Genomic DNA, 128,930 nt, shown 5'->3' on the forward strand with positions numbered 1-128,930 from the left:
GTTCTGCACAGTCAGGGTCTGGCTTTCACTGAGAAGTGTTCCATGTCAGAGTCCTAACAGAAAGGTCAGTGACAGATTAGGGGGCAAGAAGGGGAGGGAAGTGGGGTAACACCCTGTCAACTGAGGGATGTCTCAGTCCCCCTGGGGTTGACCCCAGAGCTGGGTCTATTGTTTATTTGAAACTGAAGTCTTATTTTTTCCCTGTCTCATTTAAAGATCGTAGCCTCATAGTAAAACAACAACAAAACCCACAGCAGTACAAAAGGAAATGTTACAAACTCTACACATTGTTTATATATTTTCCTCAAAATGTTCTCAGATTTTCAAAACAAAACAGCAAACAAACAAAAAAATAAAGATCATAGCCTGGTTCTTGGCCAACACAGAACCCCGGCTGTCCTGGACAAAGCTTCCAACCCAGCCTGCTACCGGCCTGTTCAGCAAGGGCTGTGGGGTGTGGCTTGAGGGACCCCATGGCCCATCGCCTGCAGCCAGGCCCCCAGCACTGCTGGGTGCTCAGGTCATGGGAAGTCTTAGTCTGAGTTCCCAAATGAGGCAAGGACTTGGGTGCAGGGAGCCTGGTGAGAAAGCATTTGGGGTGGGGTGGGACAATGAGGGAAACCCAGCAAAGCCGAGCCTCGGCCCAGGGGTGCGCCCCTGCTGGGGGCTCTGAGGAGCCTTGTAGGGTGCCTCCTGTCTTCCCACAGAAGACGGGAGCCAGGGAGAGTCCTAGACAGAGGGAGCAGCCGTCCTGAGTGCGGGAAGGTGGCTGGAACTTAAGCAGCTGCAAGTGAACTGGGTGGTGGGGGGTATGCAGCTCTGAGCTGGGCCCACAGAGTCTGCCCTGGGGGTGGGGGTATTGACAGGAGGAAGGGACAGCAGTCGGTGAAGGAGAGCAGGGACGTGAGGCCGAAGGCCAGTTGAGGGGTCTGCTCCGCCCACCCAGGCCTCTGTACCTCCCTGGCCTGGCCAGGCCACCCCTAACTTGGCATAAGTTTGGTTTCTGGAACTTGCACCCAAACTCTTCTTACTGAGGTAGAAATAACCGCACAAACCTCTGAGCCCTGGAGACAGAGCTGCATCTGCGTGCAGTTGCCCTAGAAGCAAGGCCGGCAGGGGTGGCGTGGGTGTTGAGCCCTAAAACCTCCACAGGGGGCTTTTGGTGCAATTGCTGTCGGGACCTGTGACCTGGTGACCAGTTCCAGCTGCCAACACCACGAGAGCGATCAACTCAAGGCTTTTTACTGTACAAAGGACTTTTATTTGGATGTGGCTACTCAAGTAAATATTAACAGTGACCATCCCAGCAGCTGCCAGGCAATAACGTGACAGATAAACAGTGGCTTTTCAAGCAATGGGGATAGGATTAGAAAGTGAGCTGTCAAAAGTGAAGCCAGAATTTTCTCTCCATGACTCCCCCTCCCCTGTATTTCCCCCCCACCACCACCCCGGAAGCAGAAAAGAGTTGATACAAAATTGTAAGCCCTGGAATCAGCTAAGACAAGTCACTTCTACTTAATAATTTCATTTTAAAATGGCAGCAGGCCCAGGCGTTACTGGGCTGAGTCCTCACTCAGGCCAGGAGACTGACCCTGACTCGTGTCAGAGACTGGGGACAGGCAGCTGGAACCCCAGCACAGGGCCAGAGAGCAGAGAGCACAGCCTTCTTTTGAAAAACATTTCCTTGGAGATCAAGCACCTGGATCTTACATTTCTGGCTGCCTTTGAAAATGGTCCTGAAGTACAAATGCCTTTGCACACCCAGGCCCCTGGGAGCCCTTCGCTGCAGGAGGTGGACTGGGTGGTCCCAGACCCCACCCAGCTGGACCACTGGGGGAGGCACGTGGAAAAGCAAGACCTGGGGGTGGGGCCTTTGTGGCTTCTTTGAGGAGAATCCTTGCAGGTAACATCTGGCTTCTTCCCCAATGTCGTTGCTGAGGGCCAGTCCTTAAGCGGCCGGATCTTGGAGGCCTAACTCAGGCGTTCAGCTGAGCAATCTGACTTAAGAAGCAGGTTAGGAGTTCCGTAGTGGCTCAGTGGTTAACGAACCGGACTAGTACCCATGAGGATGTGAGTTCGATCCCTGGCCTTGCTCAGTGGGTTAAGGACCTGGCATTGCCATGAGCTGTGGTGTAGGTTGCAGATGTGGCTTGGACCCAGTGTTGCCGTGGCTGTGGTGTTGGCCGGCAGCTGCAGCTCCCATTCAGTCCCTGGCCTGGGAATTTCCATATGCCGAGGGTCCGGCCCTAAATAGACACACAAAAAAACCCCCAACAAAAAACTTTTCCTTCCTGACCCCTTGTGGGCCGCCCCCCTCCCCCGCCCAGAGTCCTTACTGTATAACAATTTTGCAGTCATGCGTCTTTTTCCCCACAAATCTACCCTCAAAGCTGATTTTACACAGATTTACCTTGGGTCCCAAAGCTGGGGAGGGAAGGAGAGGGGACATGAATGGCGGTCAGGCAGGGTGGGAGGGGCAGGGGGTCTGGATCATGGCGGCCAAAAGAGGTGGGACCACTGGAACAAGGTCTGTGAGTCTTCAGATCTGAAAGCACTGACAGCACCATTTCCATTTTAAGGAAATTATGACGGTTCCCATAAACCTGCTGTGGGAATCCCCTGGCTGAGGTGTGACGTCACCAAACAGGTGTGATGATGGTTGAGCTGGAATTTTCTACGGCAAGAGCTTCAGATGTTAGCTTTCCAGAAGAGCGAGGTTCATTGTCAGATAATTCCAAGAGACAGTTACTTTCCCAGGCAAAACAAAACAAAACAAAACAACAAAGCCCCCCAGCCCCGGCTTTTTCATATTCATCACAATGAATTAAAATGTCCAAACAGATCTGCCTGAGTGGGATGTCATCACTCAGTCTGAAAAGATGGTCTGTTGATCCCCTATGTCATCGTTGAGCTTCTGTTTCGCATCCAGATGGCGAATGCCGGAAACTACTTCCAGGAGCCGATGCTCCAGGTTTTCCTAGAGCATCTTCCAGGTGGGCGAGGCCCCTGCCTCTTCAGTGGTAATAGATGCTGAAGGCATGGAGGATGTAGAGCAGGGCAGTGATGAAGGCAAAGAACTGGTGGGGGGGGCATGAGACTGCCTTAGAGATGCCGGACAGCCGCACCTCCCAAGGGCCCTCGGCCTGGGAGGCCGTGTTCTGATCCTGCTTCATCCACTGTCTACCCACAACCCGCCAGGCCTGAGGGCTGCAACCCCTGGCCAGTGCTCCATCCATCCTAGGTATTCTGAGGCCACACTCCCACTGTCCCACTGTGACTGTCTTGGTGTCCCTCTTTGCCTGTGCCCCTCCACCTGGCTGTAAAGTAGGTCGGTCTCCATCCTCACCTTGCCCCCCTCCCCCCACTGTCCTCTCATCCTGGGCTCTCTGTACAGTCCCCCTCCCCCCCCCCCACCTTCAGCCACTGTTTGTGCTCCAATGAGTTCTACCCACCAGCCTAGAGCCTGACTCTGCACCTCTGCCTCTGGGCTCCTCAGAGCCTTGGAAGCCTCACAAATTCTTTGTGGTCCAAACTGTAATTTTTTTTTTCTTTTTATGGCTACACCTGCAGCATATGGAAGTTCCCAGGCTAGGGCTCAAATCAGAGTTACAGCTGCCGGCCTACGCCACAGCCACAGCACCACCAGATCCGAGCCATGTCTTAACCTACACCACAGCTCAGCTCCTTAACCCACGAGTGAGGCCAGGGATCTCTTCATGGGTGATCTTCATGGGTTTGTTTCAGCTGAACCAAACGAGAACTCCTCTATGGTCCAAACTGAACTGAGATTTCCCGAGAAGCTCGTTGGGCCCAGGACCCCCACCTCACCCAGATTCCCAAGCCGGAAGCCTGTGATCCCTCAAGCTCCTCCTTTTCCATCATCCACCACGTCCGAGGCCACCCCCAAAGTCTCCTGACTGCACTGCCTGACAACCTCTTGGCCCAGACTGCAGCCTCACGTTGCCTCCCTATCTAATCACACTCTGTTTCATTCAATCATTCATTCATTCATTCAACAAGTATATTGTAAGATCTGGTTTACTTCAAGAACTATGGGTTTAATGGTGAACAAAAAGTCCAAAAATTCTTATCCTCAGGGAGTTTCCATTTTAGTTGCAGAAGCAGAACATAGGATAAACCGGGAGAAGAGTAGGTAAGATGGGGCTGAGTGCCCAGGAGAAAATAAAGTGGGAAAAGGTGGGGGAGGGGCATGGTCTCACGGGGAAGGTGACAAGTGAGAAAAAAAGGAGGCAAGGGAGCTGCTGAAATACTTGTGGCCACCCTAGCGGGGTCACCGCGCTTGCCCGACATCATTCTAACAATGGGGACAGCACCCCGTGCCGCATCCCTGCTGCGTGATCCCTACGAGGGCCTCCAACTGATACAGGACTTGATCTTTCTGGTCAGGGGTCGAAGGGGACCCGCCTGGGCTGAGAGTGCTTTTAAGGAAGGATTAGGGAAAGGTAGGCGGCTCCAGAGGAGGAATCTGTCATGTGAGCTATCGGCCACGCGAGGGCGCCATCCCACCGCGAGAGGCAGGAGGCTGCGGTGCAGAGACTGGAAAGGTAAGGCCCGGGCCGCTCTGCCTGGAGTCTCAGGTCCCAGCGGACCTAAGGTCTGCGGGGCGGGGTAACGGGAAGGGGTGCCCTGCTCATCCCACGACTCGCCCAGACACTCTGCCTCGGATGCCGAAAGCCAATATACTGTCACTGAAATAAAAGGACATGGGAATAGCTCAGAGGAATCCCACCTCTACTCCACCAGCAATGGGAGCCATCCAAAGATTTTCAATAAGAGATTTGAAAATTTGGAAAATTTTTGTTTTGGAAAATAAAGAAAGTTGTGTTTTCAGTTTGCATTTTGAAAAACAATTATTCTAAGGGCAGCATTGTAGGTGTAAGAAGGAGCATGAAAAACAGCAGGTGAGACACCTGAACTTGGACTTGGCATGATGTGAGCTTGGGCGCACACCTGATCACACACACACACACACACACACACCCTCTTCCGCCTGTCCATTCCACACCTGATGACACACACACACATACCCCCACGCCCTCCTCCGCCTGTCCATCCCGCAAAGCTCCTTCAGCCGAGAGCTGAGGGTCGCCTCCTCTGCACAAGACAGAATGAAGCCTCAGGCTTTTCCCTCCCCGGCGGCAGATGCTCTTGTCCAGCACTCACCGAGGCCGCGGTGTTTATGAAATAGTTTTTCAGGTCCTGGGTCTCAGACACAATCGTGGCATGCGCTTGTAAGACGGCGGCGCTCATGTACAGGATGCCGGTGGTGCCGTGGTACAGGCTGTCCTGGAAGGATGGAGCAGAGGCCACGCCCACCGTCACGCGGGCACATAGGCCAGCGGAACTTTTCTCTGTGACTATGTGGCTGGGAAGAGGGAGCAAAAGACCCTGCTCCCAAAACTCCTGCTTTTTCCTTTTGCAGTGTTTCTAGGGAAATGTCTAGGTCGTGAACAACAATGGATTAATAAATGGCAATAATAATACCAACACGGGCCAACAGTCACTGAGCCCTTTTCCTTGCCAAGCTCTAGGCTAAGACTTTCCCCCATTTATCTCATTTAACCTTGACAACTAGGAGGTAGGTACTATTGATCATTAGCGCCATTTTGAGGAAAAAGAAGTTCCAAAGTTAAGGTCAGTGATTAAACCTGAGCCAGAATTTGAATCCAAGTGACATTAATAACACCAAACCTGTGCTCTCAACCATTAGTGTTATGAAGCCCAGCTGTGTTCAGGGCACTGTCCTAACCATGTGCACATGTTGTGTCATTTTATTTTCGCAGCTAATTTCATATGGCTGCTACGACTGATAGCCCCAGTTTACAGACGAGGAAAGAGAGGATTAGCTGACAAGTGCTAGAGTAGGCTAATCCGACTCTAGACTTCAATTTTTGAACCTCTGTGCTAATATCTTCAATGCCACAAAAATGTCATACAATCAGTTCTGGAAGGAACATCATAATAGGCCAATCGGCATTTTGCAACCCCTGAAGACATATTCATTCACTTTCAGAAAGATCCTCAGTAGATGGAAGACAGCATTAAAGAAAAAATTGATGGGGTAGGGCTGTCACTGGAAGAGGGACCACAAGTCATGGTGTGTGATGTGACTTAAAGCCACTTACAAAACATTCTTGCCAGAAAAACTTAACCTATCTTCACTTTGGCCTTTAAGTGCTAACTTTCAGTTTACAGAAAACTCAGGCATGAGAGGAGCAAGTCAGATCCCACCAGGAAGAAGCAAACAGATAAACTCCCAAATGTAAGCCCCTCTACAAGACAGCTGACCACCCCATTTCTTCAGCAAGTAACTGGCAGGGAGAGCCATTCTAGATTAAAGTACCCAAGAACCATCACTACCAAGTGGAAGCGGGTCTCATGAGGACCTGAGGCCAAGTGCAGAAACAAGCCAAGTGCAAAAACATGTCTCAGTTAAAACAGAGGACCTTGAATGTGACCTTGGTCTTAGATGCTACTGGGGAATTAACTTTATGTAAGTGCAATAATGTAAGAAAGTTAATGTATTTTTTTGGAGGTATGCTGATGTGTGTAGAATGGAATGACGTGATGTTTGGGGGTTGCTTTAAAATTCTTCAGGGGAAGGGTTCCCATTGTGGCTCATTGATTAACGAACCCGACTAATATCCATGAAGACGTGGGTTTGATCCCTGGCCTCGCTCAGTGGGTTAAGATCTGGCATTGCCGTGAGCTGTGGTGTAGGTGACAGATGCAGCTTGGATCTGGCATTGCTGTGGCTGTGGCTGTGGCATAGGCCAGTGGCTACAGCTCTGATTCGACCCCTAGCCTAGGAATCTCCATATGCTGTGGGTGCGGGCTTAAAAAGACAAAAATAAATAAATAAATAAAATTCTTCAGGGGAAAAAAGGGCTGGGTGAAGCAAGTGTAATAAAACTTGAAAATACTGGAATCTGGTTTGTGATTATGAGGGGCCGTAATGTAATCCTCCCTCCATTTAGAGTTGTTCAATATAGAAAATTTTTCAGTGGGTATCAAGATGATGTGGTGACATGAAAAAACTTAATGACAATATAAAATCAAAGAATCTACATCCAAAATTATTGGTTCCCAATAAGAAAAAGAAACAGACTCATGGACAAGAACAGACTTGTGGTTGCCAAGAGGGAGAGGGATGGGGGAGGGAGGGCATGGAAGTTTGGGGTTAGTAGATGCAAATTATTACATATAGAAATGGTGTACAATAAGGTCCTACTGTTTAGCACAGGGAACTATTTTCAGTGTCATATGATAAACCATGTGGATGATAACATTAAAAAAGAATATTAAAAAAGAATTATTTTGTTGTTCAGTAGAAATTAACACAATTGTGGCTATGGTGTAGGCCAGCAGCTGTAACTCTGATTTGACCCCTAGCCTGGGAACCTCCATATGCCCTAAAAAGAAAAAAAAAGAAAGAAAGAAAAAAAAGAAAAAAAGAAACAAAATTATTGGTTCAGTGTGATTATATTTACATGTTGCAAAAAATGTGCCAGGAGTATGGAACCCAGCAATTGCGATAGGACCTTGAGACTGGGGTGATTCTTTTTCTACTAGCACTTCCTTCAATGCTGCTCCAGTGATTTTACCATAAACTAAATTTAGAGGGAAATGTTTCAGGATGTGTTTGATCCAGGAGTAGCCAGGATGCATATATCCCTCACAAGGAAGGCAGTGGGATGCCATAAAGGATGGATGCTGGCAGAGGAAGACTCTCCTTCTCATCTGGTAGTAAACGCATCCAAATAAAAGCCAGGGTAGAGAGGGTCCAGCCCAGGAAAGGTCCCAGCTTCCCCCTCCCCATCCAGGAGGCCCACTGTCCTCAGCACACCCAGGACTGGGGTTTGGGAGGCGCCCCAGGGCCTGGCTCACTCTCACTGGTTCTTACCAGGATTTTCCAGGACTCGTATCTTTTGTAAAATCCAAACACATAAGACAACAGGAACATCAGGGAGATGAGGAATGAGGTGAGCGAGACGTACATCACCCATCCTTGCAGCAGCGGATTTGCTACCTGGGTGGCAGCTACCAGGATCCAGACCCAGAACCCAAATACCTGTAAGAGAAAAGCACAGGCGAAGGGGCTTCATTGGCTGGTGTGGGGTATGTTTCCCTTTGCAGGTTGTCCTCTGGCCCTGATTAAATATTCTTCACACGGAGTTAGGTGGGAATCAAGAGGGAAATGGGGAAGGAAGGCTGGCCCTCAAGTCAGAGTAAATTTTGTTAGGAAATTCAAGTGGTCGACACAGAGGGTGCCAATGGAAGGGCTTGGCTAAATGTGGCCTGGGGATGTGTGTCTCCTTGGCCCAAGTAGCTTTGGCATATAATGTTTTAAAAACATTTCTCAATAAGTTTCCAACATTTGAAACAGGATATTTCATAGGAAAAATCCAGATTTCAGACATGTCTTGGGAACTTTATAATCCTGGCCACAGAGAACCCATTTCCAAGGCCAGAGTAGTCTGAAAGCAGTTGTGACTCTCTCTTTGAAGAGGACCTGGAGTTCTCAGTGGACCATATCCCCAACTTTCCCAATGCCAATGCCATTGCGTGGCCCATTCCCTGGTGCTCACTTTCACTGTGGCTCCTTCTGCCTCCCTTCACCCACAGACAGTGTCTGTCTGGCCCTGTGGACTTTTGGTTTGGAGCTTCCTGGTTATGGTATCTGATGCCCTGGAGTCAGTTACCAGCTGGGCAGTAGAGCTCCAGTTTCATCACTTCTCAACTCTGTGCAGCCATTTATTATTCCCTTGGTGGAGAAACCCAACCTTTTTCCTGTTGTCTCTGGGCTCTGCATTTGTTTGCTTTGGGGCTGGGCTTGTAGCCATGCTGGTGAGTCCAGAGGAGCAACTAAATGTCCACCAGAGAGCACCTCAGTTAGAGGCCTGGAGGGGAGGGTCACATGCCCGGGAGCACCAGGTGGTTTTTGTTTTTTTATTTTTTTGTTTTTTGTTTTTGCTATTTTAGGGCTGTTCCTGAGGCATATGGAAGTTCCCAAGCTAAGGGTCGAATAGGAGCTGTAGCTGCTGGCCTACACCCCAGCCATAGCAACTTGGGATCCGAGCCGCATCTGCGACCTACACCACAGCTCACAGCAACACCGGATCCTTAATCCACTGAGCAAGGCCAGGGATCAAACCCTCATCCTCATGGATCCTACTTGGGTTTGTTAACCGCTGAGCCAAGAAGGGAACTCCACCAGGTGGTTTTGTTCTTGGTTTGTCTCCTCTCCTCCCGGGCCTCCTTAGGATGTCCTCACGAGTCTCCTGCATGCCTCCTCTCCTCACTCCTGTTACACCTGTGCTTGGAATTTTCTGTGTCTCATTAGATTTCGATTTTTGTGATTACTAATGAGATTGAGCTTATTTTCCTATGTTTCATGTATTTCCTCTTCTGTGCAATTTTTTGTTTTTTATTGGTGACATATTTCTTACAGGCTTGTCTTTTTCTTATTGATTCATAGGAATTCTTTCTACAAATTTTATATGCCATGAACTGTTATAAATATTGAAGATATATCTGCCAGCGCATTGTCTCTCACATTTCTTTGTTTTGTTAGACTTATTCATTTATTTTTTTAGATTCCATATATAAGTGAAAACATAGAGTAGTTGTCTTTTTATGTCTGCCTTATTTCACTAAGCATAATACCCTCCAGGTCCATCATATTGTCATAAATGGCAAAATTTCATCCCCTTTTAGGGCCGAGTAATATTCCATTGTATACATGTACCACATCTTTATCCATTCATTTGTTGATGGACACTTAGGTTGCATCCATGTCTTGAATGTTACAAACAGTGTTGCTATTGGAAGTTCCTTTGTGGCACAGAGGGTTAAGGATACGGCATTGCATGTAGCATGGGTTTGATCCCTGGCCTGGAAGCTTCCATGTACAGCCAAAAAAAAAAAAAACTTTTATAAACACTGAGGTGTGTATATCTTTTTTTTTTGTCTTTTTTTTTTGTCTTTTCTAGGGCTGCTCCTGTGGCTTATGGAGGTTCCCAGGCTAGGGGTCTATTGGAGCTATAGCTGCCAGACTACACCAGAGCCACAGCAATGCAGGATCCGAGCCGCGTCTGCAACCTACACCACAGCTCACTGCAACGCCAGTCCTTAACCCACTGAGCAAGGCCAGGGATTGAATCCACAACCTCATGGTTCCTAGTCGGATTTGCCAACCACTGAGCCACGACGGGAACTCCAACAACCTTAACAATGTATATCTTTTTGAATTAGTGGTTTTTGCTTTCTTTGGATAAACATCCAGGAGTGAAATTGCTGGATCATATGGCATATAGTAGGTCTATTTTTAATTTAAAATTTTATATATATATTTTTAAGGCTGCATATTTGGCACAAGGAAGTTCCCAGGCTTGTGGTTGAATTGGAGCTGCAGTTACAGACCTACACCATGGCAACACTGGATCCAAGCCTCATCTGTGACCTATGCTGCAGCTTTGCAGCAACGCTGGATCCTTAATCCTCTGATTGAGGCCAGGGATCGAACCTGCATCCTCACAGAGCCAACATCAGGTCCTTAACCTGCTAAGCCACAATGGGAACTGCTATTTTTAATTTTTTTGAAGCTGTTTTCCATAGTGGCTGCACCAATTTATGTCTATCACATTTTATGATGTCTTTTGATGAACTTCTTAATTTTAATGTAATTGAGTATGTTAATCTTTTCCTTTATAGACTGTGTTTTTCTGGTCAAGTAGAAGAAATCCTTAAGAAATGAAGATATTCTTGCATCTCAGATATTTCTTCTGGAATCATTTTCTTTCTTCCTGCAGTACAACCGTTAGTGTTTTTTTTAGAAAAGGTCAGCTGGCAGTAGTCAGTTTGAGTTGTCCGCAAATGTCCTTATCTCCCCCTGACAATCATTTCCTTCTAAGGTATTTACCTCCCACGGTGTTCTCTGTTTTTCCATATTATTCTATTGTATTCTGGCTTCCAGTGCTGCTGCTGAGCGGCCAGCTGTCAGCTGAACTGCTGCTCCTTTGTCAGAATTCATCTCCGGTATTGGGCTGCTTTTAGAGTCTTCCCGCTGTGTTTGGTGCTCCGCAGGCTGTGCAGGAGTGGTGCAGTGTGTTGTGGCGTGGGTATCTTTTCATTCATTTTGCTTGGTATTCCATTTCTGGTCAGCATCTGACAACTGCATTGTCTGGGTCTTGGGGGCCTGATTCTGCCCTTTGTGGCTTCTGTTAACTTTCATTCCTGTTCACTTTTCCCCTCCTATGTTTACTGCAGTTTGATTGTGATCATGACCGTGGGGGTAGCTCAGTTCTGAATGATGCTCTTAGAGACTTTCTGGACTAAACAATTCCACTTCTGTCTAGCTTGGCTGGAAGATACACAACTTTCAGGTCCTGGTTTTCTGGGACTAGCAGTTTTCATGTTACAAATGAAAAAGCATAGCACAGGAGTTCCCATTGTAGCTCAGTGGTAATGAACCCGACTAGGATCCATGAGGATGTGGGTTCGATCCCTGGCCTCGTTCAGTGGGTTAAGGATCCGGCATTTCTGTGAGCTGTGGTGTAGCTTGCAGATGCAGCTCAGATCCTGGGTTGCTGTGGTTGTGGTGCAGGCTGGCAGCTGTGGCTCTGATTGGATCCCCAAGCCTGGGAACTTCCATATGTCATGGGGCTGCCCTAAAAAGACAAAAACAAACAAATAAACAAACAAGCAAACATAACAAAGATATGTCATGCTTATGAGGCTTCCACTGCTGTTGTCCTGGAGACGAAAAGCACTTTTGAATCTATGGAGAATCCCTAAACTCCTACGAAGAGGAAGGGAATAAGAGGAGAAGCCAGAACAGACCAGGGGGTTGACCACGAGGCAGAGCCTATGAGGATCTTGTAGGGCCGGCAACGCTTCCAGTCTGGCTGCTCCTTAAAGCTCCAGACCTCAACAAACAATCTCCGAGTGGATTTTTTTTTTTTTTTTTGCTTTTTAGGGCTGCACTCTTGGCATATGGAGGTTCCCAGGTTAGGGGTCGAATCAGAGCTATAGCTGCCAGCCTACACCACAGCCACAGCCACACCAGATCCAAGCCGCATCTGCGACCTATACCACAGCTCACAGCAATGCCGGATCCTTAACCCACTGAGAGAGGCCAGGGATTGAACCTGCCTCCTCATGGATACTAATCAGATTCGTTTCCACTGCGCCATGATGGGAACTCTTCCAAGTGGATTTTGGAAGTCCTAGGGTGAGTGAGTCGGGCTGGGCCGCCCTGAGGATGGGCTGCTGAGGGACGAGGGCCACCGTCCCTCTGAATGGGGCTCTTGCATGTGGATCCCAGAGACGGGGGCTGCTGATGTTGCATGGAGGTGCCGGGGTTGGGCTTGTGGGCACCTGCCAAGCATCTCTCCCGCCAAGCCAGGGGAAGGGCAGGAAGGAACACGCTGGCCCACTGCCAGTACCCGAACAATGCTGGTTACTAATGGGAATGGCATTCAGGACTTAGTGACTGCACCACAACTCGTAAAATTTTAGACTCACAGGAGACCTCTGAGAGCAGAGAATGGTCGGTGCCCTTCACTGCTGTATTCCTGGTGCCCAGCACAGGGCCTGGCATGAGGCAGGTGGGAAGGTGTCAAGGAACACCCTCTGAGTGACTCAAGGATAAGCCCCCCATCACCCCATCACCTTACATTCACTAGGTGCTTTAGAGTTTGTAAAAATACATTCACTTGGATGGCCTCATGTCATTTGTACAGCAGTGCTCATCCTCTTGGGCTTTCCCAGACCAGGAGCTGCCACTGGATACCTAACGCCACTTACTGCCAGCTCACCTGTGCCAGGCCTGGGGCAGCAAGTGTGCCACCGGGCCTGTCAGGGCTGGCCAAGGGGTCCCTGCCCTGCTCCAGCCATCAGAGGCCACCCTGGGCAGACACTGCCGCCTGCAAACCACCTGTGTGTCCGCACTTGGTTCTCACTTCGGACCACGAAGTGGTGCCATCCTGGAGGGGACCGAGGGTCTGAGGCTGCCCGGGATTCAGGGTAGGATACCTCCGGGTCTCTCCTCACAACCAGGTTTCACAGCCCGAGGGCAAGGCCTCCGAGTATTTGGGGATCTTCTCAGATTGCACGGGAACCTTCTGAAATGGTGTTAGGGTTGCATAACCAATGTTAGGCAGAGGAATGTTATTGACTTTTGATTCCCGCACCCTCTGCCTTCTGAGCAGTAGGAGGGACCAGGGCCCAAGACAAACTCCAGGTGAATTTAAACCCAGTGGAGTGTGTTGTCCTGTTTCTGCCTCAAGCAGCCTAGGCTGGATCCATCATAGGTAAGGCAACCTTAAATATTTGTCTTGCCTTTTTTTTTTTTTTTTAATAAAACATATTTACCTTTCCAAATTTTCTTGGCAGCCTAAACTATTCTCTCGTTTTAATCCTCATTTCGTATTTCTCAAGAGCAGGAGATATTTTTAGATGTTTGGGCCTGGCCCTCGATGTGGAAGAATCTTTTATTATAGGTGGACATTTTGAGCAAGTGTATTTCAAATACAATTTAGGCGGAGGCAAACACAAATTGCTCATCCTTGCCTATTCTGAAGGCTGAACCGAAACTTGAAAGGATCATTTGAAGGAGGCTAGAGTGTAACAGTAAGTTTATTTATTACTCATTCTCTAGAACACAGAGAAGAACTCTTTCACGTTTAGAGAGCTGGTTAAAAACTAGAGGATGCAGAGTTCCCGGGGTGGCTCAGCAGTGACGAACTCGACTAGTATCCATGAGGACGGAGGTTCTATCCCTGGCCCTACTCAGTGTGTTAAGGATCCAGCTGCAGCGTAGGCTGTAGATACGGCTCGGATCCCATGTTGCTGTGGCTGTGGCTGTGGCAGGGGCCAGGCTGCCACAGGGCAGTGAACTTCACACTCTGTAAGCTTCTGAAGCTAGAGCTACCCTCGTGGTGACCCCATGTGAGTAGGGAGGAGAAACTGTCAGCTCTGGGCCGGGCCGGAGGTGTGGTCGGGATGGGCCGGACCAGAAGCTGAGAACCAGGAGATGATACGGAGGCAGGTTCTTCTGTGAGGCTGGGCGGGACTTCGGCCCGGTGGATCCCCTCACCACCAACACTGAGCTCCTTCTCTGACCTCTCATCTTAATGTTCACGAGGTGTTCCCTGCCCCCCCTCCCTTCCCTGGTACTCGGGCCAGTGCAGGCTGTACTGCAAAGCCTCAGAAACTGCAGGCAGGGAGGAAGGGCCCGAATCAAGATGAGGCAGCCCACCCGCAACAGGGTCGGGGTGTCTTGGGAGCGCTGGGTTTCAGGTTCCATCCCCAGCCTAGCACAGTGGGTTAAGGCTGCGGCTTAGCTGGCAGTTGCAGCTCAGATCTGATCCCTAGCCCTGGAACTCCAAATGCCGCAGGGGTAGTGTTGCCAAGTGAACTGTGGCTCCTGGTACCTCTGAGGGTCCAGGAGCAACAAGCTCCTTGAAGACAAATTCTAGCTTTGCCCACAGTGGGGACCAGGAATGCCCCCCCCCCCGCCTCCCTCCCCGACCCCCAGGGCTCCCTCCAATGATGTAGTGTTTCCAGATGAAGAAAACTATAGTCCCTCACATCCAAGCTGTGCTAAGTCCAGGGTCCCTTGGCCCTTGTTTACCCCCTTCCCCTTTTCCCCCTTTAAAAAAATTGTGGTAAAATATACTGAACAAAATTTACCATTTTAACCTTTTTTTTTTTTTTTTTTTGTCTTTTTAGGGCCACACCTGTGGCATATGGCGGTTCTCAGGCTAGGAGTAGACTGTAGCTGCCCACCTACACCAAGGGCACAGGAATGCCAGATCTGAGCCAAATCGGTGACTTACAACACAGCTCACAGCAACACTGGATCCTTAGCCCACTGAAAGAGGCCAGGGATTGAACCTGTCCCCTGATGGATGCTAGTGATATTCATTTCTTCTGAGCCACGATGAGAACTCCCATTTTATCCATTTTGAAGGTAAAGTGGTATCAAGTGCATTCACATTGTTGTGTAACCATCACTGCCATCCATCCCATCTCTGCAATATATTTTATCTGGCAAAACTGAAACTCTGCACCTGTTCAACAACAACTCACCATCCCCCCTCCCCCAGCCCCTGGCAACCACCATTCCTTCGCCCCACAAACTGGACTACTCTAAGTACCTCGAATAAGTGGGATCATGAAGGCTTATTTCACACAGTGTCACACCCTCAAGGTTCATCCCTGTTGCAACATGTGTCAGAATTTCCTTCCTTTTTCTGGGCTGGATAGTATTCCACTATATGACTATATCACATAGATATCTTGTTTATCTGTTCATCCATTGATGGACACTTGGCTATTGCTGAGTAGGCCTGCTATGAATGTACAACTATCTGTTTGATGCGCATCCTTTTACAGAGAAAAATAAGAGTTCCCATTGTGATTCAGGGAGTTAAGAACCCAAGAGAGTGTCTGTGAGGATGCAGGTTCCACCCCTGGCCTTGCTCAGTGGGTTAAGGATCTGGCATTGCTGCAAGCTGAGGTGTAGTTGGCCGACTCCGCTTGAATCTGGTGTTGCTGTGGCTGTGGTGTAGGCCAGGGGCTGCAGCTCCAATTTGACCCCTAGCCTGGGAACTTCCATATGCTGTGGATGTGGCCATAAAAAATAATAATAAAAAGGGAAAAATAAGAGGAGGCCCATCCACTGGCTGTGCTTTGGACCCCATCAGGCAGTTCTGGTGCACAATGCCCTGAGAGTCATAGCTTGAAGGAAGCAGAGCTGCCCCCACCCTTCACGCCCTGTGGGTGCCCCTGTGGTCAAAGCAGGCGTTTCTCGGGAGTTTGGTACCGTCTGCTCAAAATACCTCGACTCCAGGGTGATTGCAACGGCTTAAACTGCATGGTAGGAATTCGACCTGTAATTGTTTTTCAACCTTAAGATTTTAAATTGATTGAAATAATGTTAACAGCAAAGGCATTTTTCACTATGTTGTGTTCCTTCCCAAGCCTAGTGAACATGTACACGTATACTTGATAAAGCTGCAAATCATGGTGAACATACATTTTCTACTCTTTTTATATTTTTCTATTTTGCTACGTGGCTTAATAACAGAATTGATTCTTGTTGCTCAAGGCAGTTCTATAAAGTTGTCCTGGATACTGGCAAATTTAGTTATGAATCCTGAACCACTGTTCTTGGGGAAATACAGAACTAAGTTCCTGCAAGCTTGTGGTCACAATATTTTCATCAACTGATAAACACATAACTTTGTTTTATGCGTGATTCTGTTTAAAGACACTTTGTTAATATATATTGCTGATCCATTAGCCTTGAGCTCTCAGCCAACAGCCCTAGAAGAATAAGCTTATCTAACACAAATTTCTCCGTAAAGCCAATTACAGCCTTCTCAAGCTTAGGAACACTAGACACTGCTTTAGCAGTGCACTTGGGACTATTTTAAACAGCAAAATCACCAACAAAAAGCACGAAGACACATGAGACGTAGCACTAAACAGACCTGGAAGAGGACTCTCATTTACAGTATGAGCTGAAACAAGAAGGCAAGTATTGACCTCAGGTTGAACGTGTGTGTCCCAAATTTGTGACTCAGATATTTCCCCAGCTGTGCACCCATCCTCGAATGACAGTGACAACATTGCAAGTATTGATTTGGGGGTTACAAATAAATGCTAGTGAATGTGCAAATGCAGCATCTGGGTAATGAGGCCTTTCAATGCCTCCATTATATTCCACTACGTTGATAAAACATCATTTACTCAGGCCCCAGCGCTAGGATGTTGGATGTCTCTAGCTTCTCCCTGTTGTTGATGATGCCACAGTAAATAATGTTGCAGAGACAGCTGTCTTCTTTTAAATTCTCCCTGTGGGGTAAATTGCCCAGCTGGGCATGCTGGTGGATGGTGTGGGCAAGGAGGGGATGTGGCGGGTGACTTCCCAACAGCCACTGGGCTCGTTGCATCTCTTGGCTGGGACACATACGTGACCACCCTGGCCAGCGAGATCCACACCTTCTGGGGACTCCTGGGAAGGGTTTCTTTCTGCCTCAGGGGACCAGGGTTGAGACAGTCCCTGCCCTTGCTCAGGCGGTGGCTGTATCTGGTATTAGACCTGGTGATACCATGTGGAATGTGGAAGAGGACAGAGAAGGAGAGAGCCTGGGCCAGACGACGCAAACGAACCAGCCCCAGCAGAGCCCGCCCGGCTCCGGGCTTCCGGGGACCTGAGATGGTTCAGCCAGCCTGAGCCAGCGACAGCCCTTGTCACAGCACTGCCAGGACCATTTGGGATGTGCGTCTGCTCACATCACCCACACCTTGAACCCTCCCCTCTTAAACCTCCCCACCGGCTCCCCGTGACGCCCAGGCCAAACTCAGCTACCGCCCTGCAGGCCCTGCCTGTGCCGGCCTCCCTGAGCCCCCTCGGAGCCCCTGCCCTGGGCCTTCCAAATGCGCTCAGAGATGGGCTGGTGGGCCTGAGATCTTCTAGTCACCACCAGCATTAAGAAGCTGAGCGGACTAGCCGCGGCAGCATAGACGGACCTAGAGAGGGTCATGCTAAGTGAAGTAAGTCAGACGGAGAAAGACAAATATCTTATGAGATTATTTATATGTGGGGTCTTTAAAAATGGTACAATGAACTTATTTACAAAATAGAAATAGACTCACAGGCATAGAAAACAAACTTATGGTTCCCACAGGGGAACAGGAGGGAGGGGGAGGGATAAACCAGGAGTCTGTGAGGAACAGATACACACTACTGTATGTAAAATGGATAAATAAGAACCTACTATAAAGCACAGAGAACCATATTCAATATCTTGCGATAATCTATAATGGAAAAGAATTTGAAAAATATATATATATTCAGATAAAAGAGTATATATATATCTATATCTCTCTGAATCATTTTGCTACATACCAGAAACTAATACAACATTGTAAATTAACTGTACATCAATAAAAAGTAGTTCGCTTTGAAAAAAAAAGTTTAGAAGAGAAAATACAGTGCATTGTCCATAGGAAAGGGAAGTGCTATTTCCTGAATCTTGGGTTCAGTCTCTCACACACACAAACACACACATACACACGCATGAAGTGGTGGTGCATCACAGGCAGCTGTGGAAACCCTGCTGCCGCCTGCCTCCCTTCCTCTGGCCCAGGGCCCTGCCCAGGCTGCTGTCCCCCTCCACACAGTCCCTGTTCACAGCACCATCCAGGCGGGCAGACACCCACCCCAGCATCAGCTCACAGCTGTGGGGGTTGCTGCCTCAGGAGCCCCTCCTGGGGCCTGGGGGTGGGGGCCACACTGAGGCCCGAGAGGGAAACATGAGCTGCTGACAGGAAGGGAGAGGAGACATGGGTTGTCCACCACTCTCTGCAGTGATGGGACTCAGGGTAAAAGAGCTGGGGCCTCCACAGCTGGAGGGTCACTCTGGGCTGCAGGCAGCACAGGGCCCCCAGTGCCCCCGTAGGTGCTACGGCTGGAGCCTGGCAGCCGGTGAGGCTCCCTGGGCTGGCAATGTCACCTCCACTGGCCAGGGGAAGAGATCAGTTCTGAGAGGCCAAGAGACTTCCCACAGTTACCTGTGGCGGGTGGCAGGCCTGGGTGGCCACCCAGGACCCGCAAGCAACCAGCTTATGGGGAAGGTCTACGCTCCATGATTCAACCCGGGACGTGTCCACCCAGAGTTACCATGTCCTGACTCCAGGAGCGAGAGCCTTCTCTCTGGGGCTTTAAGGTTAGCGGGAAGTTGGCTACCTGGTCCCCTTGGCCTCCTGTGAGGGCCTCTGTCTCATCTGGTCCCCTCCAGCAGCAATGGCACCGGACAGAGCTCCATCCACCACAGGTCCCCAGCAGAACAAGTCCCATAAGGAGCCCTTGGTCCCGATAAGTGCTCTCAGGGCTGGGCTGGCTGCGTGCCAGGGAAATCAGTGCCCGTTCTGGGGTGTGTGCCTGGGAGGGGCAGGATGCCAGGGAGGGGCTGGTGAGTCAGTGGCCAGGCCTCCTGGCCTTCCGCCCCTCCTGCCATTGGCTTCCTCCCCCAGGACCGCCCCCCGCCCGTTCAGACGCCACCCCCACTGACCCAGCTTCTCACTGACTCAACAGTCCAGACGTACAATGTCACATAAAATAGGATAATAAAAACATTCTTACTCCTCCAAAGTCTAAAGGGCTTTTCCTTCTTGTCTCTTAAAAAAACCAAAAAGCAAACAAAGAAAAAACCAAAAAAACACCACCAAGCATTTTGGAGGACAAATTATTTTTACCTTTAAAACAAAAAACAAAAAACATGTGTGCCTTAGAAAGGTTAGAAGGTACAGAACAGCTGCAAAGAAGCAGGATAAATGGTTCCTGCTCCCCAAAGCAGCCCCGCTCCCTGGTTTTCCCCTCTTGGGCTCCAACTATGTTTATTAACCTGTGTCCCCTGCCATGTGCCCAAGAAGTCCTCAGAGGAGCCCTGGAGTCGGCTCGGGAGGGCCCCACCTCCTCCTTCCCTCAGGAATAGCAGATGTTTTGTGACCAGTAGCCACCATCCCGCCCTTCATCAGGCACTGAGGACCCAAGGATGTCACCATTCACTCTGGTCTCAAATGACTCCTGCTCAGTTTGCCCCTACCCCAGTGTCTAAGCCCAGACATAGGAACATGAAGACCACAGGGCAGGGACCAGACCAATGTCACCTCCTCCAGGAAGCTGCTCCTGACTACTCCTCCCCGTCCCTGCGCTCCCAGATGCAGGCCCCTGCCCTGTGGTCTTCATGTTCCTATGTGTGGCACGGAGCCTGGCACAAGGCAGGTATGCAGCAGCACACGTTGTTCCAGGGGGAGGCAGGAGGCAGCGTGTTAGACTCTCCACTCGCTGGCTACTCCATCCCGTCTGCCTGGGCCTGATTCCTACACAGATGGCAGCACCTGGTGCCCTCTAGGCCTGCCACTGGCCCTGCCACGGACCGGCATTTCTGCCAGGAGCCGGGACCAAATGGGGACAAACACCCACTGTTTCATCTCCATCCATTTCCTCCTCCATCACCTTCCGGGCCCCAGAAACTCCCAGATGGGGAGCGTGTCCCCTGGGAGAGTAGCTGGGACTCCCTGTAAGCTTCCCCCATCGCCTGCCTCCTCCTCTGGCGCATGGGACGGACTAGGCGAGAATGTGCGTTCAGAGAGGAATGGTGTTCAAATAAACACACCACCCCTCCCACTCCCAGTGGCATCTCCTGGGAAGAGAGGGGCCCAGATGGGCCTGGGCAGGGGATGGGGGGCTGTGAGCTGTGCAGGAGCAGAAAAGCAGAGAATCCCCCCCAAAAGAAGGGACTGAGAGGGATTTATTTATTTATTTATTTTGCAGTAGGTCAGAGGAATCTGGAGCCCCAAATCTGTAATATCTGGCCCTGCTGCGGAGGCTCCCTGGAACCTTCTAGATCCAACCTGAGGCAGGAGGAGGGGAGCTATGCTTCAAGGACCTGTGGGACGTGGGCACCAGCTGACTCTGCTCACCAGGGTTGGGTTGAGATGGACAAGATCTGAGCAGGTGGTGACAGCTGAGGGACAGGCTGGCTGGAGGGAAGGGGAGGAGGCAGGGAGGGGCTGGCGAGAGAGGAGAGGGGTCAAAGTTAGGGGACCTGTGTGGGGCTCCCAACCCCGCCCTCCTCTGACCTGCTTCCTGCCACCTGCCAATCGGAACAACCCTCTAGAAACCTCTCCTGTCTCCCTCAGAGCTGCTGTGCCCTGGAAAGTTCTCCAGGCAGGAGCATCGGGAAGGGCGCTGGCTGCAGGTGGGGCCTTCTTATCACTAAGACTTCTTATCTGGGGCTCCCGAGGTCCTGGGGGACAGGGTGTGCTGGTCCCCTCCCTGCTACCCTCGCCCGGGGGACCCGGCTATTTCCTTCAGGGCACCGGCTGGTAAGAGAGATCCTCCCTCTGAGTTCCCATTGTGGCTCAGCAGAAACGAACCCAATTAGCACCCATGGGGATGTGGGTTCGAACCCTGGTCTTGTTCAGTGGGTTAAGGGTCCAGTGTTGCTGAGGTGGTGCAGCTCGGATCTTGCATTGCAGTGCCTGTGGTATAGGCTGGCAGCTGAAGCTCCAATTCAATGCCTAGCCAGGGAACCTCCATATGCTGCAGGTGTGACCCTAAAAAAAAGAGAAAGAGAGGGAAATCCTCCTGGTAGGCTGACCTTCTGGCAGCAGCTTTTGTTGCCTGTCTTATCTGAACTGGGAGACTACAGCAGCTTAGGGAAGTTTGCTCGTGGTCTGAACAAAGGGGAAAGGGAAGAATAGGACCAGAGTGCCAGCCTTGGGCAGAGGGGAGGGTACGGCTGTGGGGATGTGGGTTGTTAGGTAGTTCCGAGGGTCCCTCAGTTTAAACCCATCCTGCGGCGGGCTGCTCTGCCATGTGGGCTGAACCCTGCAAGCCACCCCGTCCCCAGCTCCCTTTGAAGCTGGACTCCTGCTGGGATCTGGCACTGGAAGGGACTGGAGGAGGACTGGGATGGGAGGCTTTTCCAGGTCCTGTCACTGTCACTGCAGCAGCAGTTGGTGCCAACCCCAAGGTCCCCGTGCCCCTCCTCTGGGGTGGTGACCACTGCCTCAGAGCACCTCCTGCAAGTGGCAGCTGGGCGGGGCTCCCTCCGGAGGTCCGAGCACCTGCCACCTCTCACCCCACTCTGGAGATGGACAGTGGCGGCTCTGCGGAGTCACTACTCTCTGGCGGGTCAGCATCTTCTTTCTGCTTTCTCAGCATTTTAGCAACTGTGTAGACCACTCCTGATGCTGAACCCACCTGTGGGACAGTGACTTCCATTCCTTTCTGCACTCCGGCAGGTACCACCTATTGGCCTCCTTGGCTAGTCTCCATCTGCCCCCATTAGGCATCAAACTCCATAAGGTAAGGGCCATGTCTATCTTCTTCCTCTTCCTATGTTTGTGATTGGCAACTCAATAAATGTTTGTTGAGTGACTACATGGGATTTTTGTTGTTGTTTTGCCTTTTCTAAGGCTGCTCCCGCGGCATATGGAGGTTCCCAGGCTAGGGGTCTAATTGGAGCTGCAGCCACCAGCCTACGCCACAGCCACAGCAACACGGGATCTGAGCTGCGTCTGTGACCTACACGACAGCTCACTGCAATGCCAGATCCTTAACACACTGAGCAAGACCAGGGATCGAACCTGCAACCTCATGGTTCCTAGTCGGATTCGTTAATCACTGAGCCAAGACAGGAACTCCTACATGGGATTTAAATGGGGCCATCTTCCTCTTTCCTTACAGCCTGATTTGTTTGTGAACATTTCCATCCTAGGAAGTCCTAGTCTGAACAAGCAAACGTCTCATCTCTTAATCCAAACCCATTAAGAATGCCAAGCCCTCACCCTGAGGGAGCTTGTCCTGACAACTGCTCTAGCTCCTGGAGCCTTCGGCAAGTGTGGCTGTACACCCCTACTTTCTACCCTGTTTCCTATCTTGGGGTGCTCGTCAATGTTCATGCATCACTCCCTTAAGACAGGGTCCATGACTTAACCACATCCCTTCTGTTATTACCTCCTTATTCTTGGCTCTGCCTGAGTGCAAAGCGTGGGGCTGGAGCAACAGTAGCATCTCAGTAAAGATTTGCTGGTTTACAACTGGGATTTGCTCACAAGAGACCCAGGCTTTCTAGTGAGAGACCGGATGACCACCACCACCACCAACGTGGGATGGGCTCACATTTCTAGAGCAGTTGTCCGGTGCTGATGCTTCTTCTAGTCAGGGTCCTTACTGAAACCCCAGAGCTGACCTGGGAGATCTTTGCTGCTGCTTTCCTCATTATTGAAGCTCAGAGTGGTTAAGTAACCCACCCAGCGTCTCACAGCAATGAAGCAGCAGAGCCAGGCTTACCCTGTTGAGTTGATTCAATTTTACACAACCCGAACATGCTGGGGGCCTCCCAGGGTCAGGGCTGGGCCTGGGAAGTCAAAGTGGGTCCTGGAGATGGGGAGGTTGATCTCCGACTCCTCTCTACACGCCCTGCCTCTGTTCTTCTGAGGGGAGGGGCTTGCTCGACCCCGGCCCCACATTCTAACTTTCCTTCCCTTTGCCCCAGTCTCCCTTCCTGTCACAGCCCCCCAGGGCCTCCCAGAGCATCATTCTGTTGGGACTCAGTGGTGCCCTGGGCATGGAGGCTGTTGGTTCCCTTCTCCCACAGAGGATGGCAAGGTTGGGGCAAGGCTGGGACAGGGCGTAGAATGAAGAGAGGGACAGATGCCACAAAGACAGAGTAAAAAGGGGCACACTGAGTTGACTTTGCTGCTCTGCAGAAGTATGGAGAACTGGAGGGGGAGCGGAGGAAAACAAGAGAAAGGACTTCTCCTTCTAGAAAACGTGACATCCTGAGGAGTGTTCCAACAAAGGGAAGGCGCTTGGCCTCAGCCAGGCCCGAGATGAGCCCTGATTCCCTCTTGGCCCCACACAGTTGACAGACAGCGCCAGGGCTCAGGAAGTTCACAAACAGGCTTTTACATATAAGCGGAGTAAAAGAAGAGGCAGGCTGCAGCGCAGGTGAAGCTGGGGGCTGGGCTAAGACAAGAAAGTGAAGCTGGAACCTTCTGAAATGAGCTTCTGCGGGGGTGGGGGTGGGGGTGGGGGCAGCACTGTCAAGTAATTCCTTCTGCCCACTGTGCAGGCACGTTAAAAAGCCGAAAACAGAGGCCGAACAGAGTGTCCAAATCTTCTCTCCGATTAACTGGCTGACTCTCTAGAAGCCTTCTTAGCTGTTTCTTTGTAATTAGTCAAGTTTCTAATTAATAAGTGAAGAAGTGAAAAGGTTGGAAGTTAATAAACTTGCTTGGACTCATTCATGAAGCCCTCCCTCCCTCAGTCACAGCTGCCTGGGTCAGCTCTGCGTCCACCTTCATCTTGTAAAGTAGCTGATGTGCCACCTCACACCAGGCAGGCAATTGGGTAGTCACATGACCCCCAAGCCTGCTGCCTGCACATCTGCTAAGAAGAGCGAGGCAGTGGGGCTGTGAGTCACCTGGTCCCCAGCCCCTTCAGCGCTGGCAACCAGTGGGCTCCCACACTCACTGAATGGAAGAGACAGGAGAAAGCGTCTCTACTCCTCTTAAAATGCCCTGACTCAAAGGTTCCTCACACTTTGAGATTACATTTTGGAATTAATACTGTTTTCAGACGAGAAATCTGAATTCAACTGTAAATGAGCAACATACACACTTGAATGTTAAATCTCAAAAGCCTTATCTGTTGCAGGTGGGAAGGTAAAATGGTACAACTACTCTGGAAAACAGTTTGCCAGTTCCTTTTTTTTTTGTCTTTTTGTCTTTTTTGTTGTTGTTGTTGTTGCTATTTCTCGGGCCGCTCCCGCGGCATATGGAGGTTCCCAGACTAGGGGTTGAATTGGAGCTGTAGCCACAGCACTACGCCAGAGCCACAGCAACGCGGGATCCGAGCCACGTCTGCCACCTACACCACAGCTCACGGCAACGCCGGATCGTTAACCCACTGAGCAAGGGCAGGGACCGAACCTGCAACCTCATGGTTCCTAGTCGGATTCGTTAACCATTGCGCCACGACGGGAACTCCTAGTTTGCCAGTTTCTTAATGAAAACCAAGTATACACATTATACAAACCAGTAAACACACACTCACTGGCATTCCCCAGAGAAGTGAAAATTACATCCACCCAAAAGCCTGTATATGAACACTCACAGCAGCTTTATTTAGAACAGCTAAAAAAATGCAAAGGACCAAAATGTTTCTCGATGAGTCAGTGGTTAAACAAACCACAGTAAATCCACACCATGGAATACTATGCAGCAATGAAAAGGAGGCATGACTGATACACATGTGATTTGAATGGACCTCAAGCACATTATGCTGAGCGGAAGAAGCCAATTTCTAAAGACTACATACTGAGTGGCTTCATTTACTTCTATAACTTTTTTGGAATAACAGAAGTATAGAGACAGAATAAATGGTTTCCAGGGGTGAGGGAGGACCAGGTGGGGTGACTACAAAATGGAGCAGGAGGGAGATCTTCGTTGGATGGAATGCTTCTGTGTCTTGATGACGGTGGTTACAGGAAACTACACATGGGAAAAAGGTATGGAAGTAGAGACAGCTTTCCAACATCGGTCACCTGGTGTCCATATCGTTATAAAGATGTGACTACTGGGGGACACTGGGGGAAGGGCATGGAGACAGCCCTGAACTATCTTTGCAAGTGCCTGTCAATCTATAATTATGACAAAAGCTTTATTTGTTTGTCTTTTTAGGGCCACACTCGTGGCATATGGAAGTTCCCAGGCTAGGGGTCAAATCAGAGCTGCAGCTGCTGGCCTACACCACAGCCACAGCAACATGGGATCTGAGCCACTTCTCTGACCTACACCATAGGTCACAGCAATGCTGGATCCTTAACTCATTGAGCAGGGCCAATCAAACCCATGTCCTCATGGATGCTAGTCGAGTTCGTTACCACTGAGCCACAATGGGAACTCCATGACAAAAAGGTTTAAATGTGCACTTTAGTGTTAAAGCAATTTGGGAAAGATCTGTAAGAGTGGGCTGTGGGGAGCAGAGTTGGTAGGAAGCATGCAGACCCCCTGGTGTCTGTGCTACCCTCGTCTGTCATCATCATTGATGTATAAGAGCTGGAGGCTCTTGGCAGCAGAGGTGGCCCGGGGCCTCAGGGAAGCCCTTGTTTAATTCTGCTCTCCTTGCGTGTCTGGCCCCTCGTTCCTGTGGGAGGCCCTCACTGTCTTAGGAAACAGTGGCTGGAGGGAGGTGTGCCTGCAGTCACCACCGATGTCACCCTGGCCACCCCTATCATGGACGACCTCAGAATCCAGATTAGGGATTTCACTTTCTCTGCCCCCTTTGGCTGCCCTGAGCTCCCAGCTTTAGCATCCACGCTCTGGACTGATGGCCTGCCTGTGATGCTTTAGGCCCTAGGCTGAGAACCTGGGGCCCCAAGGCCTGGGACTCTGTGGTCAGCACCTTGGGTGGCCAGGGACAGAGGGGCTTCTGCAAGGCCGATTCTGCCCTTTCCTCTCCAGCCCAGAATGTCTCCTGGCATCAGACTCGGCCGCCAACTCAACAGTCTCCCCTCCTCTCCCATTTACCTCCCCATCTGCACCCCAGACATACCTGGTCTAGCTTTCACTCCAGGAATGCTCCTGGAGGAAAAGAGCAGGTGCAGAAGAGCATGTACAGAATAACCCTGTGACACAGACACATGTGTGTACATATATGGATATAGGCATCTATATGGATGACAATTCTTTCTGCATTTTCTAAGTTCGACCATGAAAAAAGGAATACTTATGAATTAAAACTAAAGTTGTGAGGAGGAAACATCGGACAAAGCTGAATGGAGGGAGGTTGTGCAAAATGACGGATCAGCATTGCTCAAGAGTGTCAGGACAAAGATGGGGGAGCTGGCCCAGAATGGAGGGAGGAGGGCGACATGGCGACCAAACGTGATGTGGACCCTGGACCAGGAAACGGACGTTTGTGGGGAATTCAGCACAACCTGGACAAGGTTCACTGTTGATGGCACAGTCCTGATGTGAATTCCCTGCCTGTGATGGTTGAACTATGTAAGCTGTGGCCCTGCAGGGCAGCTGAGTAGATAGGCTATGAGGACTCTCTGTACGATTATTACTAGTGTTGCTATACATCTAAAATTATTTCAAAGAAAAATAAATGAATGAAATTGAATCAGTGACAGCATCCCACACCCTAAGGCACTTCAGTCCCTGGAGCCAGCAAAGCACTCACTTTCTTCCCTTGGGGGATGCTGTCTGCAGGAGCCCAGTGTGTGGGGGTGGGTGCACCATGGAGGTGGCCATTCCAGTGACTGCAGGATGTTTTCCTGATTCCAGAAGCCCCTCCCTTTCGCCTCCTGCCCCGCTGGCCTCTCCTGGGTTCCAGGCCTTTCCCTCTCCTGGCCCGCAGCCTATCCTTTGAGGCTCAGCTGCAATGTCGCCTCCTTAGGGAAGGCCTGGATCCCTCCCTCCCTGATGTGACAAGGTCCGATGGCCTCTCCTTGCTGGTGCCCAGCCCAGGACCATCGCCCTCCCAAGTCTGGTCTAACTATAGGGAGAAAGTGATCTCCAGCCTCCCTCTGGCAGACGGGAAGCCTGGGGGGCGGGGGAGGGGGGAGTGGCCCTGTGGCCAGGGGTGGGTGTGACTGACTTGAGCATGTGATCCATGGAAACAGAGGCATCAGTCATCCCCAGCCCTGGACATTCCTGTGGTTGTGAGGGGCATGCCCGGGCCTGGCACAGAGAACTCACAGGAGCACGGAGACCCATCTGTCTGGCAGAATGCCCTCACTGTGTCCCCAGGGTGGCAGGCCTGGAAGGAACCTGCTTCTTGTGGGGTTTTGGCTGGAGCCAAATGCGGGGCCCACCCTGCCTGGCTTCCCTCTTTAGCCAGTTTGCGGAAAGGCTGCTCAGTGGGGCTGGCCTTCCAGGCGGACGACAGGGTGAGAAGGCCTTTGGGTCCAGCTGCAAGCTGGAACCACTTTCTGTCTTTTCCTCCCTGCCACGGGGGCAGCGCTGCCCAGTTCAGGACTGGTAAAGCTAGATACTTCAGAAAGTGTCTGAAAACCAAAATAAACTCTGCCTTCAATTAATCACCAAACTTGTGCGACAAGGACACAGTGACAGCTGACTCAGAGTGTTCTGTTGAACACTGTGGACCCGGGAGGGGTTGGGGTCCCAGTTCAGCTGCAGGGACCCTAAGAGGAAGGCAGTAGCATGGAGCTGAAAACACCCAGCGTGCTTCACAGGACAGTTTTATGGCAGATGTGGTCATAAGCCATCTCCCATGGGGAGTCCTCACAAGTCAAAGTTCAAAGTCAGCTGAACAATGAAGAAATGACCATGAAGAAAATACTGGAAGAGCTGCTCTCAGAAGGAAAGAAGTTCTGAGAAGTTCTGAACTTCAGAAAAGCACAAAGGACAAGTAGTTGGAAAACAGAAACCATGTAATTAAAAGTCTATTCCCAGCATCTTCCTAAGGACCCAGGATATTGGAGCAGTTTCCCCAAACCTCTGATCACCAGGTCACCTGGCCAGCTGCCCCAGGGGGGTTCGTTTCAGAAGGAGGAGCCCCCACCCTGTACTGCAGAAGCCCAGAGAAGCTCAGGGAGGGACCCTGAGCCCATGGGGGAGATCAGAGGCCACAGCAGCCCAGGCCTGGTCCCCCTTCTCCAGGGAGATTCCACCTCCAGGTCGGCTTCTCCCGGCAGCACCCCCCCCCCCACCTTCTGCAGGTGGCCCCCATGGCCGCACTCACCAGCTCCGGAACGAAGAAGGTGTAGGGGATGGTGAGGAATAGTGCGACCCCTGAGGGCACATCGGGCGGAGCGTAGGTGGTGGCGGGCGGGTCTCGGGAGGCCATGCTCTCACCCACTGCCTGGTGCCCTGGCTCCACAGCCCGCGCCTGCAGCCCGTCAAATATCACCTCCTGCCCGACACACCCATAGGACGTCGCCTGGAAAGAAAAAAAAAAAAAGAAAACGTTCCAGCCGAGCAGGTCCTTCCACTGGCTCCAGCCAAGAGTATCCTCAGTGAAACTCGGTTTGTGCATCAGACGGGCGGGGGCAGAGCCGCTAAGGAAAGGGAGCGGGAGTCCCTTCCTGTACTTTCCTTCCAAGGAAGCTCTGCATCCCGGGCGTGTTAATCCGGGGGAGGCCAGCTACAGCCACCACCCCAAGCCAGTGCCCAGGGGACAGGCTGAGCCCCTTGTGACAAGGATAGTTTATTGAGAACCTACTAGGAGCCAAGAAATCTGCAGACAACTCTGGTGCCCCCCAGCCCGGCATGTGGCTGTTTTGCCCTCATTTTTGTGAGGAGACCAAGAATCTGCCAGGTCAAGTCAAGGTCACAGTGCTGGTCACTGACAGTCCTGCTGCCTGGCTCCCACCAAAATCCTTGGTGGCCTCAAGGCAGAGGCAGAGGGGCCGCTGCCACTTCCAGGTCCCATCACATCCCGGGGGCATGGTGCTGCCTTCTCTCTCTGTACCCTTGTCACTCTCCTCTCATCCTCACCAGCAGAGGGAGGAGGCTCCCTGTCTGGGAGGGATCTGCCCCAGGGGCGCCTGAGAAGGGCCCAGCCGCTGGGTGTTGCTTCCAGACTGGGTCCCCCCCCACCCCCCCGTGCCTCCACGGTTCCTTCCTGCCTCCCGCCCACCTGCTGGCCACACTCTGGGGCTGTGACCCAGTGGCTCCTTTCCCTCTAAAGCAAAGGCCTGGAGGTGTGGAACCTTTTCATATCTGCCTTAGAATCGGCCACCCTGCAGAAAGGCCTGGTGCCCCAGAGTCTGCTGGGGGTGCTCCTGCCGCAGCAGCGACCCAAACCACAACAGTGACACCACATCCCGCCTCCCTGCCTCCGCAGGCTGGGGTGGGGGGGAGGGGACGCCCATCCCTGGAGGGGATGAGGGAGAAAGATATGACAAAACAAAATATGAAAAATTTGGCATATTTTAAATGTTTTACATTTAACCAAGCAATGTTTTATTCTATGTGACAAAGTACAGCATACTCTACAGGCTATTTATAAGAAAACTATAAAATTCACAATGGAGCAAAGGCAGTGACATTGCAAGAGGGACGAAGTTTAGAATTCTAAGAGGAACACCTTTGCCTTCCAGCCCAGGGGAGGCCTCACTAGGGCCGTGGGTATGAACGCACTTGGAGACAGGGTCAGAAGCCAGATGTGGAGTTGTGGGGCATGGCAAGCTCAGAAGGGCCTTCCAGACTCCTCTGCAAAGGCCTGCTGGTTTCTACCTCATGAAAATTAGAATTAGAATCCTGAAATGGCCCGTTGTGGCTCAGTGGGTTAAGAACTCTACATAGTGTCCATGAGGATTTGAGTTTGATCCCTGGCCTTGCTCAGTGGGTTAAAGATCCAGGGTTGCTGCAAGCTGCAGCACAGGTTGCAGATGCAGCTCGGATCTAGCTTTGCTGAGGCTGTGGCACAGGCTGGCAGCTGCAGCTCTGATTGGACCCCTGGCCTGGGAACTTCCATATGCCATAGGTGCTGCCGAAAAAGAAAAAAAAAAAAAAAAAAAGAATGCCCCTAAATAACTCACATGGTACTTGGTGCTGTTAATCACTATTATCATTGCCTGCATTTTCTTTGTTAGTTGGGGCAAGGAAATGAGATAGTATATTTGAAAACATCCAGGGCAGTCTGGCTTATGGCAGATGTTTTACAAGTACTTGTTCATCTAATTCTAATTCTGAGATCATTTCTCTGCTGGCGCTCCTTTCCAGAGAAAACCAGCACCTCCTCTGCTAATATTTCCTTTCTGACTTTTAGAAACCATTTCAAAATGGTTTTATTGATGCATAGAATGATTATAGAAAAATGCACAGAACATTTTGTGCAAGACCATGAAACCATCACCCAGAGCAAGAACTAGAATGTTGCCAGTCTCCACCCAATTAATTAACTCTCTCCCTCCTCCCCAAAAGTCTGCTCCCCTGATGTCTAACTCCACTGATGGGTGTTGCCTGATTTTGAATGAATTCCTGTATGTCTGGCAATGCAACTGTATTTACATACATTGGTGGATATATAAATGGTTTAGCCACTTCGAAAAATAGTTTGACAGTATCTGTTAGGAAACACATACTACATGACCCACAATGCCATTCCTAAGATATTCCCAATAGAAATGCATACCTAGGAGTTCCCTGTGGCTCAGCTGGTTAAGGATCTGGTTTTGTCACTGCTGTGGTTTGGGTTTGATCCTTGGCTCAGAACTTCTGCATGCCATAGGTGCAGACAGAAAAAAAATATATAGAATTCTGGGTTGACAGTTTTATTTTTCTTTCAGCACTTAAAAAAAAAGTTCTGCTACCTTCTGACTTCTGATTTCTGATGAGAAATTCACAGTAATTCAAAGTGTTCCATGTTGAAGGCATTTTCTCCCTTTGGTTGCTTCCAAGACTTTTTCCCTTGTCTTCAATGTTATCGTTTGATTCTGCTATGGCTGGGCATGGCTTTCCCCTAGTGTATTGTTTTTGAATCTGTAACTTTAAGTCCTTCATCAAATTTAAGAAGTTTTCAGCCATTATTTCCTCAAAAACACTTCTTTTCTGTACTACGCTCTTTCTCCCCTTCTACTGAGATTATGGTGATGAGAATGTTAGACCTCTCCGGATTGTTCCATAAGTTCTTAAGGATTTATTTCTTTCAATCGATTTCCTTTCTGCTGTTTAGTTGGACAATTTGAACTGATCTATCTATACTGATTTATGTTGATCTATTTGAACTGCCTTTAAGCGTACTGCCTTTTCTATCATCTGCATTGTTATTGAGTCCATCCAATTAATTTTTTTCATTTTGGTGACTACATTTTTTTTCTAAAACTTCAGTTTGGTTCATTTTGTATCATCTGTTTCTCTGATGAGACCGTTTCTCTATTCATTTCATGGGGATCTGCCTTTACTCCTTGGAGCATGACTGTTAACAGCTATGCAACCGTCTCAATTCCAACAACTGGGTCATCTCAGAGTATCTCTCTTATTGTCTTTTTGTTTTTTTCCCTTTGAGAGATGTTGAGATGGTCCCAGGTCTTCAGCTCTCAAGTAATTGCAGATTGTATCTTGGGTTTTGAATATTACGTTACGGGATTATGGGTCTTATTTAAATCCTATAAGAAATGTTGATTTGGTTTGTTTGGAGGTGACCAGCCTGGTGAGATGCAGGTTGCAAGTTGCTATTTGCCTTCTCTGGTGTGAAACCACCTGAACAATATCAGTTCAGCTGTAAGACTTTGCGGTGCTAGTCAGATCTGTTTGGTGTGTGTGCTGGTCTTGGACCTGGTCTGGAACCGCGGAGCTCAGTTCTAAAATCCTTTGATATGCTGTCTAGGGGTAGCTGTGACCTTCATACACTGCTTTGTGGGATCACTTTCTTTAGCTCCCTCCTCCCATGATCCCCCAACACTTTCTAGTTCCTAGGAGACCTTGACCCCTCCACCCTCTCCTTGGTCCTCTGGCTGTAAAGCCAGGGTTTTACTTTCTCTGCTGCACTCTGCCAAAAAGCAACAAGATATATTTATACAGAGAGAGAGAGAGAGAGCACGCGAATGTGCATGTGTGTGAGAAAGAGACAAGATGTGTGTTGTGTATGTGAGAGAGAATGTGTGCGTATGCAAGAGAGAGACAGAAATTGTGTGTGTGAGACAGAGAGAATGTGTGTGTGTGTGTGTGTGTGTGTAAGAGAGACAGCGTGAGAGCAAGAATGTACACAACAGGGATTTCCCCCCATGCTCTTAGGACCACAGTTCTTTTGGTCAGAGAGGAGGGCTCCCCTCCTCAGAGTTTAGTTGTCTATCTGGCTGCCACCGCCATTGCCACTCCTACTGTCACTAGATTGCCTGGGGGGAGAGGCGGGGCAGGGGCAGGGGCAGGTGAGAAAGGGGGGGAAAATACCCACAAATAAACAGGGGGTTTCTACACTCTCTCTGACCTGAACGAGCTCTGTTTCCCACTTCTCTGACCAGCGGTGGTAGGCTTCTCTGGAGATGGCTTTGACTGTATCCTGTGCACAGTGCTGGGTTTCACATTGTCTCTGAGCTCAGGCCTGTAGGTACTAGAGGGGGAAAAAATGAGAAACTCACCACCAGTTTAGTAGTATTTTAAATTCTGGTTTCCTTCTCAAATCTGCTTGCTTTTATTTCTTGTCCAGAGTCCTCAGACAGCTGTTCCATGTGTTCTGCCCAGGGCATGAGTTGCACTTAGTGGGCAGAAGGTGTAGAACAGCCATCTCTAGTTGACCAGAAGCTGAACTCCACTGGATTGTTCTGATTCTCTGCAGCAGCACTTATCACTACCCAATATTTTGGTTTATTGATTCATTTGCATATTGTGTATCTCCTGCCCCTGCCCGTCCCTAGGGTCTTGGCTTCAGGAGAGCAGTAACTTTGTTCATATTGAATATTGCCTGACACACAGCAAGCACTCAATAAATGTTTTTGAAAGACTTTAGAGACAACAGCATATCTCCTTTTTTTTGACTCCTCCCCCTCGAACTCTCTCCCCATCAATAAATTACCTTCTACTCAGAAAAGATTTTTTTTTGATTGCTGGGGCAGGCCAGGAAAAAGCCAGAGCTACTTGGGAAGAGAACAGACAGTGTGTCCATTCTTCCCATTGCAAGAGTTAGACGAACCCATCCCACCTGGCTCTAACAACCAAGGGAATTTATTTCCTCAGGTGGGTAAAAAGTTGGGGGAATGTTGGCTTTAGGTGAGGCTTGATCCAGTGACTCAAATAATGCTACCAAGACCTAGACCCCCTCTGTATGTCAGCCCTGCCTGTCACTGTCACTACTGTTGGTTTCATTTAGAACCTCACTGAGCACTACCCCCACGTACACACAGCTCTAGACTCTCACTTCCTGGTAGTAAAATCACTGCAGCACAAAGCAGCTCTAGGTCTCACCTCTCCTGCTCTACTGGGCAGGTAATGAGAGTGCCCTGGTGAGTAAATCTCCTGGGATTTGCTTGCTATTGGTCCATTCCCAATCCCAGTCACTGTGACAAAGGGAGTTGGGTATGGATCCTGGAGCTGTGATGAAGGAGTGTGTGTGTGTGTGTGTGTGTATGTGTGATGTAAAGGGGGCTCCTCTAGGAGGAGTGATGCTACCAGGAGAAAAGTCTATGGATGCCGGGCATATGTCTCACTGGCTCCAGCCTGATTCAGACATGGCTGGACAGCAGCTCCTGTCTCTACAAATCAAGGTCACTTCGACTCTCAAATGGGGGAGTTACAACGCATGCACTGATTGGCCCAGGCTGGGGAGGGGGCTGTGGTTAATGGAGCTGTGGTTATCAGGCAGAACTCGGTTTGGTTCCCAGTGTCCGAAGCCAGGGAGGGAGGTCTAGGCAGACACAGGATGTTTCAGCATCAAGGGACAGCTGCCAGGCAGAGGACAGACTCAACACGACAATGTTTGGGTCATCCAGTGAGACCTACCTGGAGAAGGGCTCAGAAAGCCTGGAGCCTTTTCTGTGATCTCCTGAAGAGACCTCTTCGAAAGGACAAAGTTCTGCCAAGTTAATACCTGCTGGCAAAGTCTGACTTGAACGAGCAAGGTTAAGGTTCAGTCCGTCTCCAGAGTGTGAGAAATGGACTAAATGACAGCCATACCACAAAGTCCCGAGTCCGAGCTGTCTTCCATTCACCGGTTCTCATTTCCCTTTCACTCTGCTGCCTGCACCCCTGCGGACCCTCATTCAGGCTCAGTCACCGAGAGTCGCAGAGGCCAAGGCCTCCGTTTTCCTACCCTGCAGGACACAGCAACTCACTCCCCATCGCTGATGTCTCCTCCCAGCCCTCCCCGTCAAATCTCATTCCTCAATTGCTGCCTTCAAATATCAGAGGTTCAGCCAGCAAGTCTGGATCTTGAGGGATCCATGGGGTACTTTAAAATGTTTTTTATTTTTTGGCTGTGCCTGTAGCATGTGGAAGTTTGGGGACCAGGGACTGAACCTGCACCACAGCACTGACAAGCTGGTTCTTTAACCTGCTGCACCACCAGGGAACTCCCGGGACCCACATGTTATTAAACCCTTGTATTCCTGAGTTTCAGACAGTGAGTGGGGACAGTTCAGATAATGAGGGATTCATCTGAAAATTGAGCGGGAGCTATCTGCTCCCCAATGTGGGATGGGGGCGTTTAGAGAGTGGGGGATGGAGCCTCTGCTTACCTGGTGCTGGCTGCTCTTAATGCCTCATCTACAGGATTGTTGGAATTTCAATGTTGCAGCAACAGAAAGACACAATGAGAGGACCCTCGAGCAGTCTGTGGCTGGTCCACTGAATGCCTGGTAAGTCAGAATGGGGATCCTCTCGGGCTGTTCCACTGTGTCCTCAAAGCCTAAGGTGGTGCCTGGACTGGGACAGATGCTCAGAGAATACACACCGAATGAGTGAATGAGCAAACAGGAGATTATAAACCTTGGGTGCCTTGAGTCAGTAGGGTTCTGTCTTGGATGCTCTGTTTTGAGGAGACAGAACACAAAGCAGCTAGGTAACAGCCAGCTCTGGTGACCTCCACACCCCGAGAAAACCTCACAACCTGGACCACTTCCCATGAGAGGAAGTCAGGCAAAGGATGTCCTGTAACGCAGCAAACCAATGGAGGCCTGGGCTGGTGGGTGACCCCTCCAGCCCCTCCCTGGTCCCTGAGGGTTTCCCAGATGCTTCGGGGTTGGCCACTCAGACCTGATCCGTTTGTATGTGGTATGATGCATTTCTACTAGTCTCTGTGAGCTGTTCTGGCCTCAATCTCAGACCATAAAACCACTGGCAACTGAGGTCGTACCTGCTCTGCAGTACGTGCCCCAGCCCAGGCACCCAGGCCAGGGAACTGCAACATTTTCTACCTCCAGCACACCTGACAGATCTGATGCTCAGTCTACTGCATGCTGGTGTGGGAGATGTGGGCAGCATCATTCACGGTTTAGAATCCCCTTCCCCCCAGTGGGTCTGGTGTCAGGGACCCCCACCCCTGCCCCCACCAAGAAGGAAGCACTGTGCTCCTGCCACCCTCTTACTGCTCCCCTCCCTCGGCTCACAGCTGTGTGCTGCCAAGTTCTGCTCCTTGACACAGACCCCCCAGGATTCATTTCCAGGGCGTTTTTGGCTCCTTGACAACCTCTTCCTGTTTTGGAAGCTAAAAAGTGTCATTGAAAAAGCCAGAGAGGTTTCATTGTTTAAAAAAAAAAAAAAGCCTCCGCTGACTGAAGAGAGAAGCTGAGTCTCTCAATGGCAAGGCTGCTCGCCCCTGGGGGAACGTCCCCTCCAAGCAGACTAACTGCCTTTAGCCTCACTTTGGGGCCTAAGCATTACTGGAACTTTTCTCTCCAGTCTCCACGTTTTCCGTATGTGTCAGACACTCTGAAGTTGCCCACATTCGTCAATCATGACACATCGCAAATGAATACGGAAGATAGTCTGTGAAAACACCCTCTAAAGAAAGCTCCCTCTCTCTGTGCTGTGCATTCACTGAAAGGAATTCACCAGCAATATTTTCTTTCATTCAAAATGCCCCCCAGCCTGATGCTAAGAATAAGCTAAACGATTAGAAAACTAGAAAAAAGGTGGAAGTTAGGAATTAAAGAGTCTATAGGAAAATGACCTTCACAGTGGGGAGTGACATGTTTTCATGTTCCTTCACACCAGACCTATGACGAGACAGCTTGGGCGGATGGGGAGGCCCTGTACACATTCCTGCCACCTCCGCTTGCAAAGGCGGGAAGCCTGCTCCTGTGTAGATGGGGAGGTACCACCTGGGAAGGGGACTGGCAGCCCATCACGATGGCAGATAAATGGTGCCTGGACACTGAGCTTCACACGTATCCCTGAGAGGTGGGTGAGAGGTGGGGGGGTAGAGGGAGAGAATCTCTGGAAACCAGATCTTGGAGAACACAGTGAAATCTTTTTTCCAAGGCCAAGTTCTCTGGTGACATTTGCAGCTGGGAGCCCTTTCAGATCGCGTTAATTTCTGAGATGAAGGCCCAGGCGAAGTTTCGGTTCAGGATTTAGCATAAGCTAATAACTAAGTCAGATGTAGCCCAGGCGTCTCACAAGTAATGGATCTCTAAAAGTAAACACCTTTTCAAAGGCAGCACACTGTCAAAAAAAGTTTCTCAGTTGGCACTCTGATAATTTAGGGTTAACTCCAATTTGATCCTATTTTTCTTCACGTTTTATTTTCACTGCAATTCTTAAATCTTCGCACTGATGAGGGATCGTCTTAGGCTGTAGAAGATTATACAGGGTATCTTTACTCAGTATTTTAGCTATGCCACTTACCAGCTCTCCAAGGCAAATGACTTCATCTGCCTGGTCCATCTCTTCAGCAGTTATACAGGAGCAAGCCGGTGCGATTTCCCATAGTCGTGAGGATGATCCACTTAAATGACAACACACACAGCAGGCACCTGATAAATGCCAGCCGTACTGTTACCATTAATACCAAAGGCTTGGGGAGTTCCCACTGTGGTACAACAGGATCAGCAGCATCTCTGGAGCTCTGGGACACAGGTTCGATCCTGGCCTGGCACAGTGGGTGAAGGATCTGGCATTCCCACAACTGTGGCAACTGCGGCTTAGATCTGATCCCTAGCCTGGGAACTCCATATACCACAGGGCAGCGAAAAAGAAAAAGAACAAAACAAAACAAAACAAAACAAAATGGTGAAGGCTTGGGACAATTTGTGGGCAGTCAGGTACAGGGGTGGGTTAACTTATTTCCCAAAGCCCAGACATTTTTTGTTTGTTTGTTTGTTTGTTTTTGTCTTTTTGCTATTTCTTTGGGCTGCTTCCGCGGCATATGGAGGTTCCCAGGCTAGGGGTCGAATCGGAGCTGTAGCCACAGGCCTATGCCAGAGCCACAGCAACGCGGGATCCGAGCTGCATCTGCAACCTACACCACAGCTCACGGCAACGCCGGATCGTTAACCCACTGAGCAAGGGCAGGGACCGAACCCGCAACCTCATGGTTCCTAGTTGGATTCGTTAACCACTGCACCACAACGGGAACTCCTGTTTGTTTGTTTTTTAATAGCACTAATTATATGGACTCAAAAAGGTAAAACTAAGTTCTAATATCTAATTAAAGTAAACCGCATTCATATAATAGACTAAGTGATTAATAACATAACTTTCTCAAAGATTTCTTTGATCTCCCCCTTTCATTTCACAACATAAATTTTTCTAGCAAAACTCAGGTATTTAATATATTTTGGATCCTAGATACTTATCATATATATCATTTAAAAACATCTTCTATTTTGTGGATTAAATTTTCACTTTCTTGAATAATCATAAATTTAGCTTTTGATAAAATCTTGCTTTTATATAAATCTGCAGATACAGTCAACTTAAATTAGTTGGGTTTTGAAAAAATTCTCTTTAAATTTAGACGTGACAGTATTCCTTCTAAAATTTTATTTTATTGTATTAACACGAATTCGAATTATCAGATAAATATTTCTTATAGAATGTGGCATGTACAAAGACGCATAAAGCCTAAGTTATAATGTGACAGTTACTTGCGGTTCTGTCATTTATTCGGGTCTTTGTGGAGGGTCTGTCAGACTCAGGGCAAGCGCTGAGGGTCAAGGGCCACCACTGTCAGGCTGTGTTCTTTCTTATTTCACCCAAGAAGTCATAGGTCTGCTCCGAAATGTCAAAAGGTTCATGGACTCCCTCTGGTGACAGCAGAGCTTGGAGGGCGCCGTTGTTTTCTTGGTTCTGCTTAAGGAAGTCGGTGATGACCTTCCAGCGGGCAGCCTCACTCTCCTCCTCTGCCCACCGGAGCTGGGGCAGAAGCGTGGAGTGAAGAAGCGGGAGCGCACAGTCGTGGTAAACCAGGAGGAATGCAGCCTTCAGGAGCTCCTTGTCGCTCTGGGAAAACACCAGCACCACCAACTGTGAATGGAGCCATGTCATCATTTTCCAAGTGTTACATTCTATCAACTCTGCTAACAGCAGCTGGCTAGGGGGTGAGATGGAGGTGCCCTCAGTGCCTGGCAGGTAATGGGCTCTGAACCAGCTGGGGACACAGGCAGGAGTCACTGCAGGAGACATGAGCGGTTCTCTCTGAGTTTCTGTGAGGGGCTCCCTGAGACCAGGCCGACTTGCACAATTCCATCAGGGAGATGGGCGAGCTGAAGTCTAATCGTGGGAACGAGGGTGTGGTTCCAGGTAAATGGAATTAGCACAAGGTGTTTCAGGAGAAGGGCGACCAGTGCACTGCGTGAAATCCAGAGAAAGGAGCCCCCAGGAGTAAGACTGTTTGTCAGGTCCTTCCCAGAAAAGGAGCCCCATTGACACTGGTGGGTGGCCTGGCTCTGACAGCTGGGGTGGGGAATGGCAGCAGAGAGAAGGCCCCTCCAGGAAGGCCGTGTGTGGAGAGTCAGCTTCCACAGGCTGAAGGCCCAGCACCTGCTGCCCACTGCTGAGCTAGAAGAGCATTACATCTGCCACTCTGGGTCAAAGGGAAGCTCAAATAAGGACACAATATGTTCACTTTTTCCCCTTCAATTTTTAGTGTCTTTGTTTGTTCTCTCACATTCCTTAAGGATAATGAAAAATTCAGATTAGGAGTTCCCTGGTAGCCTAGTGGTTAAGGATCTGGCGTTGTCACTGTTGTCTGTGGTTTGGGTTCAATCCCTAGCCTGGGAACTTCTGAATGCTAGTGGTGTGGTCAAAAACCAAACAAACAAAAAGCTCAAAAAAGAAAAAAAGTTTGGAAGTCCAAAGAAAACCATGGACCATGAGCCCAATGCAGCTGTGCCAACAGTTTTACAGAAAATAACCCTGCTCAGGCCTGTACTGTCTGTAGCTGTATTGTCTGTAGCTGCCTTGTGTTATGACGGCAGAGTTGAGTGTTGGAGACAGAGACCCCAGTGGCCTGAAAAGCTGCAAATATTTACTCTCTGGCCCTTTACAGAAAGTTTGTTAATCTCGGATTAGAGCAGTCAAGCCACTGCTTGCTGACCACTGACAATTGGGGGCTCTGTTTGGTAATGACCTTGCCCTACAGCAATGGAAGCAATGGAAACCGTGCATTTTCTAATGTATGCAATAGCTTGCACCAATTTTCTTCCTCCTTTTCTTTACCTGATATGGACTTTGAGAGCTAGAGGACTTGTCTGAAATGAGAGAAGTCTGATAGCCAACTAGGGACATTTTGTCTTAGAAACTTCCCCCCATTCAATAAAGCTCAGTGATGTGACACGCCTGTCTCGATCAAATGTTTCTCTCTGTTGCCCACAATGTCCCCTATGACACTTACCTGAGTATCTGCCTTGAAGATATACAGGTCTCCTAATTTTTGTTGGCTCTGATATTTAAGTTGAACTTTATGAAACTCTCATTTTTGAAGGCCAAAAAAATGGCTAAAAATTAGAGATTTCATATGGTTCAACCTAACATCCACCTTCTTGGAAGGTGTCTTTGCAACTGTAATCGCACAGTTTAACTGTCAAGAGGGATTACGGGAGTTTCTGTCATGGCTCAGTGGATAACAAGTCCGACTAGGAAACATAAGGTTTCAGGTTCGATCCCTGACCTTGCTCAGTGGGTTAAGGATCTGGCATTGCCATGAGCTGTGGTGTAGGTCACAGACTCGGCTTGGATCCTGCACTGCTGTGGCTCTGGTATAGGCCAGCAGCTACAGCTTCGATTAGACCCCTAGCCTGGGAACTTCCATATGCTATGGGTGTGGCTCTAGAAAAGACAAAAAGAGACAAAAAAAAAAAAAAGAGGGATTACGACCATCACTACTTGGGCTAAAAAAGAGGCATGATTAGAACGTGCAGCAAACTCTGTGCACGGGTACACTCAGGGTGAGCAACCACACTACCTTCTCTGATCTCTTCAGTGAACTCTCCTTCTCAGCCCAGGAACTCTAAAAAGCAAAAGGAAATATTACATTAATCTGAGAATTCATAAGTCTTTACCCCACCTCTGCAACTTCACCCTGTAATTAAACTTACAGACCAGGTACCGAACCTGCACGTATACAACGTGACTCTCTCATTAGACATCAATTGCTCACAACCCAGAACCAGACCAGCTAGGGGGTGCATTAGTGAAAGAGTCCTCAGGAGCCCATAATTCTTACAAGTCAAAACTAGTTTAAGAACAGAATCAGTGAAACACTAACACATCCACATAAACTGCACCAACACAGCACCTGAACAATAAAAAAGCCCATAAAGTTTTTATGGTAAGGCAGTCATGAAAATAGAAAACTGCCAATACCATACTTCTTTACAGTTCTGCCTGCTGAGATGGTGACAATGTTCAGGGAGAAAGAAAACAGTACAGCTTTGCAAATAAATATTTCCAATCTTGTCACAAGGTTTTCACAAAAGCTTCTTTGAAGAAATAAAAAACCCAGAGATCAATGAATCCCATAAAAGTATGAATCAGAGACCTTCCAGGGCCCACCATGGTGTCCTAGCCACAGTGGGCCCTTGTGAAATAGTTGTTGAATGAATCAATGTATATATATTTTATACAATGTACAAACACTATGACATCAAAGGGGAAGAACGAGAAATTCTGCGTTATCGAACTATAGTGCCAAATGAACGTGTCTGAAGTTGTAGGTAACTATACATCATGAACATTTTCTTACATCTTTTTGCTAAAACCTTGCTGTCACTGTTGACACCCCTACTCCAGCCAAACTAGCAAATGAAATCCAAATTAAATAAAAATCTCTGCAGGTATCTGCTTCCTCCTTCCATTGCTGCCAGGCCCGCAGGCCCTCCCTGTCCCTCCTTATCAACAGGAGTCACCTCCCATCATCACTCACTCCCTCCCTCTGGTACCTGTGCTTTCCCACCTCTCTGTGCTGGCAAGTTTCTCCTAAAGCAAAAGCCTTCAGGGATTGTCCACCACCTGCCATACTCCTCACCCACAAAACGGGACTGAGACTGACCTTGACTGTCTAAAGACGACATCTGACATGGCAAACAGGGTCACCTGCTCTTCTCAAGGACACCTGCCTCGAAATGTTTGCTCATGCTGATCCTCCCACCTGTGATGGCTTCACTCCCATCTCAGTGCAGCGGCCTAACTCGGTGCCCAGCCTTTTATTCCATCTCACCGAGGACACTATCATGATCCCCACCTGCTGCCCTCTTTAAGTCCTCAGGTGCTGGATTACACATCCCCTGTAACACACTTATGTTACCTGAGAATCTGCCATGAAGATATACAGGTCTCCTAATTTTTGTTGACTCTGATACTTAAGTTGAACTTTATGAAACTCTCATTTTTGAAGGCCAAAAAATGGCTAAAAATTAGAGATTTCATATGGTTCAACCCAACATCCAGCTGCTATTTCATAGAGCAGGTAACATATGTCAAATTAAAATAAAAATGGGGGAGTTCTCTGGTGGTTCAGTAGGTTAAGTATCCAGCATTGTCACTGCTGTGGCTGAGGTCACTGCTGTGGCATGGCTTTGATCCCTGGATTGGGAACATCTGCATGCTATGGGTGTGGCCCCCCAAAATAATAAAGTAACATTAAAAAAAAATGATAGGCATGCCTTTGCCCCTGACAACTCAGTCAGTTTATCTACCAAACCATTTTGGAGTTTTGCTCTTAGGACACAATCACTAGCCATCTTAAGTCAAGACACAGATAATAGGGAAGAGACTGCAATGGCGTACACAGCAGGCACTCCATCTGTTTACTGCGTCAGGGAAGGCAGGCCTGGGGAAGTAACATTCCTACTAAGAAAGGAAGGATGAGACCAGGTTAGCGAGATAACACACAGGGATCGGGGGATGCCAACCAGATAGGGGGAGAAACGACAACATCCTTGAGCAGGTGTTGGAACTCACTAATGCGGTGTGTCTAACCACTTTCAGAACCCGTCAGCTTTCCATCAGGATGCGTGCTACTCACCCTGAGTGCATCCATAATGTCCGGCTGCTCTAACAGCTTGGGGAAAGTGGCCAGTACTGGATTACTAATTAAATCTGAAATACAAAAGAACAAAAAGGACTTTACACAAACTTCATCCCATGTACTTTACTGTAGCAGACATAACGGCAGCCATTCAGGTTAAGCTGTTGTGCCACATGATTTGTTGATCACCCATTCTATACACTTTCCCCTCGAGGAGGGCTGGAAGCTGCCCCCTCGAACCTCCATCTGCCCACAGCCATACCCTGGGAAGTTCTACACTGAGCCTGCTACCAAGTAGACAGGGCTTTTAGGGTGGGAGTAAGGTGGCTCTGAACAGAATAAGACAAGGAAATTTTGTTCTTCTTTCTAGGTTTTTTCCAACTTCTCTTTCCTCCCTTGACTGCAGTGTGGAAGAAAAACCTTCCAGTTAGGAGGCATCCAAGCTCTTGGCAAGCCGAGTGGGAACAGGAAGCAGGGGGAAGGAGGCGGAGGTGGGTGGCTCAGGCCTGGCTCCCGTCCACCGCTGTGCAGGGAGGGGCCTCCGCCTGGAGCTGCTGGGTGGTAGCCAATGAAATCCAAAGGAATCAGGAATTGGGGAGTCTGGCCATGTGCCTAAATACCGTGCAGGAGGATACTGATATTTCACAATCAACAATGGCACGTGAAGGGCTGTGCAAAGAGGAAGGACACTTCAGAAACGGCAAGGCAAAGAACTTCAATAATCTTGTGTCCTCAGGAGAGAAAAATCCTTCCTGTAGATCTTTCCAGGTTTATTTTGATGCTCACATTCAAATCAAGTCAAAAATTCTGAGTAGCCTGCTTACATATAGGAAAACTAATAAGCCTTATCCTCTTTAAGAAGTCATGTCATTCAGTGAAGTTTTCCTATAGTCATTCATGAAGTTTTCCTATGGTCATTCCTAGAGTCATTGAAATAAACTGAAAGGCAAGTGATGATTAAAAGGCTCACATTGCCCTTCCTTTAGAGTTATAGTTATTCCTTGAGAAATGCTGGTGCTCATCTGTCTCCAAGTTCCATTTCTATCTACCTACCTAGATGGTAAGCTCCAGGGCCAGTGCTCAGGTTTAACCATGAGCCCCCCTGTCCACGAGTGCTAGGCTGTCATGGGCTCTCCCTCTTACTCTATTCCAGCCACACACCTGCTTTCAATTTCAGTCCAACATACTCTGGTTTTCTTGCTGTGGGTCTTCAGACATGCTGGGTCATCTATCCAGAAGGATCCACCCCATCCATCTCCCCATGTGTCTAACTCCTCTCTCAGGTCTGGTCTGAAATATTTCTTGTCCAGAGAAGCCTGGCCTTCTGAAGTGTATTTCCTTTCAGAACACTTAAGGTTGAAAAGAATTATTCACATCATTTTGCATTTGGTCTGTTGCTCCACCAGGGTAGGGATGACGGGCTTGTCTCATTCATCACTGGCCGCAATGCCTGGCAAATAGCAGGCACTCAATAAAGAATGTCCAATAAAATTAAACTTTTTTTTTGGAGGCAGTTCTTACCACACATGCTTATCTCTGTGCAAGTCCAAACATGTGTGACAACTCATTGACTTTTTAAAAAATTACTTAACATTTTACTCGGAAAAAGTTTCAAGCTTACAAAAAGGCTGCGAAAATAAAACTAGATACTTGGGTACCTCTTACCAAGATTTACTCATTTTACTGATTTCAAAACTTCTTGCATAAAGAGCCAGTTATTTTGGGCAGTTTTGGTCTCTTCCCCAAAAGATGATATACAGACCAAACATGTGATAAAAAAAATTATTAAAGACATTACATTAGTAAATATCTTGAATAATTATTAATAATGTCTTTAACAATTATTAAAGACATCATAATTAAAATATGATTATATCTGAGTTTTAGGGTTTCTAAGCTCCAGGATTTGAAATGTGAAAATATGTGTATCGTAAAGGACAGAACATGTACTCAGCTCACACAGGATGCATACTGAGCACAATGCTTTGCACCTGAGGCAACTGTTAGACGCTGATGCTATTCTAAATATTTTATTCCAAAAATCACCTTCAGAAGCAGAAAATAAAGGCTGGCACAGGTTACATTTACTCAAAGCAAGATGCACTGCTGTGCATAAGGAAACTGCAGACTTCTCACCAGCACTGTCCATGCTCATCCTGTCTTTCAGGAGCACATCTCCAAGAATTTGGCGATAAAATATCAACAGGTGAGTGGAGCACATACTTCCGATTAATGTTTCTGGCAGTAGACTATTGAAGAAGAAAAAAAGGTATTCATCATTAAATAGCCCCCTACAATCAAAACTACAGTGTTTTTGTTTGTTTGTTTGTTTTGCTTTTTAGGGCCTCACCTGAGGCATATAGAGGTTCCCAGGCTAGGGGTCGAATTGGAGCTGCAGCTTCTGGCCTATGCCACAGCCATGGCAACACAGGATCCAGGCAAGATCTGTGACCTACACTGTAGCTCACGGCAATACTAGATCATGAACCCACTGAGTTAGACCAGGGATCAAACCTGCATACTCATGGATACTAGTTGGGTTCTAAACCCACTGAGCCACAATGTGAACTCCCCCTACAATGTTTTTTAAATGTATACTTATTACTGTAATGAATAGCTCTAAGTTTTCCTACATGATTGGAAAAATTTTAACAATTTTAAGGAAAATTTCTACAAGTAGGCTATGTTAAACTTCAGAAAACATTTTTACGTACATACTTTCAAGTCACAACTCTGCTACCTACCATTCCTGCATTTCCATGTTAGCATATTTACCCATGTTAAATGTCAAATAAAAAGAAAAGCCATAAATTAGGTGTTTTAAAAAGAATGGGACTAGTCAGCTACAAGTTTTAACAAAACCATGTTCCTACCCAACCTGACTGATGAATGCAGAGGAAACATGAGTTCAGACTGTTCATGGTGCTGAGTGGAACATGGGGGAGGGTGTGGCAGACCAAACTGAATTCTGACTTTGCTACTTCCTAGCTATGTGACTTTGGGTTAATTATTTATTCTCCTTGTGTTTTGGTTTCTTCATTTGTAGAACACTTATGGTCATACCTGTATCTTGGGTTACCAAAGGATTAAAATGAGGTAAATGTGGAATGCTTGATGTAATGCCTGGTGCATACAAAGGGCTTAAAAACAAAAAAGCAAAATCAATACTGAAGTTGGTATCAGTCTAAAATAGATTGTAAAAACTTGAGGATGTTGTACGTAATCCTGCTGGTAACTATAAAAGAAAAAAATCTAAAGAATATACACAAAAGGTAGTAAAAAGGGAATCAAGATGTATCACTACAAAAAAAAAATCAATTTAAAACAGGAGTTCCAATTGTGGCTGAGTGGGTTAAGAACCTGACTAGTATCCATGAGGATGTGGGTTCGACCCCTGGCCTGACTTAGTGGGTTAAGGATCCGGTGTTGCCATGAGCTGCAGTGTAGGTCACAGAGGCTACTTGGTTCTGATGTTGCTGTGGCTGTGACACAGGCTGGCAGCTGCAGCTCTGATTCGACCCGTAGCCTGGGAACTTCCATATGCACAGGTATGTCCCTAAAAAGAAAATAAACAAATCAAGGAAGGCAGTAAGGGAGGAAATGAGGGACAAAAACAAAAATGAAAACAAAATTTAAGAGTACAGAAAACAAATAACAAAATGGCAATAGTAAGCCCTTCCCTATCACTAATCACTTTCTTTTTCCCCCCAAGGCTAGGGGTCCAGTCAGAGCTGTAGCTGCTGGCCTATGCCATAGCGACAACAACGCCAGATCCAAGCCAGGTCCCACACCACAGCTTGTGGCAACACTGGATCACCAACCCGCTGAGCAAGGCCGGGGACCGAAACTGTATCCTCTCTGATACTAATTGGATTCGTTTCTGCTGCACCACAACTTGAGCTCCTAGTAATTACTTTAAATGTAAGTGGATTTGGGAGTTTCCTGGTGGTTAAGGATTTGATGTTGTCACTATTGTGGCTCAGTATGATCTTGATCCCTAGCCTGGGAACTCCTGCATGTTGTGGGTGGAGCTAAAAAAAAAATGTAAAAGGATTAAAAGTCATAGATTGGCAGAATGGATGGAAAAAACAGGATCCAACTATTTTCTATCTATAAGAGACTCACTTTAGATCTAAGGACACTCATAGATTTAAAATGAAAGACAGTTAAAGATATTCCATGCAAACAAAAAAGAGGATGAAACAGACTTAAAGCCAAAAAGCTATTACAAGAGACAAAGATATTATGTAATGATAAAAGGGTCAATTCACCAGGAAGATATAACAATTATAAACATATAAAACAAATAATAGCAATCCTAAATATATCCTAAACAAACACTGACAAACAGAGCTACAATCTTAGCAGGAGACTTCAGTACCCCACTTTCAATAAGGGATAGAACAACCAAATAGATTAATAAGGAATGAGAACTTGAACAACACTGTAGACCAACTGTAACTGACAGACGGAGTTCTGTAGAACACTCTGCCCAAGAGCAGAATATACATTTTTCTCAAGTGTACATGGGACATTCTCCGGGACAGCCATATGTTAGGCCACAAAAGAAGTGTCAACAATGTAAAAGACAAAGGAGTTCCCATCGTGGCTTAGCAGAAATGAATCTGACTAGCATCCATGAGGATTCAATTCGATCCCTGGCCTTGCTCAATGGGTTAAGGATCCGGCATTGCTGTGGCTGTGGTGTAGGCCAGCAGCTAACAGCTCAGATTTGTCCCCTAGTCTGGGAACTTCCATGTGCCATTGGTGCGGCCCTAAAAAGACAGGGGGAAAAAAAAAGACGAACCATACAAAATATGATTTTTTTCTCAAAGTTTCTTTTCTGATCACAAACTAGAAATCAACAGCAGAAGGAAAACTGGAAAATTCACAAATATGTGGATATTAAACAACATACTTTTAAACAATCAATGGCTCAAAGAAGAAATCACAAGGGAAATTAGAAAGTATATTGGGACAGATCAGATGAAAACATGGGAGTTCCGCCATGGTGCAGTGGTTTAAGGATCGGTCTGCAGAGGCTAGGGGTGTTACAGAGGGCAGGTTTGAGCCCTGGCCCTGGCTCAGTGGGTTAAGGATCCGGCGTTGCCCTGAGCTGTGGTGTAGGTCGCAGACTTGGCTTGGATCCTGCATTGCTGTGGTTGTGGCGGCTACAGTTCTGATTCGACCCCTAGCCTGGGAACCTCCATGTGCGGTGCGTGAGGCCCTAAAAAGACAAAAATAAATAAATAAATAAATAAATAAATGGAGAAATATTATAGGGTACTGTGAATAATTGTATGCCAACAAATTAGATAATCTAGTTAAAACACACATACTCTTCGAAACCTACCAAGACTGAATAATGAATAAATGTAAAATCTGAACAGATTTATTGCTAGTAAGGAGATTGAATCAGTAATCAAAAATCTCCCAACAAAGAAAACCCCAGGACCAGATGGCTTCACTGGTGAATTCTACCAGGCATTTAAAGAAGAATTAATATAAATCCTTCTCAAACTCTTCCAAAAAAAAAAAAAAAAAAGAAAGAAACAGAAGGAATACCTCCAACCCCATTCTGTGAAGCCAACATTATCCTAACACCAAAGCCAAAGACACAACAAGAAAACTACAGACCAATATCCCTGATGGAATGCTGATGCAAAAATCCTCAACAAAATACCAGCAAACATAATTCAACAGCACATTAAAAGTTTTAACATTATGACCAAGTGGGATTTATTCCTGGAAGGTGAGGATGGTTCAACGTAAGAAAATAAGAAAATCAATGTAATACCCAACACTAATAAAATGAAGGGGAAAAAAACCCATGTGATTTTCCCAGTGGATGCTGAAAAAAGCATTTGACAAAATTCAACATGTTTTCATAATTAAAAACACCCAACAAACTAGGAATAGAAGGAAACTATCGCAACATAATAAAGACCATGTGTGAAAATCCCATAGCTAACAACATACTCAATGGAGAAAGACTGGAAGCTTGCCCTCTAAGATCAAGAACGAGACAAGGATGCTTACTTTCCCCACTTTCACTCAACACATTACTGGAAGCTCTAGCCAGAGCAATCAGGCAAGAAAAATGAATAAAAGGCAACCAAATTAGGAAAAAAGAAGTAAAATTATCTCTGTTCACACACAACATGATTTTATATGTAGAAAACAATAAAGATTCCACGAAACAATCTATTAGAACTAATAAATTCAAAGTTGAAAGATACAAAATCAATATATAAAATCAGCCATGTTCCTACATACTAACAATGAACAATTTGAAAAGGAAATTAAAACAATTCCATATATAATAGCACCAAAAGAAAGAAAATTCTTGGGAATAAAAAAACGAAAAATTTTAACACTGAGATTTCAAAATAATAATCTGGAAATGTGGACAAGTGAGCAATTTAAAACTTGATGCCCAGTACACTAGAAATACTTACTGGGAATACTGAGCACCAGAGTTAACCCTGGCAGGTACTCAAGAAAATGTATCATTCTAAACGTACATTTTCTAAACATTATTTTTTTTAATTTATTTTTTTCTGTGTGTGTTTTTGCCTTTTCTTTGGCCGCACCTGCGGCATATGGAGGTTCACAGGCTAGGGGTCTAATCAGAGCTATAGCTGCTGGCCTACTCCAGAGCCACAGCAACGTGGGATCTGAGCTGTGTCTGCGACCTAGACCACAGCTCACAGCAACGCCAGATCCTTACCCTACTGAGTGAGGCCAGGGATCGAAACCGCAACCTCGTGGTTCCTAGTCGGATTCGTTAACCACTGAGCCACGACAGGAACTCCCAGCGTTATTTTTAAAAATACATGAACTCTGTCACTAAGCATGAAGAATGATCATATAGGAAATCTCGAAAGCCTTGCAAACAATGGTCTCATTCAAGGGAAAAAAGTCTTAGTTAGGGCTAAGAAAAACCACCTAAAGTTTAACTCTCAGAAATTAGTCCTTTATTTGAATTTCAGGGATGAGAATATTAGAAAGGAAAATTAATCACAGCTATAACATCCAGGCTTCCAACCTGTTGGCAGAGAACAGAATAAATGCAATCCCTATGATGGTGCAGGAGCAATGGGGCCCCATGGGCAGTTTCACAGAATTTAGATATGTATCCTTGACCACTCCCTAGTCCTTGCATTAAAATGCAAGATAGATTTCTCCTACCATACTTAAGTTCATAGAGACATGTGGTACACAGAGCTAGAAACCACCTTTTTCCAAGCCTGCTAAAACTCTGATCTCGTGTATTCCTGACCTAGATTTCAAAGACTGGCTGCAGGGGAACCTGGAAGCTGCCCTGATGCCACCACATCCCTTCTTGGTGCCATGCTGTGATTCCCAAAGGCTGTTCTAGGTCCTGCCCTTTGGTCTAGTGCTCATGCACGCAGCATTTCAGCTGTATGCCCAAACTTATGTCTCATGCTGAAAAACAGCCAGTAACTTGCCAGGGGAAGGGGTGGAGACCTCCTTCCGTTCTTTCCTCCCCCGCTCCCCTCAGGCCCGCCAGCTCTGTCTGTCTGGCAGGCACCACATCCAGCCTGCAGTAGAGGCCTTCGCTGCCCATGCTGCAGGCACTCCTATCCTTCTGGCACCTCCCCATTACATGAAGCAATGCTGCTGTACCTTTATCAGAGTTTCCTTTAGGGAAATCCTTTGATTTTCCCAAACCTAAGATGACCAGAAAGCTCTGAACTGAAGACAAAAATATGCTTCCTTCTGATCTCATGGCTAGACAAGCAGAAGTGTGATGAACATAATGGGCCAAATAATACTATTGCTTCATTTATTTTTAGCAACAATACAATGGAAATAAAAGAGAAAAAGAAAGATGGAATACATCAGCAAGGTGAAGGAAAATAAACATATTTATAGCAAATTTATACACAGGCACAGAGCCTACTCTATGGCCCACTGTTTCCTGGTATTCAGAACCCGGGCACTGAGTGTCTGCGTCTAAGTTCAGGGCTTTTCCCAACCAGGGGCTTAAAAGCATACCTTTGGAAATTATGCCAGGTTAAACCTCATCAAAAAACAGCTCCAGAATGAGAAAGGCAAGTCCTGGTGAGATAAGGGATCTATTTGCTCCCTCTTCTGTCTCAGCTGTGGGGCAGCGTGATCACAGCAGTCTCCATAAAAGGAGACCCGTGGTCAGGATTCTGGTGCTGTGTCTTTGCTAAATAAGATAAGTCTAGGAGTTCCTGCTGTGGCTCAGTGGGTTAAGAACCTGACATAGTGTCCATGAGGATGCAGGTTCAATCCCTGACCTTATTAGTGGGTTAAGGATCCAGCGCTGCTGCAGCTCTCATTCAACCCCTAGCTTGGGAACTTCCACATGCTGCAGGTGTGGTTGAAAAAAGAAAAAGGAAAAAAAAAAAGAAAAAAAATGTTCTGCATTTTCACAGGGCTCCCGGCAGCCAAAGGTACACACATGGAAGCCTGCTGGCTGGCAGCAAGGCAGGATGAAGCCAACCAACAAGGATGGTGGGGAAACTGGGCACCAGCACAGACTTTAAGTGGACTGCCTGCCCTCGGCCCTGCCTGCGTTGTTACATGTCCCTCGGCATCACAAAAAGAGCCCCTATCTCCTCCAAGCAGAGAAATCTGACTAAACAAAGATGAAATTCTAAAGCCACGGAGAGTGGGGACAGAGGTGGGATGTACTTCTGAAGGAGAGGATGAGAGCTGTTGGTGCCATCCTTGGCTTTCTTTTCCCACCCACTGCAGGAAGGCAGTTCAGGAGGAGGAGAATGAAGGGTCAGTCCTGCCTCAGTCTCCACCTCCACGGCGCATAGGCCTGAACCCAGCCTTCATCCGGAACCCATAGCACAACCCTTGCACTGCAGCCTGCGGCCCTGCAGCAAGGCCCGGGGCCTCTGGCTCCACTGTGCCCACGCCTGGCTCTGTGAGTGCTGCCCAGGCCATGGCCGAATGGGTGGATCCCACAGCCCACACCTGACTGTGCCAGGAATGTCCATCTCCAGGCCACTCAAAGTGGGGGGTGGTCTCTCTCTGGGCTCTAGGGGGTTGTGGGGGTGGGGGTGGGGAGAGAGGAGCCCTCCCCAAGATAAGGCCAGGGACACCGGGACGCAGAGCAGCTCCTGACCCATACTCTTTCACACCAGCAGGAAGATCTCTACTTTGAAACTATTTCACAAACATTTTCTCGGGCGTCTACTATAGGCTGTGACCAACAAGGGCCTCATCTCCTGAGGACTTGGGATGCTTCTTTGGGAACCCAGCCTACAGAGAAGAGTGTTCATGGTATGGGAGAACGGCCTGCGTAGCTGACCTCCGCACACCCAGTCAGACCTGGGCTCTAGACTGTAAAGTGTATCTGCAAACCAGTACTTGGGGCCAGAGAAACACTGGTAAGAGCAGTACTTGAATGATACGCTTGGCAGCACTTGGACTCTTGGAGGCTTATCAATGAGAGGAGCAGTAGGAGCTGAAGCAAGAGGAAGAATGAGGCCAAACAGGATTCTAGCTTTTCTTTTACAAAGACTGCTACTGTGCTGCTTTTTTTCATCATGAGAAATAACCATTATCCAAGGAAAGACTGGCCAAAAAAGGGGAATTTATAGGCTTTAGGAACATCCAGGAAAGAAAAAAAAAAGGCAGGAGAAGGAATACTACCCATGAATATATTATTAATGGCTATTGAAAGATTTAACTGTTAACACTATAATTGTAAAAGGCATTTCAGTACTAGAGATAAGAACAAGGGATATTTAAACCGGGAGCATGGTCTGGAATGAGAAAAGCAACCATCGCAGAGGTGTGCCAAGCTTCCCTGCCTCCTGATGACCCGAGAGCAAAGAACAGGTCATGGTGGGACAGTTCACCTGCTCTGGCCCCAGCCACATGCTTCCCTCCACCCCTCCCATCCACGGTGTGTTCCCCACACCCCCACGTCTTCAAATGGCACATCTTCCAGCCTTCGGAGCCTATTTCTAATCACCTCGATCTTACCAGCTACATAGCACATCCTCACTTGAAAAATGTTATGACAGCACTAGCTACCTGGCAATATGTTTACAATTATCTAGACATATGATAATAGTAATAGCATGTAATTACAGCTGATACTTATTGTGTTTTACTGGTGCCATGCACTATAACTACTAGCTCAGCATTTTAAATATTTTCTTTTCATTAAAACTCATTAGAGCTTTATGGGGTTGATATTATTACTATGCTCATTTTAAAGATGTGGACATTGAAACCCAGATAAAGATGGTTAAATGACTTGTCCAGGAAGTTTATGGTCAGAAATAGATCTGGGATTCTGCCAGTGTAAAACCTCCCTGAAGAAAACACAAATTAAAACCACTCATTAAAGAGGACAAAACAGACAAAGAGGGATCATATCAAATGTCAATCAAGAATATGGAGTAATGGGACCTCTCAAACATTGGTGGCGAGAGGATAAAAAGTCTCTTTTGAAAGCAGTTTGGCAGTTCTTTATAAAGTTAAATACTAGACAATCTAACAATCCCATTCCTAGGTATTTATACCCATGAGAAATGAAGGCATATGTCCACACACAAAAAAACCCTCATATGCAAACATTTAGAGTAGCTTTGTTCATAACTGCCCAAACCTAGAAACAACCCAAATGTCTGTCAACTAGTGAATAAATAAGCACATTATGGTATATTCACCAAATGGAACACTAGTTAGAACAAAAAGGAACAAAATGATAAAACATGCAATAGCATAGATGCATCTCAAGTGCGTTACAATAAGTGAAAGAAGCCAGACTCAAAAGGCTACATAGGGTGTGATTCCATCTGTAGGACACTCTGTAAAAGGCAAAACTGTTGGGAAAGAAAGTAGATGAACTGTTGCCGGAGACCAGAGCCGGGGAGCTGATTACAAAGGGGCCTGAGGTGACAGTTTAGAGTGAAGGAAACATTCTTTACCTTGATTGTGTGGTAGTTTATATGACTGTATATACTTACCAAAACTCAAAGACCTTAAACTAAAAAGGGCAAATTTTAGTGAAAGTAAATTATACCTCAAAAAACTTGATATTAAAAACAAAATTTCCCCAAAGTTCCCTGGACCATGAATGTTAAGTCCCACTCAGTCACAAGTTACTATACTATTTCTGACCACATCTATCATTTGTGCTGACGGGTAAACAGAAGAGTAAGCCAATTTGAACTTTACTATTATTCCACTTCCCTACTTATCTTGGACAGATGAATTAGTGGGGAAAAACAACAACAACAACAACCCCCCTCCCACCCCATCCCCCAGAGTTCCTGTTGTGGCTCAGCGGTTAAGAACTGGATATAGTCTCTATGAGGATGCAGGTTTGATCCTTGGCCTAGCTCAGTGGGTTAAGGATCCAGCATTGCTGTGGCTGTGGCCTAGGCAGGCAGCTCCAGCTCTGATTTGACCCCTAGCCTGGGAACTTCCATATGCCACGGGTGTGGCCGTAAAATACATGCATACATACATACATACATACATACATACATATATACATAAACTAATAAAAGATGACCAAGCAGGAGAAGAAGCCAGAAGCAGAGATGGTTCACAGATGCCGAATGAACTCAGCTTCAGAGAGGGAAAAGCAGATACCAACCTTAGCATGTTCCTTGATCTTCTGTTTAAAGATCTCAGTTTTACTAGAAGTTGAGGCTGCCTTCTCATTGTCATCATCTGATGGAAAACACTACCATGTGCTTTAAAAAAAAAAAAAAAACCCAAAAAATAAATCTCAAAACTTTAAGTGCTTAGGCAGGGAATATAATAAAACAATATTTTACATAATTTTTTTTATAAAAATAGGATGAAGTTTTTCTAGTACCACTGGTGCTGAACTGTATGAAAAACAGGAGTGACCCATATACCTGAAATGAGCCCTACCAACCTTCATAAGGTGCCCCTTACCTGCCCCCCTCGAGCTGCCACTGCCTCAGATACTTTGACAGCATCACTGCTGCCAGATTACAAAGAAAAAGAGAGTTTTAAAAAGCATCTCTGAGACCAGGTAGAACTAAATGCATCCCAGATCCCAACTTCCTGTTCCAAGAAGGTAGGACTGACATTGCTGGGGTGGCAGCAGGGCTGTGTGTCCTAAATTATGAAACGAGGGGAGGGATGTCTGAGGTGTGAGAGCTTGGGAGTTTCAAATCTGTTGGGCTCTGAGCTCCCAGAGTCAAGGACCCTATCTGTCTTAGTCTCTATTTTCCCCTTACCTAGCACAGTGCCTGGTCAATCAACCCACTCAAAGATGGTCATTTCTGGAGTGCAACTTGGCATGTATATCACAATTTCAAATGTCTATATCTTTTGAACTAGCAATAGGCAATTTCTGAATAGGCCTATTCAGTTAGTTCTGTGGCCCAGAGTTCAGTGAAAAGGAACTAATGCAGGGCCCTCATGCTTCCTAATTTCCTACATTAGATTCTCATATATGTTACCAAGAAAATAAGCACTTAGATAAAAATGATTAAGCTCTTTTTGCTTTTTGTTTGTTTTTGCTTTTTAGGGTTGCACCTGCAGCATATGGAAGTTCCCAGGCTAGAGGTTGAATTGGAGCTACAACTGCCAGCCTCTGCCACAGCCACAGCAAGGCCAGATCAGAGCCACATCCACGACCTACACCGCAGCTTGCAGCAACACATGATCCTTAACCCACTGAGCAAGGCCAGGGATTGAACCCGCATCCTCATGGATACTAGTTGGGTTCATACCCCATAGAGCCACAACAGGAACTCCCTGATTAAGTTTTAAAACCAAATGACATATTTTTACACAGGTGAATTCAAGCAAAAAGTGTCATGCTTATTAGACCATAGCCATCTTCTCTGATGCATCTTCCACTAGTTTCATCTTTAAGGAAAGGAAAGGAAGCAACACAGAAGAGCAGTACCTCTTCTGGATACTGAAGGGTCCACTTCAACACCTTTTTCGTATGGGGTGCCTCCATTCAAGAAGAGTTCGTAAGTTCTACAAAAGAAAAATATACCATGACAGATACATGTTAAGGATATCGTGAAACAGTGGAGTCAGCAGTGGAACATTTTTTAGCATGATAGTTCAGAGACATTTTATTTAGGTCTCACTGGCAAATGAGAATTAAAGTTGTTGATCCTTCCACGAGTTATCATCTCCAAAAACAGTCTCTCTCTTTCTTAACTATGAAATGTAGTAAATATATTTTCCACATTAAAATGAGAAAGATTAATTGATGTCATTAAAGTATCTTGACCTTAATGACTTATTTAAAATATTTTCCAAATGTTTCAAATCATCACTTGAAATAAAGCTATTATGAAATTATATTATTTTTAAATATAAAAGTAACATGTAGGGAGCTCCCATAGTGACTCAGTGGTTAATGACCCCAACTAGCATCCATGAGGACGTGGGTTCGATCCCTGGCCTCACTCAGTGGGTCAAGGATCTTTGGTGAGCTGTGGTGTAGGTTGCAGATGTGGCTCAGATCCCATGTTGCTGTGGCTGTGGTGTAGGCCGGCAACTGCTGCTCCAATTAGACCCCTAGCCTTGGAACCTCCATATGCCGCTGGTGCAGCCCTAAAAGACAAAAAGACACACAAAAAATGATATATATTATTTTACATATATATGTATATAAAAGTAACATGTAGATTGTTGTAAAAAAAAGTTTAAATGGCAAAGAAATGATAAGTAAAAATTGAAAAATTTATTCCTCTCTTTTCCACCCCTTTTTTTTTTTTTTTGGTCTTTTTCGTTTCTGCTGTGCTACAATGGGAACTTCTTTTCCACCCTATTTGGGTTGTCCTACCTCTTTCTGTACAAATGGAAACCAAAACCTTCACACAGTCAATCTCAAACTGACCAACATTTCCTTTTAAAGTTGTGGACTATGTAAGTGTGGAAGCAGAAGGAAAAAGGCCTTGTTTTTTCTTTTTGCTTTTTGCTTTTTAGGGCTGCACGTATGACATATGGAAGTTCCCAGGCTAGGGGTAGAATCAGAGCTACAGCTGCTGGCCTACACCACAGCCACAGCAACACGGATCTGAGCTGTGTCTGCAACCTACACCACAGCTCACCACAGCAATGCTGGATTCTTAACCCACTGAGCAAAGCCAGGGATCGAACCTGAGTCTGCATGGATCCTAGTAGGATTCGTTAACTGCTGAGCCACAAAGGGAACTCCCAAGAGGCCTCTTTAATCCTGTAGTACCACCTCCCCAATTCTGCTCCCCAGAGGCAACATCTGGCAACAGTTTCCACATATGCATACAAACAGAGTTCTTTGTGAACAGAAGTGTCTTCGGAATACACAGAAGATTTTGCGACTTGCTCTTTTCATATAGTAATAGACACTGGAAATATTTCTACATCAATACATAGGCCTCCACCTCATTTGAAAAAAACAGTTATGACTTCACTTTAAGAAAGACTGAACAGGAGTTCCCGTCGTGGCACAGTGGTTAACGAATCCGACTAGGAACCATGAGGTTGCGGGTTCGGTCCCTGCCCTTGCTCAGTGGGTTAATGATCCGGCGTTGCCCTGAGCTGTGGTGTAGGTTGCAGACGCGGCTCGGATCCTGCATTGCTGTGGCTCTGGTGTAGGCCGGTGGCTACAGCTCCGATTCGACCCCTAGCCTGGGAACCTCCATATGCCGCGGGAGCGGCCCAAGAAATAGCAAAAAGACAAAAAAAAAAAAAAAAAGAAAGACTGAACAGACACACTTTTCCCTCCCACTAAGCACAACTAAAATCTTGAACATTATTAAAAACAACAAAAAAAAATCACAAGAACCCTGGGTTTCTACTCTGCAGGCAGTAGGTGGGGGTGGGGGTAGGGGGTGATAAAGTGCCCCTCCCCCTTCCGCTGGGGTGATGTTAGAGGTGGCTCAGTGGACTCAGGACTTCTGCTCTGTCCTGTGCTAAGGAGGTCACTCCATCCTGCGGTGTCAGTAGAGGTGGAAGGGGAGCATTATCTGAATTAAAACTTTGGGGTTAGGAACTACTGTAATCTCCCATTTTAAAGAGGGGGAAATTGAGGCTAGAGACATTAAGGAACCTGCTTACAGTTACACAGACAGAGCCTGGACTACAGCCCTGAATTTTATCATTCCAAATCAGAGATCTTAATCACCATCCTACTGACTGGCCATCTCTATCTCTTCTGACTTTCTTGGATATATCCTAGACTGAGATTTTTGTGTATGTGCCCATTTTCAAATTTGCATTGTCTTCTTAATTTTTGAGAGCTCTACCTGTGGCATATGGAAGTTCCTGGGCTAGGGGTTGAATCGGAGCTACAGCTGCTGGCTTTATGACACAGCCATGGCAATAGCAGATCCAAGCCACATCTGTGACCTACACCACAGCTTTTGGATCCTTAACCCACTGAGCGAGGCCAGGGATTGAACCCATATCCTCACAGACACTACGTCACGTTCTTAACCTACTGAGCCACAATGGGAACTCTGTGAGAGCTCTTTTTGTATTCGGGACACTAATCTTCTGATTGCTTTATATATGTTGCAAATATTTTCTGCTGGTTTGCCTTTTGGTGGTAAATTTTAAATGTGTTTACAGTGGCTGCCACCACAATTCAATTTCAAGGTACCACTTACAGAAGAAAGATGGCGTTGAAGACCTGGGGACCCCAGGGCTCACCTTTCTCAATCTTTGGTGAGCAGCTGGCTCTGTTCAGTACCCTGAAACGGGCTAATACCACAGGGAATTACTGAGGGAAAATTCTCAGCAGGCAGCTGGCACAAACATCTTTTAAAAAACCCTTTCCAAATGTGTCATTTCTTCCAACCTAGGATGAGACCATGTATGCCATTTTCATATACTCCCTAAAAGAACATTAAAATCAACATTAAAGTTCCCATTGTGGCTCAGCAGGTTAAGACCCGACATAATGTCTGTGAGGATGTAGGTTCGATCCCTGGCCTTGCTCAGTGGGTTAAGGATCTGGTGTTGGTGCAAGTCATGGGGTAGGTTACCCCTAGTCTAGGAAATTCCATATGCCACAAGTACGGCTGTAAAATGAAAAAAAAAAATTTTAATTCAACATTACAAGCCCTCTCCCTAGGGCTGGCATTGAATACTAACAGAACATACATATATTCTGCAAATTTGAGGTATCGAGGCTCTAAAAAATGAATTTCTACATTACCCACTTGGAAGGAACACAGAGTCAACTTACTTTGTTGGAACAGGAATTCCACTGGCATCAAAAAGCTTAAGAAACACCCAGCCACAACTTAATTCTCCTCTTTCACCAGTTGACTAGGAAATAAAAAAGTGTAGGAAAATTAAATCTATAAGCACATACCAAATTCTTTTTAAAGGAACAAAATTAGTATTTGTCTTTTTTTTCCTGCGGCATGTGGAAGTTCCTGGGCCAGGGATTGAACCTATACCACAGCAGCAACCTCAGCCACTTCAGTGACAAAGCTGGATCCTTAACCCACTAAGCCACACAGAACTCCAGTATTTGCCTTTATAATTAAAAAATTCTTCACAAGAAAATAAGATGAAACCCAGAGGAGGCCCATTTGACTTGCATCCTGGTAAAGGAAGGATGAAAAGTGAAAATCTTACTTATCTTATTAAATTGCTCCAGAAAAAACCTTGAACCTAATGATATGGCAACTGTTGCTACCGCTTCTTGAGTGATAGAAATATGCTGTGGGATGATCTCGGAACACATCAACACTACATGAGAAGTGGAATGAGCCAATGAAATCATTTGAGGGTCTTTCAGCTCAGAACTTCACCCCGATCATCAACTGTCGGAGGCCATTGGGGTTCACATGGGGCACCTGCTCCTCTCCCCATCTTACCCCCCTGCCCCCCGCCACCACCCCCCTAACCACCTACATCACATACAGATGCATCTGCCTTAAAGAAATAAAAAGACAGCGTAACACCATTAATGCACTAACAATGGCTCTCTGGGTTAATGAGGCCAAGCATGTATACTACCCCATCAGGCTGTTAAGAGAACATGGAAACATATAACTATTATCACGCCCACTGGTTCAGGAGTTTATATGATGTAAACTAATCCAAGTTTCTGGTGTTCCCTTTATAAAAATCACCACTCTGCCAGGTGCCTGAATTTATAAGATTAAGGATATTCTGACCCTCTGGGACAGAGGTAAAGCACTGTGTTGGGAAACTACTGAGCATCTTTTATCACTTTCTCCAAAATTCCATATTTTTCAAATCTTCATTCTTTTAAAGCACTGGAGTCCATTCAAGCTATAAATGTAAACACACTTTATTTTAAATGCTACTGAAAAAGCAGCAGCATCAAAAATTATAATCACTGCCATTCCCATTCCTCAAGAGATTAAAATTCTATTACGCATAAAAATCTCAATTATTTTACTAAAAACAGACATTCAAAAAACCTTCCCTTTTAACTGATACATTAGCAAGCTTTATCTTTCAACCAACATACATTGCGAATATAAGAAATTCCAAGTTCAAATAATATTCCGAGATCTGGAGATGAAGAATTGGACCTGATGAAACAATCACCATCAAGCAAGCACGGCAGAATGCCAGCAACCTGAAACAACAGCGAAAACTAAAGTTACTGGGAAGTATTAAAAAACGGGAGGGAGGGCTCAGCTCTACTCATCTGTAAGTGGTTTATGCCTCTGCATCATCATAAAGGTTTTGTAAAGGAAACAAAAAGCAGACCAGGGAATCATCTACACCAATGATTTGAAATTTAAAAATGTAATTTGAATTAGGGAAAAACACCTTCATGTTCACTTACTCTTTGCTTAGAACAGCGGCTAATGTGAAAAAAGTACTGTCCTGAGGTCTTTGGAGGTAGCACAGAAATAGTTTGACATGTGATATTTGTATTTCTATTAACCATTGTTCTTTTTCACAGAACTAAATTGACAGACTGCACATGTGTGTGCTGAACCTTCCTGAGGACACCTTTCCTTCCCTTTGGCTCATTCCATTCCCTCTCCCTGGACAAGTGCATCTCTCTTCCTTGTCCTTAAAATCCTAACCATCCTTCCAGGTTTAGTTTCTCTTCTACAAAGCCTCCCCTGAGCCTAAGAACTAGCATTAATTTCACCTTGCTCTGTGCTTCCACAGCGCTGGGAGCCTCATGATCATATTCCATCCTGCCCCTGTGACAGCTGTCAACAGGACCCACCCCATAGGGCCACTCTAAGGATTACACGAGAAAATGCACAGGGTTAGAGCTCCATAGTGGAGGATACTGGTGTTATGTACACATGTTTCTTCTCTACTAGAGTGGAAGATCCCATAGTACCTAGGAGGAATGCCTCACACCCAACGGGTGCTTAATTTCACTGAGCAAAGTAACACATACTTATTATTGACCCCCCCCCCCAACAGTTCATCTTCATATCCAGGAAAACACTAGAAAATTGTACCCTAACCGCTTCACATACTCAGAGACGCACTATCAGAACTGTGAAGTGTTGGGCCAAAATACAATCAGCAGGGGGCTTAGAGGATCAAACAGGACTTGTAGGGGTCACGCTGCAGATGATGTGGGTATGCCTGGCACACAGTTGAGGGGCCAGGCTTCCTCCACGTGCCCTGCCCTCTCAGTGACCCTCTCTCTTGCGGTAGGATCTTTTGATGCAACAGGAGAAGGTTAATGAAGGACTCTCAGGGTGCAGTGGCTCAAGGGCGTTAGCTGTGGGAGGGAAGTAATGAAACTCTGGAGGCAGGAAAAAAAGTAAATGAAACTACGGACTATGAGTGTTATTAAAAGAACAGAAAGACATATCTTCGTCTTCAATGGCATCTGAAGCCACTTAACCTCATTCCAGTTTGCTTTTTTTTTTTGTTCCAGTCTCGACAGTGCCTGGGTGTGAGGTACCAGTCCCCTAGGCGTCACCCTTGATTTTTATCTGGACAAAGCACAGCTCTCATTAGCACAGCTGGAGACTACATTTTTGAAAAACACTTCCTAAGCGTTATCTTTTTGCTTTCAGTTTTCATTGGAGGGCATTTTCTAAAATTTGCCCCTGAAATCCACTGAATGAGATGACTCATAGGAATTATAACTTTGGAGAGTCAGAGACATGAGTAATTCTAATCAAAGCCCTCAAAGAACATAAAACAATTGAAAGATTCATATCTGACCCTGTAAAGTCTGTGTTAAATATAAATATGTTATTTCAAGAATATTTCAGACAACCTTGCCTTAGAAATTAATCATATAATACTTAACAGATAAGAGAAATTCATGTTTCATTCCATTCATGCAGATTACTGACCTGGGGAGAAAAGGTCCATGTTTTGGGCTTCTTAGGTTGCCACGTGGCCCTGACTGTGTGAATGTTGCTCAAAACCTGAAACGAGAGTTTCTCATTTGAAATCACAGAGTAGGAAAGCTCTCTGAAACATCACCACTTCCAGGTCCCAAATAGTTAACGATGGCTATATGGTTATACTGTGTGGAGCAGAGGGAGAGGAGGATATTTTACTTCTTACTTTGTGCATTTCTGTAACTTTTTCTTCTTTGTACATCTAGTACATACACAGCTTTTAAAATGATCAATAATCAGTGAGAGACAAACATCATGATATCACTTATATGTGGAATTTAAAAAAGGATACAAATGAATTTAATTGCACTTTAGAAACAGATTCACAGATGTTGCAAAACATGGTTACCAAAGGAGACAGGTGGGGGGGGGGGGCGGACTCGGGGTTTGGGATGGAAATGTTCTAAAATTAAGCTGTGATGGTTGTACAGCCGTAAATATAAAATTCATTTAATTATAAAACAAATAAAATGATAAACCAAAACAAGTGTTAGAGTGCTTACTTATAAAACAATGAAAACTGGACAATGAATTCAGACTCAGATCTTTGCACTAGTAATACATTATACTGAGTGAAATACTTAATATCTGAGACAATCAGAAAATTAAATTAAATTTTAGGTAGAAACAACCTTCTAAGAAGTGTGACACAGGAATTCACACAGGAATTCCCGTTGTGGCTCAGGGGATTAAGAACCTGACTGATATATGAGGATGCAGGTTTGATCCCTGGCCTCGTTCGTGGGCTAAGGGATCCAGCATTGCTGTGAGCTACAGCACAGGTTGCAGAGGCCGTTTGGTTCTGGCATTGCTGTGGCTGTGGTGTAGGCTGGCAGCTCCAGCTCTGATTCGACCCCTAGCTTGGAAACTTCCACATGCTGTGGGTATGGCCCTAAAAAGACAACAAAAAAGAAATGGGACCCATAAGAACATTTTAGGTGCAATTCATTACCCTGCCATCAAGACAGATACTGCTACCAGTTTGGATACATAATTGCAGTTTTCTTGAAGTTCCCCAGGCGGGTAAACCATATTCTTACTGGAATTTAATGAATGCTACTACAAGAAGTTAGTCTTACAATATACATAAAGTAATGAAATACAAAAGGAGCAAAAACTTTAAAGAAGAGTTCAAATTCTGTAAAGTTATTACCAAAATCAACCTCTTCCAAAGGAATGGATAATATACAATTTTTATTTAAGATTAAAATATTGTAGTGTAGCACTTGTAAATCTCAGCTTTAAAAACAATTAGAGATGGAGTTGTCTTCATGACTCAGTGGTTAACGAATCCGACTAGGATCCATGAGGATGCAGGTTCGATCCCTGGCCTTGTTCAGTGGGTTAAGGATCCGTTGTTGCTGTGAACTGTGGTAGAGGTCGCAGATGCGGCTCCAATCCTGCATTGCTATGGCTATGGTGTAAGCCAGAAGCTGTAGCTCTGATTGGACTCCTAGCCTGAGAACTTCCATATGCCGGGAGTGTGGCTCTCAAAAAAAAAAAAAAGGCAAAAAAATAAAAACAATTAAGAGATCGGAGTTCCCATTGTGGTTCAGTGGTTAACAAATCTGACTAGGAACCATGAGGATGCAGGTTCGATCCCTGGCCTTGCTCAGTGGGTTAAGGATCTGATGTTGCTGTGAGCTGTGGTGTAGGTTGCAGACGTGGCTCGGATCCTGCCTGGCTGTGGCTCTGGTGTAGGTAAGCGGCTACAGCTCCGATTCAACCCCTAGCCTGGGAACCTCCATATGCTTCGGGTGTGGCCCAAAAATGGCAAAAAGACCAAAAAAAAAAAACCAAAAAACAAAAAAAAAACCCCAACAATTAGAGGTCATCCCAAACCGATCACATTATTTATTTAGTTAGTTAGTTATATTTGGCTTTTAAGGGCCACACTCATGGCATATGGAGGTTCCCAGGCTAGAGGCTGAATTGAAGCTGTAGCTGCCAGCCTACACCACAAGCCACAGCCATGTGGGATCCGAGCCATGTCTGCAACCTATACCACAGCTCACGGCAATGCTGGATCCATAACCCAATGAATGAGGCTAGTGATTGAACCTGCTTCCTCATGGATATTAGTCAGATTCATTTCCACTGAGACTTGACTGGAACTCAGAAAACATGTCACATTAGCTCAAATTAAATTCACCGCCCTCCATGTCGCTGTTGGTAGGCAACTAGGAAGATGTTATGGGCAGCCAAGATGTCTTCCACATAGAAAGTCTCCATTTCTTCAACAACTAATATATATTAATTTATTTAAACTCTTCCTAAAGTGATAGATAGAGTCTCAGCCTGGGCTCTTAGAGTATAAATTCCTCTTAATTACTACCTGGTGTTTAAGGTAAGACCATCTTTTTTTGTTTTTTTTTTTTGTCTTTTTGTCTTTTTGCTACATAACTACAGAGATGCTTAAAACAAATTTAAAATATAGAAATACAAAGTCTCAAGAAAGAAATAAGGAAATCTCAACAAAAATTGAAAGCTTTAGAGAAGACCCTAGAATCCTAGAACTGAAAAATATAATAACCAAGAATAAACACACAGACACACACAGACACACAGACACACACACACACACTCTCACCTCTACACAAGTCACTGGATAGTCAACCACAGAATAGAAAAGAGAGAAAAGAATCAGTGAACTTGAAGATACAAAAATAGAAATTATGCAATCTGAACAACTGAGATAGAATAGATGGGAAAAAATGATCAGAGACTCAGGAATATGTGAGATTATAACAAAAGTTGTAGCATTTATGTCATCAGAGTCTCAGAGAGGAGAGGATAGCAGAGCTTGGAGCTGGAAAAGTATTTTAGAAAAAATGGTGGAAAAACCTCCAGATTTGACAAAAGACATAACCTACAGCTTAAGAAGCTGAGAATACCCTGAACAGGATAAACATGAGAAATCTAAACATAAATATCTTGAAACAGTGAGAGGGAAACACCACCTAGATTTAACCGTATGGGAAAACCAACTCCAGTGACAGTGGATTTCTCATCAGACATCATAGAGGGCAGAAGGAAATGGAACAGTATTTTTCAAGGGCAAAAGAAAAGAATTGTCAACCTAGAATTCTGTGTCTAGGGAAAATATCCTTCAGGAATAAAGAGGAAACAGAGATGTTCTCAGATAAGGAAAAACTAAGAGAATTTGGAGCTGGCAAACCAACCCTAAAAGAATAGTTAAAGGAAGTTCTCTAAACAGAAAAAACATGATAAGAAGAAATCTTTGAACATCAGGAAGGAAGGAAGAACAATAGAAAAAGTAAAAACAAGAGTAAGTACAACAGGTTTTCTCTTAAGTTTTCTAAATTATGCTTGATGGTTGAAGGAAAACTATTATAGTGTGTGATGTGGTTCTCAGTGTATGTAGAGGAAATATTTAAGACAGTTATAAAACAGGGAGGGTAAAGAGGATTAAAGAGAGGTAAGATTTTTACACATCACTTGAACTGGAATGTTGACTGACACTAGCAGACTATGGGAAGTTATATAGCTATAAAATAATACCTAGTTCTACCACTAAAAAAGCTGTATGGAGTGATCCACTCAATAGCACTGCAGATAATTCAGAGTAGAGTTCTAAAAGATGATCAGGTAAAACACAAGCAGACAGAAAAAAGAAAATGGAGGAATGAAAAAGAAGGAACAAAGATAAAAAGCAAAAGAGTGGACTCAAGAGTTAAGACTCCCTTCCAGGATCTGCCTGTTTTGAGATACTCGCCAGAGCCTTCAGGGAGTCACTTTTTGTATAATACCCAAAATTTACAGTGGTCATCGCTGGGCAAACAATTTGGAGAGGAGCTTATTCATTATTAGAAGTGATGTTTCATTAATTAGTTTTAGTAACAGTGCTTTTTATTTGTAACTTGGCTTAGATTTATTAAAGAAGCATTCTTAAGCAAGTGGCAGGAATGTATAAATATTATGTTCTACCTATAACTCAATTTAGAAATTTGAAATAGATTTTTTTCATAAATTAACCTCTATTATGTTGATATGTTATTCAAAATAAAATTCCGGTCTTTGTTTTATGTCTTCCCACATGAGAAGCAAAAAGAATGGTACCAGGTCTCAGGAAAAGAAGGCAAGTCCTCTTTGTTGATCACTGGTGACACCTACTGGCCCATTTATGGCAGTGGTTTTGTGCAGAGTGTGCAGAGTGTGCAGAAGTGAAGGAAGATTCTTAGGGTAACACAAGTTCATTCATTTACTCCTGGTTCAGATGAAAGGCATTTTCCTCACCCTGTGAGTTAGAGGTATACTCAGCAGGAGCAAAGGTAAACCCCAAACTCCTACACACCTGACTCGCCATCGCCATCTCTGCATGTCCCCACCATCCATCCTCTGATGTGGAAGTCAGAGACCTAGCGTCGAACTTGACTCCTGCTCTCCCTCCCCCTCCCCCATCCAACCCATCACCAAATGGGGCTGGTTTCTGCCTCCTAAATATCTTTGTAGCCATAGCGCTCATCACCACCTCTACTTCCCTAATCTAAGTTACTATCATCATCTCTCATCAAGTGCTTTACTGACATTTAACTCACTGAGTCCTCACATTGATCCTAAGGGATGTATAAGAGAGAGGGACAGAGACAGAGACAGAGCAAGATCAAGCCATTTGGTCAGCATCCCACACCCACTGGGGGAGCCACAGTTAATCCCAGGCAAAATGGCTCCAGATTTTTTTTTTTTTTCTGTCTTTTTAGGGCTGAACCCGAGACACATGGAGGCTCCCAGGCTAGGGGTCGAATCAGAGCTGTAGCTGGTGGCCTATGCTATAGCCACAGCAAAGCGGGATTTGAGCCACGTCTGCAACCAACACCTAGCAATGCCAGATCCTTAACCACTGGGCGAGGCCAGGGATTAAACCTGCATCCTCATGGTTACTAGTCATTTGTTTCTGCTGAGCCATGACGGGAACTCCCGGATTTTGTTTTCTTGAAGATGACACTTGCTGCCCTTTGACCACCACACTGTGACATAGCCCCCAAATGGTCTACTGGGGTTCTCTGCCCCACTCTAATCGATCTCCAGAAATTGGCCAGAGATCGTTCCCAAACATGTGGCTAAGTGTGTCACTTCCTCCAATGACTTTCCCTGTTTTTAGGATAAAGATAAAACCCCCTAACATCATGGCCTACATCTTAGGCTGTATTGCCTCCTGACATCTCCAGTTTCATCCTGTCCTCTTCACTCTCCACTCAGCCACACTGCTCCGCTTCCCAAGTCCCTTCCAGTTAAGGCCTTTGACTGTACATGCTCTCCTTTTCTCTCCATCTCCTTATGGCCTATTCACCCCTCAGACCTCAACTTAAGGATCACTCCCTAAGGAGGTGAGACTGTGGAATTGGGAATTCTTTTTTTTTTTTTTCCTTTTTAGGACTGCACCAACAGCATATGGAAGTCCCCGGGCTAGGGGTTGAATTGGAGCTGCAGCTGCCAGCCACAACCAAAGCAATGCCAGATCTGAGCCACATCCTCATAGATACTAGTCGGGTTTGTAACCCGTTGAGCCACAATGGGTACTTCCAAGAATTCTTTTCTAGTGCTACAAATTTCCCTCCAAGCAATGCTTTAGCTGACATCCCACAAACTTTAATCTTCATTTTCATTTTGTGTTCAGCTCAAATATTTCCTAATTTCCCTTAAATTTTATTTTAGTCCATTGATTGAGAAATTTGTTGTTTAATTTCCAAGTATTTAAGGATTTTTCCAGTTATCTGTTTCTGATTTCTAATTCAATTCCACATGATCAAAACCCTACATTGTATGATTGATTTCAAGTCTTCTAAATCTGCTCAGGACCATCTATTTTGGTGACTGTTCCACAGGCACTAAAAAGAATGTTTATTTTACTATTAGGGGTAAAGTGCTGTACAAATGTTAATTAGATCCAGTTTGTTCATGGTGTTATTCTATTCCTCTATATCCTTACTAATTTTCTGTCTACTTGTTCTACAGACTACAGAGAGACAAGCATTAACGTCTCCAACTATAACTGTGGCTTTGCCCATTTCTCCTTTCACTTCTATCCATCTTTACTGCTTGTCTTTTGAAGTTTGGATGTTAAGTGTTTACACATTTAGGATGGTCACATCTTCTTGGTGAACTGTCCTTCTAATCATGTAATGTACCACTTTATTCCTGGTAATCTTCCTTGTTCTGAAGTATACTTTGTCTGATATTAGTGTCTTTTGAATGGTGTATCTTTTCCCATTCTTCTTTCAACCTGCTTATTTTATTATATTTAAGGTGGTTTCTTGTACATGGTTAGAGCTCTCTCACTCTGGTTTTAATTCTGCATTTCCTGGATGACATACGATATGTTGAGTATTTTTTATGTCTATTGATTTGTCATATATTTTCTTTTTTTTAGCGCCTGTTCAAGTCTTTTGTTCATTTAAAAAAACCCAAAACCTGCATTATCTTTTTATTTCTTAGATATCCTTGAATCATTCCTGACGGTAGGGGAAAAGTGTTCACACTAAGTTCCCCTTACTGTCCTTTACCAATCTGAAATCCCCTTCTGTTCACATTTTGGTAGTAACTTTAAAAAAAATTATAAATGGGTGTTAAAATTTGTCAAATGTTTTTTCGGTATCTATTGAGATGATCTTATACATGACTTTTCTTCTTTAGTTCTGTTAATATGGCAAATTGCAATGACTTCTTTTCAAATGTTAAATGTTGGTCACACAGGTGCGTAGGTTTGAATTCCTGGAATAAACCCCAATAAGTCACGATATACTGTCCTTTTCATATGTTGCTAGATTCAACTTGGTAATATTTTGTTTAGAATTTTAGTTTATATATTCCTGATGGATCCTGGTCTTATAATTTTTCCTTTTTGATAATGTCTTGTTGTATTTTGGTATCGTGTTTTTCCCGGCCTCATGAGATGAGATGGGAAGCCATTTCATCTTTATTCTTTAGAAGAGTTTGTGCACTACCGGCATTAGTTCTCCCTTAAATGTTTGGAGGAATCCACGTGTGAAACCAAATGGGTCCGGAGGTTTCTTTATTAGAAAATTTTAAATTACAGTTTCAACTTATTTAACAAGGGTTATATTCACATGTTCTATTTCTCCTGTGTCAGTTGTACTAAATTATGGTTTTCAAATAATTTATCTGTTTTTCAATGTTATCAAATTTATCGCCATAAAGTTGTTCATAAGGCCCTCTTTTTGTCCTTTTAATGTCTGTACGATCTGCAGTGAGGTCTTCATTTTCATCTCAGAGAGTGATCATTTGTTTTCTTTCCTTTTCTCTTTTTAAAATTTCTTAATCAGTCTTACTAGGTATCTCAGCTTTATTACTCTTTTCAAAGAATAAACGTTTGCTTTTTCTGATTTTCTCTTTTGTTTTCTATGTCATTTGTTTCTACTCTTATCTTTATTATTTCCTCCATCCTAATTCCTTTGGGTGTAACTCACTCTTCTTTTTATAGTTTCTTGACTTTGAGCATAGATCCTTTTATAGTTTCTTGACTTTCCTCTTGTCTAGTATATGCAATTAAAGTCATAAATTTCCATCTAAGCACTGTTTCAGTTTTTTCTCATAAATAAATCAATTAACTAAGAGTCATTCAAATTTTTGCTGGGTACTGGGTGAAACATATTCTCTTAGGAATCAGAGAGGAACAGAATAGAAAAGGACACAAGGAAACTCTGTAGGTAATGGTAATGCTCCATGTCCTGATCGGGGTGCTAATATACAGGAGTGTATATCTGTCAAAGATGCAATGCTCTACATGTAAAACTGAACTGTACACAATACTAGAAGGTAGATATCAGTGCCTTTTACTCAGAGGAGTTAACTGTGATGTATGAACATCACACACTTAGCAACTGAAAGAGCCTATGTCATCAGAACGCTTATGGTGTGCACCTACCACACATGATTTTACATAGGTATTTACACACATACACACCACTCCCATGGGGCAGCGGGGGAAGGGAGAGAGAAATTGTGAGAGAGAGAAGGAGACAGACAGACCCCGTGAAGTATATGTTTAATTCGTAGCATTAACAAATATCTTCCCATGCTGGTGTGAACTGGTTTACCTCAGTAAGCTTACCTTGCTGCCATCAAACACACAAAGGCGCACATGTCTGCTCAAAACCTGGATGCTCGCTCCTGGAAGAGGAATCATTTTACAACTCCAGAGTGTCAGAATCAATGAGACACGACTTGGCCTTGACCTAATCTGAGAGGAAAGTTAGTTACAAGAAAGGTTTACTTTTATGACTTTAAGACAAATTCATTTTCAAAGCATGTTTTGTATATGCTTAAGAAAAGGTATATAGAATAAAGAAGAACGAAAAGAAATTTTTCACACCTACATACACAAGAAAAGTTAAGTCTAAATCAAAACTTCAGTTAGAATTTTCATAGACATTTATATTTAAAATATTTGATTTTATTGTTAAATATACACAAATTGTGATGAACAGTCAGTTCAATCAAAATGATTAAAAAGAGGAGTTCCTGTCATGGCTCAGTGGTTAACGAATCCAACTAGGAATCATGAGGTTGCAGGTTTGATCCCTGGCCTTGCTCAGTGGGTTAAGGATCCGGCGTTGCCGTGAGCTGTGATGTAGGTCATAGACGCGGCTTGGATCCCCCGTTGCTGTGGCTCTCTGTGGGCCGGTGGTTATAGCTCTGATTAGACACCTAGCCTGGGAACCTCCATATGCTGCAGGTGGGGGGCCCAAGAAATGGCAAAAAGACAAAAAAAAAAAAAAGATTAAAAAGAATGACCTGACCCTGGGGATCAGCTGTATCAAATGTTCTTATGGTTCATTCTTACATAAGGTGGCTCCACGGGGAAGGTTAGCACAGCATAATAACCAGTGACGCCCAGCACTAATATTACCCAGCTGGCTCCTCCTTGTTTTAATCCTAAGCATTTACCTACGTCATCCCTTGGCTTCTTATATAGATTTTCTGACAGAGAGAATACACTGGCCATTGGATGATGTTATCCAGTTCTACTTCCCAAGATAATTCAGAACGTCAATAGACAAATTGGCCTTCCAGGCTTTTTTAAATTTAAGAAAAGCTTGAATTATTAACATTCTGCTTTATGATCATGGGCCTTTCCATTTAAATAACATATCACTGAAAAAGTAAAACAATATCTATCAGTTTGTCACCTTTGCAATTTAAAGAATTAGAGCTCATTATTTAGTTCTCTGGGTACAAGCTGATAAAATTGTCATTTATTCACCTACTAGTACACTACACAGACCAAATATAACATATTTGTTGACTTGCAATTAAAGGTTACTTAATACAAAAGGTTCCAGGCAATGCTCTGGCTGACAGGAAAAAGAGCATGAAATTCTGCACCATCCCTCCTCACCAAACCTGACCACGCTGGGACCTCTTATTCTGAGGCTCTGGGGGAGAAAGGGAGAAAAATCAGAGGGTAAACAAGAAGGGGAGTGATTTATATTTTAATCTATATATATGCTTTTTTTTTTTTTTTTTTTTGCTTTTTAGGGCCATGCCCATGGCATATGGAAATTCCCAGGCTAGGGGTCAAATTGGAGTTGCAGCTGCTGGTCTACACCACAGCCACAGCAATGCACGATCCAAGCCGCGTGTCTGCTACCTACGCCACAGCTCAGGGCAATGCCAGACCCTTAACCCACTGAGCAAGGCCAGGGATCGAACCTTCAACCTCATGGTTCCTAGTCGGATTCATCAACCACTGTGTCACGAGGGGAACTCCCAGAGGAGTGATATTTTTGAATGTTCCTTATACCTACTAAAAAGGAGAGGAAAATTAAATGTCAAGAGCATTTCCTCCTTGAAATAAGGGGGAATACCAGGAATCCTTTACTCCAGCTCTCCCCCAAAACTATAATCAGAAAGTACTGCCAAGTTCCTCATTCCTATTTAATTAAAAAAAAAAATCACTGCTACTACCTCTACTAATGATACCGGCTAACATTTACTAACTTATCATATGTATGAGGCACTGTTCTAAGCCCATCACACATACAATGTAATTCTCATCACAACCCTCACTGTTCTAAGCCCATCACACATACAATGTAATTCTCATCACAACCCTATGTTGGAAGCATTATTACTACTATTCCCTTTTTATAGGTGAAAAAATTGAGGCAAAGAATGCTTAAGATAGATATTTAGTATTATTTCCTTTGTAACAATGAGAGAAGAGAGCCATAGAGAAGAGAAACAAGATAAAGTCAAGGGTTCAAAATTAGAATTCAGAGACAATTTTGTTGTTTTCCATAACCCATTAATTATTTACATTACTTGCAGCCATGGCAAAATCTGGACAAGCTATCATTTTACTGATAGTGACCATACTTACAGCGCCTGTTTTAGCATCCCACAGAAGATCTTTGAAGGCCAGTTGTGAAGGAGAGAGCTCTGGCTGTAAGAAGTAACTTGCTCGAAACTGATTGCCTGTAAAAATAATTTTTGCTTTTTTTATATACAAAGAATGAATTTAATACAAAACTAAAACTCCATGATATTACGGCACAAAACATAGGAAACCGATGTCAAAAAAATGCCAGGCAGTTTATTAGAAACTTGCTTCCTAAGACAGATGTATCAACAGAGATAAGAACAACCATAGGAAATGTAAAGATAGAAGGACATAAGAGCTGATCTTAAAGCAGCTTTAGGAAAGATCTTAAAGACTTAGGCCAGTACCATGCCCTGTAATGAAGATTAATCATTCAAATATTTTGTAAAATGCAGAAATTCTGTAAACACCTTGTGGATATTTTTTTAAAAGTAATCATTACTTTTCCTTCTTGGCACAAAAGCATGTTAATATGGTTCTTTCCTACTTCGGTCATGAAGAGTGCTTATTACCAAACCATTTACTCGTTTCTGAGCTCCCACTCTGTGCTAAGTACTATGCCAGGAGTTGGAAATGCAAACATGAATCAAATACAGCTCCTGTCCTCATCAGCTTATGGGTGAGCTGGAGAAACAATTCAGAAAAGTAAGTAGACAAAAGACTACATCAAAGAATCATAAGCCAACTTAGACCCACGAGGGTGTTGGAGTGGATGGGAGTAGGAGAAGTTCCATTGCTGAAGGAAGGCAGCTCTGGAGGGTGGAATTCACCCCGAGGCCCAAGCATGGGAAGGAGCTGGGTGTGCAGGGAGGTCTGAGAAGAGCCTTCCCTGTGGAGGACCCCCCAAGCAGGCCTTCCACGGATAACTCAACAGCTCGGGGTAGAGGGGAACCTCCCCTCAATATTAATCCTTCCTCAAGGGAGCTTATGAACAAATGCTGCCCCATATGGGGAAATCCAAGAATGAATAAAAACAAAGACACAACGAATAGGGACAGCTCTTTGGAGAAGTCTTGCTTCAAAGAAAAGCAAAGAGAGGGAGGCTTCAGTCAGAACAGGATAGGATTGGAGTGGCTGGTTTGTAAAGGTGGGAGGTTTTAGGTTTTCTAGGACTACTGGGAGGGAATGAGACAGTGTAGGGAGGGAAGATGATGAAGATATAAGAAAGGGCGACCTTCTTTTTTTTTTTTTTGCTGTTTAGGGCTGTACCCATGGCATATGGAAGTTCCCAGGCTAGGGGTCCAATCAGAGCTGCAGCTGCCGGCCTACACCACAGCCACAGCTATGCCAGATCCAAGCCGAATCTGTGACCTATACCACAGCTCACAACAACACTAGATCTTTAACCCACTGAGAGGGGCCAGGGATGGAACCCACATCCTCACGGATACTAGTTGGGGTTGTAACCTTTTCAGCCACAACGGGAACTCCCAGGGTGACCATTAAGAGTTGTGTTTTTTGAAATAAAGGAAGGTGGCTGGAACCAGAGCACAAATAAGCAGCTTGGCCTCTGACAGGATCAGGGCTCCTTTCTCCATTGTTACAGGCAAGACGAAGTAAAGATGAGCATCCAGGAGGTGTGCATCTTCTCCAACGACTTGCTTTGGCTATGCCAGAAAAATTAGTTGTAAACCATGACTTTTCTACTAAGCCTGCGATGGCTGATGGATATTCGTTACCTTCCTCCAGAAGCTGAAAGAGTGTGGAGGGCCTGAACCCGGCAGGAATAGCGCCCATTGTAGTCAACACATCCACAGTGTTTATCTGCTGAAAAGAGGAAAACAAAATTGATTCGTTTGGTTTCCTTCACCTCAATAATACTCTCTTTAATACTGGAGCAACTACAACTCTCCCAAAGGAAAACACTCTATAGACTTCAGTGGAAGAATACAGCAATTTAACCCCTAGTTCCTCAGAAGATGCCGTCTCTGAATCCTGGCCTCCCCCAAGGACCTAAGCCCCATGCAGTGCCCAATGGGCTGAGCTCTGTGCTCCAGACCTGCTGCTTCCTGCAGGGCCCCCAGGACAATTGCCTGTCTTGCTTTCCAAGGCACAGTCATGTCACAGATGAGTTGATATCACAAACTGATATGCACTGAAGAATTATTTATTTATTTATTTAGTCTTTTTAGGGCTGCACCCATGGCATATGGAGTTGCCTAGGCTAGGGGTGGAATTGGAGGTGTAGCTGATGGCCTAGACCACAGCCACAGCAATGCCAGATCTGAACCGCATCTACAACCTATACCACAGTAACACCGGATCCTTAACCCACTGAGTGAGGCCAGGCATCGAACCCATGTCCTCGTGGATACTAGTTGGGAACTCCCTTTTTTTTTTTTTTTTAGTATTAATTAAAATTTAACAACTGTCTTTACCCAAGAGATAGAAAGTTCAGGCAGAATCAATGAGAGATGTTTCCAAGCCCTCAAATCTAAATCTAAAGACCTAATGAGACCTGCCACATGGAGCACAGCACAGGTTTACTAAACCAGAAATGTACGCTTTCTGACCTGTGCATCCCATGCCCTGCACCCTGTTTAAGTTCCGATGTTATCATTTAAAGTTTTTGTCTTATTTTGAATCTGACCTCTTATTAGAATTACTAGGTAACAAAACGAGGCATCATTAACAAGGCAGAAGATACCAACCTCTGAGATGGCTTTTCGGACAGCACTCCAGTGAGAATCAGCTCTGGGGAAACAGAGTAGGCAGATGCATGCATACAGAGGTTATTATACCTGTTCACTCAATTAGGGAACTTTCTTTTTTTTTTATAATTTTTTTATTTTCCCACTGTACAGCAAGGGGGTCAGGTTATCCTTACATGTATACATTACAATTACATTTTTTCCCCCACCCTTTCTTCTGTTGCAACATGAGTATCTAGACAAAGTTCTCAATGCTATTCAGCAGGATCTCCTTGTAAATCTATTCTAAGTTGTGTCTGATAAGCCCAAGCTCCCCATCCCTCCCACTCCCTCCCCCTCCCATCAGGCAGCCACAAGTCTCTTCTCCAAGTCCATGATTTTCTTTTCTAATATCCAGCACAAATGAACATCTCCTCAGAAAAGAAAATCATGGACTAGGGAACTTTCTGAATCGAAGAACAAGGTACATAACTGTGAGTTCTGAAGACCTACCAATGCTTAGAGAAAACTAAGAATAATACCATGTACCAATAATAATCACAAAGTTAAAGTTGTAAGGCTCTTTCAGCAAATAGTAATATTAAAAGTCCAGACTACAAGTTGTTTCCATTTCAAGAAATTCTTGACTATTTACGATAGTGAAAATAAAGAAATCAAACGTTTCCTAGACCTGTTTTGAGGCCCCTAGTGCCCCTTTACCTCTGTTTAACTTCCGCTCCCTCTGCCGTTTCATTCCCCACCTCTGTGTCTTCGTCACTGCCCTCTTCACTGGATTCTTCACCTTCTTCATTATAGGGCTGAAAAATTATTGAAATATGAAGTGAATTTTACCTTTTGCACAAATCAACCAATAAAAGTCCGATCAGAAAGACTCGAGTGTAGGTGGGGATTTAGTAGATGACAGGCATGTCAAAAATCAGTGGGAAAAAGATTTTAAGACATGGTTGATAATGTCACTATTTGAAAAAAGTTTTAAGGATAGAGGTAGAGAACAAAATAAAGGCCAGATGGAAGCTACTCAAACGAAAAAAAAAAAAGAAAAGATATAAATAAAAGAACCATAAAAGTGTTAGAAGAAAGTAATCTTGAGAAGAGAGGATTTTCCAATCATGACACCAAAGCCAAAAGTCATAAATGGAGCATTGACAGACTGAACTACATACAAAGGAAATGTGGCTCAAAGGAAATGTGGCTTTTTCTTGACAGACAAAGAAGGCATCTGTCATGTTTCCAAAGGTTAACATTCTTCTTGTTAAAATATTATAGAAACTCATGAATCAATCTAATTTTTAAAAATCTCAGAAAAATGGTCAAAAGAACTGAAAAGGCAGTTTATAAAGAACCAACAGAAATGGTCGTAAAGCAAATGATATGGGGCTCAACCTCATTAGTGGTACAATAAATGCAAATAAAAAAACAATAATGAGACTTTTTTTGGGTGTATCACTTTAGCAAAAAGATTGATGACAAACATCACTGACAAATGTGTGGGGAAAAAGTACCCTCAGATGCTGGGGATGGGCATACTAATGGGCATAACTTTTCTGAAAGGTAAAATAGCAAATTCGATCAAAATATAAAAGTTTAAACCCTCTGCACCAGCAATGAGCATCTAGGAACTCATCCAAGAGAAATAATCAGATGGTCTACAAGGTGAATGTGCAGACTGAGCATAACACAGGCTCTCTTTTCTTTCCTTTTCTCTTTTTTCCTTTTCTTTTCTGTCTCTCTCCCTCTTTTTTAAACTTTATGGCTGCACCTACGGCATATGGAAGTTCCTGGAGCTAGGGTTTGAACTGGAGCTGCAGCTGCTGGCCTACATCACTGGCACAGCAATACCAGATCTGAGCTGCATCTGTGACCTACACTACAGCTTACGGCAACACTGGAGCCTTAACCCACTGAGGGAGACCAGGGATTGAACCTACATCCTCATGGATACTAGTTAGGTTTGTAACCCGTTGAGCCACAGTGGGAACTCCTGCAGTTGGATTTTTAACCCACAGTGCCACGGGAAACTCCAACATAGGTTTTTCTTTTCTAACAAAAATCCCTGATTGTAGCAGTGAATCAGCTAAAAGACAACATTTTCCAAGCTGTCTCTGAAGCTAAGGGTTGTCAAGGAACTAAATTCTGGTCAAGGAGATATAATTGGAAGATTTTTTGGTGTAACTTCCAGGAAACCTTAAAAAAAATAACACCTCATGTCTTTTAACTTCTTCCCTTTCCTCTTTCATGCTTGGAATCATTAAAAGATCTAGCAGCCGACCTAAACTAGAGACAACAACCCTAGGTAGAGCTGCTTCCACACTAACCACAGAGTAAAATACAAGAGAGGGTCTCGCCATCCCGGCATCGCACACCTCCACATCTCCTCCACACACGAGAGAAGTATGCTTCTACTTTATTTAGGTCACTAGTCTGCAATTCACAGTGGAAGCTAATCCTAGCTTCTTTGCAACATAATGTATAGTTTTATAGGTTGGAAACAACCTAAATGTCCACCTACATGAGACTGGAATACATTGCTACCATGAAAACTGATGATCCAGACCTGAGCTGGGCAATAGGACAGCCACTGGCCGCCTGTGGCTACTGGCACTTGAAATGTGACCAGTCCAAATTGAGATGTGCTATTTAACTGTAAAATACACACTGGAATTTGAAGGCTTACTATGAACAAAAAAGAAATGTTGTTAATACACTGAAATAATAATTTTTAACATACTGATAATATAAAATACATTTTAAAAAATAATGTCATGTTTCTTTTTTATTTTTTAAAAAATGTGTGTGGTATAATGAAAATATGTATTTGGTATTCACGTCCTGTTCTTGGCACAGAGTTCCTAAAACTAAGAATTTCCTGAGTACAGAAATGTCTTTTGTTATTCATAATGAACCCCCTTCAAACTTACTTGAGTTTATGAGGTCACAGCTTGTGGGGATGGGAATACTGGTAGCGAGAGGAACTAGTGATTAGAGGGTTGAAACTTTTAGTGTCCCCCATCCCTTGACCTTCAGGAAGAGAAAAGGAGCTGAAGGTTGAATTTAATCACCAACAGCCAATGATTCAATCTACTGTGCCTATGTAATGAAACCTCCATAAAACCCCTATAAGACAGGGTTTAGGGAGCTTCCGGGTTGGCGGCCACCTCGATGTGCTGGAGGGTGGTTCCAGGGAGCAGATGGAAGATCCAGGTCCTAGTCCCTTCCTTTGCCAGTACCTTGCCCCGTACACCTCTTCCACTGGGCTGTTACTGAGCTGCATCCTTCACCATCAACTGGTAAACACAAGTAAGGTGTTTCCTGAACTCTGTGGGTCCCTCGAGCAAACTATCAAACCTTAGGAAGGGTGTGGGCACTTCCATCACTCAGAAGCACAGGTGGCCCCTGGGACATGACTGGTACCTGAGGCCCTTACCTTGCTGGGTCTGTGCTAACTCTAGGAGTTAGTATCAGATTTGAATGGAATTTTTGGACACTGGTTGGTTTCAGAGAATTGGTGTGAAAAAAAAAAAAACACATGTATTTAGTGTCAGAAAAAAACCCTTACATTTGGTTTCAGAAGTGATGTGAGAAAAGCAAGACCTCTCAAGGCGGTCTGAGAAAATGTTCAATCACATTTGTAGCTTGCATGATATTCCTACTGGTCAGCACTGATCTAGTCAGATATCTTATCTACATACATAAGGCCCAGAAAATGACCATGCTATATTATGAAATATAAAAGGACAGGCTACAAATATGCATATGTAGGATGTCAGCATCTTAGTAAGGGAACATACATTTGCAGAAGTTAACGCAAAGTTAACAGGGATTTTGTTTACAATGAATAACAAATGCCTATTGATTTCTGTGATCACCACTGATCCACAGAGAGCATCTTCATCGCAGGATAATGCTCCAGAGCTCAGCTGCAGAAGAGCCCTTCACGGGTTCCCAGGACCATTACTACACTGCTTTCTCCCCATGCCCTGTTCCTCTACAACTGAAGCAAATTCTGTATCTCAAGTCATTCACTAGTCAGTTGATCAAAGAATACAGCTTTGTGTTTCATTATAAAGGAAAAAATGTTTTGAACGAGAGATAGGGAAGAATGAACATAAAACACTAACCTCTAAGTAGGTTCTGGGAGTAAGACCTTTGTTTCCTTGGGCGTTCTTGGCCAGCCACCAACCATCAGGGTTTTTTTCAATTATGAGGAGAATTTCCCCTTTCTTAAAGCAAAATAAAGTAAAAATCTGAAAATTAAAACTTACCCCCTAAGTTTAGCATTAGAAACCTTAAAACTATTTTCAGAAGCAGAAGAGCATTTACTCTTTTACCATTTTACTACGAGGTAACTTTGATAGAATTTTCACATGACTACTGCTTATAAACCATAATTCCTACTTATTTTATATAAACAGATTGAATCTTTAAAAAGTTACCATAAGGGCTTTCTAATCTAGGTATACAGACAGAATTTCCGTATTCTGTTAGGTATACAAATTTATCCTTAAGTTGGGTCCCAGTCCGTTTCTACCTACCTTAAATGTAAGATCTCCGACTTGCTGAGCAGTGAAATCTCCAACAGCAATGTATCTTCCACTGGGTGCCTCTTGGTGAGGCTCATTTTCCTGTTTCTTTTCCTTTTCCTCTTCTGTTTCTTCTTCCTCCCCACCACTTTCTTCACTTTCTTCTTTGTCTTCATCTTCTTCTTCTTCATCTTCTTCAGCAGAACTGTCATCTTCCTCTCTTTCAGTAAGTGCCCGAGTTCTGGAAAAAATAATTCTCTGACAATGATTGCTTGAAATAACGTAGAAGAACAGATCAAGAATAAGTATAACTTTTATATGTAGAAGAACTGGCCCATATTTGGAACTGGCAAATTAAGGAAATAAAGGGAAGGTACCATTAATAATTTCTACCATCTAGCAACGAATACATGACCTGAACACATGAGAGAGATGAGGGAGTGCTACCTCTGCGGAACGCATGTGGCAAGGTAGGGCATGCACTGGACTTGAGGCCAAGAGACTTGCTTTTAAATCTTGGATTCATCCATTCAGCAAATGTTGCTTGAGCATTATTGCATTGTGGTTAGAGCATGGACTGGGAGCTTAAATTCTAGCTCTATCTCCTTGTTGAATGATCATGGGTAGGTTTCTTTTTTTCAGCTTCACCCATAGCATGTGGAAGTTTCCAGGCCAGGGATAGAACCTGTGCCACAGTAGTGACAATGCCAGATCCTTAATGGCTAGGCCACCAGGGAACTCCAATTGGGTAAGTTTCTTTTAAGCTCTCCATTTCTCTTTGGAAAAGTGGAGATAATACTAGAACTTGTCTCATAAGGTTGTCCTGAAGATTAGAGGAGTAACAAACTTGCAGTGTCAGATGATAATGATATGTCACGTTTCCATGGATACAAGGGTAAACCAGAAACAATTCCCTGACTTGGAGGAGCTTACATTGAAACAACCTAGCAGATGGGAAATTATAATTTAGTTCAATGACACTGCAGTAGAGGTAAACACAGGATACTAAGGAAGCACACAGGAGAGACACCTAAACTAATTTGCATGGGTGGGGATGGGGAAAGACTTAGAATTAGGTCTTGAGAGATGAGCTGGAGTTAATCGGGTAAAAGGGGAGGAGAAACACAGGGAAGGGAGTGGTGAAAGGAGGCTCAAGGTCAAGGAACCTCAAGTAGCTCATGAATGGTAGGAGGAGGCGTGGCAGAAATGAGCAAGAGATGAGGTGGAAACGAGGTAAGCAGAATGCAGCCCAGGTGAGCTTTACCTTTGAGGTATTTCCTAAAAATGAAGTGGGGGAAGGGCAGGATCTGATCTGTACTTTGGAAAGCTGATCAGCTGCCAACGTGGGAAGGAGACCTGAAGAAGGGCTGAAGGCAAAGTGAGACCCGAGGCAGTATAACCGAAAAAAAACCCCAGCAGTAGGGATGCAGAACAAGGTGTCTGGGAAAGATACTGAGGTAAAATGGAAGGTGAGGGAAGAGAGAGGAGCTAAAATGTCTGGGTAGATGCAGGACTCCTCTCTTAGCATGTCATCCTGTATTCGGGATACAAGCCCTGCTTGGTTGATGTTCAATGACTTCAAAAAGTTGTTTTGTCTATTTTGTCCAGACTTTACAGTTGTTTATGGCGGGCAGGTTAAGTCCAATATCAGCTATTCTGTCATTCTCAGTATTGGAAGTCAGTGGGAATTCTAGAATCCCTGCAGCTATGTCCCTTAGCATTTTTTTCCCAGGATACATTGTAAAAGTATGGGAACAGCATTCGATGAGTCTAAATAGTTGATTTTTTCCTTTTTGCTTCCCATGAATTGGGTCTGTTTATTCCATCACATTTTCTTTCCATTTTACAAAGGCTATTGTTAATGTCCACTCCAGCAGGAAAAGAATGTACTTTTGTACCTCCAATTTTTCAAAAGTATTTATGAAAGGAGGAAACATGCAAATAGACAACCCAAATAATCTTCTTTTTACACATCAACACTCATGTTAAAAGCATGATCCTTATTTTTTAACATTTGTTTATTTAGCTTTTCAGGTCTTTGTTTTGTTTCCCCAACTAGCTTCTAAATTACCTGAGGGCAAAGATTACACTTCTATTTCTAACATCTCTCACAGGGTCTCACACTTTCTAATAGACACAATAAATACATATTGACTGATTATACTGTTACTGCCATTTCTTGTTGTCTATATATGACTTTATTCTTTTTTTTTTTGGCTGTGCCTGTGGCATGCAAAAGTTCCCAGGCCAGGGATCGAACCTGCACCACAGCAGTGACAATACCAGGTCCTTCACCAGCTGAGCCACAGGGAACTCCCATATGTGACTTTATTCTGAGTCAAACATTAAAATTGTTGATGACATAGTATCTGAAAGAAAGAAAGGAAGGAAAGGAGCATACTCAGTTATATTTTCTTTACTTATGGACACAGAAAGTTCCTGCAGTTGGTGGGTAAGCTTATCCAAAAGATTGTGTTCATCCTCTTTCTTCTGATTATAATTCCCAACAGGTGCAGGTTCATCCGCCTATGAGAAAATATGAGTCCATTTAACTACAAAAAAAAAATTGTTTCCTATTACATTTATTTTAAAATAAAACAACTCCAATGAGTGCCATAAGACAAAGTAAATATCAATATGACTAGGCCTTCCTTAGAAACTTGAGATTAAAAGAAATGAAATGTAGATTATTATGTTGGAATGTGAACCAAATTACAAAATAAAATTAGACTATTTGTTTTTGTGTTTTGTTTTCTTGCTAGGTGGTACAGACCCTCTATGATCAGTAAGGGACAGGTTCCAGACAGAGATCGGCTTTGAAGTAAAAAGACAGGTGCCAAGTTCAAATTCTGCCACTCCCTGGCAGTGAAACACTGGGAAAGCTGCTTCACCTTAGGAAGCCATTTGTGAATAGTTAGGGTTTCAAATTTAGGGTCAGTCTGTCTCCTGAATTATAAGATTTGTGTCACTGGAAAAATTCAGAAGAGACACTCAGTGCGCTCTCGTCTTAGATGCAGGAAAGGGGAATCACACAGGTGGGGAGATGACTTTCATATATACCTTCCACCCTAAATGCTCTGAAAGTCTCTGGCCCTGGACATCCAGCAGAAGCTCAGGCTCATATTAAGAGAGGAAATCCTGATGGGACCGTCAAGAGCAAATTCTACTTTCCTCTATTTCTGCAGAGTCAGCAATATCAGAGCTGCCATGTGATACAAAAAGCTTCTTTACCATGTACCCTCTGGGCCAGATTATGTACTCTCCTTACAATGGACTTTAAAAAAATTTTTTTTTTTTTGCTTTTTTTTAGGGCTGCACGTGCAGCATATGGAAATTCTCAGGCCAGGGGTAGAATTGGAACTGTGGCTGCTGGCCTACACCACAGCCACAGCAACACCAGATCCAAGCCACATCTGCCACCTATACCACAGCTCACAGCAATGCCGGATCCTTAACTTGCTGAGTGAGGCCAGGGATGAAACCCACATCCTCATGGATACTAGTTGGGTTCATTACCCCCTGAGCCACAACAGGAACTTCCTAAAGCAACTCTAAACTATGAAACATAAAACTTACACAATACAAAAATAAAAACATTTCTTCTCAGTTTTTCTGAGTGTTCAATGCTGAGTGAGTTCACTGAAGCTGAACATTTATCAGTACTGAGAGCCCTGGCTTTTCTGCTCCCCAGCACACACTTGGCACGACTGTCCGGCAGGTTAGCACCAACCACACTTATACTTCATCACTTATGTGAACCCAGGGACTTACCCATTCTAATAGACTGCCACTTAAGATATTTGGGTAAAAACAGACTTTTTATAATATGATCAACTATAATACTTACTTTGTTTAATTTTTGAAGAGCATTTTTATTTTCATCTATTGCCTGTTTTAACTGGATACATCTAAATTTTTAAAAGAGAAAAAATTACTGAGTTTTTAGTTGTCAGAACCAAAAGGCTATTTTATATCGTCATAAGTCTTTAAGCAGGCAAGGCAATTTCTATTGTGTGGATGTCAAAAAATTCACAGATAAAAGCCTTTCCACTTATTAGCTTGGGTGATCCTCACAGCCAAGATTTAAGGTACAAAAAAGGTATGATAACCAAAACTCAGAAAACTTAAGGGCCTCTGGGCTTTGGTCTCCTATCTGTAAAATAAGGAAAACACTGGACTTTAAAATGCTTCTCTATCTCTAAAATTCCATAAACCTAGGATGCAGCCAAGAAGATACAACTAATAATGATCATAACAACTGGAATTTCTTTCTTGCACCATGCACAATGCTAAGAAGTTTACAAGTATCACCTCGTTTTAGTTTCATCACAACACTCACTCCAGCTGAAGAAAGCTGAGTTCTAAAGTTGATCAGAGCTAGTCCATGGGAGAGTAACAACGTGCAGGCAGAGTTTTGGGTTCCACAGCTGGCCTCTTCCCAACACAGCAACTTCTCTTGTGAACTTAGCCCGTCCGTATGGGTACAGTGTTTTGGTTCTTCCATAGACAGTTCATACACAAAGTCTTAGACACCCAAATTATAAGCATAAAAACGACCAAAAATGGGCTACAGTTAGTGATGAGTTCTTAAACATCAAATGTTTTCCCCAACAATCTGTAAAAGTCAATATTTTTATGCTGAGTTATTTCTTTTTTTCTCACAGAGGTTAATAAAATGAAATAAGCAGTGAAAAGGGGGGTAAAAATCCTTTGTGAAAGAGGCAGAAAGAAGTGGAAATGTCACTCTGTGGCTGACCCTCTAGTTAGCTATACCAAAGCCCTTTTGCCATCCTCCACAATGGCATGCTCAGCCTTCACTGTGGCTAAGGTGGGTGTCTGGCCCAGTGCTGGCCAATGAAACATAAAAGAAACATGTCGGGGAAGTTCCTTGTGGTACAGCAGGTTAAGGATCCTGTGCCGCTACTGCTGTGGCTCAGGTCACTGCTGTGGGGTGTGGGACTGATCCCTGGCCCAGGAACTTCTGCACACCATGGGTGTGGAAGAAAGAAAGGAAAGAAGAAAGGAAGAAAGGAAGAAATAAAAGACAAAAGAAAAGAAAAGAAAAAAGAAAGGAAATGTGTCAGGCATTTTCTCCCATTTTATTCTCCCTGAAGGAGCATGTAAAGAACCCATCATTCCTTCTACTTTTAGATACTGATGCCTGAAAACTTTGTAATGGTGCAGACAGCCATCACTGTCAAGCCAAGGATGACACAGCAGAATGACAGCAAGGGCTGGTCCTTAGAGACATCAGGAGCCACTGATTCAACACGGGAGAACCTACCTCCAGACTTTTTGTTGCATGAAACTGACTGGTTTTAACAGGTTCCCTGTCACTTGACCAAAAGAATCTTAACTGAAACTTAGACTCATAAGTCTCACCTAAGAACCAGAGTAGAAAATTATTTTATATGTATACAAATTAAATTATTTATTATGATTACCTCCTTTAATTTAATAATTAAGTTATTTATTATGATTACCTCCTTTATTATTATGATTACCTCCTTTAGGATTACCTCCTTTAAAATTATTAAAACCCTCAACTGTTAGATATTTTAAGACTTCTGGATCAGAATAAAAACTAAGTACATGTTCATCTTCACCACTTCCTGAAGCCCCACAAAAAAAATGATTACACTATTTTAAAAGGAAATGAACCCTGGATGCAAGAGAATGAAAGAGAAATGACCTATTAACAAGAGATTTCAACAAATTGCTGCTGCACAGAAAAAAGGTGGAAGCATGATCTTCTATAAAGAGAGGAAGAAGTCACACCAGCATAGGAGGGATACAATCAGCCAGGTAGAAAGTGCTGGGTTCGCAGGTATGAAGGGCAGAGGGTCAACTCAAGTATGTCTAAGGGAACGCATTATGAAGTTCTACAGATGAAAAGCCATGCACAATGGCTGTGGTTTGATTTATACATTAATTATACATTATATTATTTGTTTTATATAAATAAAATCATTTACATAACATCTAAGCTACAAAGAAGGAAATTAGTCTTAAGGCAAACTAAGATCTTTATGTTACTCAGGGAGAGAGTAAAGATACTGATTAAGTTTAGATTTAGTTTAGGTTCTTTTATAATAAAATAAGAAATATTTTATAATAAAGTCTTTGACTTTTTAAAAACGTCCATTTACACAAAATCTAAGCCCGTTAGTTCCCCCTTCTCTTATCTCACTCCTCTCTACCCTCCCTCCTTACAGGAAGACTCCTCTCCTCTAAAACTAATGAATGGTCTGGGAAAAATTATAGCTGCTAAAGAAGTTTTGTGTACAACAGTGTTAAAGCCTACCCTATCCTGAGGATGGAGGCTCCTCGGGCTAAATGCTTGTTCCCAAATGCCTCAAAATCCCTGCCCACATATAAAAACTTCATTCTCTTTCAGGGGATGGTACCAGTGGGAAAGAACTGGTACCATACAAGAGTAGAAGAACCCATGACAGCTCTCTAGAATAATCAACCTAGTCTCTCATTCTTTCAAAACAAACAAAGATAATCCAAGGATTATTGGACATAATAAAGAAAACCAGTAACATAAGAATAAAATTTAAGACTAAACACAAGTAAATAAAAAATAATCTGAGCCCAGAGGAACCAAAGATAGCTTAGAGAACAGAAAAGAACTTAAAAAAAAAATCCCAATCATGGAAGTAGTAAGGAGATAACCTAAAACCAAGAACACAATGCTATGAAAAAAAGAAAAATTAAAGAACAAGAAAAGACAATTATAAATTAACAGAATGGCCACTGAAACAATTAAAAGAAAAAGTCAAGAGAAATTCCCAGGCATAAACAAACAAACAAACAAACAAAAACTAGTGAGGAGAGACCCAGACAAAAAGTCCAGGAGGTTCAAAACCTGACCCAACAGTGTTTCAGGAAGAAACTAAAAGAAGTAAAAAAATTATCTTTTCATAAAAGAAACTCTCCCAGAGCTCATGAGAGACAAGAGTTTTCAAAGTGAAAAGACCCATTGAGTATTGAGAAGGATAAGAACAACTCCTGATTACATCATGATGAAATTTCAAAACACCAAGGCTAAGGATAAAAGCCTCAAACAGAGGTCAATTGCAAAGGAATGACCATGAAAATTATCAGCATCACTGGGTGTAAAGAAACCAGACAAGGTCTTCAAAGGTTTATGTAAAAAATATTTTTACTTCATATCCAGCCAATTATTAATCAAACATAAGGGCTGAATGATGTTTTCAGGCATGCAAATACCAATGTGAATTTTAAAATGACCATGAGGTAATCTTTTTATACAGAGGGAAGATTATTACTTGGGTTTAAAAATAATTATTAGTTTATTAAAATAAAATTTAAAAACTTAGTTTTCCCTGGGACTTCAAATTCAGCATATAACTTATTCTATTTTAAAATCTGATAAAGCAAGGGCAATCACCTTCACTTTTTCTTGCATTATTATTTGATTAATTCAACTTGAACTAAATTCCTTAAATAATCAATTCTACTAATAGGTAATTAAATTCCCTTCAATATCTTAAAATTCATTTAAATTTCATTTTGCTTTTAAATACTCTGAACGTCTGACTTAAGTAAAATTTTTTTCAAATTTTCTAATGAATCATTTAAACTAGTAGCATGAATCTCATATTCCCACGAATGTTATAAATTCTTTTTCTTTTGGCCATACCCATGGCATGTACTGGGCCACAGTAGTGACAATGCTGAATCCTAAACTTGCTGAGCCACCAGGGAACTCCTGAATGTTATAAATTATTTAAATACCCAAAATATATAGATTTTTAATGATGTCCTAAACTTAGTACAAAAGTTAACAGTTAAAACAATCTAATTCAATTAGTTTATCATGTCTGTGTAATTTTAAAATCTATTTAATTTAATTTTATTTTTTTATTTATTTTATTTTTTTTGTCCTTTTGCTATTTTTTTGGGCCGCTCCCGCGGCATATGGAGGTTCCCAGGCTGGGGGTCTAATCGGAGCTGTAGCCACCGGCCTACGCCAGAGCCACAGCAATGCGGGATCCAAGCCGCATCTGCAACCTACACCACAGGTCACGGCAACACCAGATCCTTAACCCACTAAGCAAGGGCAGGGACCGAACCCGCAACCTCATGGTTCCTAGTCAGATTCGTTAACCACTGTGCCACGACAGGAACTCCTTAAAATCTATTTAATTTTAAACTCTCTGAGGGATTAAAAAGAAAATGCAAAACAAAACAAAAAACACCTATCTACCAAGAGAATGGTTTTCCCATCTCAAGAGAGGTAGGATCACCATCCCAAGCAAGGCAGCATTGCTGACAGACAGGTCACAGGATCTGGGGCTGCACAGGCCAAGGACCTTTCGCAACTCAGTCTAAGCCAATGATGCTCACTCTGAGCTGTTTCTGTAGTTTCTGTCACAGGAACAAGTCCATAACCTTGGGTTTTAGGTTTGCTTCTCCTAGACCCAAGTTATACCATGATATGTGTTGTATTCAATTCAAATGAACCAAAGGCTGTAACTCCACTGAGACTGGAGTGAAGTTCCTTCTCTCACTTAATTAAATTCTGCATTTCTTGGACAAGTTTCTAGAAACATACAGCCCACCAAAACTGAATCAAGAAGAAATAGATAATTTGAACAGACAGATCACTAGAAGTGAATTAAAATATGTAACCAAAAAACTCCCTGCAAACAAAAGTCCAAGACCAGATGCCTTCACTGGGAAATTCCACCAATCACACAAAGAAGAACTTATATCGATCCTTCTCAAATTCTTCCAAAATACTGAAGAGGAGGGAACACTTCCAAAGTCATTCTATTAAGCCACTCTCACCCCGATACCAAAACCAGTCAAAGATAATACCAAAAAAAAAAAAATTAAAAAAATTACAAGCCAATATTTTTGATGAATATAAACTCTCAATAAAATATTAGCAAACTGAATCCAACAACACATAAAAAACATCATATTCCATAATCAAAGTGGATTCATCCAGGGTCACAAAGATAGCTCAACATATGCAAATCAAAAAATAAAAATCATTTTTAAAAAACCATGCAAATCAACCAACACCGCATGAAGAAAAAAAGACAAAAACCACAAGATCATCTTGACAGATGTAAAAAAAGTATTTGATAAAATTCAACATCCATTCATGATGAAAACTCTTACTAAAGTGAGTATAGACAGCACATATCTCAACATAATAAAAGCTGTTTATGACAAACCCACAGCCAACTCAATAGTGAAAAGCTAATGATCCAGCAATCCCACTCCTAGGCATACATCTGTATAAAACTATAATTTGAAAAGATACATGCACCCTTATGTTCACAGCAGCACTATTTCGAACAGCCAAGACATAGAAGCAACCTAAATGTCTACTGACGAAGAAATGGATTAAGAAAATATGATACATATATATATAATGGAATACTACTCAACCAAAAAAAGAATGAAATAATGCCATTTGCAACAACATGGATGGACCTAGAGATCATATTAAGCAAAATAAGTCAGAAAGAGAAAGACAAATGCTATATGATATCACTTATATGTGGAATCTAAAATATGACACAAATGAACTTATATATGAAAAAGAAACACACTCACAGAGAAAACAGACCTGTGGTTGCCAAGTGGGTGGAGAGGCAGGGGAGGGATAGATTACTAGTTTGGGATTGGCAGATGCAAACTATTATATTTAGAATGGATAATAACAAGCTCCTATTGAATAACACAGGGAACTATATTCAATACCCTGTAATAAACTACAGAGGAAAAGAATATGAATAAGTGTGTATAGATATATATTCATATTCGTATAACTGAATCATCTTGCCGTATACAAGAAACTAACATAACACTGTAAGTCAACTATATTTCAATTAAAAAGAAGTAAGTTCTGCATTTCTTATCAATCTTAAAACATTTTTATTGCCTTTCCACTTTAATGTTGTATAGCTAAGTAATGTTAGACATATTAACTAACTGCTATGAACCTTAATTTTCTCATCAATATTAATGAGTATCTCACAATGTTATTGTGAAAATTAATTAAGAAAAAGTTTGGAGTTCCCTTCATGGCACAGTGGTTAACGAATCCGACTAGGAACCATGAGGTTGCCGGTTCGATCCCTGCCCTTGCTCAGTGGGTTAATGATCCGGCGTTGCCGTGAGCTGTGGTGTAGGTTGCAGATGCGGCTCGGATCCTGCGTTGCTGTGGCTCTGGCGTAGGCTGGGGGCTACAGCTCCGATTCAACCCCTAGCCTGGGAACCTCCATATGCTGTGGGAGCGGCCCAAGAAATAGCAAAAAGGCAAAAAAAAAAGTTTTTAGAGAGCTTGGTACATACAGAGTACAAAATAAATGTAAGCTGCCACTTTTTAACATTTTAATTCTCTATTTAATCTTATAATTCCAATATTTAGACTTGGCAGACATAGATAATTTAAGAAATATTTGAAAATACATTTTGGAAAATTTCATTCCTTGTTACCTCAGCATTATTGCCCATTATTATTTTGTCTTTTTAGAAACTGTATTAGGCATTCCCATCATCGCTCAGCAGGAACAAATCTGACTAGCATCCATGAGGATGCAGGCTTGATCCCTGGCCTTGCTCAGTGAGTTGAGGATCTGGTGTTGCTATGAGCTGTGGTGTAGGTCACAGATGCAGCTCAGATCTGGTACTGTTATGGCTGTGGTGTAGGCTAGCAGCTACAGCTCCGATTAGATCCCTAGCCTGGGAAACGCCTATGCCACAGGTGTGGCCGTAAAAACAAACAAACAAACAAGAAACTTTATTGATTAAAAACAGAAATAATGCCTCAATTTCTATGCTGTATATACTGTTCATTGATATGTAAGCAGAGTCCCAAAGAGCTTACACAATTTAGTATGCTTTACCTTTGGTAAATATCTTGTCTTTTGCTGGCTTCTAGAGCTCCTTTCAGTCGACTCTCAGAAAGCAAACCATCAACCTACAATAAATGGAGACTTTAAAATATTGTATTGTTAAATATAATAACTTTAGGCAATAAAATTTTATTTCTCTTTTCCAATATCTTATAATGAACACTTTAAACATACAGTTGAAAGAACTTTACAGTAACATCCAGGTACCCACCTTCTAGATTCTACCTTTTTACCATTCTTTTTTAATTCATCTCTTCATCAATCTATTTTTTTATGTATTTCAAAGTGAACTACGATAATCAGTATATTTCCCCTTAAATAATACACAATGGGCATCACTAACTAGAGTTCAATATTTGGCGTAAAATTTACATACAGTGAAATGCACTGATCTTTTTTTTAAAGAAATGATCATTAATTTTATTCCAGATCTCAGGCTTCAAAATATCTTTTTTTTTTTTTTTTTTTAAAGCCACAGTTGCAACCTAAGCAGCAGTTGTAGCAACATCACATCCTTTAATCCACTGCATCAGGCTGGGGATCAAACCTGAGCTTCTGTAGTGACCTAAGTCACTGAAGTCGAATTCTGGTTTGTTTTTTTGTTTGTTTGTTTGTTTTTTAGGGCTGCACTTGAGGCATATGGAGGTTCCAAAGGTAAGGGTCAAACTGGAGCTATAGCTGCCGGCCTACAGCAATGTGGAATCCGAGCCACATCTACGACCTACACCACAGCTCACGGCAAGGCCAGATCCCTAACCCACTGAACGAGGCCAGGGATGGAAGCTGCATCCTCATGGATACTAGTCAGGTTCGTTTCCGCTGAGCCACACCTGGAACTCCTGCAGCCGGATTCTTAAGCCACTGCACCACAGTGGGAACTCCTGAAATGCACAAATCTTAGGCATACATTTGCTGAGTTTTGGCAAAAGCATATGCCCATGAAAACCAAACCCCTGTCAACTGTCGGGAGCCATAAGGCTGCTCCAGTAAAGAAGTCACAGTCAGCACCTGCATGAGGCTTGTCTGGTTAGCAGAGCTACAGACAGGCTGAAGAAAGAAGAAGGATCGCAGAGCAATTCCTTGAAAAACATCGGTTTCCTGGAAGAGAAAAATGATACCCCCTAAAAAACATGCTGATTTACTTCTTTGTGTTTGTTCTTCTCTTTCCATCTTTGACTCATAGTTTCCTTATAACTAGGGATTTGCCCTGGGTACCTAAACACCAGGACCAAAACAGAGTGAAGTCACTTAAACAGTGTAATGGAAAAATCCTTTGTTTTGGAGTAATAATTTATGGCACCTGTTTTGTAAAAGCATACAAGGGAAACTTTTATGACTTCAGTCCCTTCACATTGGGAAGAAGTTCGGGGCTGGTATAAGTGTTGTATATGGCCTACAAATTGCCATTCCCTACAACAGATATATTTTCTATTAAATAACAGTGTCACCTGTAATTTTTATCATCCCTTGTGGGGGCACTTGGCAATTCTTAGGAATAATACTCCTCCCTATTGGAATTGGTGGTTTAGACAAATAGCTTATATAAAGAGCTTACGTAAGCCAGGACAATAGGTTATATGCTTAGCTCGCTGGCGCCAAATAAACCGCAGCCCCAAGAATGTCATGAGCCTAAGGCTCTCATGCGTTTCTGTTAACCGCATGTGCCTTTAGCTAAAGAATGTTAGGTACCACAGTCTATCACTTATTAAAGCTTTGTTCTATATAGAATAGAATAGCTTACTATTGACCTATTAAGAAAAATACAATGTGAAATTTTAAGTTTCTAATCTTAAAGAAAAATCTGAAACTAAAGGAACATGTTCTGACTAATCTCTTTTTTCATCTCGGGTGGAGGGTACAATAGGGGCTTTAAGTCAAGTGTTAATGTCAAATTTACATAAGACGTTTGTAAAATGGTATAAAAGCTGATGCTCTTCACTTAATAAATTGGGTCATCTGCAGTATGTAGCTGAGGAGTTGGCTCCAATTCTTTCCGAGCCTTTTGTAGCCCCACCTCCTGTTCGTAGTCTCCTGGCTGCTGGGGCTGGACCCTGGCAGTCAACAAATAATTTCCATTACTCCAGAAAGTTCCCAGAAAGTATATACTCTTTTGTGTAATCATTTCACACAGAATGTTTTTGAGACACTTCCATATTGTTGTGTTTATCATTAGTTTATTCCTTCTTATTGTTGAGTAGTATTCATTGTATGAATAAACCACAGGTTTTTGAATCCTCATTCTTATATCTTATACAGTGACATAACAATTTCCAAACATTACATACAACTTTGCCAATGTTTCCACAAAAGAGGCACATACATCTTTTGGGTTCTTTCCTCTAAAAGATAGAATGGATGAAAACAGAGAAGTAGAATTTCTCTACTCTTGCCATTTTGTATCTGAGTGTTATTTACAAAATTTGCACATTTGGTGACAGGGTGAGTCTTCATGACCCAGATGGGCTCTGGATCACTTGTCCCAGAGATCCCACGGATCCCAAGCTGGAAATCTGTTCCCTTTTCTGCTTTGGGTGTCTTCTGTCGGGCCAGGGAAGAATTAACTCACACCATCACAGAGCCCTTTGCAGACAGATAACACTTGGTGTATCTAAAGGCTCCAGAGCCAATTGGTCTCCAGCTTGAATAAACCTGGCAATTGTTTTGTTTCATCTTTGGTTTTTGTTTTTGTTTGTTTTGTGGGTTTTTGTGTGTGTGTGTGGGGGGGGGGGGGGTTGGCCATGCCCACGGCATGCAGAAGTTCCTGCGCCAGGGATCAAACCCACACCACAGCAGTGACCTGAGCCACAGCAGTGACAATGCCAGATCCCAAACCCACTGAACCACCAGGGAACTCCCTGTTTCAAATTTGTATTAATAATAACGTTAATAGAAAATCTTTTTGTAGTTTACTTCTACAACATTTCCTAGTTCTCCTAATATTCCACTAAATTTAAAATTAGAGGCGTTCCCGTTGTGGTGCAGTGGTTAATGAATCCGACTAAGAACCATGAGGTTGTGGGTTCGATCCCTGGCCTCGCTCAGTGGGTTAAGGACCCGGCATTGCCATGAGCTGTGGTGTAGGTCACAGACGCAGCTCAGATCCCGCGTTGCTGTGGCTCTGGTGAAGGCCAGTGGCTACAGCTCTGATTAGACCCCTAGCCTGGGAACTTCCATATGCCATGGGAGCAGCTCAAGAAAAGGCAAAAAGACAAAAATAAAATATAAAATAAAATAATAAAATAAAGTAAAATAAAATTAGATACAGACCCATATTAAGCATCTTGCCAGAACTCAGCTTAAGTCAATGTCTTATGAAGTTTTATTTTTATTTCTACCAGGCGAGTATTCTGTTGTACCATTCTAATCCCAATAGTGTCCCTCAAGAAATATCTATCCATCCGATCTTTTATACTTTTTAAAGGAAAGCCCAAAACTGGATAAAATATTAGCACTCGGTATATTTCTTGTCTGCCAAAGATTATAAAGTAATTTTATTTAGTGGAAACAAAGTTGGTAATAGGCCAAATGGAAAATAAAAAGTAAAATTAGCAAAGTGAAATAGGAATTTCAAAAAATAAATTAACAACCAATTAATTACTAATTACTTTTTTCTTAATTTTTAGATATAGAGTGTTCAAAGTATCAAAGTATCAAAAATTATGAAGTGAAACACACAATAGTCATTAGCATTCTACCACATAGAGTTACCATTCTGGCATGTTTCCATCATTTTTGTGTGCATATTACATATTAAATTTTAAAATTGAAATGCTATATATTTAATATTATATGTCTTTATAATATGTATTATACTATCTATCCATTATATATTATTTTTTCTAACTTGACATTTTATAAAATATTCTCCAACACGTTAAAATCTCCTTAACAAAATTTTAATCACAGCATTACACCCCACCTTTTTTTTCCATTCCCCTACTGATGATTTAAGTTGTAGTCAGCCTTTTCTACTATAAGTAATACTGTAATGAATACTTTCACATTTCCACCTCTGTCTCAATTTTTTTTTTTATTACTCTGTATGGTAAACTCCTAGAAAAGTAATTACCCAGCCTAGGAGCATGACTATTTGCTACATCTTGTCAAACTGCTTCTGGAAATGCAGTGCCAGTGTCTGTTTCAACACAGCCTCCTCAGTACTGAGTATGTGCTTTTTTAAGTGTTTGTGATATCTTATTTCCTTGGCAATTACTTGATTATCTTTGAAGATTACTTTTGTCCTGTTACCTGAATTTCTTCTTTATTCTTTATTTAAAGGAATTTCATGTCCTTTGTTCATTTGTCAGGTTTTAATATTTTTCGTGTTTTTTAGGACTTTCCTTTGACCCCTATTTTGCCTGGGTTCATGTGAAGCAGACACACTCAATAGCCTCCACTACTGGGATAGTGGAGGGATAAAGGAAAGGGGGCATGGAGAATGACACTCTCCCCCATCGATGTTGGGCACAGAGACAGTGGAACGATTACTATTGAAAATTTAGGGAGTTTCCCGTGGTGGCTCAGTGGTTAACAAATCCGACTAGGGACCATGGGGTTGCCGGTTCAGTCCCTGGCCTTGCTCAGTGGGTTGGGGATCCTGCGTTGCTGTGAGCTGTGGTGTAGGCTGCAGACGCGGCTCGGATCCCACGTTGCTGTGGCTCTGGTGTAGGCCCACTGCTACGGCTCTGAATAGACCCCTAGCCTGGGAACCTCCATGTGCTGCGGGAGCGGCCCAAGAAATGGCAAAAAGACAAAAAGACAAAAAAAAAATTGGGGGAGTTCCCCTCCTGGCAGTGGTTAACAAATCCGACTAGGAACCATGAGGTGGCAGGTTCGATCCCTGGCCTTGCTCAGTGGGTTAAGGATCCCGCACTGCCAGGAGCTGTGGTGTAGGTCGTAGAGGCGGCTCGGACTGTGCTGCTGCTGTGGTGTAGGCCGCCAGCTGTAGCTCCGATTAGACCCCTAGCCTGGGAACATCCATATGCTGCTGGTGCGGCCCTAAGGGAAAAAAAAAAAAAGTTTAGATTCGGACGTGAGGTAGGTTAAGTGAATTCTTAGGTTGGGGATGGAAATGCTGGAGGCTGGGGTGGGGGTGGGTGAGGAGGGTCCTGATTTTCTAGCCTCCCCTGATTGGGTTGGGAGCGTGAGGAGTTAGAACCAGGGGTTAGTACTGGGGTGTTGGGGATGGGGGAGCGTTGCAACTTGAAAAGGTAGGTGGGTTGGAATAGGCTCCCAGGATTAGGGTGCGCCCCAAATCTCGCCCGCCGCCAGAGCCCAGGTCACCCTTGGGACTGCCAGACATTTACCTGCTTCTTCAGTTCCTGACTGCGGCGCTGCAGAGACTGGAGGGGATCGCGCTGCCGCCTTGCCAGCATCTCCCTAGAGTCGGCGCGGAGCTCAGGCCGGTCGCCAGGGAAACCAAGGAGGTGGCGCCGGAAGGTGACGTCATTACCGCGTGCGGATCCCGCCTCCTTACAGCCCTGCTGTCTAGGCGGGAAGAGCGTATCTTGGTGAAGGTAACCGGCCAGCCCGCAGGGCCTGAGCTCTGTACTCGGGCTCACAGCCCAGATAGTCATCTATTCCTCACCAATCCCGAAGGACTGGGGTGGAGTTGGGGGGGGAAATGCCCTTCGGCGTCCGAAACTACAAGTCCCACAATACTCTAATGTCACGGCATTCCTGTTGAGGTTCTCGGTGGTAAGGCATTTGTTTTCTGATACCAGTTTTGCGGAACTGATCTTAAGATACAATTTAAGAATTTTAATGTATTAACTGCACGGATAGCATGGCATACATGGTTCTGGCGTATACTCTCACTTCAAATCGGCAGTTTTTAATTCTTTGCCGTTTGGGATATTTCTTGTTATCACTTCATTGTAGTTTTGCTTGTTCACCCTTAGTTCTGAGGATAGTAATTCTTTATGTTTTACAGCAATCCCGTGAGCACGTAATTATGAGCTCAGTTTTACATCTCTCAGGGAGGTTTGGTAGTATTTCCCTGAGCGGGACTCAGTCCCATAAACCCAATTTCCAATTTTTTTCCACTACAGCGGATAAAAATAACTATCTGAATAACTTTTCAAGAGGAATCACACCGATATTAAGTATTTTTCAGTACAACACACAATTCCACAGGCCCAACTGCCACGCTATTTGCGTACTTTTTTCGCAGTATAGAGAAAAGTGACAGGAACTCACCTTGCTTAACTTTCATGCTGAACACCCCCCCCCCATTTCCGTGTAACATCACAGATTAGGATACAGAACATGACCATCACCCTAGTAGTCCTCCCCACCTTCTAATCCCTGCCCACCTCCACACCCTACATCAAAAGTAAACATTAGGAGTTCCCTGGCAGCCTAGTGGCTAAGGACCTGGTGTTACCATTGCTGTAGTTAGGTTCAATGCCTGGCCCAGCAACTTTTGTATGCATCAAGGCACAGCCAAAAAACAAAACAAAACAAAACAAAACAAAAAAACAACAAAAAACACAAACAAAAAAAGTAAACATCGTCCTAACTTCCACCTGTAAAAATTTGTCTTGCCTCCTTTTGAGCTGTGTAATGGAATCATGCAGCATGTACTGGCATCTTGTTAGGCTTCTTTCACTCAGTATGTTTGTACATCTGTATCATTATGTGCATTATGGTTGTTCATTCTCAGTGCTCTCTGGTATTTCATTTTATGACATCCGCTAATATACTCACCCATTCTACTCTTGCTTTTTGTAGCTCATGTCTTTATTTTGAATTTTTTCTACATTACGGCTCATGACACTTCACTTAAATAACCATAGTATTTCTATTAAAAAGCTGAACAAAGGAGGTAGTTAAGTGCTACGAAGTATTTCTAGATGGATTAATAAATCAGTACATCTAAGTGATCTTGTAAGAGGTAAGCAAAAAGAAAAAAAGGCACTACAGACAATCTGTCATTTATGAAATATTTATTTTACATATATGTCTGTAAGTAAATGAAAAAATTCTACCTGCTTTGTAGGCATTTCCATATTTTAAATGGAACAGTTACAGGGTCATGAAGATTGTACAATTCTATGTTGGTTAAAATAAACAAACTCCCTACATATGTGTATATGTATGAGGAAGGAGGCAAAAAACTGTTGTTCACCTTAGGTGGAAAGATGAGTTTGACTTTATACATTTTTGTACCCAATTCAGAGTGACAAGCATTTATTCCTTATGAGTCCTGGATCAACATCATCGACATCACCTGGGAAACTGTTAGAAATGCCTAATCTCAGGCTTCACCACAGACCTACAGGATCAGAATCTATATTTTAATAATAGTGTTTCATTTGCACATTCAAGCTTGAGGAAACCACTTAGGAAACCACTGAGTAATCTCATTCCTTATGCTGTAAGGAATGAGATTACTCAGTTAACTGCCTTCTTTTTCATTAATTTACATTTCTTTTGACTTATAGTACCTAGCATAGTCACCTTAACACTAGTCATTGCTCTCTGCTGTCATCCCTGATGCCATTATGGAAATCAGAGTAACCTACAAGAAAGTTTTAAAGACAGATGGCCAAAACCAAAGAACACTACGGCCAGTGTCTCTCCTGAGAACAAGCTACTTCATAAAACTCTTTATGATTTTCTTTCATCACTGCGTTACAATGAATATCAATTTTGTATAGCTTCCTCACGGATGACACTGAAAGAGAATTTAAAAGCTTCTGAGGGACTCATAGTGTAGATCTAGTGGCTAATACAGAAAAAGTAATGTCTCCACGTAAAGCAGTATTTTCAGGGAAAAAAAACCAAACATGTTTAAGTAGGGCAAGGGGTAGAGAGCTAGAAGGGAAACAGTGAGAGGCAACGTTAAGGAGAACTGTCCGCCACAGTGCCGGGCCACATGGGCACAGTGTAAAGAGGCAGGCATGACAGAACACTGAGGTGAGACACGAGAGGGAGATGAGTGTGTCATGGTGCTGCACCTAACTGATGAGAAAGGAATCAATACTGGGAAGACCAGGTTCACTGGGAACATGAACAGGCCCAGAGGGTCACAACCTAGAGGCTTAACTGGGCACATACCAACAGTCTGGGGGCACCACGCATGTGCCCTAAGAAACCTACCTTGTCTCAAAGGCCTCACCTCTTTGAGCCTCAGTGAGGAATGGTGACTTGGATACTTCAGCCAACTGCAGCCCAGAAGGGATGGAGCTCTAGAACTAACGGTTCAGTCCCTGAATACTGCATTCACAGAATGAAAGTGGAAAAAAGTGGCTTTCTGTGAAACAACTTTTCTGAATTTTCTTATGTTAACATGCTGCTGGAGTTCCCTAGTGGCTTAGCGGTTAATTAAGGATTCAGCAGTTGTCACTGCTGTGGTTTGGGTTCAATCCCTGGCCTGGGAACTTCCACATGCCATGGGCTCAGCCAAAAGAAAAAAGAAAAAAAAGAAACTTATCCAAGATTACTTAGAGTTTACTGCCACTCTTGGAAGTGCAAAGGTCTTACATACACTGCCTTTACCTCACTTATTTTTACAGTCCCTTGTTTTCCTGACCAGTTCCAGTAAAACAGCTGGCCAAAAAGATTCAGCTGTCTCCAGGCCAACTCTGCTTTGCAACTGCACCAAGGAACTAGCACCCAATCCTTAAAAAACAAGTTATCTGATCAAAACCACTAATATATCAGTTTTGAGAATCCAGATCTCTCAATTCAGTAAGCTGCACAGCAGGCAAGATACTTTTCCTTTAACAATAATAAAAGTTTAAACATCTTTGAATTTTTTATTTTAAAAATAAAATAGATTCATAAAGTGCAAGGAGAAACTATTTCTGTCCAATGCTCTGTATCCATCTTCAACAAGCTGTTGGAAACAGAAAAGAGAAATAAAAATTAGTAATACATAATCGTTAACTTCAAATTATTCTACTGTTTAGTTAAATCATGAAGAATAAGATTTGGTGTTGCAGATTTTTCTTATCTAACTAAGACTCTGGAAAATTTTCACAGCTCTGATGAAAAAGCCAGGACTAGATGCAAGGCTCCTTACTTCCAAGCCACTCCTCTTTCCACTTGACCAGCACAGTGGAGATGACACAGCATGAATAAAAAGATGTACTATGGTGCTACCAAAAATATAAATAAAAATAAACTGATAAGGAAGTGACAGGAACACCTCTAGGGTGTTTTTTCCTGTGTTTACCATTTTGAAGTTTAATGTCGTCAAGGTGCAACAACATTGCGCCTGCTAAGATTCTCCCGTAAAATACACGCAGTGAACTGAACTAGACACCCAAGTGCGAGCTATTAGGGAAACTTCCCTCCTCTGTCTGGTGTTTGTGGGGGCAAGTCACCTCCTATGGACTCTCCAAAGTCCCTTCTGCTCCAAGATATCCGTCCGTCCCCAAAGCCTCCCCTTAGAGTACCGCCATAAGTACTGCTCACCGACTCCGGGAAGAGCCTGGCACGGCGGGCGGAGAGCTTGAGGCGAGCCTGGCTTCAGTCGCCGGAGCCCCCAGCGCGGGAGAGAGGCGGCCTCGAGGTGGCCGCGTGGGGGCCGGCGGGGATCGACAATGCGGGGATCTCAGGCCAGGTCCAGCTTCTTCTGCGTCGCCGCCAGTTTGTCCTGCAGCCTCTTTTTCCTCCAGTCCAGGTAGCGCCTCCGCAGCCGGTTGGCCTGCCAGCCCAGGAGCACTCCGGAAGCGAAGGCAACCAGCACTGACAGCTGCAGTGTCCTCTCTGACACATCCGCCATTGCCGCTCCGGGCGTGCAGCGCTGCCTACGGCGGGACGGCGGGGTCAAAAAGCGCAACGCGGTCAGGGGCGGGGCGCGGAGCCTGCATGCCAGGCACGTCCAGCTGCGCCTCATTGGACGCACAAATTCGTCAGACTCGCCTTCCGCGGAAAGCTTGGCTGGTCTTGGAAGCCTCCGTCTTTCCCTCATCGGAGGCCCCACAATTTTATTGTTTGACGTTCATCAGATGCTGTCTTGCATTATTAGCTAACTTCGGTGGTGCGTCAGCTCATCCTCTTTGTATTTTCTCTCAGCAGTAGTATTCCAGCCAAGTGTGTCACTTTAAATTTTCTGGCAACTTATTAAAAAAAAAAAAAGACACAGATGAATTTACTTTTAATACTGTATTTTACTTATCTCAATATATAGAGGATGTTATCCTTGCACATGTAATCGGTATAAAAGCTATTAATGAGGTGAGTTTTTAAATACTAAGTCTTTGAAATCTGCTGTAGGTGTTGTAATTAACAATTTGAACACTAAATTTTCAGTGGAGATACTTAACCAGTATCTAGATTTCATAAAATTTAGTTGAAAGATTAGACTCTTAGACCCTCTTTGTTCCAAACGCATGTAAAATTTCTCTGATAACTGAGTTGAGTATCAGTTTTCAAATTAAATTTAAATTCATTAAAATGTTTTTATAATTTAAGTAACCAGTGCCTCAGCCATGCTAGTCACATATGTGACAGCAAAGTCTAGAGGGCTACACTATTCCAGAACTAAAACTGGGTCAGAGTTGTTGGGATAGAGGGAAGACAAATTCTAATGATGAAAACCAATTCTGGTGGTCACATTCTAAGGTGACCTCCAAGGATTTCCACCTCCTGAAGTTCATACCTTTGTGTAAGTCCTTCACCTTGAGTAAGGGCTGGATCTGTGATTTGCTGGGATGTTACTCTTGTGATTCATTTATGTTATCTAAAACTTCTCAACAGACTTAAGACTCTCCTTATGGGCTTGATGAAGTAAGCAAAGGTGTTGGAGAAGCTCATGTAGCAAAGAACTACAGGTGCCTCTAGGAACAGTGACATGCCTCCTCCCGCCAACAGCCAGCAAAAAGTCCTCAGTCATTCTACTGTAAGGAAATTCATGTTGCCTGCAATGTGAATAAGCTTGGAAGTCGGTTCTTCCCCAGTGCAGCCTCCAGGTGAGAAGACAGCCTGGCTGATGCCTTGATTGTAGTCTTGTAAGAACCTAACAGAGGACCTGTGTGCCTGGACCCCTGGCCTATTGGAAAGTTGAGATTATAGATGTATGTTGTGTTAATTTGTTACTCAGCAACAGAAACAGATACAGGCATGAAAGGGGAACCAGAATGTGGAGCCTGAACTGTTCTGGAGCAGGGCGCCAGACATATCCTCTCTACAGAGTTAGCAAATGAAATTTCACACTCGAAATGAAACCTATCTTCTTACGGGATGATACGTACAGTATTGGGTCCAACATGAATTCACTCAAGTCTGTCATGCTTAATGATCATTTATTTAGCAAATATTTATTGAATGCAGCAGTCGGTATTGGGAATGTAGAAATGAATTTGGCACAACATCTGCCCGCAGACACCTAGTGCAGAGTGAAAAAGATGGAAAAAACAACTATGACACATTCTGATGAATTAGAATATATAGATAAGTATAGTTCAGCCTTTAAAAAAGAAAAGACAAAAACCTTTGGAAACCTTCTCTTTCTCTCACATTCCACTCAATCTGTTAGTCAATCCTCTAAGTTCCGATGGAAGAAGTTTTCACATATTGAGGTATGGGGAAGTCATTCGGGCTTATATATGATATGCCTTGAACTTTATGCTAACTAAAACAGCCCGCCTTATGGCCTGTCAAATAAACATCGTACATCTGCTTTAACCATTAAAGAAAAGAATGTTACCCACCATCCAGTTATACAAAGGGCTAAGTAGCAACCCTACTGTTGTCACCCACGTACATCCCCCCTCAAAGGAAATTCAGGAGAAAAAATAAAAATAGGATAGATCATCCTGTGATTTGAACAGATGGAACCTAAACAGTTAAGATGCATACCTCAGGAAGAATTTTAGTGACCCCAGATTCTTGCATCTTCCCATATGTAGAAAGGCACTAAAATCATTGAGATATAGGTTCTTTGTGATTAGTAGTAACATTTACCAAGATGTATCCTTGACTGCATGCATTTTCTAGCCAAAATTTCATATATATGGTGACTAACCCTCTCATTTATAGGCTATATATATATATATATATATATATATATATATATATACACACACAGGCTCCTCCCCTACCTCTTCAGAGCAGTCCCCTCAGAGCTATTGAAAGGCAGTTTCCCAGGCTATAGTCCTCTGTATGGCTCAAATAGAACTCTCTTCTGTTCTTATTATAGATTGTTTGCTGCTTATTTGCATCAGCAGTTCCATTTTCAAAATAGGACCGGAATTAAACCTCTTCTCACTTTACTGCTACCATTGGGTCCAAGCTGCCATCATCTCTTACCTGAGATACTGCAGTAGCCCCTGTCAGGTTTCTCTGCTCCTATATCTGTCCTCAACATTCTGTTCTCAATACAGCAGCCAGAGGGAGCCTTTGAAACAAGAAGTTGTGTCATGCAGTGCCTCTGCTCACACTGCAGTGCCCAAAGCCCCTGTATGATCCATTTGTTCTCCTCTACCCCTTATGGATCACTGGCTGGCTCACTATTTCTCTGCTCGTCATTTCTTGACCTCACTGGGCATGGTGTTACCTAAGAACATTTGCGTGTGCAGTCCCCCTGCCTGGCATACTCTTCCCCCAGGTACCTGCATGACTGACTCTCTCACCTCTAAGTTTTTGTCACCTGTCACCTTCTCAGCGAGGCTACTGACTATTTAAAAGTCAGAAGCCCAACCAGTCCCCAGTTTTTTGGCACTCCTAATGTCTGTTTTCCTGCTCTATTCTCTGACAATGTAGTACTTACTGCATTACACATGCTATAGGATTTACTTACTTATTAGACTAATTGTTTATCGCCAGCTCCTCCACTGTAATGTAAACTACTTGAGGGCAGGGATTGTTGTCCCAGTTGTATGCTGGTGAACCTCGAGTGCTTACAACAGGGACCATACCAGACACTCAATAAATATTTGGCGTTGAACTGAATCTTGAAAGATAAGTAGGATAATCACAAGAAAAAAAAAAAAAGGCATGAATCTTAGTTTTCTCAGTCATTAGATGAGGAGTTTGGTATGATTCATTAGCTCTAAGACATTTTCAGAAGCCTCTTTTGGCAGCCTGAGGGTGCATACTTGGGCCACTTGTGTTATTGCAAATTTGAACCTCACTTGGAACACTTGCCTCATCCCTAAGTGGCCCTTGGGTTAAAGATAAGCCAGATCACGTACGCTGGAGCCTTGAACATGGAAAAACCTTGTAGACCTGGTAGAGACCAGAGAAATCTCTTCGTCTTAGCAGAAGGGACCTCTGGCCAGAGGGAAGAGTAGTGCTGCTGAAGAGGAGACAGGGGTATAAAATTTAGATCCCTCTCAGAAAGCCAGTGTGTCTCTGGCTTGAGACTTTGTATTTCCCCCTGGGGCACATTGTTTCACTGGGACATTTTGGTTGACTTGATAATAAATAGTCAGCCAGCTTGGAGGTGATGTTTACATGTGGATTTACTGGTTGAATAGTCAACATCATGAGTTAATTGATAAACAGGGGTGTTTTTTGAATGAGAGTTAATTGATAAACAGGGGTGTCTTTTGAATGATACATTAACTGCCACTGTTGAGTTCACTCTTTTAAGTGCTTGCCAAAGGAAGCAATGTTAATTACCATTTACAGTATTATTCTTTTATTGGTTGTAAGTTCATTTAAAGTATGGAAATGGGATTAGTTTCCTCTACAACTCCAGGACCCTAAGTAACAACAGCCCAGTCATTTTACATCCTCAAGTTTCCATCAAAGGTATAGATTTGCCACAATTAATATGAAACATTCAACTCAATACGTCCTTGAAGAACTGACCCTGAAGAACGTGGATGGGCCAGTTGCCCCCCTAGCCACAAGCCCACACCCTGCATCTCAGTCTAACTGCCAGAGCCTTTGTTTTCCATTCTCTTCCCCGAGAAATCACTGGTGGTTCAGTGCTGTGGTGAATGCATTCATTTGCCCTCAGCAGTGCACCGTCTAAGAGACGTGGACTTAGGGGAGGTGGTCAAGCACCATAAATGTACCTGCTTGTGTGATTTCTGAGTGTGACTCATTTCCTCCAAGTACACAGGCAAGAAGGCAAGAGATGCTGTGGGGAAAGCTGGTCTTTCTGTTTGGCAGGAGCCATAAAACACTGCTTCTCGTCTGCCTCTCTGTGATTCTGTAATTCTGGAGACATGCACAGTAGAACAGTCTCCTTTCAGAGAGAAGAGAAAACTCCTGAGTAAGACACCAACCAGTCTCCTCATAATACAGGTAAGGGGTCATCTCTACGGCACTAATCGTTCCAACGAGTATTTCCTGGGTGCATATTATGTGTCAGATATTTAGTGCAACATCTATGAGAAGAACACATTTTTACACTTTTGGTTTAAGACCGTGGAGAACTGTGATAAGGTCTCAGTGAATTCCTGGGTCTAGGGGAACCATTAATTTTCCCAGATGAAAGCAAGTAATATTGACCATTTTCATTCACAGGGTCACCAAAGAAAGACAAGTGTGAATCTTTTACACTGAGGAGAAGGTGGTGTTTAGGTTAGACACTACAAGGGCATGAGCTCTAACTGTCTTGCTAATTGCTCACAGATCTCAAACAAATCGATATTCTTGACCAGTAGGTTTTTTTTTTCTTTTTACAGCTGCACCTGTGGCATATGGCAGTTCCCAGGCTAGAGGTAGAATCGGAGCTGCAGCTGCGGCCTATGCCACAGCCATGGCAACACTGGATCTGAGCCTTGTGGCAATGCTGGATCCTTAATCCACTGAACGAGACCAGGGATTGAACCTGCATCCTCACACAGACAGCATCAGAGTTCTTAACCCACTGAGCCACAATGGGGAACTCAACCGTTAAAATATTTTAAGAGTAAAGCAGGTATATTGCATAAACTGATACAAGAAGGAATTAGTTGGTTATAATAATGCCCACCAGGGGCTGGTCTTAGGTCGAACTAGACAATCAGACTCAATGATTGTACCAGACCATGCTTGGCATTGGGTTCACTGAGAAGGCTAGGGGTCAGTAAACAGCATTCTGGCCTGGTGTGTCAGGTGTGTTTCTTTAGCAGTAGTCTCATAGCAGTGCCTGGATCAGTCCAAGTGGCAGCTTAAATGTGAGAGAACGAGATGACAGAGGTGGATGTGAGAGCCAAGCTCATGTCCCAAATAGGAATCAGTAACCTGTGGATGGTCCCATAGGCAGAGTCTCCAGGGCCATGAGTCCCTGTTCCTCGTCACCACACTCAGGGAGGTCTAGAGCTATGCCTTTCCATCAGGCATTTATACTCTATTCCCAGTCCTTGTAATCCAGAGGCATTTTAGCAATCAGGGTTCATTTTTACCATAAGCAATGTAGACATTCCAGCTCTGTCAGGTTTCTAGGGAAAGGGGGCTAGAAAGATAATCCAAGGTCACTTTTTTCAGTAGAGAAGGATTTTTGTTAATCCTTTCCTTACATGTACAGTTGGTCTAAGATCTTCATTTGCATCAACATTAAGAAGATACTAATATAGAACAGAATAAATTCAAGACATGGACCCACATAAATATGGCCAGTTGATTTTTGACAAAGATATGAGGGCAGTTCAGTAGGTGTATGGTAGTTAGTAAATGATGCTGGAATAATTGGGCATTCACAAGTAAAATAAGAACCTTGACCCATAGCTTATGCTACATGTAAAAATTAATTCCTAGTGGATCACAGACCTAGGTGTAAAACATAAAACTATAAACTTTTAGAAGAAAACATAAAGAATTTTCATGGGCTCACCTTAGGCAAAGAATTCTTATTATGATACTAAAAGTATAATCCATAAATTGAACTCTATTAAAATTACACAACTTTGCTCTGCCAAGGACACTGTTAAGAAAGCAAAAAGACAAGCCAGGGTACAAATTAACTTAGGAAGAATTTATTTCTTTTTTTTTTAATGCTGATTTAGCCTTTGCATCTATTTTTCTTTTTTTTTTTCTTTTTTTTAAAATTAATTAATATATTTTTCCGCTCTACAGCATGGGGGCCAAGATACGCTTACATGTATACATTTTTTTTCCACCCTTCATTCCTTTACGATGTATCTAGACATAGTTCTCAATGCTACTCAGCAGGATCTCATTGTAAATCCATTCCAAGTTGTATCCGATAACCCCAAGCTCCCGATTCCTCCCACTTCCTCCCTCTCCCCCCAGGCGGCCACAAGTCTATTCTCCAGGTCCATGATTTTCTTTTCTGAGGAGATGTTCATTTGTGCTGGATATTAGATTCCAGTTATAAGTGAAATCATATGGTATTTGTCTTTCTCTTTCTGACTTATTTCACTCAGTATGAGAGTCTCTAGTTTTACCCATGTTGCTATAAATGGTATTATGTAGTTCTATTTTATGGCTGAGTAGTATTCCATTGTGTATATATACCACCTCTTCCGAATCCAATCATCTGTCAATGGACATTTGGGTTGTTTCCATGTCTTGGCTATTGTGAATAGTGCTGCAAGGAACATACGGGTGGATGTGTCTCTAAGTAGAGTTTTGTCCGGATAGATGCCCAAGAGTGGGATTGTAGGGTCATATGGAAGTACTATGTATAGATTTCTAAGGTATCTCCAAACTGTTCTCCATAGTGGCTGTACCAGTTGACATTCCCACCAACAGTGCAGGAGGGTTCCTTTTTCTCCACAGCCCCTCCAGCACTTGTTATTTGTGGACTTATTAATGATGGCCATTGTGACTGGTGTGAGGTGGTATCTCATGGTAGTTTTGATTTGCATTTCTCTTATAAGCAGCGATGTTGAGCATTTTTTCATGTGTTTGTTGGCCATCTGTGTATCTTCTTTGGAGAAATGTCTATTCAGGTCTTTTGCCCATTTTTCCATTGATTGATTGACTTTTTTGCTGTTGGGTTGTAGAAGTTGCTTGTGTATCCTAGAGATTAAGCCCTTGTCGGTTGCATCATTTGAAACTATTTTCTCCCATTCTGAAAGTTGTCTTTTTGTTTTCTTTTGGGTTTCCTTTGCTGTGCAAGAGCTTTTCAGTTTGATGAGGTCCCATGGGTTTGTTTTTGCTCTTATTTCTGTTGCGTTGGGAGACTGACCTGAGAAAATATTCATGAGGTTGATGTCAGAGAGTGTTTTGCCTATGTTCTCTTCTAGGAGTTTGATAGTGTCCTGTCGTATATTTAAGTCTTTCAGCCATTTGGAGTTTATTTTTGTTCATGGTGCTTTGCATGCGGCTATCCAGGTTTCCCAGCAATGCTTGCTGAATAGACTTTCTTTTTCCCATTTTATGTTCTTGCCTCCCTTGTCAAAGATTAATTGACCATAGGTGTCAGGGTTTATTTCCGGGTTCTCTATTCTGTTCCATTGGTCTGTCTGTCTGTTTTGATAACAGTACCACACTGTTTTGATGACTGTGGCTTTGTAATATTTCTTGAAGTCTGGGAGAGTTATGCCCCCTGCTTGGTTTTTGTTTCTCAGGATTACTTTGGCAATTCTGGGTCTTTTGTGGTTCCATATAAATGTTTGGATTGTTTGTTCTAGTTCTGTGAAAAATGTCGTGGGTAATTTGATAGGGATTGCATTGAATCTGTAGATTGCTTTGGTTAGTATGGCCATTTTTACAATATTGATTTTTCCAATCCATGAACATGGAATATCTTTCCATCTTCTTTAATTTCCTTGATTAAAGTTTTATAGTTCTCGGCATATAGGTCCTTTACTTCCTTGGTCAGGTGTATTCCGAGGTATTTGATTTTGTGAGGTGCCATTTTAAAAGGTATCGTATTTTTGTATTCCTTTTCTAATATTTCATTGCTGGTATATAGAAATGCGACTGATTTCTGAATCTTAATCTTATATCCTGCTACTTTGCTGAATTTATTAATCAGTTCAAGGAGTTTTTGGGTTGAGTCCTTAGGGTTTTCTATGTATAGTATCATGTTGTCTGCATACAGTGACAGTTTGATCTCTTCTCTTCCTATTTGGATGCCTTTTCTTTCTTTTGTTTGTCTAATTGCTGTGGCTAGGACTTCCAAAACTATGTTGAAGAGCAGTGGTGAAAGTGGGCATCCCTGTCTTGTTCCAGATTTGAGTGAGAAAGCTTTCAGTTTTTCCCCATTGAATATTATATTTGCTGTGGGTTTGTCATAAATGGCTTTGGTTATGTTCAGGAATGTTCCCTCTATACCCACTTTGGTGAGGGACTTGATCATGAATGGATGTTGGACTTTGTCAAATGCTTTTTCTGCGTCTATTGAGATGATCATATCATTTTTGACTTTTCTTTTGTTAATGTGGTGTATGATGTTGATTGATTTGCTTATGTTGAACCATCCTTGTGAACCTGGGATGAACCCTACCTGGTCATGCTGTATGATATTTTTGATATGTTGTTGGATTCGGTTGGCTAAAATTCTGTTGAGGATTTTTGCGTCTATATTCATCAAAGATATTGGCCGATGGTTTTCTTTTTTTTGGTGGTATCTTTGTCTGGTTTTGGAATGAGGGTGATGGTGGCATCATAGAATGTCTTTGGGAGTGTTTCTTCTTTTTCAACCTTTGAAAATGTTTAAGGAGGATGGGCACCAGTTCCTCTTTATATGTTTGGTAGAATTCGCCTGTGAAGCCATCTGGTCCTGAACTTTTATTTGTAGGGAGTGTTTTTATGACCTCTTCAATTTCATTTCTAGTGATCGGTCTGTTCAGTTGGTCTGTTTCTTCTTGATTCACTTTCGGCAGGCTGTAAGATTCTAGAAAACTGTCCATTTCTCCCAGATTGTCAAATTTGTTGGCATGTAATTTTCATAGTATTCTCTTACGGTATTTTGTATTTCTGCAGAATCTGTTGTGATTTCTCCTTTTCCATTTCTAATTTTGTTTATTTGGGTTCTTTCTCTCCTCTTCTTAGTGAGTCTAGCCAGGGGTTTGTCAATTTTGTTTACCTTTTCAAAGAACCAGATCTTGGTTTTATTAATTTTCTCTATTGTTTTTTGAATCTCTATTTTATTGATTTCCTCTTTCATCTTTATAATTTCCAGTGGTTGGCTTCCTGCAAATGGTGAGGCCAGCCCTCTGGGATGGCAGGCAGCCTCAGGTCCAGCGCACATGCATAGGGGAGGGGGAGGGGGAATGCGCTGGGAAGCACAGCTTTCTGATAGCTGGTGGGCAAGTGAGCTCACTGTGGTGTGGGGAGCATTCTATGGTGGCCCACCCCTCCTTCTCTCCCCTCCCCAACACTGGCACCTTGTCTCTCCTGCAGATCCAGCTCTCCTCCCAGGTTCCCGCTGATGTGGCTTTCCACCCCCCAGCCTTAGCGTATTGCTCCCTGCACCTGCAACACTCAGCTTCCTAGTCTCCCAGGCAGTCTCTGCCCTGAAAACCGGACAGACCGGTTCCTGGTCCCCCAAGCAGTCTCAGCACCGCCCGCCCGCCCCAGCCCATTCCCGTTCCGGGGACTAACCTCCGGAGCTGAGGTCTCGGTGCCCAGACCCCACCCAAGCGTCTTGGTTTTTGGTGACTTTGCCAGTAGTTCAGATGATCTGTTCGGTTCTCATTCTGCTCTTCGGAACTCAGACTTACTGCTGCACTCTTCTCTGCATCTGGAGATCCCTCTGATTGGGCTGATCTTTCCATTGAGTAGGTGACTTTCCAGGGTGTGGGATCCCTTTTTCCTCCAAAGTTCCCTTTCAGGAGTGCCTGTCCAGCCCTGATTCCCCTTCTCTCACTCTCCTCTTTTCTCTTGTTTTACCCAGTTATGTCATGAGATTCTTCCCATTATTGGAGTTTAGGTTCTTCTGCCAGTGATTAATTGCTGTTCTGTGTGAGTCGTTTAACCTGTAGATGTGTTTTTTTGTTGCATTTGTGGGAGAGGGCCAGCGTGTCCCCCTACTCTTCTGCCATCTTGTCTTTCTCCTTCAGGAAGAATTGATTTCTTTATGACGTGGTTGTCCTATTAACACGTGGTCTGGGGAGTTTCTGTTGTGGCTCAGTGGGTTAAGAACCTGACTAGTGTCTATGAGGATGAGAGTTCTATCCCTGGCGTCGCTCACTGGGTTAAGGGTCCAGCGTTGCCCCAAGCTGAGGCATAGGTCTTAAATACAGCTCAGATCTGGCAATGCTGTGGCTGTGGTGTAGGCTGGCAGCTTCAGCTCCAATTTGACCCCTAGCCTGGGAACTTCCATTTGCCACAGGTGTGGCCCTAAAAAGACCAAACAAACAAACAAACAAAAAGACTGGGGGAAACCTTTAAAAATTACATATCCAACAACTGTGTGCAGAATACATGGAGAACTCTAAAAACTCAATGGTAGAAAACAAATGGGAAAGATTTTAACAGACTTTTTACCAGATAAGATAGACAAAAAGTAGACAAAAAATTGTCACTGCTTTGCACATGTCCACAAATGACCACAAACCATCATAAATGTTGACTTGGATATTACAAATAAATTGTAATGAGTAGGTGATTTGTAAACATGGAAACATCAAGCAGTGAGCCAAACATCAGACCTTCTAAGGCAGCATTTCCAGGGATGGTGCTTTTGCATCTCTCTCTCTCTCTCTCTCTCTCTCTCTCTCTCTCTCTCTCTCTCTATATATATATATATATATATATATATATATATTTTTTTTTTTGTCTTTCGTCTCTGTTGTTGTTGTTGTTGTTGCTATTTCTTGGGCCGCTCCTGCGGCATATGGAGGTTCCCAGGCTAGGGGTTGAATCGGAGCTGTAGCCACCAGCCTACGCCAGAGCCACAGCAACACAGGATCCGAGCCGCGTCTGCAACCTACACCACAGCTCACGGCAACGCCGGATCGTTAACCCACCGAGCAAGGGCAGGGACCGAACCCGCAACCTCATGGTTCCTAGTCGGATTCGTTAACCACTGCGCCACGACGGGAACTCCTGCATCTATATTTTTAACAAGCACCACAGATGATTCTGTTGGACTGCAGGATATGGCAAACATTCATATAGCCGGATGTGGAAAACACTTACTATGTGTCTATACACTGTGTCTTTCTTTTGCTTTTCTACTTTTCTGTGTTTGCGTGGCAGCCCCGTTGTGTTATTGGCTTACCGTATGTTTCCTATTATTTTACTTGCTTTTTCCAGTCCCTAGAATATTTCTCTACAAACTGAAAGCTTCAGAACTGATGACTCAAAGTGAACCTAGGAGATTGACACTGTGTCCAGATTTGCCTCCAAATAGGTGGGTGATTAGTGATGCGGGTTAGACTTTCTTCACCATATTTTAGGGCCAGGAGATTTGGTATGTGTTGGATAACTGTGCCGACAGAAATTCCAAAACAGAATGAGGACTTTTTAAAGGAATATCTTAAAGTTACTGTCAATGTTAGTACTTATAAATTGGAGGAGTCAAATCAGAAAGAGTTGTCAATTAAAAAAATATATATATATAATTGGCAATTTCAAATATATACAGAAGTAGAAAGAATAGTGTAATGAACTCCCATTTCCCCGTCACAGAACTTCAACATTTATTAAATCATGGACAGTGTTGTTCCATCTGTAAGCCTGCCTGCCTTTCCTCAGCCTGGATTAATGAATAACCTCTTGTTATTCTATCCATAAAAAGTTTAATGTTTATCTCTAAAATCATAACACCATCACAGCCTCTAAAAATGTAATGTTAAAAAGACAAAAAAAAAAAAAAGGAGTTCCTGTTGTGGCTCAGTGGTTAACCAATCCGGCTAGGAACCATGAGGTTGCAGGTTCGATCCCTGCCCTTGCTCAGTGGGTTAAGGATCCGGCGTTTCTGTGAGCTGTGATGTAGGTCACAGACGCAGCTTGGATCCCGTGAGCTGTGGTGTAGGCCGGCGGCTACAACTCCGATTCGACCCCTAGCCTGGGAGCCTCCATATGCCGTGGGAGCAGCCCAAAAAATGGCAAAAAGACAAAGAAAATAAAAATAAAAATAAAAAAATAAAAATGTAATGTTGCCTTAATATTATTAAATAGCCAAGTCAGTTCACATTTCTCTGATTGTTTCATAATTTTCTTTTTCAGTTTGTTGAAGAAATCAGGTGATTTGTCGTATAGAGTTTTCCACAACTTGAGTTGTATTTTTTATTTATTGTTTGTTTGTTTTTTTAGGCCAGCACCCTTAACATATGGAAATTCCCAGGCTAGGGGTTGAATCCGAGCTACAGCTGCTGGCCTGCACCACAGCCATGGCAATGCCAGATCTGAGCCGCATCTGTGACCTACACCACAGCTCATGGCAACGCTGGATTCTTAACCCACAGAGCTAGGTCAGGGATTGAATCTGCATCCTCATGGATACTAGTCGAGTTTGTTACCACTGAGCCACAACGGGAACTCCCACAATCTGAATTGTATTAATTGCATCCCTTTGGTGTCATTTAAGACATTCCTTGGTTTCTTATAGAGGCATACCTTGCTTTATTGTACTTCACTTTATTGTGCTTTGCAGAAATTGCATTTTTTACATGAGGGTTTGTGGCAACTGTGTATTGTCAGAGGGTGGTTAGCATTGTTTAGCAATAACATGTTTTATAATTAAGGTTTGTATGTTTTTTTTAAAAATGCTATTATATGCAGTTGATTATAGTATAGTGTCAACATAATGTTTATATGCAGTATAAAACCAAAATATTCATGTGACCTGCTTTATTGGACATTCACTTTATTGAGGGATCTGGGACCAAACCTGCAGTATCTTCAAGTTATGCCTATATTCCTCAAAACAGATAGTTTGATCTAGAGACTTGATCATATTCAGGTTCTGCTTTTGGGCAAGAGTGTGCCATAGGTAGTGGTATGTTCTTCTGTAGGAAGGCAAAAGGCATATTTTTTTGTTTGTTTTGTTTTCTTTCTCTCTCTTTTTTGATGTTGTGGATAATCATTGCCCATACCATTAACTCATCAAGGATTTCAAGTTTCATATTTAAAAAAAATTTTTTAATCTTCCCACTGTACAGCAAGGGGATCAAGTTATCCTTACATGTATACATTACAATTACATTTTTCCCCACATATTTTTAAAATTTTTTATTAAAGTACAGATGATTTACAATGTGCCAATTTCTGCAGTACAGCAAAGTTATCCAGTCATAAGTATATGTATACATTCCCTTTCTTATATTATCTTCCATCATGGTCTATTCCAAGAGATTGGATATAGTTCCCTGTGCTATATAGTAGGACCTCATTGCTTAGCCATTCTAGATGTAATAGTTTGCATCTACTAGCCCCAGACTCCCAGTCCACCCCACTCCCTCCCCCCATCCCCTTAGCAACCACAAACTTGTTCTCTATGTCTGTGAGTCTGTTTCTGTTTTGTATACAGGTTCATTTGTGCCATATTTTAGATTCTGCAAATAAGTGATATCATATGGTATTTGTCTTTCTCTTTCTGACTTACTTCACTTAGTATGAGAATCTCTAGTTGCATCCATGTTGCTGGATAGATGCCCAGGATTGGGATTGCTGGATCAAATGGTAGTTGTATGTTTAGTTTTCTGAGGAATCTCCACACTGTTTTCCACAGTGGTTGTACCACTTTACAATCCCACCAATAGTGTACTAGGGTTCCTTTTTCTCCACACCCTCTCCAGCACTTATTGTTTGTAGACTTTTTGATGATAGTTATTCTGGCTGGTGTAAAGTGGTACCTCAGAGTGGTTTTGATTTGCATCTCTCTAAGAATGAGTGATGCTGAACATCTTTTCATGTGTTTTTTGGCCATCTCTATGTCTTCTTTGGAGAATTGTCTGTTTAGATATTCGGCCCATTTGTTGATGGGGTTGTCTGTTTTCTTGGTATGGAGCTGCAGAAGGTGTTTATAAATTTTGGAGATTAATTCCTTGTCTGCCGATTCACTTGCAAAGATTTTCTCCCATTCTGTGGGCTTTTTGTTTTGTTTAAGGTTTCCTTTGCTGTGCAGAAACTTTGAAGTTTGCTTACGTCCCATTTGTTTATTTTTGTTTTTATTGTCATTACTCTTAAGAGGTGGATCTGAGAAGATATTGCTGTCATTTATGCCAGAGAGGGTTTGGCCTATGTTTTCCTCTAAGAGTTTGATAGTGTCTGGTCTTATATCTAGGTCTTAAATCCATTTGGAATTGATTTTTGTGTATGGTGTTAGGGAGTGTTCTAATTTCATTCTTTTCCATGTGGCTGTCCAGTTTTCCCAGCACCACTTATTGAACAAGCTGTCCTTTCTCCATTGTGTATTCTTGCCTCCTTTGTCATAGGTGAGTTGGCTGTAGGTGCGTGGGTTGAATTCTGGGCTTTCTATCCTGTTCCACTGATTTCTATCTCTGTCTTTGTGCCAGTACCATGCTGTTTTGATGACTGTTGCTTTGTAGTATAGTCTGAAGTCTGGGAGCCTGATTCCTCCAGTTCCATTTTTTTTGGGGGGGGGGATGTCTTTGGCTATTCTGGGTGTTTTGTGCTCCCAAACAGACTTTAAAATATTTTGTTCGAGTTCTGTGAAAAATGTCCTTGGTAATTTGATAGGGATTGCATTGAATCTGTAGATTACCTTGGGTAGTATAGTCATTTTGATAATATTAACTCTTCCAATCTATGAGCATGGTATATCTTTCCATCTATTTGTGTCATCTTTGATTTCTTTCATCAGTGTCTTATAGTTTTCAGCGTACAGGTGTTTTGCCTCTTTAGGCAGATTTACTCCAAGGTATTTTATTCTTTTGGATGTGATGGTAAATGGGATGGCTCCCCTAATTTCTCTTTCTGCTCTTTCATTGTTAGTGTTTGGAAATGCTGTCAATTTCTGTGTATTAATTTTGTATCCTGCGACTTTGCCAAATTCATTGATGAACTCTAACAGTTTTCTGGTAGAGACTTTAGGACTCTCTAGGTATAGTATCATGTCATCTGCAAATAGTGATAGTTTTACTTCTTCCTTTCCAATTTGGATTCCTTTGATTTCTTTTACTTCTCTGATTGCCATGGCTAGGACTTCCAAAACTCTGTTGAAGAGTAGTGGTGAGAGTGGACATCCTTGTCTTGTTCCTGATCTCAGCAGGAATTCTTTGAGCTTTTCACCATTGAGAATGATGTTCGCTGTGGGTTTGTCATATATGGCCTTTATTATGTGGAGGTAGGTTCCCACTATGCCCACTTTCTGAAGGGTTTTTATCAGAAATGGGTAATGGGTGTTGGATTTTGTCAAAGGCTCTTTCTGCATCTATTGACAGGATCATATGGTTTTTATTCTTCAGTTTGCTAATGTTGTGTATCACACTGTTTGATTTGTGGATATTGAAGAACCCTTGCATCCCTGGGATAAATCCTACTTGATCATGATACACAATCCTTTTAATGTATTGTTGGGCTCAGTTTGCTAGTATTTTGTTGAGGATTTTTGCATCTGTGTTCATCAGTGAAATTGGTGTGTAGTTTTCTCTTTTTTTGTGGTATTTGTCTGGTTTTGTTATCAGAGTGATGGTGGCTTCATAGAATGAGTTTGGGAGTATCCCTTCCTCTGTGATTTTTTGGAATAGTTTCAGAAGGATAGGTGTTAGCTCTTCTCTAAATGTTTGACAGCATTCGCCTGTAAAGCCATCTGGTCCTGGACTTTTGTTTGTTGGAAATTTTTAAATCATAATTTCAATTTCAGTTCTTGTGATTGGTCCGTTCATCTTTTCTATTTCATCTTGGTTTAGTCTTGGAATATTGTACTTTTTTTTTTCTAAGAATTTGTCCGTTTCTTCTAGAATACTTTTCCAGAACTCTACCAACTTGTATTTTTCGTTGTTGTAAGATAGCACTTCCAAGTGATTCCTTTTGTGCAGCCAATCTGAGTTGAATGTCTTGATCTCTAGTATTGCATCAACTCCACGACTTCTGTGAGTAATAAATTTGGTTATCGATTCTATATTTGTTACATATATTCACAGAACTCAGTTCTTTCCTCACCTTCTGTCTTTTTAAAACAACAATTTATGTTGAAATTCTATTTATTGTCGAAGTTCTTGGGCATCTTGTAGAGAACTTTGTACATTATGCAAATTGTAAATATTACTCACCAACATTATAATAACTCAGAGCTGCCTCATCATTTTCCATCTTCTGAGAAATATTTAAGTTTGCAATCATTTCCCTTTTTTATGTCAATCAAATTTTGTATTATCTTCCTAAAATGACACAGAGTTTCAGTGGAGCCAGACAAAAATCTCGCAAATTTTCCCAGCATTTACCTAAAGGATTCAATCTGATAGATAATTTAGCTTTGTCTCATTTAACAGCTGCTGCTAGTTACATTTCTATATGAAAATATTTTTATAATGCTTCTCTTCACTGAAAGCAAAGCACGAATGACCTTTAACACTTCCCTTAGCACGGCTTTGTTCAAGATTGCTATTCTCCTTCATGTGAGGATCAGGAAGAAGCTATCAGCCTATTAATCCAAGAAGTTTTGGGGCTCTTGTCTTGTGGCTCATATTAAAGGGTATAAAATGAGTATGGATGAGTTCTTGTTGTGGCTCAGTGGTTAACAAACCCAACTAGCATCCATGGGGACGTGGGTTCAATCCCTGTCCTTGTTCAGTGGGTTAAGGATCCACGTTGCTGTGAGCTGTGGTGTAGGTGCCAGACATGGCTTGTGGCTCGGATCCAGTGTTGCTGTGGCTGTGGCATAGGCCGGCAGCTGTATTTCCAATTAGACCTCCAGCCTGGGAATGTCCATATGCTGTAGGTGCAGCCCTAAAGAGACAAAAGACAAAAAAAATTAAATAAAACAAAATAAAATAAAATAAAAGAGCGTGGAGAATGTAGTTTAAATGACTCCCTAGTATCACTGCCTCAACATCCACTTTGGGTGGCGGAGTGGCCCACAGGGGCCTTTGCCAGCCCTTGCTCGACCGTAGTGCGTGGCCCATGGAGTCTCAGGAAGTGTTGAGTTCCTGATATGACTTCTCCAATGCCCTGGGTGATTAATAGTCCCTCCCGCCTCCCAGCTCCTTCCTCATGTGCACCCCTTAGATAAGACTGCCCCCCCCCAACTGCAGATCTTACCAAAACCCTGCTCTTCTTGGATTAAATTGGCCAATCTGCCCTTATCCCTGGAACTCCAAAAATCACTGCACCTTTGGACCTTAATAAAGTCATGTGCCCCCAGCTGCTGGGCTCTCTGCCTGCACCCTGCCCTGACCCCCGCCCCCCGCCCCCACTGTGGTCCTGCCAGCTGTGCCTTGTACCTGCTCTAGGACTTGGGACTAAAAAACTTCTCTATTTCACCTTCCCTTGTGGTCTGCTGAACCATGACTTACCATCCAATTCCCCATTTGGGACTTGACTTAACACGTGTTAATTTAGCAAAATTACAACACTGCAAAATGTGGTGTGAATTGCTTTGACATAGTTCAGGCTGTATAATTGCCCCCAATAGAAACTGTCTTTATTAATATTGTACTTCAACCAAAGAGTTTAGCTAGGCAATGAAGACTCTCCATAGGAAAAAAAGCAATGTGGCTTCATTGGCTACCAAGCAGTCTTGAAGTGTGGGTAACAGGAGTCCCTTGAGAGAATCTAAGTGAAAATTAAAAGGTGGATGTGTAATTGATTCTTTCACAGTGTGTCCATTAATGTGATCTCTGGAGAAGGTAATTTGGAAGAACTATCAAAATCCATATACCCTATGATGTGGCTGTTTCACTAGGAATACATATTGCAAAAGTATGTTACTACACATAAACATGCAAGAGTGTCTATTGTAGTATATATTTTAAGAATATAACTCTGGTCCTGCAGAAAATGACTGGTTTAAACCAAATATTGCTTATCTACACTACGATACCATGTAAATTTTTACCATTGACATACAATGTTTTAACCTAAAAAATCGAGAGTTCCCAGTGGCTCAGTGGGTTAAGGATCTGGTGTTGTCACAGCTGTGGCTCTGGTTGCTGCTGGGGTGTGGGTTCAATCCCTGGCCCAGAAACTTGCATGCCCCTGGTGTGGTAAAAAAAAAAAAAAAAAAAAAAAAAAAAAAAAAAAAACTTAAAAATTTTAGGAGGGTGATAAGTTCTTTTTCTTTTTCTACATTATAGTTTTACCCTGATGTGCTATGTATTATTAAAATGTAAATAGAAGTTATAGGATGGTGGTTATGGAAAGAAAAGTATTCATATGACGTAGTGAAGCGTTTTGAAACCATTTCTTTTTGGTTCCACATACTTAGGATAATCATTTAGCTGAACTAGACCAATTTTAATTAAAAAGTGCCTATGGGAATTCCCATCATGGCTCAGCAGAAACGAATCTGATTAGCATCCTTGAGGACACAGGTTCGATCCCTGGCCTCTCTCAGTGGGTTAAGGATCCATCATTGCCATGAGCTGTGGTATAGGTCCCAGACACAGCTCAGATCTGGTGTTGCTGTGGGTGTGGTGTAGGCCAGTGACTATACAGCTCCAACTGACCCCTAGCCTGAGAACCTCCATATGCCGTGGGTGCGGCCCTCAAAAGACAAAAAAAAAGTGCCTATTTATCATGTTTACTGTTTGTTTAAAGTATTGTTTACAAAAAAACAAGTGGTTGTTCTATTTTATTAAAAATTTACTTCTCATTAAACTGCTTTTTGGAACAGAGACAAACATTCCACATTGGAGCTGTGGGATTACTCTTAGTCCATATTTTCCAAAGGCCCATCCTCTAGAAAAGAGGACACAAACTGAGGTGACACCAGCCATGTCCTCAGGTCTGGAAAATAAAACCTAGCTGGGCCTGTGACCCCCACTCAACTCCTTGTCCCATCCACCTGCCCTAACATGGAGCAAGAATGGATTGAGCACAGCAAAGGAAACCCAAAAGAAAACAAAAAGACAACTTACAAAATGGGAGAAAACAGTTTCAAATGATGCAACTGACAAGGGCTTAATCTCTAGAATATATAAACAACTTATACAACCCAACAGCAAAAAAGCCAATCAATCAATGGAAAAATGGGCAAAAGACCTGAATAGACATTTCTCCAAAGAAAATATACAGATGGCCAACAAACACATGAAAAAATGCTCAACATCACTGCTTATAAGAGAAATGCAAATCAAAACTACCATGAGATACCACCTCACACCAGTCAGAATGGCCATCATTAATAAGTCCACAAATAACAAGTGCTGGAGGGGCTGTGGAGAAAAGGGAACCCTCCTGCACTGTTGGTGGGAATGTCAACTGGTACAGCCACTATGGAGAACAGTTTGGAGATACCTTAGAAATCTATCCATAGAACTTCCATATGATCCCACAATCCCACTCTTGGGCATCTATCCGGACAAAACTCTACTTAAAAGAGACATGTGCACCCGCATGTTCCTTGCAGCACTATTCACAATAGCCAAGACATGGAAACAACCCAAATGTCCATTGACAGATGATTGGATTCGGAAGAGGTGGTATATATACACAATGGAATACTACTCAGCCACAAAAAAGAATGACATAATGCCATTTGCAGCAACATGAATGGAACTAGAGAATCTCATCCTGAGTGAAATGAGCCAGAAAGACAAAGACAAATACCACATGATATCACTTATAACTGGAATCTAATATCCAGCACAAATGAACATCTCCTCAGAAAAGAAAATCATGGACTTGGAGAAGAGACTTGTGGCTGCCTGATGGGAGGGGGAGGGAGTGGGAGGGATCGGGAGCTTGGGCTTATCAGACGCAAGTTAGAATAGATTTACAAGGAGATCCTGCTGAACAGCATTGAGAACTTTGTCTAGATACTCATGTTGCAACAGAAGAAAGGCTGGGGGAAAAAATGTAATTGTAATGTATACATGTAAGGATAACCTGACCCCCTTGCTGTACAGTGGGAAAATTAAAAAAAAATTATATAAAAAAAAAAAGAATGGATTGAGGGGGAATCAGAATCACTGCTTTGAATTTTTCCTTGACCTTCATCCTGTCTCCAAATCAGTCAAAGAAAAGAGGCAGGGCCACATAAACCACTGAGAGTCCCTAAGTTTATAAACAATGAAAACTGTAAAAATGGCACTGTTAGGATGCTCAAAGCCCTTAGGTCCCTGGCACCAAGGATAGCCTGTTTAGAATCCAGGAGAAGGATAGCAATTGCGGTTCCTATGGTGGAGGTGGGGCAACTGTGACAAACAGGGGAAAAGATGAGTTTGGGAAGTACAAGCACAAGTGTTCCTGAGGTCAAGTTGTCTTGTTGCCCCTGGGGTTTTCATATCTAAATGCCATCTTCTGCACATAGGTGGGGTACCACCACGGAAAGAATGTATTTCCAAGACCAGAGCATGGCAGCTACCATGCTGATTCAATTCTTTACTCACTGTTCATCTCCTGAAAAAAGAACCTAAGACATAAAGGACAAATATATTGAAGTTGTTGAAAATAACATGGCTATTAAAAATTAATTAGATCCTGCTGTATAGCACAAGGAACTATATCTAGTCACTTGTGATGGAACATGATGGAGGATAGTGTGAGAAAAAATATATATATTCTTTTTTGGTACAAAAGAAACTGACAGAACATTGTATACAATAAATTTTTTTTTTTTAGTTAATTAGAAAGAAGTCAACAAGGTTTAAACAAAGTAAAGAAATAAGTCAACTCTTGGAGTGATTTGACAGTTTAAATCCTGGTTCTTAATTAACTTATAGAGGGGATCACATCAACCCTTCAAGAGGAAGGTCAAGTTCTTCTTTGTTCCCAAAACATTAGACCTAAGAATGCTCATCTTTTCCGTCAACAGCAATTGCCACGTTGGAATTCAGGTGGCACTTCCAGTTCACAGCATGACTCCATGCTGAGGGTAATAAGAAGATCCCAGGTCCGGGGAACTGAAAGCAGAGGTTTCTTAAGGGGAAAACTTCTCCCAGGATTGGAAAGTCAGTGTTTGTGATGCTGGGCTCCTGAAGGCTTCTTCTGACATATGCAGAACTCACCTTTTCAGCCCAAGGCATGGTTGGTCTGGCCTCCTCCTTCCTCTCATTAGGGAAAATCGTATGGCTCTTCTAGAACAGGCTGCAATCTATACAGCAATTCAGAGAAGATCTGGTCACAGGATAATATGGGGCTCGGTATTCAGAAATGTCTGGCATGTTGTGTAAGCCCATGAACGGGATGAGACAGTTGTGGGCATGTGGTCACCTACTCTCCATACTTGCCAGATAGGGAAGAACTTTTGTTGTTGGGTGGTTTTTTTTGTTTGTTTGTTTTTTTAAGTTTGATTGAAGTATAGTTGATTTACAATGTCATGGTCATTTCTGCTGTACAACAATGTTATTCAGTCATACATGTACACACATCCATTCTCTTTCAGATTCTTTTCCCACATAGATTATTACAAAATATTTGGTACAGTTCTGCTATACAGCAAGTCTGAGTTGGCCAATCATTCCGTATGCCGCAGTGTGCATATGCCAATCAAAGAACTTTGAATTCACGCACTGAGTGCTCAGCAGTATTGCAATTTAGAAACAGAGCTTTAAAAAAGACTAATATGGAGAGAGGACAAGATGGCGGAGGAGTAGGGGGACACGCTCACCCTCTCCCACAAACACAACAAAAAAAAGCACATCTACAGAATAAATGACTCGCACAGAACACCAACCAATTGCTGGCAGAAGAACCTAAACTCCAATAACGGCAAGAAGTTCGTGACATTACGGGGCAGAACAGGAGAAAAGAGGAGAGTGAGAGAAGGTGAATCCAAGCAGGACGGGCGCTCCCGAAAGGGAACTGCGGAGGAGAAAGGGATCCCGCACCCTGGAAAGTCACCTACACGGAGGAAAGATCAAACGAACCGGAGGAATCTCCAGATGCAGAGAAGAGTGTAGCAGTAAGTTGGAGTACGGAAAAGCCGATCAAGAACCGAACGGACCATCTGAACTACGGGCACAGTCACCAAAAATTGAGACGCCTGGGTGGGGGCTGGGCACCGAGACCTCGGCTCCAGAGGTTAGTCCCCGAGAAAGGGCCGGGGGACGCCTGTGTGGGGGCTGGGCACCGAGACCTCGGCTCCAGAGGTTAGTCCCCGAGAAAGGGCCGGGGGACGCCTGGGTGGGGGCTGGGCACCGAGACCTAGGCTCCAGAGGTTAGTCCCCGGGCTGGGGGGGGGGGCGGGGCAGAGCGGAAACTGCTTGGGAGGTCTAGAAACCATTTGACGGGGCAGAGACTGCCTGGGAGACTAGAAAAAAAAATCTGTCACAGAGGAAAGGAACAATACTCTAGAGGCGGGGAAGTGGAAAGCTGCATCAGAGGGAACCTGGGAGAAGAGCCTGGTCTGCGCCTGAGCTGGGGAGGGGAGAGAAGAAGGGTTGGGTCCCCATAGAATACCCCCGACGCCACAGCAAGCTTATAGGCCCGCTAGCTAGCTGAAAGCTGTGCTTCCCAGTGCATCCCCTCCCCCAACCCCCGCCACCCCCTACGCTCTCGCCGAACCTGGGGCTGCCTGCCATCCAGGAGGGCTGGCCTCAACAATTGCCTGAAGCCTACCACCACAGGGGCTGTCCCTGCACAGGCCTGCTTGCCCTTTGGAGGGGCTACACTTCCGCAGAGTAGCACCAAACACCACCAGCCCCCGAGAAAAGGCCTGCAGCCCAGAAAAGCTAGAACAAGCCTAGCCAGGCAGTGAATAGATCTGCCTAATTCCCGGATGGTTTTTCTGAGTCGGGCTGCCCCGGGGAGGAGCCTCTTCGGTTTCCAACGGCCCTGCTACCCGCCCAAGCCCCCAGGGGGTGCCCTAGTGGATCAGCTGTATAGGACTGCCAGCTCCAGGCAGGACCCCCTACAGCCCAGAAAAGCTGCAACAAGCCTGGCCAAGCTGGGAAAAGATCTCAGACGGTCTTTCTGAGTCGGGCTGCCCTGGGGAGGAGCCTCTTGGGTTTCCAGTGGCCCTGCTACCCGCCCAAGCCCCTAGGGGGTGCCCCACTCCCGCGGAATAGCTGCTCAGCACCACCAGCCCCCTAGAAGAGCCCCTGCAGCCCAGAAAAGCTGCAACAAGCTTGGCCAGACTGTGAAAAGATCTGCCTACATTCTCAGGTCAGCCTTCTGAGTTGGGCTGCCCTAGGGAAGAGCCTCTTAGGTTCTCAGTGACCCAGATAGCTGTTCCAGCCCCCAGGGGGTGCTGCACTCCTGAGGAACAGCTGCCCAACACCGCCAACCCGCTGCAAGAACCCCACAGCCTAAAAACACCAGAGCAAGCTCTGCATGACCAAGTGAAATCTGCTACCATCGTGGTGTGGACCTCCCAGTCCTGTCTGCCCTCAGGAAGTCCTCCTTTGCTTCAAAGAAACACTGTTAGCCCCATCAACACTCCAGAAAAGCCACACTGCCTCAAAAAAGATTGACCAACAACGCCAGCCCTCAGGAAATATTCCACGGCAGTGACAAGGCAAACACTGCCCGATAACGGAGAGTACAACTCCCTCAGGAAAAAGAAAACAACAAGCAAGATGAAGAAGCTGAGAAACCACCCCCAGTCAAACCAACAGGAGAACTCACCTAAAACAGTCAACAATGAAACAGATCCCTGCAGTCTGACAGACCTGGAGGTCAAAAGAGAAATAGTGAAAATACTGAAGGAATTAAGAGAAGATATGAACAGTAATGCAGATACCCTCAGAAAGGAACTAGAAAATATAAGGAGGAGCCAAGAAAAACTAGAACATTCATTTGCAGAGATGCAAACTGAACTAAGGGCAGTAAAAACCAGAATGAATAATGCAGAAGAACGAATCAGTGATATGGAAGATAGAATAATGGAAATCACTCAATCCGGTCAACAGACAGAAAACCGAATCAAAAAACTGGAAAGCAATATAAGAGACCTATGGGATAATATAAAGCGGGCCAATCTATGCATAATAGGAATTCCAGAAGGAGTCGAAAAAGATAAGGGGATGGAAAACATATTTGAAGAAATTATCGCTGGAAAATTCCCAAATCTAAAGGATGCTGGGTTCAAGATACAAGAAGCACAGAGGGCCCCAAACAAACTGAACCTAAATAGACCCACACCAAGACACATCATAATAAAAATGGCAAAAGTTAGTGATAAAGAGAGGATCCTAAAGGCAGCAAGAGAAAAACAGAATGTTACCTACAAGGGAACCCCCATAAGAATATCAGCTGACTTCTCTACAGAAACACTACAGGCCAGGAGGGAATGGCAAGAGATATTTAAACTGCTAAAAGGAAAAAATATGCAACCTAGAATACTCTATCCAGCAAGAATATCATTTAAAATAGAAGGGGAAATAAAAATTTTTTCCAACAAACGAAAACTCAAAGAATACTGCAACACAAAACCCAGGTTAAAGGAAATATTGAAAGGGCTTCTCTAAACCAAAAAGAAAGGAAGGAAAGGAAAGAAAAAAGAAAAGAAGAAAAAAAAAAAGAAGAAGAAGAGGAAGAACTAGGACTGAGGAAACCACAATCAGAGCAGTCACTCAAATAAGCCAGCATACAGATTTAATCATGAACAGGCCTCAAACAAAATAAAATTAAAAAGAAAAAAATAAAAAAGAGTCATCAAAACCATAAAATGTGGGCAAGGGATGTTAGGAAGTAAATAATGCTTTTCGTTTGTTTGTATGTTTCTCTTCTTAATTTTAATATAGTAATGAAGTGTTTGAACTTACAGGACCATCAGGCTAAAACACACAATTATGGGAAGGGGTTAGCATACTTAAAAAACAGGGCAACCGCAAGCCAAAACCAAATATTGCATTTGCAAAAAATGAAAAAAAAAATACACTCAAGCAGATAATAACAGGAGACCATCCAACCAAAAAAAAAAAAAAAAGAAAGGAAGAATGGAGAACCATAGAATCAACTGGAACACGAGGTTCAAATGGCAATAAATAATCATCTATCAATTATCACCTTAAATGTCAATGGACTGAACGCCCCAATCAAAAGACACACAGTGGCTGAGTGGATAAAAAGGCAAAAACCTTCAATATGCTGCCTACAAGAAACTCACCTTAGGACAAAAGATACATATAGATTGAAAGTGAAAGGATGGGGAAAAATATTTCACACCAATAGACATGACAGAAAAGCAGGAGTCGCAACGCTCATATCAGACAAAATAGACTTTAAAACAAAAGACATAAAGAAAGACAAAGAAGGACACTACTTAATGATTAAGGGATCCATCCAAGGAGAGGATGTTACTATCGTCAACATATATGCCCCAAATACAGGAGCACCCAGATACATACAACAAATATTAACAGACATAAAGGGAGATATTGATAAGAATACAATCATAGTAGGAGACCTTAATACCCCCCTCACATCAATGGACAGATCCTCTAGACAGAAAACCAGTAAAGCAACAGAGATCCTAAAGGAAACAATAGAAAAGTTAGACTTAATTGATATCTTCAGGACACTACATCCAAAAAAAGCAGAATACACATTCTTCTCAAATGCTCATGGAACATTCTCAAGAATCGACCACATATTGGGACACAAAGCTAATCTCAATAAATTTAGGAGCATAGAAATTATCTCAAGTATCTTCTCTGACCACAATGCCATGAAATTAGAAATCAACCATGGGAAAAGGAAAGAGAAAAAACCTACTGCATGGAGACTAAACAACATGCTACTAAAAAACCAATGGGTCAATGAGGAAATCAAGAAGGAAATTAAAAACTACCTTGAAACAAATGATAATGAAGACACAACTGCTCAAAATCTATGGGATGCTGCGAAAGCAGTGCTCAGAGGGAAATTTATAGCAATACAGGCCTTTCTCAAAAAAGAAGAAAGATCCCAAATTGACAACCCTCCACCTAAATGAATTAGAAAAAGAAGAACAAAAAAGTCCTAAAGTCAGCAGAAGGAAGGAAATTATAAAGATCAAAGAAGAAATCAATAAAATAGAGACTCAAAAAACAATAGAGAAAATTAATAAAACCAAGAGCTGGTTCTTTGAAAAGGTAAACAAAATTGACAAACCCCTGGCCAGACTCACTAAAAAGAGGAGAGAAAGAACCCAAATAAACAAAATTAGAAATGGAAAAGGAGAAATCACAACAGACACAGCAGAAATACAAAATACCGTAAGAGAATACTATGAACAACTATATGGCAACAAGTTTGACAATCTGGAAGAAATGGACAATTTTCTAGAATCTTACAGCCTGCCAAAACTGAATCAAGTAGAAACAGACCAACTGAACAGACCGATCACTAGAAATGAAATTGAAGAGGTCATAAAAACACTCCCTACAAATAAAAGTCCAGGACCAGATGGCTTCACAGGTGAATTCTATCAAACATATAAAGAGGAACTGGTGCCCATCCTCCTTAAACTCTTTCAAAAGGTTGAAGAAGAAGGAATACTCCCAAAGACATTCTATGATGCCACCATCACCCTCATTCCAAAACCAGACAGAGATACCACCAAAAAGAAAACTATCGCCCAATATCATTGATGAATATAGATGCAAAAATTCTCAACAAAATCTTAGCCAACCGAATCCAACAACATATCAAAAAAATTATACACCATGACCAGGTTGGGTCCATCCCAGGTTCACAAGGATGGTTCAACATACGCAAATCAATCAGCATCATACACCACATTAACAAAAAAAAAAGTCAAAAATCATATGATCATCTCAATAGACGCAGAAAAAGCATTTGACAAAGTCTGACATCCATTCATGATCAAGACCCTCACCAAAGTGGGTATAGAGGGAACATTCCTGAACATAATCAAAGCCATTTATGACAAACCCACAGCAAATATAATACTCAATGGGGAAAAACTGAAAGCCTTCTCACTCAAATCTGGAACAAGACAGGGATGCCCACTCTCACCACTGTTCTTCAACATAGTTTTGGAAGTCCTAGCCACAGCAATTAGACAAACAAAAGAAAGAAAAGGCATCCACATAGGAAGAGAAGAGATCAAACTGTCACTGTATGCAGACAACATGATACTATACGTAGAAAACCCTAAGGACTCAACCCCAAAACTCCTTGAATTGATTAATAAATTCAGCAAAGTAGCAGGATATAAGATTAAGATTCAGAAGTCAGTTGCATTTCTGTATACCAGCAATGAAATATTAGAAAAGGAATACAAAAATACGATACCTTTTAAAATGGCACCTCACAAAATCAAATACCTCGGAATATACCTGACCAAGGAAGGTAAAGGACCTATATGCCGAGAACTATAAAACTTTAATCAAAGAAATCAAAGAAGATGGAAAGAAATGGAAAGAGATTCCATGTTCCTGGATTGGAAAAATCAATATTGTAAAAATGGCCATACTACCCAAAGCAATCTACAGATTCAATGCAATCCCTATCAAATTACCCACGACATTTTTCACAGAACTAGAACAAACAATCCAAACATTTATATGGAACCACAAAAGACCCAGAATTGCCAAAGTAATCCTGAGAAACAAAAACCAAGCAGGAGGCATAACTCTCCCAGACTTCAAGAAATACTACAAAGCCACAGTCATCAAAACAGTGTGGTACTGCTATCAAAACAGACAGACAGACCAATGGAACAGAATAGAGAACCCGGAAATAAGCCCTGACACCTATGGTCAATTAATCTTTGACAAGGGAGGCAAGAACATAAAATGGGAAAAAGAAAGTCTATTCAGCAAGCATTGCTGGGAAACCTGGACAGCTGCATGCAAAGCAATGAAACTAGAACACACCCTCACACCATGCACAAAAATAAACCCCAAATGGCTGAAAGACTTAAATATACGACAGGACACCATCAAACTCCTAGAAGAAAACATAGGCAAAACACTCTCTGACATCAACATCATGAATATTTTCTCAGGTCAGTCTCCCAAAGCAATAGAAATTAGAGCAAAAATAAACCCATGGGGCCTCATCAACCTGAAAAGCTTTTGCACAGCAAAGGAAACCCAAAAGAAAACAAAAAGACAACTTTCAGAATGGGAGAAAATAGTTTCAAATGATGCAACCGACAAGGGCTTAATCTCTAGGATACACAAGCAACTTCTACAACCCAACAGCAAAAAAGCCAATCAATCAATGGAAAAATGGGCAAAAGACCTGAATAGACATTTCTCCAAAGAAGATACACAGATGGCCAACAAACACATGAAAAAATGCTCAACATCACTGCTTATAAGAGAAATGCAAATCAAAACTACCATGAGATACCACCTCACACCAGTCAGAATGGCCATCATTAATAAGTCCACAAATAACAAGTGCTGGAGGGGCTGTGGAGAAAAGGGAACCCTCCTGCACTGTTGGTGGGAATGTCAACTGGTACAGCCACTATGGAGAACAGTTTGGAGATACCTTAGAAATCTATCCATAGAACTTCCATATGATCCCACAATCCCACTCTTGGGCATCTATCCGGACAAAACTCTACTTAAAAGAGACATGTGCACCCGCATGTTCCTTGCAGCACTATTCACAATAGCCAAGACATGGAAACAACCCAAATGTCCATTGACAGATGATTGGATTCGGAAGAGGTGGTATATATACACAATGGAATACTACTCAGCCACAAAAAAAAGAATGACATCATGCCATTTGCAGCAACATGGATGGAGCTAGAGAATCTCATCCTGAGTGAAATGAGCCAGAAAGACAAAGACAAATACCATATGATATCACTTATAACTGGAATCTAATATCCAGCACAAATGAACATCTCCTCAGAAAAGAAAATCATGGACTTGGAGAAGAGACTTGT

At 43.6% G+C, this 128,930-nt stretch overlaps 3 protein-coding genes across 6 annotated transcripts; all 3 read right to left on the minus strand.

Annotated features, from left to right (window-relative positions):
• Positions 1–265: 265 nt before the first annotated feature.
• MALL (mal, T cell differentiation protein like) lies at positions 266–28,542 on the minus strand. The gene is made up of 4 exons (XM_047781236.1): positions 28,322–28,542; positions 7,925–8,092; positions 5,185–5,307; positions 266–3,077 (listed from the first exon to the last, which is right to left on the minus strand). Exons 1-4 carry the CDS (start codon positions 28,424–28,426, stop codon positions 3,015–3,017), a joined length of 459 nt encoding a protein of 152 aa, XP_047637192.1. The 5' UTR covers positions 28,427–28,542; the 3' UTR covers positions 266–3,014.
• A 9,545-nt stretch (positions 28,543–38,087) lies between these two features.
• NPHP1 (nephrocystin 1) lies at positions 38,088–95,840 on the minus strand. Of its 4 annotated transcripts, none has more exons than XM_047781238.1 (20): positions 95,566–95,840; positions 90,251–90,324; positions 83,203–83,263; positions 81,757–81,881; positions 79,368–79,596; positions 78,954–79,055; positions 75,535–75,632; positions 74,836–74,878; positions 73,864–73,948; positions 72,185–72,279; positions 69,914–70,042; positions 61,771–61,845; positions 59,952–60,062; positions 58,689–58,771; positions 55,404–55,480; positions 54,111–54,210; positions 44,624–44,736; positions 42,485–42,558; positions 40,424–40,468; positions 38,088–38,460 (listed from the first exon to the last, which is right to left on the minus strand). In XM_047781238.1, the coding sequence occupies exons 1-20, from the start codon at positions 95,833–95,835 to the stop codon at positions 38,188–38,190; spliced, it is 2,262 nt and encodes a 753-aa protein (XP_047637194.1). In that variant the 5' UTR covers positions 95,836–95,840; the 3' UTR covers positions 38,088–38,187. The 4 variants fall into 4 exon arrangements, with proteins under 4 accessions (XP_047637194.1, XP_047637193.1, XP_047637196.1 ...); XM_047781237.1 differs by having other exon boundaries at positions 73,864–73,951; positions 95,566–95,838; XM_047781240.1 differs by lacking the exon at positions 59,952–60,062 and having other exon boundaries at positions 73,864–73,951; positions 95,566–95,839.
• A 3,158-nt stretch (positions 95,841–98,998) lies between these two features.
• Positions 98,999–100,121, minus strand: MTLN (mitoregulin). Its single transcript, XM_047781242.1, has 2 exons — positions 99,683–100,121; positions 98,999–99,101 (listed from the first exon to the last, which is right to left on the minus strand). Exon 1 carries the CDS (start codon positions 100,104–100,106, stop codon positions 99,822–99,824), a length of 285 nt encoding a protein of 94 aa, XP_047637198.1. The 5' UTR covers positions 100,107–100,121; the 3' UTR covers positions 98,999–99,101; positions 99,683–99,821.
• Between the last annotated feature and the right edge of the window lie 28,809 nt (positions 100,122–128,930).

Source organism: Phacochoerus africanus, chromosome 5, assembly GCF_016906955.1.
Source record: "Phacochoerus africanus isolate WHEZ1 chromosome 5, ROS_Pafr_v1, whole genome shotgun sequence".
Taxonomy (NCBI): domain Eukaryota; kingdom Metazoa; phylum Chordata; class Mammalia; order Artiodactyla; family Suidae; genus Phacochoerus; species Phacochoerus africanus.

Bases quoted from the DNA above. Each gene is read 5' to 3' on its own strand.
- MTLN (XM_047781242.1), bottom strand. From the start codon at position 100,106: ATGAGGCGCAGCTGGACGTGCCTGGCATGCAGGCTCCGCGCCCCGCCC.
- MALL (XM_047781236.1), bottom strand. From the start codon at position 28,426: ATGGCCTCCCGAGACCCGCCCGCCACCACCTACGCTCCGCCCGATGTG. The intron at 8,093-28,321 runs GTGAGTGCGGCC...TTTCTCTTACAG, and splicing joins CCTTCTTCGTTCCGGAGCTG to GTATTTGGGTTCTGGGTCTG. The intron at 5,308-7,924 runs GTAAGAACCAGT...CCATCCTTCCAG, and splicing joins ACGAGTCCTGGAAAATCCTG to GACAGCCTGTACCACGGCAC.
- NPHP1 (XM_047781237.1), bottom strand. From the start codon at position 95,835: ATGACTATCTGGGCTGTGAGCCCGAGTACAGAGCTCAGGCCCTGCGGG. The intron at 83,264-90,250 runs GTAAAGCATACT...TTAAAAATTTAG, and splicing joins AGACAAGATATTTACCAAAG to ATGTATCCAGTTAAAACAGG. The intron at 73,952-74,835 runs GTTGGTATCTTC...TCCTCTTTTCAG, and splicing joins TCCGAAAAGCCATCTCAGAG to CAGATAAACACTGTGGATGT.